The sequence below is a fragment of the Megascapheus bottae genome, chromosome 6 (genome assembly GCF_031878675.1).
Source record: "Megascapheus bottae isolate mThoBot1 chromosome 6, mThoBot2.hap1, whole genome shotgun sequence".
NCBI lineage: Eukaryota > Metazoa > Chordata > Mammalia > Rodentia > Geomyidae > Megascapheus > Megascapheus bottae.
In genome coordinates, this window is record NC_143514.1 from 62,017,982 (window position 1) to 62,133,345 (window position 115,364).

Sequence of the window (115,364 nt, forward strand, 5' to 3'; positions counted from 1 at the left end):
TTGAGAGCTCAGATGACACTATCCCTGGAAATAGTTCAAGAGTCTCTTGCTTGCACGGAAGAGACTGCCAGGGAAAGCACTGGAGAAAGCCTAGGGGGTACAAAACTTACAGGTCAACTCTCCCCATGGAGATATGTCCAACTCTCAGCATGGCTGTACTGGGTGGACTTAAACCATTTCTGTGAGTTCTAGTCTGGCACACCTAGCTTGAGGGTCTACAGGGGCATCAGCAGTTTTGAATGTTGTAGAAGGGCCAGGAGAAACAGCACATAGCTGAAGTATGACGAAACTGGGTTAGTCTGCTATAGGGTGAAATTATATGCTGGGTGGTCACCCAGTTTGCTGTTCCTGATCATAAGCTGTAATGGCAGTGATGAATGATGTGTTATATACAGATAAAATTACAAGGCCTGTATGGAGGAAAAGTACTGAAAAAAAAAAATCTTGAAGGTGGGAAGTTGTAAGACCACTGACCCAGCCCAACTCCATCACTTTATAGTTGAAGAAAGAGAGCTGCCCTTAGCTCTCATGGTTATTTACAGGTAAAGAGCTGAGATAAGCAAAATAATGGTCACTACAAATGATTTCTGCCTGTTCCATGCCCTGTGCCAGGATTGGTTCATGCACCACAGGACACAGCTATGATAGCAGAGATGTTATCACAACACTCCATCAGCCTTTGAGGGATGAAAGTAATCTTACTGCATCACAATAACAACCCTCTAAGTTAACAGCCCATTTTACAAGAGTTCAAGCAAGCTTACAGAAGCTAAATGTGAACAACAGAGTATAGATTTGAACTTGGTTCTGCCTAGCTCCAAACTCTATGATCTGTTTTTTCCAGTTCTGGGGCTCTACTACTTTTTTTTTGCCAGTCCTGGGCTTGAACTCAGGGCCTGAACACTGTCCTTGGACTTTCTCAAGGCTAGAGCTCTACCACTTGAGCCTCAGCACTCACTTCCGGCTTTTTTCTATGTATGTGGTATCGAGGAATTGAACCCCGGCCTTTGTGTATGCAAGGCAAGCACTCTACCACTAGGCCAAACTCCTGGCCACTGAGGCTCTACTGCTTTGAGCCATGGTGCCACTTCTGGTTTGCTGATGGTTAATTAGAGATGAGAGTCTCACAGACTTTCCTACCCGGACTGGCATTCAACAGTGATTCTCAGCTGTCAGCCTTCTGAATTGCTAGGACTACAGGCATGAGCCACAGCCTGGTTCATTAGCTTGGCTTTTTCACTCTAGGCCAATTATTCACTACCACTTGAGCCACCTCCACTTCTGGCCTTTTGTTGAGTAATTTGAGGTAAGAGTCTCAGAGATTTTTCTGCTTAGGCTATCTTCAAACCTCTGTCCCCATATCTTAGCTTTCCTCAGTGGCTAGGATTAAAAGCATAAGCCACCACCACCTGGATTTCCATGATTGTAATTGTGATACAATTCTGTTTCCTGGGGCTCTTGATGCCATAGTAATGACGAGTCAGGTGTCAGTTGCTTCTGCTCCCTACAGTGGTCATACCTAGCTATGATAAAAACATGCCATATCCAGGCTTTAGGGACTGATCATCAAATGAAGCTAAAACCAGCCAGTAAGGAGGACAGGTTCAAAGCATCAAAAAGCCCCTGGAGGTTGAGGCCTCCTCTCTTCCTTCTGTGATAGGTAGAGATGTGATCGTAGAGATAGTTCTTCAAGGCACCATCTCCCGCTGTTGTGACAGGTGTCACTTTGCTATGTCAGCACCATCTGCCAGTGAGCTAGAGTTGGAGAGCTGGCAGGAGAATGTCACAGTGTATGTGTTTCCCAGCCATCCTTCATGTTGGTGTCCTGGTGATAGATTTTCTTCTCTTCTGGCTGGCACTTTAGTGTCTATTCATTACCTCTCTCCTCTGCTTTTCCTCCTTCTCCCCTTAGTTACAATTCTATATTTTGAATCAGCCAGAGTCTCTAGGGGATGGGAATGGTGGTGCCGGCACTGAATGAGTCATCTAGCTGATAATTAGAGCTCTGGAAAACCCAAAACTCATTCTTGCTAAACTCAGGGCTTCCGGAATCCCTAGGCTTTCCCCTCATTAGAGAAAGGAGCATGGTGGGCTGGGGTCTGACTTCACTAGGCTTATTTTGATCACCTACCTCACTGAGGCTGTGCCATTGACATGAGTAAGAGCACTTGCTGGATACTGTGAGAAGCTGTTTGCATGACTCACTGAGCCCTCACAGAGATCTTATGAAGTGTTATCACTATTTGGGTAGCTAGGATGATTAGGGTATTTGCAGGGATTCAAATCCTAATCTTTGGGAATCCACCAGACTTAGTTCAAATCTCAGCCCTGCCATTATTAGTTGTGAGTCTTTGGGCAGGTTACCTCCTTTCTGAGCTCTAGCTTCCTCCTGTGTAAAATAGAAGCCTAATGTTGACATCTCTAAAGAGCTTAACTTAGTAGGTGGGAGGTGCTCTGATTAGTGTTGCTTTTCAGCCCAATCAGCAGCTCAGTGGGGACCAGGCATTCAGAGAGACAAAGAACTGGACACAGGCTGACCAACCAGACCGCATTCAGACCTGCCCTCATGTCCAGCACTTCCTGTGTGGACAAGGCAAATACACCTACTTGTTAAGTGTCTGGCCACACACTAGGGAACCAAGCCGTGCACACAGGCTTGGACACCTACACATGGGTAGAATGACCCAGGGAACAACTGGAAAGAGCTAAATTAAAAGATCACAAGCAGCAAGCACCCCTGATCACTTGTCTGAGACAAAGGAGTGGGGCTATGGCTACCAGTGGTACTGCCACTGAGCCTTTCAGGCCGTTTCTGCTTGCCAGGGGAGGAAAGTTAGACTCAAAGCCCCAGTGAGTCACCAGCCTGATGCAATCCCTTTAAAGGGCTCATCGGCTGGTGTAAGAAGCTGATTCATGGAGGGCGTGGTTGAAAGAGGAGGAGGAGGAGGAGGAGGAGGAGGAGGAGGAGGAGGAGAGGGAGGAGGGAGGAGAGAGGAAGAAACTGAAACTGTACCGGGGGGGACGGAGTGAAGTTAGATGGATGGAATCTTTCTTAGGAACTCATTACTGTCAACCTTCCGGGTCCCAGGCTCCAGGACCTTTAAGGTCGACGCTAAGGGGCCACAAGGGAAATGAATTGTGAGCTTTGGGACAGGAATCCCTGTCTTTTACGGGGCCTAACTGTGGGGCTTTCCGAGGGTCAATTAAGGATTGATCTTCTGATAAACCTATCTCGCAAACAGTCTAATCCTGCCAGCGAAAGTGCAAGGCCCACAGGGTTCAGCGGAGTCCGGGCGAGGCGGAGCCCGGGTCCCAGCCTCCCTGCAGACGTAGGTTAGCGGCAAGTCCCGCCCCCTGGAGTCTCATTCTCCAATCACTTCACAGGAGTCGACCCGGAGTCCACTCTGAGCCAATCCTCAGTCCGATCGTAGCCTCCTCCCTGAAGGCTTCCGCCCGTGGTTAAGATGGCCCTCCTAATCCGAGGTCTGTAGACTCAAGCCAGGGGGCGGGGTCGGGGCGGGTCAGGAGCTCTACGTCACTTCCGTTGTCAGGTGGCGGCGCCGCAGCCATGGAGGGAGGCGGTGGCGGCGGCTCGGGCGGCGACACTGGGAGACGGCGGTGAGCGGCTCCCACGCCCCCGGCCCGGCCCCGGCCCCCGGGACGGAGCGCCGAGCAGCCCCCCCCCCCCGGCTCCGGGCTGCGGACTATGGGCGAGCAGCGCTGACCACCCGGGGAAGGTGAGGCAGGGGGTCCCGGGGCGGGTTACCGGGCAGGGGCTGCGTGTTGGGGCGTTGGGCCTGGGCGGCCGTGGCGATGGGACCTGACTAACTGACCGGAACCATCAGGGCGTGAGAGAAATGGCCACAGCCAATGCTCCCTTCTGCGTTGGGGGGTCTGTCCTTCCCCGGGGGGCCGGGGGCGGCCGCCTGGGTCCCCGTCGCAGCCCTGGGAAGACTGGGCTCTGTCAGCTTTGCCCGGATCCACTCAGGCAGTAAGCGAACCGCCGGCGCTTGAACCGGGCCAGGTGCTGCGCGCCCTCCGCCTCTCCCTGCTGCCTGCCTGCCCTCTGATCCCGAGAGAGACTTGAAAGTTAGGACGCGTCCCCGGGGAGGGCCGAGCAGGACTCCTTCCTCTTGGAGTCCTCACCCGTTGGCACCGGTACCAGCCCTGCTGGGGATGTTGCACCTCCTGGGCGGCGTTCAGGTACGAGTCAGAGCTACCTGCTGGCCAGATCCTCTAAGGCGAAAGCTTGCTGTGGTCAGTGTTTCACCTGTCTGCAGGTCAGGCCCGCCCCTTCCCACGCCGTGCGGCCCCACCCTCGGCCCCCGAGACAGGAGCTTCGGATTCCCAGGGCCGGATTGTCCACCCCACCCTCCCACCCACCTACCCACCACTCCCCAAGTTTGTCTTTCTGTTGGCGGAAGGAAGAGGTGACAGCCTCCCTCTGTGGCCGGGTAGACTTTGCTCAGTTTTAAGTCCCAGGAGGAAACCGGTTGGTTGTGCTTGCTTTTGAGAACCAGTGGGGAAGAAGGTAGTCATGCTGGGCTCAGATCCCGTCCCTCCTGGCTGAGTCGTTTTGCATGAGATAAGGAAGAGCAGAATATGTAATTGTAGGGCCTGGAGAATTCTCACTTATAAACAGCTTTCCTTACTCTGCTGTGCCAGCGTGTGTGGATTTGATGTGGGTGGTCTAGGTAGTCCCCATTCATTCATCCATTCATTCCTCACATAACCACAGGGTCCTTGCCTAGAAAAAACAAGTGCTGTATAGTACTGTCATTGTGGTATTGTCATTAAGAATGGGCTTCCGAGTCAGACTTCCCAAGTTCTGGTTGAATGTCTTTCTAGCATGTGACCTTGGCCACTTGGGTGAAACTGTCTGAGCCTTGGTGTCTACACCTGTAAAATAGGGGGTGATACAAAATTATTACGGAGTTGAAAAGTTAACAAATGCATGCAGAACACCTAACAGTTCAATAGATATTAGCTAGCTCTTTTATTATTTTATTTTAAATTAGCATATGTTACTTGTACAAAGGAGAACATAGCTCCTGTTTCAAGGAGCTTATGGTTTAGTCAAGAGACTGGCCTGTAAACCAACCGTTGAAAAGCTGTCAGCCTCAGAAACAGTGCTGTGCAAGCCCAGCAAAGGAAGCCATAGCTCAGTCACTGCTACCTCAAACTGGTACATAGGATGGGGTGCTTATCACTGGTGATGCCAGAAGAGGTTTGAGTAAGTGAGAATGAATTAGAAAAGAGTCAGAAAGAGAGAAATGCATTTTTTTATTCTAGGAAACTCAGACAGACTGTTCAGGAAATTGGTATGGTGCAATGCAAAGCAATAATTGACTAGAGAATATCACCTTTTAAGCCAAGGCCTGGCATAACTGGGTCCCTGTTTTAGAGTGAGGTCTCCGGAGACCTAGTAAAGGAGGAAGGAGGAGGGATAAATGGCTGGAGAATTTTTGAGACAACTGCAGGCTTCTGAAAGGAGAGTTGGTATTCAGGTAATAGATCTCTGCTGAGAAATGACAGGTATAACCAGTGCACATGGGCCTGGCATATGGGCCTTTCCTTTCTCTTCTTGGGATTGCAGGTCACCTAAGCAGCCAGGGAGGTGGGGCTGCCCACCCAGAAAGCCAGCTAGGGCCAGGAGTTTGGCCTAGTGGTAGAATGCTTGCCTAGCAGAAAGCCAGCTAGTGGTAAGGAGTGTATTGACTCCTATTAATTAATTGTGCCTTTAATTTGACCTTTGGGAAAAGCACTAAGTTGTAGAGGTCAAGAGTTTATTTGGCTCTGCTACCAGACAGATCTGAGTTCTAATCCTAGCTGTGCTAATCATAATCACTAGGACTGCTTATTCTCCATACTTAGCTTTCTTACCTATAAAATGGGGGGCATAGGAGTGCTTCCCTAGTTAGGGCAGTTTTGAGGATTCAGTGAAAACTTGCCCACTGAGTACTTAATACTTACTGAATAGTAACTGCAGACTCACAGTAAATACTTGAGAAATGCTAGTTCTTATAACAGCTAGTTTTTACTATTGGAAAGAACTCATACAAATTAATGAACTCAGTTCATGGGAACTAGAACACAAATAGAGTTGTTAGAACTGTCATATAAGATCCTAAGAGCTGTGAGTTGCCTCTGGCTCACAGCTGCTCAGGAGACTGAGATCTAAGGATCACTGTTGAAACTAGCTGGGATAGGAAAGTCCTTGAGACTCTTATCTACAGCTAACCACCAGAAAAACCAGAAGTGGTGCTGTGGTTCAAAGTGGTTGAGTGCTAGTCTTGAGGGAAAAAGCTCAGGGATGACACCCAGACCAAGAGTTCAAGCCCTACATTCCTCCTTAGAAAACAAAAACAAGCCTAGACTTTCTTTTCATTTGTATTTTTTCTGGAAAGGAAATCTATAGGGAGTTTACCCAGTCTGTATGGGAGCAATGGCAATAATTCAACTAGGCACTCTTTCTGTGTGTCTGTGTCTATGTGTATTACTGGGGCTTAAACTTAGGTGTCTTATTTCTTAGCTTTTTTTTTTTTTTTGCCAGTCCTGGGGCTTGAACTCGGGGCCTGAGCACTGTCCTTGGTAGTCTAGAGCTCTACCACTTGAGCTACATCACCACTTCTGGCTTTTTCTGTGTATGTGAAACCAAGGAATTGAATTTGGGTCTTGTGTATGCTAGGCAAGCACTCTACCACTAGGCCAAACTCCCAGGCCCTTAGCTTCCTTGCTTTAGGCTGACACTACCACTTGAGCCATACTTCTGCTTCTGGCTGGCTTCTTGGTCTGACTTCAAACCTCTGTCCTCAGGTCTCAGCCTCCTCATAAGGTAGGATTTTAAATGAGAGCTACTGGCACCCAGCTAAAAGGACCATTTTTTTTTTTTTTTTTCCCAGTTGTGGGGCTTGACTTCAGGGCCTGAGCACTGTCCTTGGACTTTCTCAAGTCAAGGCTAGTGCTCTATCCCTTGAGCCACAGCACCACTTCCAGCTTTTCTTTTTTTTCTATGAATGTGGTACTGAGGAATCGAACCCAGGCCTTTGTGCATGCTAGGCAAGCATTCTACCACTAAGACAAACTCTCGGCCAAAAGGACCATTTTTAAAAAGTAGAAATAGGACTACAGAGAAAAAGAACATCAAGCTAGGTGCCAGTGGCTCAGACCTGTAATCCTAATTAATCAGGTAGCTGAGATCTGATGATTACTGCTCAAAACCACCAAGGGCAGGAAATTCCTGAGACTTATCTCTAACAAACTATTCAAAAAAAGTCAGAAGTCGAAAGTGGTGCTGTGGCTCAAGTGGTAAGCACAAAGAGATTCAGTACAGCACTAAGACCCTGAATTCAAGCACCAAGATGTGCGTGCGTGCGTGCGTGCGTGCGTGCGTGCGTGTTGTTATTGTCATCATAGTCGTTTGTGGGGCTTGAACTTAGAGCCACAGCACCACTTTCGATTTTCTGGTGGTTTGGAGGTAAGAGCCTCACAGTCTTTTGTGCCTGGTCTGGCTTTGAACCACGATCCTCAGATCTGAGCCTCCTGAGTAGCTAGGATTACAAGCTTGAGCTACTGGCGCCCAGCTGTATGTATATAATTTTAAAATACACATGGGAGAAAATATTAAGAGTTTCTTCTATGTGAGTTCACAATCAGTGATCCTAGTCTGGTTTTGTTATCTTCAGGAAGCATCACAACACAGAACATTAAGTACATACATGAGCTCCCCTGTGTTGCTGGCATGTGTTGGGTACTCGGATGGGAGGAAGAAGATGGCAAGACCACCCTGCCCAGGAGGAGGTTGTGTTCCAGCCAGGACAGGCAGGCACCTACTCCATGCACTGTTGTACAGAGCTTGATAAGTGTCTTCCAGAAGTCTGTGTAGCATGTACCAGGAATTGTATGAGTAGAAGGAGTGACTCACCTAGGGATGGAGAGGAGGAGAACTTTAGGGAGCCCTTTGAATTTGAATTAGACCTGGAGGAATGAGTGTTTCTTGGAAGTAGAGGTGGGAGCAGTATAGCACAAGTGCAGATGAGTACCACAAGGGTGCCAGCACAGAGTGTAGAGACTTGGCTGCGGGACACACCAGAGAGGTAGGCATGTATCATGCAAGATACTTAAACTTTGCATCCTGCAGAGATCAGAGATCTGAGAGAAATCAGCTGGACTCTGGAAATGTTTAGAAGTGTTGGTTGGTTTGGATGACAGTGAATGACAGAACAGAGATAAGGTGGCTAAGGGAGTAGATAATAGATTCATGGAATCTTCCACCTCCATTCAGTAATTTCTGAATTCACCCTCAAAGGAGAGGATAGACTGAAAGACCCCCGCTCCAGTTTTGGCACAGGCCCTTCTCTGGTTTTGCCTGTGTCAGCACCAGGGAGGAAGAGGGCAGCTTCCTTTCCTCTGTCCAGTTTGACAGGGGAAATGCAGCCCCTCCATCTGCCCATAGCTTCCCTGATTTTCCCCCAAAATATAGTCTGAATAGGGTCCTGAATAGTAGTAACCCCCTCAGCCCTGGAAAGATAGCTTTCTCTGAAGCTCCTACATAGAAAGAGGCTTTAAGATTGGATTTATTACTTGATGCCAGGTCAGCAAAGGCAGCTCTATTTCTGAGTAAGGAGAAGTATTATGTACTGGAGGCCACCTAACTCTCAGAGCTGAAAAAAGAAAGAAGCAACAGGTCTGGTACCCTTCTCCCCTTGAGTTCTGAGGAATCCAAGAGCTGTCCCTCATTCCCACTGGACTATGGAAAGAAGTGGGCTGCTGGGCAGTGCTTCAACAGGCCACTTGGAATTTGAGAGAGTCTCCCATTGCTTGTTTTTTGTGATATAAAGTGTGCAGGAAAGTGATGTGAAGCAGGAGTGGTTTTTTTCCTCCACCTGCTCAGGTGAGACTGTGGCCTTGAAGTTGGCCTTAGGCCCATAGTCTCTCCCGAGTATCTTCCCAGGTTCTGTAATCCAGAGCCAAGAATGGAAAAGTAATGCTTGCTTTGACATACTTAACTTGTTTGACATACTTACTTTTTTAAATTTAGAGCTGGTTCTTCTGTGGCATATGCACGTTTGTCTGGGTTATTTTTGCCTGCATTTTTACCATCTTGAATATAACTGAATAAGCTCACTGCTGATGCTAAACATAGGTTATTTCCTGTCTTTGTGTTCCCCAAAGCTGAATTCATATATAACCTTAAGTATCTGTAGGGTATATTCCTAGAAGACTCTTTACTTCATTGAAGAGTCTCTTTTTTAACAGAATCTCTGGCTGATAGCCAATGGCTTACTCTTGTAATTCTAGTTACTTGGGAGGCGAGATCCAGAGGATTGCAATTCTTGGATACTCCAGACAGAAACTCAGTATATCAGAACAGAAGAAACTGAATGTGGTATGTGTGTTATCTGTGACTGGAAGTGTCTGGAAGGCAGATCATAGTTCAGGTGCTCGTCCTGGACTCAAGAAACAAAAGCCTATCTCAAAAATAATCACAAGCCGGGCATGGTGGCTCATGCCTGTAATCCTAGCTATTCAGGAGGCTGAGATATGAGGATCACAGTTCAAAGCCAGCCTGGACCTAAAAAGTTCATGAGATTCTTATCTCCAATTAATCACCAGAAAACTGGAAGTGACTCTGTGGCTCAAGGGGTAGAGTGGTAGCCTTGAGCTGACTCTTAAGGAAATGGGGCTCGTTTCTGTTTTACAAAGCAGCACAGCCAGGCTCAGAGAACTTCAGTATCTTGCCCACTATTACTCAGCTAGTTAAGGCAGAGTCCATACCATCCCCTTCCCAGGCCTAGCCACTCTGGTCTAGGGAATCCATAGATTCTCAGACTCCTGGAGCTGTAGCGGGGTCATGTCAAAAGATTCACAAAGCTAACCCAGTCCCTTCTTTGCCAAAAATGTGAAGTTGCCATTGCCTGGAAACAAGTTTTCCTTCCCATCCTGCCCTGCAAATAGTAGGAAAGGGCTTGTAACCATATTTCCTGCTTCAGTGCTCAGCTCTGCTCCTGGCTGAGTGTCCTCGAATAAGTCATTCTAGCCTGTTTTTTGCTCTGCAAAATGGAAATAAACATCCCTGTGCCTAAGGTAGAAATGACGATTTAAACATGAGAAATTATTGTCTGTAGCATGTTTAATCTAGTGTCTGGGCCCAGCTCTGGTGAGGTTCAGGTGATATCTTTGCTTAGAGCTCTGTGAATAACCCCAAAGTAGCATCCTAACACAGCTTTCTGTCCCTAGGGATTCCAGGTAGCATGCAGGAAGTTCTTAGCATGCAGGAAGTTCTGCGTAAACATATTTGTAAGCTGCCTGGGAGAACTGAGGCTTTCCAGAAGTGCTGACCTTGACCCCTTCTCCCTCAGCCTCTTGGTGAACTCCTGCATGAACACAGAGGCTTTGAATATCTGGGGCACTTAGTTCACACCTATGACTATGCCATATCCTCTCTGATGTCCACCCCCTTGGATGCCATCCCATTACTGCTTAATGGATTCAGAGAAAAGCTCTTGATTTTCAAAGCTTGCGAATATAGTACTGTATGATAAAATAGTCAACTAATACGTAGAAGAATTTATATAAAGTAAAACTCTTCTTCCTTAGGGCCCTAATTGTATTGCTGGATAGTGTTCATTGTTAAATTGCAAGGGTGTGTATGATTGTAATAAAAATAGGAACCCTATTAAATGTACAATATTACCATTTGCTGCTTTTTTTTTTTTTTTGCCAGTCCTGAGGCTTGGACTCAGGGCCTGGGCACTGTCCTTGAGCTTCTTTTCCTCAAGGTTAGAATTCTATCATTTGAGCCACAGCTCCACTTCCAGCTTTTTCTGTTTATGTAGTACTAAGGAATCAAACCCAAACTCAGAGCTTCATGCATGCAGTCTACCACCAAGCCACATTCCCAGACTCCCCACTTTTTTTTTTTTTTTTGCCAGTCCTAGGGCTGAAACTCAGGGCATGAGCACTGTCCTTGGGATTTCTCAAGGCTAGAACTCTACCACTTGAACCACAGCACCACTTCCAGCTTTTTTTTTTTTCCTATGTATGTGGTACCTAGGAACTGGACCCACGTCTTTGTGCATGCTAGACAAGCACTCTACCATTAGGCCAAACTCCCGGCCCCTCTTTTCCATTTTTGACTGTAGCTTTATGCATGTTTCTGGCATGATTCTAAATTTATGCCTGGGATAGAAAAGACCCCATTTGAGACCTGCATTCAAGCAAACGATGAATGTGCTTGAGATCAGCCTGCTTGGTCTCTTAGTGACTGAGCAGATGCAGATGATATCCTCTCTTGGGCCCATCTGAATGGCTGGTGGAGGAGAACGCTAAGGTCAAAGAGTGCCCATCCGCCTCTGTATTTATACCAAGAAGCCTTTTGCCCCCTTACTAGCCTCAGCCATCAACTCTTTATAAACCTCAGAAAGAGAACTGTATTGTTTATTGTCGAAGTTGTGATACTTAATTTAAGTTCTTACAGAGGCAGTTTCAAAAAATGCAATTTTTTGACCCTAGTTCAAATTGCCTTTCTTGCAGATTGATCATAGTGATCTTTTCTGTTAAAAATAGTTTGAAAAAAAAAAATGCATGCACCTGTGCCCAGCCTGGGCTTTCCTGTGTCACTCGGGAAATAGGAGCTCAGAGAATGCGTAGTGTTCACTACATGCCAGCTTCTGTAGTCTTCAGGAGAGCCTTGAGGAGACTGAGCAGAGAGGTGTCCAGGTTGTGCAGTGGACAAAAAGATGCTCTCAGGCTTAGGCAGCCTTTTCTTCAGTCTCCTGCTGTTTCCTCCTGGTCTGGGGTGGCAAGAACTCCACACGGGACCCCATGGCAGGTCTTGTTCTTGGCTGAGTCATCGCCCAAAGCAGTAACCGATGTTTTGAGCTGAGGAGCCCCTGAGTCACATGCTCATGCCAGAATCTCCCATGCTGTAAGCTTCTCTTCTAGCCCTCGTGAGCTAGAGCAGGTTGACATGGCAAGGAAAAGCTGTCAATGACTTGCTCCAGTGTGTGTGTACATGGTAGAAGGCCCCCTGCAAAACCCATTGTCTGTGTACATGGCAGAAAGCCCCCTACAGAGCCAAGTCTCTCAAGCCAGCATGCTTGGCTACTTCCCAAATTGCTTCTGTGGATAGAGGATACCAGGCCAGCACAGTCTGAGAAGGAGCTATTAAGTCTGGTCCTTCCTCCTCTGACACCCACACACAGTGACAGATTATTTGTTGTCACATCAGCTGCTTCCGGAGGCAGGGAGGAAGGGTGAGCCTAGTGACAGGGTAAGCAGTATTACCCTGCATCCTGTTCTGGTGGTTCTGAGTGATTGCCAGTGAAGCCAACCTGCTTTAGTATCTACAGGGGCTGGGTCTCAGGCTATTGATGTCTTTTCCTTTGAGGAACCTGTAAGATAACCCTAAGACTTTTTCTTCCCAAATTGCCTTAGACACATTCTCTTGGTCAGGGATCTTTATCCTCCAGGCTTTCAATGGAGACTTCTTCAGGACAGTGGGATAAAGGAGGACATAAGGGATTACACAGTTGCCTTGGATGGGGATAATCTGTAAGCTTTGCCTATAGCTAGGTCCCTTCACTGTAGGGACAAAGAGGGCTTTCTGGTCCTCAGGCCTACCAAGGAAAGGCAGCCACAAGGATGATCAGATGTGGATGGGGTGGGGGTGTGCAGGCATTCTCAGAGCTCCCCTCCTACTTCCACTGGCTGAGTCATTTCCTCTCTGGCTGCTTCAGGTATTCTCTCATTCGGCCTCTGAGCAGTGTGGCTTCACTGGGTGGGGCTTACTCTGGATACTGAGAGAACTCTGGTAGAAGACTGCTTACTAGCAACCCCACCCCCTGGCAATAGAGCACAGCACTTAGAGAATGAGGAGATGTTATATGTACTTTTGATAAATTAGAGCTATGCATATTCTGCATTTAAAAAATGAACAAAATCATCACTCTGGGAGCAGATGACTGCACAGGCGGGAGTCTTTGTCATCAGGGAGCCCTGGATGAAGTCAAGGGATTACTAATCCTCCTCTTCAACTGCCTACCTCCCCACCCCCCAGCATCCATCCTCAGCACAAAGAAAGTGGCTCTTCATTCAGCCTTATTCAGCATCAGTGAAAAAGCCCTGAAACTGGCCTCACTGTAGCCAGCCTAGCAGGAATGGAAGAAAATGGAGCCCCCTGCTCTCCAGGCTTTGATTTCTTATCAACACAAAGAGATGAAAGGAGGACAGTTATGAAGATTAAAGAGAGAATCTAGGTAATCCCAAGAATGGTCCCTAGCAAGTAGCAGGTACCCACCCAATGAAACCTAAAAAGGAATGTGCTTGGGGAGACTTGCCACTGGGGAGGTCACTGCACACCTCTGGAGGAAGCATTTCACCTTTTGCTGTGCAGACTTCAAGACATCAGCAGCCGTGGGATCACATCTGATCCTTCAACCCTCTTCTGAAGGAGGGAGTGTTGTTACCTTGTCTTTTTTTTTTTTTTTGCCAGTCCTTGAACTTGAACTCAGGGTCTGGGTACTGTCCTGGGCCTTTTTCGAGGCTAATGCTCTACCACTTGAGCCACAGCACCACTTCTAGGCTTTTCTGTATATGTTGAACCTAGGAATCGAACTTAGGATTTTGCTCATGCTAGGCAAAAATTCTACCACTATGTCATGCTTCTGGCCCACCTTCCTTGCTTTATAGATGAGGAAACCAGGGCCCATGAAGGGTAGATGTCTGGGTTCACAAAACAGTTGAGTGGCAGAAGGTAAGACTTAAATCCAGTTTTATATCCTGTCATATCAGTCTTGCTCTCCCAACTGTCAGTGAATAACTGGTCCATGTGGTTTGAAACCCTTAGTTCTGTATGCTATACATTTTTCTTGGTTTTCTGAAGTTGGCTGTGGATGAAGAATGGGGAAGTCAGTGGCCCTGCATGGGAACATTGAGTTATACTGGAAGTGGCTTCTAGAGTGGACAGGTGCTTGCTGTGGGCTGGTGGAGAGGAAATTTGGTAACCTCTTCTCTTACTCAGCCCTCTTCTCCAGAGGTCTTCTCACTTCCTGCTCACTCGCAACTCTCACATCCCACAAAGATGACTGGTTGTAGAAATCTAAAGGGTGCTACCCTTTCTGTGCAGACTTCAGGTGGAAACATGATGGTTCAGGAAGCACTATGATCACGTAGATTCAGCATTGGAAAACCCATGTTCACATCTTATAACAGCTACTTAGGTATTTAAACAGGCATCCCTATCTCTGAATCTCATCTTTTTTTCTAGAAAGTGTTTTTATGTGTGTCTTGAGGGGATATAATTATGTGTTTGCAAGTGCTTCGTAAACTGTAAAAATTACAATAGTTAACTTGAGAGTCTGGGCTTCCTAGATGGATTCTGTCTGAAGTTCCCATCCAGAGCAGCATGCAGGGAGCCACCTAGGAATCTGACAGTCTCTTTGTGGAGGGTAATCTATACAGCATGGATCTACAGGTTACTTTTTGGTTTTTGCTGGTCATGGGGCTTGAACTCTGGGCCTGGGCGCTGTCCCTGAGCTCTTCAGCTCAAGGTTACCACCCTACCCTTGAGCCACAGCCCTACTTCCCATTTTCTAGAGGTTAATTGGAGTATAAGAGTCTCAGATTCTTTTGTGCCTGGGCTGGCTTTGAACCTTGATCCTCAGATCTCAGCCTCCTTCCTGAGTAGCTAGGATTACAGACACAAATCACTGCACCTGGCTCACAGGTTCTTTTAGTCGGATCATACATTCAGATGCACATTGCTTACTTCAAGTCTCATCCTGTCATTTCAGGAGTCAGCTAAATGCAGAGTGGGATCTGTATTCTAAGGAAGTGAAAAATGAGACTGGTGGGAAATTTATTTATTTAGCCAGTCCTGGGGTTTGAACTCAGGGTCTTGGCACTGTCTCAAAGCTAGTACTTTACCACTTGAGCTATAGCAAGGAATCAAACCCAGGGCTTTGTGCATGCTAGGCAGGCACTCTACCACTAGGCCACACTACCAGCCCAGTGGGAATTTTTCTACCAGCAAAAAGACCTTCCCACCACAGAGCTTTAGTGGCCTGGAGCTGCTTTTCCTAGCGTGAGAGGCAGTCTAGGCTGTCACATCTTGCTGCAAGGAGGAGGCTCTTTGCTGCACGGTGGCTCACACCTGTAATCCTAGCCACTCAGGAGGCTGAGACCTGAGGATCAAAGTTCAGGTACAAAAGGACCTGAAACTTGTGTGTGTGTGCGTGTGGCTTAATCTCTGCCTGGGCTGTCCCTGAGCTCTTTAGCTCAAGGCTACTACCCTACCCTTGAGCCCTGCCCCACTTCCCGCTTTGTAGAGGTTATTTGGAGATAAGAGTCTGGGGTCCTTTTGTTCCCGGGCTAGCTTTGTACCTGTATCCTCAGATCTCAGCCTCCTGCATAGCTAGGATTACAGGTGTGAGCCACTGGCGCCTAGACCTGAAACTCTTATCTCTAACCTCTAGAAAATGGGTAGTGGGACTTAGCTCCAGGGTAGGGCAGTAGCCTTGAGCTGAAAAGCTCAGGGACAGCACCTAGGCGCAGTTCAAGCCCTATGACCAACAAAAAAAAAAAAAAGGAGGAGGAGGAGGAGGACACTGTTTGTGTTGGGTACAGAAGGATGTCTCTGTAAAGTGTAGCTGAATAGTAGAGTGCTGGCCTGGCATGCATGAAGCCCTGGGTTCAATTCCTCAGTACCACATACACAGAAAAAGCCAGAAGTAGTGCTGTAGCTCAAGTGGCAAGTGCTGACCTTAAGCAAAAAGTGTCCAGGGCAGTGCCCAGGCCCTGAGTTCAAGCTCCAGGACTGGCAAAAGAGGGGGTAGGGAGAGAGAGAGGAAGAGAGGGATTCTGCCCAAGATGCCACATGCTGTGAATGGGTTTGGTTCCTCGGAATGTCCTACAACAGTCATTGACTAAACACAGCCCTGAGCCCTCAGCTAGCTTAGATGTGATCCTTCTCTATACTTTCCTGATATGGGACTTTGGGGTTTTTAAGGCAAGATTCTCACTATGTAGACCAGACTGGTCATGACTTGCAATCTTCCTTCCTCAGTCTCCTGAGTATTGAGGTTGCAGGCATACTTCACCACGCCTAGCTTGATATAGGACTTTTCCTGATCAAATCATTTAAAATCAGGATAGCCCTTACTTTCAGCTATGACTATCTTCTATGGTGAGCTGGCAGATACTACCTAGTCTGACCACATGGGCTTTCCACTGGCCCTATAACAACCCATAGCCTTCAGTTAGACTATTCAATCTGCAAACCATGTTATGTACCTCCTTGTCAATGAGTTTCTCTTCCTTGCCCAACAAGAGCTTCGATGCCTTCTAGATGCATAATAGTCCCATGCCCTGGATGAATGCAGGCAAGCAGAGATGAAGTGTACTTGCTCTCAGGAGAGTCAGATAAACCAGTGGGAAAGTATCAAAGTGTTCTTGGATGCTCTAGATGCTAGAGGAGCAGCAGCTAACTCTGTCTAACAGTCATCATTGAAGATCTGCTGCAAGTGACACTTCGGTGAAGGCTGAGGAAGCATCAGCCAGCAAGGCTCAGAGCAGGACCAGGCGAGGGCATTTATGGCACACTCAAGAACTCATGAATCATTTGGTATGGCTACATTTAGTGTTCATGTAAGAACACTCAGATGGAGGAGATAGCCTGGCTTTGGCAAGCTCACCGAGGAGCTTAGTTTCTTCTTGAAAACTAGTAGCCTTAGAGGACCTCCATCAAAAGAGAAATGCTTCGGTTGGCTAGTATCTGTTCAGACTATTACTCAGAGTATGGTGCCCCAATGACCTGCTGCTCTGGTGCTGGAAAACCCTGAGGTTGCAGAAGGGCGCCACCAGGTGACAGAGCCAAAGACTGCATGGAGACCTCTCCTTTTCCCCCATTCTTTGGTCATTGAAGACTAAACTCTTATGATGAGCTGACTGTGCCCAAGGAGTATAGTCAGCCAAGTTCTGCCATTGTGACTGTGTGCCCAAAGGCAAGCGCTTTGCTTGCTTCATTTGTTTATGCTTGTATTTAAGGTTTGAACTCAGGGCCTGGATGCTGTCCCTGACTTTGAACCACAGCTCCATTTTCAGCTCTTTTGGTGGTTAACCGGAGATAAGAGTCTCACAGACTTTTCTGCCTCAGCTGGCTTTGAACCACAATCCTCAGATCTCAGGCTCCTGAATAACAAAGAATTACAGGTGCAAGCAACTGACACCTGGCACACTTTTGAACTGTGAATCAAGTCTTGGGTTTTATTCCAGCAGGTTGGACTTTCTCCTCTGCCTTTAAGTCCTGAAACTAAATGATAAGCATCATGACCCTTTACCCTGAAACTTGATTTGAACATATATCACCTAGGAAAAGAAGGACATTCAAACTTTTTTTTCCCTCTAGGATATATCTTGCATTTACTTGGCGTGTATCATCAGACTGCTTTAATATAGAACAGTTCTTTAGCTCTTTTGGTGTTTTTAAAGTGTATAGTCCCATTTTGTAGAAAGGATCTAGTTATATGAAGTCACATAATCAGGTTCAGAGAGGAACCAGATTTTTTTTCCTTGGGGTCTGGTAGGGGAGTATAAGAAAGGAATATATCTTTGTTAAGAGCACCACATCAGGAAGTGCAAGATGTGATCATTTCATCACGTGGTTCAGATTGCAGCTTGCTTTTTTTTTTTTCAGAAGAGGTATACATCACAAATGTTTTAACTGTGCTGTTCAATAGTTTTAGCAAATGCATAGACCCCGAAGTTATATCCTTCTATAGCCAAAGCTTTACAGTACATGTGCTTTGCCCTCTTCCCCCAATCCTGTTCCAAGAGATCATGAAATAGAGCTACCACGTCTGAATCCCAGGTTCCTCATAAACTTCACATTTCACCCCAACAGTGGAGCTATCCAGCACTGACTCACCATCATCCTGCACTGCCCCTTATGATGCCCCAAGTAGAGAGTTGCCAGTTGGTGTGCCAGCTTTAGCCTATACAGTAGAAGCCTCTCCTCCCTCAAGGAGAGCAAACAGGACACCCTCTCTATGTCTCCACTCAACAGAGAAGATATTCCACACACAGATGTACTCAAATCAGCCCTCTGCATATACACCCTCTGCAACGCACCTCCATCTACTCAGCAGCTCAGCTCACACGGACTTGTTCTTCCCTCACTGAATGGATCATAGCTGTTAAGTTGGTCATCAGACTACTCAGGCTTGTCTCAGGTAGCAGACACCAGGTCCGAGGCCCTTGAGCCTTCTGTATGGTTAACCTTCTCTCCCCAGCTTTGCACTCCAGTAACTCCTTGAACTGGAGGAAGTCAAAGCTACTGAATTTAAGGTAACAATAACATAACTTATCAAATGCTTTAAACAGGTCCACTGCTAAACCTTTTGTGTGAGTTAGCTCACTTAATCTTTACAACAACCTCAAAAGTAGAAAAGGGATTATTCTCGGGGTGACAGGACCAGACATAAGACTGGTGGAGTCCCATCCATTTCTCTCTGAATGCCACACAGAGGGGGTGGTCTCTTTGTGTTGTGAGGTGAAAGAGACTGAGACATTTTTGTAACCATGGTATTCTCAATGCCTTTGGGCAGAGATTTTTCCTCCCTAAAAGGATCTGGAATAAATCTGGACACCAGATTCCTCACCAGTACCTGGAAAATAGGATTGAGCCCAAGGACAGATAGGAGCTCAGTATACATATGCTAGACGGATAGGTAGAGGTGGGGAGTCTGCCTTCACTAGCTGATACCAGAGGAAAGACAAGAAAAATGAAGGGCTACCAGGTACCAGTGGCTCACGCCTGCAATCCTAGCTTTTCAGGAGGCAGCCCAGGCACGACCCCGAGACTCTTTAATTAACTACCAGAAAACCAGAAGTGGCGCTGTGGCTCAAGTGGTAGAATGGTAGCCTTGAGCTGAAGAGCTCAGGGACAGCACCCACGAGTGTGCCAGAGTTCAAGCCCCACGATTGACAAAAAAAGAAAGAAAGAAAGAAAAATGAAGGGTCATATAACTCAATTTGCTATTTATCTTGCTGGTATTGTGGCTTGAACTCAGGACTTTGTATTCCCACTTGGCTTTCTTACACATGGCATTCTACCACTTGAGCCTTGCCTCCGGTCCAGCATTTTTCTTGTTATTTTGGCAACAGAGTCTTGTGTACTTTTCTTCCTGGGCTGGTTTCAAACCACAGTCCTCTGGACTAATCCTGAGTAGACAAAATTATAGACTCAAGCAACTTACTGATTTTTAACCATTTCGTTTTTTTTAAAAAAAAATCATTATTATAAAGGCAGTGTATAGAAGGATTACTGCTTCACACGTCCGTTCATGAGCGTATTTCTTTTTGGGCAGTTTCAACCCTTCCCTTCTAGCTGTATAGTTTGACATTCAGGAGCATGGAGGTTGGGAATGGATGCTGGCAGTGAATAGTGACGCTGTTGCCTCAGCCTGACCCTGCAGAGTAGACACAGCCCCTTCGTTCTAGTGGCCATTAGAAACCACTGAGAAAACATAGCTCCCAGCTGCTGTCCATACACTCGCACACAAGCATAGGCTGACCCAGCAAGTACTTCACTGGGCCAGAACCACAGTTTCTTTCCCTGCCTTGGGAGGTGGGGGATACAAAGGACTGTCCTTGTACTCCCCCCCCCCCCCCCCCCCCGCCAGTCCTGGGGCTTGAGCTAAGGGCCTGGGCACTGCCCTTGAGCTTCTTTTGCTCAAGGCTAGCACTCTACCACTTGAGCCACAGCACCACTTCTGGCTTTTTCTGTGTATATGGTACTGAGGAATCAGTACCATGCATGCTAAGCATAGCAGTCTATCACTAAGCCACATTCCCAGCCTCTCTCTGTACTTTTTGTAGTTATCCATCTTTCCAGAAACCTAAAGGCCTGGGCTACACAGGGAGTCCTTACCTCAAAGAAAAACAAAACCAGAGAAGACTGAGTGTAAAGCCTGTATCCACCTGTAAGCCCTGCCATAGCCTCTTGTGCTAGCTCTGTGCATCCTGGGCTCAGGATCCTGTATTCTGGCTGAGTGGCAGGAATCCTCCACACTTTGCCAGGCTTCAGTTGCCTTGTACTTGAGTGACAGATGGAGCTGTTCCTTAGCTCCACATTGATTATTTCTGTAGCCAACCTTTCTCTGGAGGTATGTCCACAGAGCTGAACCTTGCCCTGCCACTAGTGTCCAACCTGACTCTATCCAGCCCCTGTCCTGTACTGTGTCTCAATGGGTTCTAGGCATCTTTAGCCTTAGAACCCTGTGCCTGTCCTGGCTGAGGTGACCTTAAGCCCCAAATTGACCGTGTAAGATGAGGCACCCGTGTGCAGACCTGTTAGGGTAGCTGTCCCAGAGCTGAGGCCCTGTCTAGCTGAGGCAGCTCTCTAGCTAGAATCTCTCGAGGTAACTCTCTCCTAGGCACCCCACCCCTATTGTTGCCTCACCAAGCTTCTTGTTGAGTTGAGATTCTAAGGGAACTGTGCTGACTTGGGAGGAGAAAACACAGAAGAGTTGATAGTTCAACTGAAAAGGTGAGCATTTGGCTCAGGAAACAGCAGACAAAGAGCTGCACCTGAGCCAGGCTGGGCCAAGACCCCTTCACTCAGCCTGAGGACCAGCTGTGTGTGGAAGATTCTGGGCCCCAGAGGAACCATGGCTGCATCATCATAGGTCTCTCTGTGAAGCCAGGATCCTCCCCTGTGTCCCTCCAGGACACATCAGGACAGTTGAGGTTAGGAACAGGAGGTCTGAGCTCTGCTCCCATAGCTTCCAGTTTGTCAGGCCTCTTCTCCACTGCTTCCTTTGCTGCAGTCAACTCCGGGTAGCATGAGCGGATGTTCAGGAAAGGAGATATACTAGCTTGCTCTTCCCCACCAGCATCCTTTCCTCTTCCTGCCCATCTGTTCCCATCCTTCTGTCTGCCTACGTCTTGGAACAGTTCCCACGCCATGCGCTTGAGTTGAATCCTGAGTGGGGTAGGTGGGGTCAGGCTGAGCCCACTCATTGTCTGGGCTGCAGCTGCTCCCTGCAAACTGTCGTCTAGACTGTGCGTAGGCACTTAGGCAGTGTCTACACAGATGTGACGTTCCTCCCTGGTGCTCTCTAGGGAACCAGGAGACAAGGCCCAGGCCCCAGCGAAGATGGGAAGTGGGGTCAGAATGCCCCACTAGGCCTGCATGCAGTTCGAGATAAGCACAGGGCTGTCAGCCCTGATAAGAACCATCACCTGTCAGTCACCTAGCTACTCAAAAGGCTGGGATCAGAGGATCAGAATTCAAAGGCAGCCCAGGCAGGGCAGGGAAGTCCTTGAGACTCTTCAATTAATCACCAAAAAACTAGAAGTGAAGCTGTGGCTCAAATGGTAGAATGTTAGCTTTAAGCTCAGGGACAGTATCCAAACTCTGAGTTCCCAGGAGCAACATGAGAGAGAGAAAGAGAGAGAGAGAGAGAGAGAGAGAGAGAGAGAGGGAGAGGGAGAGGGAGAGAGAGGGAGAGAGAATCATCACCAACTGAAATGATGGCATTTATTCATTCATGGAGAGTAGGCCAGGAACCAGAATGTAGTGGCTCACATAACTGCTGTATGCAGTGGGGAGTACATTACACAGTGGGAAGTTTTTCTAATAATGGTGGTGGTAGATATTAAGCATATAAACACAGCCAGCCTGACCAGGCGCAGTGGCTCCCACCTGAAATCCTAGCTACTCAGGAGGCTGAGATCTGAGGATCAAGGTTCAAAGCCAGCCTAGGCACAAAAGGACCTGAGACCCTTATCTCCAGTTAACCTCTAGAAAAGGAGAAGTGGGGCTTGGCTCAAGGATTGAGCTGAAGAGCTTAGGGACAGCGCCCAGTTCAAGCCCTATGACCCACAAAAAAAAAAAGCCTGGGCTGGCATTGAACCACAATCCTCAGATCTCAGCCTTCTGAGTAGTTAGGATTACAGGCGTAAGCCAACACACCTGGCTGGAAGAGAGTTTTTTTGTGTTTTTGTTTTTTGTTTTTCTTTTTGCCAGTTCTGGGGCTTGTACTCAGGGCCTGATAACTGCCCTTGGGCTTTCTCAAGGCTAGCGCTCTGCCTCTTGAGCCAGAGCACCACTTCTAGCTTTTTCTATATATATATGTGTGGTACTGAGGAATTGAGGTCTTTGCGCATTCTAGGCAAGCACCCCACCACTAGGCCAAACTCCTTGCCCCTGGAAAAGTTTTTTTTTTTTTTTTTTTTTTTGGCCAGTCCTGGGCTTGAGCTCAGGGCATAAGCACTGCCCTTGGATTTTCTCAAGGCTAGAGCTCTACTACTTGAGCCACAGCACCACTTCTGGGTTTTTTTTTCTATGTATGTGATACTGAGGAATTGAACCTGGGTCTTAGTGCATGCTAGGCAAGCACTCTACCACTAGGCCAAACTCCCGGCCACAGGAAAAGTTTTTTTTTAAGAGACAAGGTCTCACCAGACGCTGGTGGCTTACATCTTCTGTAATCCTGGCTAATCAAGAGGCTGAGATATGTGGATCTCAGTTTGAAGCCAGCCTGGGAAGGAGTAATCTATAGACTCCTTTCCTTCCCTCCCTCCTCCCTCCCTCCCTTCCTTCTTTCCTTTCTTCCTTCCTTCCTTCCTTTTTTTTTTTTTTTTTCCTAATTCTGAGGCTTGAACTCAGGGCCTGTACTCTAAATCTGAGCCTTTCTGTGCTCAAAGCTAGTGGTCTACCATTTGAGCCTCAACACCACTTCCTGCCTTTTCTGTTTATGTGTTCCTGAGGAATCTTATCTCCAATTAAGCAGCAGAAAACCTGAAATGGTGATAAGGGATATGGTTCTGAGCGGTAGAATACTGGCCTTGAGCAAAAAAAGTGTGTATGTGGCGGGTGGGGGAGGGGGGAGTTTGGCCTAGTGGTAGAGTGCTTGCCTAGCATACATGAAGATCAATTACTTGGTGCCACATACATAGAAAAAGCGGGAAAGTGGTGCTGTGACTCAAGTGTAGTGTTCTAGCATTGAGAAAGCCCAAGGACAGTGCTCAGCCCCTGAGCTGTACTGGAAAGAAAAAAAAAAAAACCCTCAGGGACAACACTCAGGCCCTGAATTTAAGCCCCACAACCAAATAAATAAATAAAAGAAACAGGGTCTCACTATATCGCCCACTGGTCTTCTGGACTCAATCTGGTACCTAGGGCTGGGAGTTTGGCCTAGTGGTAGAGTGCTTGCCTAGCATGCACAAAGACCCGGGTTTGATTCCTCCATACCACAGACATAGAAAAAAGCCGGAAATGGTGTTGTGGCTCAAGTGGTAGAGCTCTAGCCTTGAGAAAGTTCAAGGACAGTGCTCAGGCCCTGAGCTCAAGCCCAGGACTGGCAAAAAAAAAAAAAAAGTATTAGTAAGAGAGTGAGAAAGAATAAATCTCCTTTGACCCTAAAGGTTCCTTTGTCAGGAGTTTAGAGGAGGATTTCTCAGAGTAGTGTCCTCGTACTTCAGAGCAATATGCCTGAGCCTCATGGGTAAGGAATCATTTCCCCAGGGAGCCTTGGGGAGGGGACACTGCAGGCCTTTTGGCTATGGATGATTGGAGAGAAGGCCTCACTTTGGGAACAGCTGCTTTAGGGCTAGGGCTGGCTGCTCTCTCCATCTCTGTGGAAGCTTGGCTTTAGCATCTGCACAAAGCCCAGTTTCCTCCTCTCTGTGTTTTATTGGTCCCTAGCTGGCGGCTGTTTGTCACTGGGAACCTTGGATGCTGCTCAGAGTGGGAAAGAAGTGGTGGCAACAGTTGTGTGGTTCATCATCCAAAGTCAGAGACTCGAAGACTTGGTTAGTGCAGGAGAGTCACTGGTCACTGACCTACTTAGTGGGGATCTCTGACCAGTCTTTTGTCTTGTCTAGAGCTGAGAATGAAGCGGAGAGCACCAGACAGAGGAGCTGGGGAGACGTCCACCAGGGCGAAGGCTCTTGGGAGTGGAATTTCTGGAAACAATGCAAAGAGAGCTGGACCATTCATCCTTGGTAAGCCTCTCACTGGCAGGATAGTGGGTGTGCTGGAGGCAAGGGTTGGAAGGAAGGCTTCGATGACCTGACCTGCAGAGAAGCATTGTGGGGTGCCCACCCACATCTGTGGGGTCCTGAGCAACCCCAGACCTGGTCCCATGAGTCACTGCTTCAAGCATATAAACACACAGCCAGCCTGGGCTATATAGTATACAGTGAGTCTCAGCTGAGAGCCAACTGTCTCTTCCCTTAGAGAGCCACATGTGCACCCCAAGAATGGCCTTGTACCCACAGGAAACACAAGTTGCATTAGAACTTCAAGACCCTTCACCTAAGACTGACCATCCCAAACAGCATGGTTAATTTCACAGGGCTTTTTGTGTTGCAACCCCTGAGCTTATTATAAAATAGGCACAGAAATCCTGAAAAGTTAGGTTTTCTACAGGATTTCTTGGGCTGCTTATAGCCAGAGTTGCAAATAGTATGGGTTGGCCCCCCAGATTTCTACCAAAGGCTGGGCGTGACTTTGCTTTGGTACAGCATTTTGTGTAGGATTGGTTCAGCATCAGGCATTCAACAAATAGCTAACAATGGTGCCTGCTGTTCACTAGGTCTGGGCTTTAGCCTGTGATGCAGCAAGTGATAAAAATAATGAAGTCTCTGCCCTCCTTGGGCTGGGAATGTGGCGTAGTGATAGAGTGCTTGCCCAGCATGCAGGAAGCCCTGGGTTTGATTTCTTAGTACGACATAAATAGAAAAGACTGGAAGTGGTGCTGTGGTGCAACCGGTAGAGTGCTAACCTTGAGCAAAAGAAGCTTAGGGACAGTGCTCAAACCCTGAATTCAAGCCCTCGGACTGGTGTGGGGGGGAAATATATAGGCTCATGCCTATAATCCTAGCTACTTTAAGGAGATTAGGATCTGAGGATTACAGGTCAAAGACAGCCCAGGCAGGAAAAGTCAGACACACACACAAGCCTGAACTGGTAGAGAACTATCCTTGAACAACAAAAGCTCAGGGATAGTGCCCAGGTGCGCGCGCACACTTCCTTTTGAGGAATGGATCAACTAAAGCCAGGTGTATCTCAGGCAGATATACCATTTTGGGAGGTGATGCTGTGGGAATACTCCATCAAGAAGCTTGGTGTAGGTGAAGTCCAGTGGGTGTGAATTATAGGACCCTCTTAAAGAGACTAAGTCGTCAGAAGACTATGTGGTGAAATAGGGCTATGACAGCCAGGATTTCTGAAAAGTAAGCCAGCAACCCTCTGTGCCGTAGGTCCCCGTCTGGGCAACTCACCAGTGCCGAGCATTGTGCAGTGTTTGGCAAGGAAGGATGGCACAGATGACTTCTATCAGCTGAAGGTAAGCAAGGGGTGGGGTGGGACCCTTGGGACCCACAGCCTATCCCGACAGCTGCCCCTCCCTACTCCACCTTAACACCTGCATCACTGTGAGCAAGAGTGGTGCTTTCTTCCTCTCTACAAAGCTATCATGTTTATAATCTCGTGCATAACAAATCCTGATTTGAATAAAGAGTGTTACCTGTGCATAAATAGAAATGCTATCACATGAAAAGTGCTTTACAGTCATGTGGTAGGAAGTGAACCTACTTCCCTGTCCCAGTTGTTCTGCCATGTCAAAAGGGTTTTCTCTTTGTTCTTCCTTAAAGATCCTTACCCTTGAGGAGAGAGGCGAGCAAGGCATAGAGAGCCAAGAGGAGAGACAGGGCAAGATGCTGCTGCATACCGAGTACTCTCTGCTCTCCTTGCTGCACACACAGGACGGCGTAGTCCACCACCACGGGCTCTTCCAGGTGAGTAGCCTGTCCTCCGCTCCTCCCAACCCCAGATGCCACATCCATTTTGACCAGTTCCTCCGCAGGGTCCCCGTGATGATCTTGGCCTGACAGGAACCCTCATGGCTGACATCTTAACTGTGGCCAGGCTTTCTTTGAGTGCTATTTTCTTGTCTTGTTTTGTTTTGTTTTGTTTTTAGAGGGAAAGCAGGAAGTCATTTAAAGAGTTTCACTGTCAGGAAGTGACCAGGCTGGAGTGGAGGGAGGGCAAAGCGGAAGAAGTGGGCCACCTGTACATCAGTCACCGCTGTTGCTTTTGGTCTTGAAGTCCTTTTGTCTGCCCAGGCATTTCAGAGTTTTCATTAGCTGTCCCTGAGCTACTGTCATGTGGCCTTAAGCAGATCATTTCAGATCATCCGTGTGAAATGTGTGTAATGGGAAGAAAGGACAGTTTGCAAGATGAGTGAGTGTAGAAAGCACCCCACAGCGTGGTGTACATTCATCACTGTTTCAAGCAATGGCGATTCCTGTCAGCGGCATTTCCTGCCATGAAATAGATGGAAAATACCTCCCATGCCTACATTCACACCCTCTTAAGGTCTTATCCTTAGTTTTCAACTATAGGCAACTCCAAAAATTTTAATGTTTCCCTTAAACATGAAAGAAGTCTAATTGAATGTGGTTGCCATGCATCTTGTTTACCTTGTATTTTGTTTTTGATATCTTTAAATGTTTGGCCTTGATTTACATCCTTTTTTTTTTTTGGCCAGTCCTGGGCTTGAACTCAGGGCCTGAACACTGTCCTTGGACTTTCTTCAAGGTTAGTGCTCTACTACTTGAGCCACAGCACCACTTCTGGCTTTTCTATATATGTGGTACTGAGGAATTGAACCCGGGTTTTTATGCATGCTAGGCAAGCACTCTACTACTAGGCCAAACGTCCCAGCATGGTTTATAGCCTTTTGAACAAGAGAACCTAGGTTATCAAAAGTGTCTCTAGTTTCTAGCTGGGCATTGGTGGCTCACACCTGTAATCCTAGCTACTCAGGATGCTGAAATCTGAGGATTACAGTTCAAAGCCAGCCTAGACAAGAAAGCCTGTGAGGCTCTTAATCTCCAATTAATTACTTCCTGTCCCCCCACCCCCCAGAAAAGCTAGAAATGGAGCTGTGGCTCAAGTGGTAGAGGAAAAGAAGTTCAGAAACAGTTTTCAGGCTCTGAGTTTAAGCCTCAGGACCAGCACAAAAGAAAAAAAACAGAAAAGCTGGGTGCAGTAATCAAATCATAGCTACTCAGACTGAGATCTGAGGATCTCAGTTCAAAGCCAGCCTAGGCACTAAAGTCTGTGAGACTCTTATCTCCAATTAACCACCGGAAAACCAGAAGTGGCCCTGTGGCTCAAGGGGTAGGGTAGTAGACTTGAGCTGAAGAGCTCAGGGACAAAACTCTGGCCCAGAGCTCCAACCAAACTGATCCCCCTGCCCTCCCCCCACAAAAAAATGGCAATAGCTCATACCTATATCCCTATATTCCTACCTACTTGGGAAGCTGAGATCAGGAACACTGAATTGAGGCCAGCACCAGCAGAGGCATATTCATAAGACCCTTTCAACCAATAGCGGCTGCAGTGTTACGTACCTGTCATCCTAGCTAAGTCATAGAAGGTCAAGATAGGATTGAAGTTCAAGTCATTCTAGCAGAATTTTCCCAGCTATAGCAGAAAGCCTAAAATAAGTGAATCTCATCCAGGAATGTACTCAGAGAGAAAATAAGACCCTATCTCAAAAATAACCAGTACAAAGTGGCAAAGTGGCTCCAAATGGTAGAATCTCCACTTAGCAAGCATGAAATCCTGACTTCAAACCCTCGTAGTACGGGAAACAAAATAAATAGTGCAAAAAAAAAAAAAAGGGCTGGAGGTGTGGCTCCATACTAGAACACTTCCTGCAATCGTGAGGCCCTGGGTTCAAACTAGTACCAGCTCTAGCTTTCTTTTATAAATTAAGAACCAGAAGCTAGGCAGTGAGGGTTCATGCTTGTAATCTTAGCTATTTTAGAGGGCTGAGACCTGAAGGTCATGGTTAAAACCAGCCCAGGCAGTAGTACATGACACTCTTATCTCCAATTAATCACCAAAAAGTGGAAGTGGAGCTGTGGCTCAAAGTTATAATGTACTAACCTTGAGCAAAAGAGCTCAGGGACAGTGCCCAGGCCCAGATTTAAGCCCCGTGACTGACGGGGGGCAGGAGGGGGGGGTTATATGGGAGGGAACAGAACCAGAGATTTGGAAAGGATAAGAAAAATGCCACAGCTCCCACAGTTGAGATGAGGTGGAATTACACAAACTCAGTCATGTAAGGCCACAAGCATGCCCTTAGTCATGATTATGTGACTCTCTGGAGAACTGTGGCTAAGAGGAAAGCTACTGTCTTACATACAAAGAGCTCTGTCATCTTCTAGAATTCACCCCTTCGTAACTTCCACCGTTGACTTGAGATGGGAATAACATTGGTAATAGCTGGAATCTTAAGAGTTCTGTGGAGGGAGGTTTCCCCTGAGCCCCAGTTTTGCTGCCTCTGAAGTGGGCTAAAAGGACCAGTTGGCTTTAAATCGTTAGCCTGACTCAAGTCCTTTGCTGTAGGATGAAAGCATAGACCTTAATCTGAGATACTAACCTAAGATGCACTTGGCATGTGAAAGTTGAGCAGTACTGACCTCTGTTAACTACCCAGGCCTCTAGGCTTACTTTTTAGGTTCTCTCATTGGTTTGAGCAACAACTTCCAGAGGAGAGTCCCACACTGGGCTTTGGCCTTCCAGGTCAAAGCCAAGCCCTGGTTCCCCTTGCCTCCCAGGATCGTACCTGTGAAGTTGTTGAGGACACAGAATCCAGTCGAATGGTTAAAAAGATGAAGAAACGCATCTGCCTCGTCCTGGACTGCCTCTGTGCGCATGACTTCAGTGACAAGACTGCCGACCTGATTAACCTGCAGCACTATGTCATCAAGGAGAAGAGGCTCAGCGAGCGGGAGACTGTGGTCATTTTCTATGACGTGGTCCGGGTGGTAGAGGCCCTGCACCAGGTGAGGCCTGCCCCCCTCCCTCCCACCCCCTGTTCTCTCTTATATTCTGCCCTGGAAGCCACCAGAGTCATACATACCACAGAAAGCCATCTTTTCCTGCTGCTGCTCAGCAAAAGGCAGCTCTGTCCAGAGGAAAGTTGCTGAACAACTGGTGCACCAGGTAGGCACAGTGTTACAGGCCCCTGACAAGGGCCAGCGGGGCAGCCCAGCAGAGCCCCACAGCCTCCCAGCTCCAGGAGAGCTGCAGGATGACTGTCCAGGGGCTGCAGCCTTGTAGAATGAAGGTGTCAGGTCCTTGGGGTTGGGCACAGGATAGCCTGAGCCTGGTTTCTTAGTGACAGGAAGCAGGGTGTTTTACCTCTGACCCAGAGCCCCGGGATGATGCGTGGTTCCTTTCTTTTTCTTCTTTTTTTTTTTTTTTTTTTTTTTTGCCAGTCCTGGGCCTTGAACTCAGGGCCTGAGCACTGTCCTTGGGCTTTCTCAAGGCTAGAGCTCTACCACTTGAGCCACAGCACCACTTCTGGCTTTTTTTTTTTTTCTATGTATGTGGTACCGAGGAATCAAACCCAGGTCTTTGTGGATGCTAGGCAAGCACTTTAACCACTAGGCCAAACTCCCAGCCCTGCTTGGTTCCTTTCTAAGGGGTAGTCTATGGAGAGAGAAGAGGGAGAGGAAGGGGAGCAGAGGCTCCCTGTTAGCTGCTGCCTGAGGACAGAAGGAACTGAGGAAAGGGCCCAGGTGGGCATATCTTAGCCCTTCAGACACCCATTTAATGAGGTCTAAGAGATGTGTCCTAGGGTGTTCCTGTCTTCCCAGATGTCTGGGAGCCTGTGGCTTCCACATGGGGCCTCAGCTTGCCTGGCACTTTTGGTGCAAACCATCTGCCCATTGGTTTTCAGAAAAACATTGTGCACAGAGACCTGAAGCTTGGGAACATGGTGCTCAATAAAAGGTAAGATTCTGTTTCATCTTCTGTGTGGGGGAGGAGACTGGATCCCCGTGAGGATTCTGATTCAAAGCAGCCCAGCCTCCCAAAAATGTAGAGCTTGGGGTAGGATGCTGGCATCTCTCTGTTGCCACGTAGAATATGGTGCTTGCTGAGACTGGGAGCTTAGAGTCCTAAAAGCAGCTATGGAAAGTAATTTGAGTAGGCTCCCTGGCTCCCTGGATACTCATTAAATGACTGTAACAATGGACAAATGGATTAAAGCAATGTGGGACCTCTCTGCAGGTTGGGCTCCAGCTACTTCTGGCCATGTAGGCTTCCTAGAAAGGGACTTACCTGTGAGCGGTCAGCAGCCAGCATTCACAGTGTTAGGAAGAGTGTCTAGAGCCTGGAGGGAGTCCGTGTGCCTCTCTCCAGCATCCTTCAGGAGGCTGCAGCGAGGCAGGTCATTGTCTCCCATCACTCACATCGAATAGGGCACAGGCTCTTGGAAGTGGTCTGGGACAAGGCAGAGAGGGACCAGCCCATGGGAGGGGCCCAGGGCCACTAGGGAGAAGTACTATTCTAGGGGCTCTCACAGTCCTAGAAACCCAGGGTTCCCAGGGTTCCTTCACCTGCCCTTCTGAGCCTCTTCCCTTACCCCTTACCTCCAGGTAAGCTGGGAGGCTTACAGATGGCAGGCAACACAGCTTTCCGACAGAAGTGGCCTGATAGTGATGTTCCATGATGTGATCAGACTAGCCCAGGAGAGTGTCCTGAGCCCACTGTCCATCCCTGTACAGTATCAAGCAAAGGAAGCTGTGGCAGAGCAGTGGAAAGTGCTGTGTGCTTCAGTGGCCAGAGGGCCTCACCATCCTGTCACCTTCCCTGGTTCTGGGGCTGTAAACCCTTCTGTAGGCTGCCCCATGGAGCTTGCCATATGGCATTTCTAACAAAAATACAGATATCCCATTGAGGACAACATTCAGAGAGACTCTGCCAACTGAGTTAAGTCTACAAAGGATAAGATGTGCCAGCCTAAAACAGTGATGAGATGAGATCCTTACGCTGTCGTGCTCTGCAGGGAGGAGGGAAGGAAACAGGAAATTCCAGGGCTGCTTGAACCCCATCTGGCTGAGTGAGTTAGAGAAGAGGAAGAGCAGGATGTGGGGGTCAGACTTGGCTCATATCCCAGGATTGCCTCTTGTCCTAGAGACTGTGAAAGTTCACTTATTTACTCACTGAGTGAATTTATCTACTGAGGTACCAGCCCTTCTTTGCAACTCACAATGCTCATCTGTAGAGGACGAGATGACTCTACCTGAAAAGCTGGCCTGAGACTCGGATAAACGGATGTGAAACTGCCTTGTAAGATTCAGTCCATCCTAGGGACACTTGTGTTGAGGTGGGCTGAGAGCCAGGAGAAAAGGGGACCAAGTGTTTACTGCCCTGAGGAAATGAGGGCTGCTGATGGTGAGGGCCCAGGGCTCCCCCAGCCCTTCCTCTGAATTCACAGGGACAATAGGTGTAGTACAGGCTACTTGAGCCCTGAGTTGTGGAGAGCATAGTGTCTGAGAAAAAGACTTGGTGGCTGAGAGCATCGGCGCACATCTGTGATCTTAGCACTCAGGAGGCCAAGGCAGAAATATTGGGAGATTCAGATCAGCCTGCGCTACATAGCAAGTTCCAGGTCAGCCTGGACTAGAGTGAGACCCTCCCTGCCTGAAAGACAGAAACAAAGAAGGAGGAGGGAAAAGAAAGGAGGGGGAGGAAAAAGAAAAGGGAGGGAAAAAAACAAGACAAAGTGATACACACGTACATACACACACACACACACACAATTAAGTACAGCCGACTGCAGACTATATTTTCTCCAGCTGGACTACAGAGTCCAAGCCCTCCACGACAGCCTCTTTTGTGCCCTACATGAGCATCCCAGGGGTTGTCAGGGACACATGCAGCCCCGGATTCCTGCCCGCTAGGTACCAGGATGCAGAGGCTGTTTTGATGCTGGTTGGGGTATGACAGACAGTGTAGCTGAAGCCATGCTGCTCAGGCTACAAAATATCAGTACCTCTCCCAGACCTTTCCTCAATGTTAAGATATGCTTCTCTGGGTCTCAGAGCAGACCAGAGGTTCTATCACCTTCAATTTGAAGGCAGGTGCTCAGGTTAAAGGCATGGCTATGTTGGTAGGGCACCAGCTAATGAGCAAAGCATCAGGTACCAAGTTTGAGTGCTGGTCTCAGAACAAGAGAAAAATGAAGGCAGGAGCTCAAAGGATATGGAGCCTAGACCCCCCCACACCCCACTTCCCACCATGTGTCAAGCGTATCATCATCACATGTCTCCCCCCCCCATTCCATTTCTATATGCTTTTATTTTTTTTGTCTGGGACCAGGACTTAAACTCAGTACCTGATACTTTGACTGGTGTTCTACCAGTTGCGCCATACCTCTAACACCCATGTTTCCCTCTAAAGCCTCATGTGGTCAGGGTTGACCTGGAAGAACCCCAGCTCCTTTCTACCCACCCAGCCAGAGACCACTGAGCCAGCCAGAGACAGGCAGGCTAGCTGGGCTGTGTGCCCCTAAGAAAAGGGACAAAGAGAAGTGTCTTTGAGGCAGCCAGCGGCAAGAACTCGAGAACTCGACCTTGCTTTGGGTGAGAGGCCAGGGCTGGCATCTGAAATCCTCTTTGGAGTTAAGTGAGGCTGGCTGTGGGCTCCTTCTCTTTCCTCTTTCCTTTGAGGCAGGCAAGTTGCATACCAATTCCTAGAAAAGGAGAACACTGTGGGAGCCCAGAGGCCATAGCTGGAATGTGACTCACTCAGAGCTGCCCCTGCTGACGCACGGGCCCCACCACCCTCACCGTCCCCAGAACCAGCTGGGGGGTCTGGAACTCCCAGGAGCTATGTGCCACCCGGCTGGTGTGGGTGGTGGGGGGGGGCAAAAGAGCCTTGCCAAGCTTCAGGAGGTCTCATTGCTGGCCCCGCTGCTTCCCACAGAGACTCTTAGCCCCAGGCTGAACAGCCACCATAGGGAGGGCTGGAAGTCCTGCCAGCAGGGTTGAGTTGGAGCTCAGCCTCCCCAGCACCAGTGCTCCATGGCCTTTGCCACCCATCTCAAGAGGCAGCGCTTCTGGGACCCCACAGTAGAAACCTTTGCCAGGCATGCCAGCAGCAGAAGAAGAGAGGGTGTTAGCAGTTTACTTTGTGCAGGCGACAGGCTAAGTGCCCTCCTTGGGCCATCTTGGCAGAGCCATCCTAATCCTGAGAGTCAGACACTGGCATTTTCCCTGTCTCACAGATGAAGAAACTGAACTTTACCAAGATTCATATGGCAAGCATGCAGAAAACCAGGACTAGGCCCTAGGAATGAGTCCCCTCCCTTGAACTATCTTCCTTCCAATGTCGTGAGCTTTGGAGACCACATCCATGCTTACCATGGCCAGGGTACGAAAGATTGGACTGCTGCATAGGACCTGTCAAACCAGATGCCTGAGCAGGCCAGTGTCCAGCACAGTGATACAGGGGGTGGGGGGTGTTAAAGGCACTGGAGCAGCCTGCTTCCCATGCGCATGACCCTTGCTGAGACTTTTGAGACTTTTTGCCTGACTGTCAGGCTCTTTTGTTTTGTTTTGATTTCTTGGTTGGTCGTGGGGTTTGAACTCTGGGCCTGGGCACTGTCCCTGAGCTCTTCAGTTCAAGGCTAGCACTCTGCCACATGATCCACAGCACCACTTCCAGTTTTCTGGTGGTTAATTGGAGATAAGAATCTCACAGACTTTTTTGGGCCGGGCTGGCTTTGAACCGCGATCCTCAGATCTCATCCTCCTGAGTAGGTAGGATTACAGGCCTGAGCTTTACAGGCTTGTCAGGCTTTTAACTACACCACAGGCCAGCTTTCTGTAGGGTACCCAGGTCACACCCACAATGCACTTTTCTGTTGAGAACACAGAAGACAGACTAGTCTCTGTTTTACACCAAGCCCTTCGCCTGCAGAATTCCACTGGATAGCTAAAAAGCTCTCAGCCCCACCCCCTTCGCCTTAGAGCTGACCCTTCTCCCACCTGAAACTTCACTGTGGAAAGGGATGGCCTGAGATCCCTTGTGTCGCTTCCCTCTCCGCAGCTGCCATGTCTGCTGGCTGACATAGGCCAGCACAGCTAGCTGAGAGGTCCCCTTAATGGCATAACCCACTACCTCCAGCTGTGGTGTAAGGGCACTCTCTGGAGACTTCCATCTACCCACATTGTGTGCTTCCTAGAAAGGCTGGGCCCATTGCTGCCTGCCCCACAGCCTCCTGGGGAGGGGGAATCTATGGAGAATGAGTCAGCCCATATGGAATGGAAGGAAGAGTTGGGGCTGGGTATCATGAGCTCTGAGGTCCAACAAGGGCTGGCCCAGGGCTTGGATCCTGGTCCATCAGAATCTAGCCATGTGACCTGGCCATGGAATTCCTGTGCTTTACTTGTACCTTCTGAATGGGGCAGTGAGAAAAAATCTCCCTCATAGACTGTTGTGAGGGATGAATGGAAACAGTGGACTCCCTCTTGCTGTGAGCTTAATTGGTCATGAAAAGGAGAATTGGCAAAAGAGGACAGTGCCATCAGGCCCCAAGCTAGCTCTGTGTGTTTTGAGTTCAGTTCCCCCAAGGCATTTAGGAATACCCCTGCCATGCCCAGGGCCTTCTTGAGCCTGGGCCCAGCTGACTAGATGATCCTCTGTGCTCCCCTGTTTTTTTTTTTTTTTTTGGCCAGTTCTGGGGCTTGAACTCAGGGCCTAAGCACTGTCCTTGGACTTTCTCAAGGCTAGAGCTCTACCACTTGAGCCATAGCACCTCTTCCAGCTTTTTTCTATGTATGTGGTACCGAGGAATTGAACCCAGGTCTTCGTGCACGCTAGGCAAGCACTCTACCACTAGGCCAAACTCCCAGCCCCCTGTTCTACCTTGGAGGACCACATTCCTCACCTGGTGCCAGGGTTAGCAGCTCCCAGCCAGTTTCTGCTGCTTCAGATGAGAATCCCAAGATTCTTTATTTGGCCATATGAAAAGGGGTCAAGTATTGCTGGGAGTAGAGTTGGGGTGAGCTGCTGTGGATAAGCATTTGCCTGGGTTCATTCCTAGTACCCCCCCCCCCAAAAAAAAGAAAATCCCAAAAATTAGGACTAGAGAGCATACAATGCCCTGGTGGTATGGCCTTCAGATATGGGGGTACAGGGGGACAGCTCAGCGCCTACCTGCCCTACTCCACAGCGTCACCCCATTGTAGAGTTGCTCCTGACAAAGCAGGCTATCCCGCCGTAGAGGGATAGATACATTCTGTGCATGAGGCCCCACAGCCAAACCCTAGCCCTTTTCTGAAAAGAAGAAAGGCTGGCTGTTCAAATCTCTGATAATCCAACCTTGCCAGGGGAACCCCAGCTTGGTAGAGCTATCCATCCATGTGATCTCGCCAGCTGACAGTGCTTTCCTCACAGTGCAGTGAACTTCCCTTCTCAGTAAACCCCAGCTCTAGCTATAGGACTCGTGGGGGCCTTGGGACCATAGCTCTGACCCCAGAGGGGGCCATTGGTGCTCTGTCCCCCAGCTACCCTGCATCTGCACAGTGTGCACATTCCCAGCCATGAAGTGGGAAGAAGGCCAGGATTCTGTTTGCAAAGGTTCTTGTTCCTCCTAACACAGAGAGCACTATCCAGAAAAATTCCTCATCTTTCCAATTGCAGGATCTCCCTCATACTAGGGTTTTAGAGAGACCATGTTAGGGTATTCTGTTGTTGCTCTAGGGTGCACTGTGGTAACTCCTGTTGTCCCCCTCCTGCTAGCTGGGATGGGGCAGGCTTGCTTATCTCCTGTGCAGACCTAATTGGATGCCAGGGCCTGGGCCTCTTGGAGAGACCTTGGAGCTCATAATAGATGGGCTATGCCTTCAGTAGTGGAGACTGAAGCATGAGACTAACTTCCATACTCCACCAGAGGAGAGTGGCTGCACTCAATTTCCTCGTCTGCACGGCTGTGGGGCTAGGTTGAAAAGGAGGTAGCGGGCTGGGTCTGCAGGGAGGCCACCTTACAGCAGGAGGAAGGCTAGGGTCACTCACTTCTACTGGACGTCTCCAACACGTGTGAATGAGGGAGTCGGGTTATATTTCACCATTACTCCCCATCTAGAATATCATGTTCTGGGCCCTAAGCTGCACCTGAGACTCCCCAGAGCAGCAGGTTCAGGGAAGCCCTGAATGAAAGGAGCTACATGCTCTGTTGGATGCTCCCCCGGCAGCCAGAAGAGGACATGGGTCAAATTCCTCTGCTCTGTGGGTAGGGATGAGGCTGCCCAGCTGTGTTTGTTCAAGATAGGGACTAGTCCAGCAGGGTGCCTGGCTCTCCCTGGGTACTCCCAGCTGTGGACAACGAGATCAGTTTACTCTCTGCCTCCCTTTCTAGGACCCATCGGATAACCATCACCAACTTCTGCCTTGGGAAGCATCTTGTGAGTGAAGGAGACCTACTGAAGGACCAGAGGGGGAGCCCAGCCTACATCAGCCCTGATGTGCTCAGCGGTGCGTGTGGACTCCTCACCTTCACACAGCCAGATGGGACATGTGGCCTGGCTACGAGCCAGGACCTGACAGTGGCCCAGCTAGCACTCCCTGGCAAAGGCTTTGGTCTAGTGGAAGAGGAGGGTGTCCTGGTCAAATAATGCAAGAAGTTAGAACCAGTGTAAGAAAGAATGGGATTTCCCCCAAGGCACGTAAAGTCCTGTAGGATCTCCCAGGAAATAACATTTGATCTTCTTCAGAACTAGGAATTATGTAAAATACACGAGGTTCAGTTTTTGTGGAAATTTGTTGTATGTTTATTGTGCTGGTCCTAGGGCTTGAACTAAGGGCCCTGGCACTGTCCCTAACAGCTCCTCTTCTGGCTTTTTTTTTTTTTTTTTTGGCTGGTCCTGGGGTTTGAACTCAGGGCCTGAGCACTGTGCTTGGTCCTTGGGCTTTCTCAAGGCTAGAGCGCCACCACTTGAGCCACAGCACCATTTCTGACTTTCTTTTCATTTTCTTTTTCTTTTTCTTTCTTTTTTTTCAGTCGGTCTTGGGGCTTGAACTCCAAGCCTGGGCACTGTCCCTGAACCAGTGCCACTTCCGATTTTCTAGTGGTTAATTGGAGATAAGAGTCTCAGACTTTAGTGCCCAAGCTGGCTTTGAACTGCAATTCTCAGATCTCGGCCTCCTGAGTAGCTAGGATTACAGGCGTGAGCCACCGCTCCTGGCTCACTTCTGACTTTTTCTATGTATGTGATATCAAGGAATCGATCCCAGGTCTTCATGCATGCTAGGCAAGCATTCTACCACTAGGCCAAACTCCCAGCCTTTTTTTTTTTTTCCTGGTTAATTGCAGATGAGAGTTTCAAGGACTTAACTGCCTTGGCTGGCTCTAAACCATGATACTCATATCTCAGCCTCCTGAGTAGCTAGAATTATGAGCCATCAGCACCTAGCTTTTAAACTTTTATTTTATTTTATTTTATTGTCAGTTGTGGGGCTTGGATTCTGGGCCTGGGTGCTGTCCCTTAGCTCTTCAGCTCAAGGCTACTGCCCTACCCCTTGAGCCACAGCCCCACTTCCGATTTTCTGGTGGTTAATTGAAGAGTCTCACGGAATTTAGTGCCAGGCTGGCTTTGAACCTCGATCCTCAGATCTTAGCCTCCTGAGTAGCTAGGATTACAGGCGTGAGCCACCATGCCAGCTTAAAACTTTATTATTATTTTTTTGTGTGTGTGTGGGCAATGAGGCTTGAACTCTGAGCCTAGGCACTGTCTCTGAGCTCTTTCAGTTCAAAGCTCTGCCCTACCCCTTGAGCCACAGCCCCACTTCCCGTTTTCTAGTGATAAGAGTCTCATGGTCTTTATTGTACGGGGTGGCTTTGAACCGAGATCCTCAGATCTCAGCTTCCTCAGTAGCTAAGATTACAAGCATAAGCCACTGCACCCAGCTAAACCTTCATTCTTTATAAAACACCCAGTCTCTAGCATTTAGTTACAGCAACAGAAAATGGACTCAGATACTACAGGACAGAAGGAAGAATAAAGGTTTATTTAGCTTACACTTGTAGAGGCTGATCTCAGAGGTCACAGGGCCATATTTGGTAAGGTCTTCCTCACTGGTTGCTATTGGAAACTCCCTGAATCACACACAGCATCACATGGAGAGGGGGTCATACAAGGACGAAGCCAGAGCCAAACAAGTTTTTAACACACCTAGGATTTGTAACCCAGGGGCTTGCTGACTGAGCCTCATGGGAGTGAGATTTCAATGAGCTTTGGTAGGAACTTTCATAATACAGCACAGATGAAGAAAGCATAGCACAGAGAAGTTAGCAAAAACTGAGTTCACCATGGCTCTCCCACCTCACCCCCTGCAGCCAGAGAACTTGTCTTCTAGCTGACCTGTTAGGGAGCAGCAGATGAAAGGGCCCTTGGCAGGTGCTAATCAGTGCTGTGAAGGACCTGGGAAGACAGGGAGAGGGATGGGAGAGTGGATGGGAGTCCCTACCTTCCCTACTGCCAGTTTATTTGTTAGTTTCACAAATGTAATTGGCCCCCTGCTCTGTAAGCTGGGAGCCAGGGCTGCTGGCCCAGGCTCCTGCCCTCCCCACGACGTGCATTTTGGAGAGGCAGACTGGCCCATGTACAGAGCAGGGACTGTAGCAGGCTGTGCACATCCAGTCACCGTGTATCCTAGTGAGCCAACCCAGGGAGCTGAATCTCCTGCGAAGTAGGGAATGGTACTCAGGGAAGGGAGTCAGGGGGCCAGCGGTGAGGTGGGGGCTGGACAGGCCCGCGATGGAGCTGCCCACCCGAGGCAGCCCAGAGCAGTTCTTCCACTGAGTATGTGCATCCTCTGCCCCTAGGCCGGCCATACAGGGGCAAGCCGAGTGACATGTGGGCTCTGGGTGTGGTCCTCTTCACCATGCTCTACGGTCAGTTCCCCTTCTACGACAGCATCCCACAGGAGCTCTTCCGCAAGATCAAGGCTGCTGAGTACACCATCCCTGAGTGAGTCTCTCAGTTCTTGGTGAGGGGACAGCACAAGGAGACCCCAGAGTCCTGGGGGTGCTAGCCTTCCCATGCTGCTGAGCCTTCACCCGCCTCTTCTCCCTGGCCAGGGATGGGCGAGTCTCGGAGAACACCGTGTGTCTCATCCGGAAACTACTGGTTCTCGATCCCCAGCAACGCCTGGCTGCTGCTGACGTCCTGGAGGCCCTCAGTGCCATCATTGCATCATGGTAAGTGGCAAGCACCGGACCATGAAGTCAGCGAGGCTGGGAGAGCAGAGGCCTGCCTCCTTATGCAGGTTTCCCGGGGCAGGACTAGGAGGGAGCAGGCAGCGTGCAGGCTGTTTCCCACGTGACCCTCCCTGCCAACTGCAGGCTGGAATTGCCTCACTCAGTTCTCCACAAAGTCTCCACAAAGTCCACAAAGTCTCTGCATTGAGTAAGACAGAGGCTGACAGCAGGAGTCAGTCATGTTAAGCAGAAGATGGATGGCTGGACCCAAGCCAGGGCTCCCTGACTCCAGCTGAGTCTGGAGTGGTGGGGCCCTGGCCTCTTCGGGACTGACCTGTCTACCTACCCTGTAGGCAGTCCCTGTCATCGCTGAGTGGGCCTTTGCAAGTGGTTCCTGACATCGATGACCAAATGAGCAATGCAGACAGCTCCCAGGAGGTAAGGGGGCGAGGGGCTGGGGGCTGGGGGCCAAGTAGGGGCAGACAGTCTAGCTGCCAAGCTCCCTGATGGCACAGGGCCTCTCCCGGGCCTTCTTCCTCTGCCCTGAGGAGAAGTGGAAGCTGCCTGCATCCTGCCTGTGTCCAGCTCAGCTAGAGGTCCCATGGCCTGAGCTGGGCAGCTGAGGCAGTGGCCAGCTCCTGTGAGGCTCTATGCTGAAGAGGCTTTGTATGGCTCTCACAGCTTCCTCTTCCTGCCAAAGTCACTTCTCTTTGACCCTGTGACTCATTCCTCCTCCTGCCTTTTCATTTTTCAGATGATTCATTTATCCCTGTTTTCTCTCCAGTCTCTGCACTGGGGAAAGTGCTGGGCCGGGGTGGGGCAGGGAGGGGGTTCGGAGACAGATAGAGTGCTAGGCAGCAGTGGGCACGTGGTTTTAGGGCGCCCCTGAAGGAAAGGCTCCCAGGAAGAATGCCAGGCCGGATGTGTAAAGACCCTCCTGGCCCCTTTTGGAGCTTTAGGCGGAGCGGTATCTGGGACCACCACAGAGCCTTCCAGCCCTTGGGAAGAAAGAGCGCTATTCCACCCCAACTCCCACCCTTCCCAGGCTGCTGAGCTGCTAAAATAGTCATTATTGGCACGTGTAGAATATTGGGCCTCAGTCCTCCCTATGGCTTGTGTGACCTGTGCGTGCATGTGAGTGGGGGTGTGCGTGCTCCAATCCTGGGGCTTGAACTCAGGGCCTGGACTGTCTTTCAACATTTCCCCTCAAGGCTGGCACTATACCACTTCAGCCACAGCTCCACTTCTGGATTTTTGGTGGTTAGGTGGAGATAAGAGTCTCACAGACTTTCTGCCCAGGATCCTCAGATTTCTACCCTTTGAATAGCAAGGATTATAGTTGTGAGCCACCAATACTCAGCTTTTTTTTTTAATTAGCATACATTAGTTGTATGGAGGGGTTCAGTGTGACATCCCACACATATATACTATGTATTCTGATCAACTTTATCCTGATCCCCCTTTATCACTCTCTAATGAAGTCCCCACTTCTTAAAACCATTTCCTCAGTTTACAAATGAGGAACCTAAGGTTCAGAGAGGCAAAATGATTTCCCCAAAGTTGTACAGCTTGGAAGTAGAACTCTGCGCCCTGACTCCTAACTAATATAGAGACCCACAACTGCTAATTCTGTTCACCAATGTCTGTGGGCTAAGGGCCTCAGCAGGGGCTTGTGTGCAGGGCTGAGATAAAGATTTGGGGCAGCCCCTGCCCCTGCTCCTGGGTCTGTACTTTAACCAGCAAGGTGAGGTCAGTTGGCCGGAGGCCTTCGTGGACCTGCTCAGCACCTCACAGATGGATCCCAAAGTGTGCTTCCCAGGGAGGCTGGACTCGAGCCAGGCTTCCCTCACGCTCTGCTGTTCTTTCCTCTCCACCCTCGGCCTCACAGGCGAAAGTAACGGAGGAGTGTTCCCAGTACGAGTTTGAGAACTACATGCGGCAGCAGCTGCTGCTGGCCGAGGAGAAGAGCTCCATCCACGAGGCCCGGAGCTGGGTGCCCAAGCGGCAGTTCGGCAGCGTGCCACCGGTGCGACGGCTGGGCCACGACGCACAGCCCATGACCTCCTTGGACACAGCCATCCTGGCACAGCGCTACCTGCGGAAATAGCAGCCTCCGCCGGGGCACCTGCCCCAGTAGCACCTCTCCAGGCGCCCGGCCCCCGCCCCAGGCCTGGCTACCAAGGCTAGGCCCTGAAGTGCTGGACTCTCCCAGGCTGCTGTGGGGCAGGGCAGGGCCAGCCTAGGTCACAGGAGTCAGCAGAGGTACCACAAAGCTACCTTTTGGAATGATTGCTTGATTGTTTGGTTTTTTTTAATCTGAGAAGCCTAGATAACTCATCTGCTTTTAATCATGACATTTTAATCTACCTCTGTCTCTTTAACCAAGCTGTCTCTGGACTAAGTGACAGGAGGAGGAGGGAGCCCACCCACACACCAGGCTCTGGCTCCCGGGCACTGTACCCCCACAGTCCCACAGTCCAAATAAGCTCAAAGAGCAGCTCGCTGCTGGCTTCCCAAATGAACGCCTCCAGGCCCTCCCACAGTCCGTGTTTCTGACCCCGCCTCGGCCCAAGCTTTGGAACACCTTCACCTCATCTTATGCCGGATTCAAATATATTTATTATTATTATTTTTTTTTTTTACTGAAATCAACTTCTCTCCCGTCTCTAGGTGGCTCAGTCTGGGGCTACCCCCATCTCCAGCCTGGCTGGACAGCAAGGGTCTGTGGGGGCTCCCTCCTCACCCCCAGGCACAGAGGAGTCCCAGAGGAGTCTCTTTGCTGGCCCAGGCACCTGGCCCTGTTTCCCTTGACAGGAGGCCTTTCTAGACTTCATCCTTTCTCTCTCTCAGTAGCTTCTCTGAGGTGCTGCCCATGGAAGTCCTGCTCCTTCTCCATTCTTCATGTGGTACCCACATAGCAGGCAGGATGTGAAGAGAGAGGCTGCAGGCCGGCGGCAGTGCTCTGGGTCTGGCTGCTCTCTTGCTTTCCCACCCCCCGTGTTTCGAGGACCCGCCATGGGGGCATCTCCTCCCACCCTCACCTCAGAGCAGATGTAGGGTGGTCTGGCTGACCAGGGGCCTCCATGGGGCTCAGAGACTTGTGGGACGATTGTAGTGGTTGGGGACCTGCCCTGCCTGGATTGAGAACAGCCCTGCTGCCCTTTTGAGCCGAGATTTTGAAGTGGATGCCCGTCTTGCCAGAACTGCTGTTCTCACCAGAATGACCACCGCTACCCTCCCCTCCTGGACTCAGCCCAGCCCAGGGCCAAGCAAAGACCCATGTCGAAAGTCCTCTCCTCCCGCCTATCCTCAAAGAGGCCTAGTGTCTCCTCCAGGTAGCCCAAGGCCCTTCCAGCCTATTCTTGCTTCCCAGCGGGGAGGTGACTGTGTTTCCAGAGTGTGAGCTGCCTCCTTTTATCCCCCCCCAAAAGCTGACTCACTGTGAGTGACCTTGGGCAAGCTCCCAAACTTCTTTGTGCCTCAGTTTCCCCATCTGGAAAAAATGGGGCCACCTCTTGCCAGCAGTAGCAGGGCTGCTCACGCCCCTCCTCCCCATGTCCCAGTCCAGCACATGGGCGCCTGTGCCTCTGCCTCAGTGGGTCTGTGGGAGCCCGCCTGAGCCCAGTACTTCCTAAGTACCCGGCTCTGCCTCTAGCCCAGCTGTCCAGCCTTTTGAGAGCCAGGGTGGGGGGCCTCTTTTCTGTATTTATTTGATAAAAGTCTCCTAAGGGAGCGGAAATACAGTCAGCGTGGGCTCGGGCGCTGGGACTGCCCTCTGGCAAGGCTAGCAGAGCCACCTGGACAGAGCCCCTGGCCAGCAGCCCGCCAGGCTTCCTTGGGCCTGCGTTCCACTTGTGGTTTTTCTCCTCCTTTTCAAAGCAATACCCTCAGGTCTGCAGAGCCCTGTCAGTCAGCCTGGTTCTTTTGAGGCCAGCCCTGGCTCTGGTGGCATTCTGGCGAAGCAGAGGAGAGGAGGTTGGGTCTGCCCTCACTGGTGTCACACACTGAGAGAAGTCCTGTTGTAAAGAAACAAAACAAAATGGAAAAAGTCACAAAAAGTTTGTATAAAGACGTATTTTTGTACTACATGGGGACTCTTCCTGCATGTCAGCAATAAAACTTCCTGATCTGGAGCCACCATGGCCCATAGTGTGTGTAGTTCTTGCTCTGCTTAGGTGCCTCCATCTCTGACTCCAACCCAGCCATTCTTCCCCCCACACTGTCCCGAACCAGGAGGGGGATCCATTCTGCCCCGCACTAGCCAGTGCAAGCAGAAAGGCCCCACAACCAAGCCACGCCAGTCCCTGTAAAACCCCAGTGTGTCTGGATCTTAATAGGCTGCTCTGACCTCTTGCTGGCCAAGGAGCTGGAATGAGGAGAGGCCACACCAGGCTATTTCCTGCACTGCCTCCCCTCCATGGGAAGCCCAGGGTGCCTTCCTTCCTCCTTTACTTCTGTTGCCTAAATATAGACTGCAGGTTGTGCTTTCCTAGCTGCAAGGCTGGAGGCAGGCAAGCTGCCCCTCCCCCTCCTGCCCAATGGGTGGGGTGGGGTGGGGGGGCCGAGGGGAGTGTAAAAAAAAGTACTCCAGTGGGCACAGCACAGTGGCTCACGCCTGTAATCCTAGCTACTCAGGAGGCTGAGATCTGAGCATCGAGGTTCAAAGCCAGCCTGGGTACTAAAGAACCTGAGACTTTTTTTCCTTTGGCCAATTCTGGGCTTGAATTCAGGGCCTGAGCACTGTCCAGGCCCTGTCGATGTGTGCAGTACCAAGGAATTGAACCTGAGTCTTGACATATGCAAGCACTCTACCATTAGGCCAAACTCCCAGCCAAATACCTTTGACTCTTATTTCGAGTTTTGAGCTAAAGAACTCAGGGACTGCACCCAGGCCTAGTTCAAGCCCCATGATCCACCCAAAAAAAAAAGTACTCCAGCTGGCAAAAGCCCCTTTCTTTGCAGGTTAGCAAATGAAAGGTGTGGCTCTCTTCCTTGGGAAGAATTTCCTGCAGGCCCCCAAGCCCCACAGCAGCCCAGCAGTCAGGATGCTAACATCTGGCACATTCCTTGTCTATACTGAATACACGGCCAGAAAGCATCCAGCCCAGGCCTGCCAGCCGCTGCCCCTGCATCCCACCTCCACAGCCTCACCTCATCCCTCCACCAGCCCGCCTTGCTCAGTGTGCAACTATCTTCCCTCAGGCACCTGCAAGCAGCATGGGCCAGGTGGCAGGAATCGTTTCACTGGTGTCAGCCCTTTGAACCAGCCTGGCACTCAGAGCTCCCTGGTTTATGGATCTGCACTGGCACCACTCATCCTTCATAAGCTTACATTGGGACCCCTGGAATTAAAAGGGAGGGAAGGTACCGGAAAAGGGTTGTGTGTAGGTAATCGCGATCAACTGCCATCTATGTTCCTGAGCTGTCAGCAGGTAAGTTGAGAAGTTTCCATCCATTTTGTCCTTTCCTGCTCTCCAGCATCCTCAGGGAGAGACTCCAGGAGCCACACAGAGCTCTCTAGTGGGAAAGGAAGTGAGGAAGTGGAGTCCTGGTGGCTGAACTGTCCAGGCTCTGAAGCCAAGTCTGCTTGGTCTGCCTCGCACCTGCTCTTCCTTGCCACCTGTCCTGAATCTAACCATTTCTGGCTACAGCCACCAAATCTCTGCTCTGACTCTTGGCTCTCCTTTGCCACAGGCCAGGAGCCACATGCAGCCTGAATGAGCCTGCTAAAATCAAATTCATAGCCCTCCTCCTGCCTACAGCTCCCCAGTTTTGCAAGCTGAATCCCTCCCAAGGCCCTTGTGGCTTGAAGCTCAACGCTCCTGACCCTTAACTCCTCAGCCCCTATTAGATCCACTGCATTCTTCCACACACAAACAAGCACACTTCTGGTACTGGCCTTGCCATGCCACTGGCTTTTTTTTGTTGTTTTTGGTCATGGGCAGGTTGTGGGACTTAAACTTGTCCTTGGGCCCTGTCCCTGAGTTCTTCAGCACAATTGCAGCACCACTTCCGGTTTTCTAGTGGTTAATTGGAGATAAGAGTCTCATGCCTGGGCTGGCTTTGAACCATGATCCTCAAATCTCAGCCTCCTGAGTAGCTAGGCATGAGCCCCTGCGCCCAGCTGGAAGGTTCTTCACATATTTGCATGGTTCCCTGGACTGGAGCCCCTTAATCTACTAAGTATTCACTGTACTGGTCACAGCGTGACATGTATATTCCATTCACTACTCAAGAATGACAGTTCTTGTCTGCAGTGTCCACTGTGGAGGAGGTGGACACTGGTCACTGCTAGCTTTCAGTGGTGGGAGCCAGAGGCCCCAGACAACACAGAGGCAAGCAGATATTGCCCCCTGCACACTGTTAAGTAGAAAGCGTACTTGTTACCAAAGAGAAGGATGTAAATCTACTTCATAGCCAGTGACATGAATTGGCTCTGCATCTTTTGCGAATCAACTGTGGAGAGAAAATCCCCCCCAGACTGGAGATTGAACCAGAACCTCTGTTCGCTAGACACCCAGATGCTCTTGGTCACAAGCATGCCCCCAGCCTCAGTGGAGGAAATGTGCGCTTTATTTTGTTCAGAAATGTACCAAGGGCTCATCGCACTCACCAGAGTCGTTGCCAGGGCTGGCCTGCACACGCAGCAATGGATGACCCCCCACCCCCAGCACACATCACTACTTATTTCTATCAAAGGACAAAGAAACTTTTCTAAACTAAAGGTGAAGGTTGGTACATTAGAGGTATGTTTCACTCCCAGCGCAGAAAGGAGCAACTGGAAGCACAGAGAAAGGCAGCTTTGGAGGTGACTGGATGGAGAACCCTGAGCAGGAGCTGTCAATCAAAGAGGAGTCATGTTCCAAACTAGAGTGCCAGGAGGGCCTACTAGATCCATTACTAACATCCATGGAGCACCCTTCCCAGGGCCTCTTCCCAGCAGCCATCTGGGTGTTGGACTTTTCCTCCCTCTGGTACAGGGAGGCCTCAGTGCCTCCCAGCATAGTTAGGAGGGGGTTTGGCGCTGGTCTCGAAATATGCCAAGCAGAGACTACAGTGGTCTGGACCTCTCAGCCCCTCTCCTCTCAACATCCATCTTTCCTGTTTCCTCTCAGAAGCACTCTGTGCCCTCCAAAAGTAACACAGTCTCACCGACACGACAGAGGTGGGCTGTCGAGAGGGCACGTGGACAGGCAGTGGACAAGTCCTGGGCAGGCAGGCAGGCAGGCAGGAAGATGAGCAGGAGGATTGTTGGGATGCCAGCCAGATGAGCAAGAGACAGCCACAAGATGGAAGCAGGTGGCTGGGCAAGCTTATACAGACAGGCTGAGCTGTCTCAGGCAGGATGAGACGGGGCAAGTGGATAGGCAGGTGGCTGGGAAGGCCAGCCAGCCTGTGGAAGGCCCATCAGCAAAAGGTGTGGGGCAGCTTCCCACCTGCCACTTGTGATTGCTCACAATTATCCCAGGGGAAGGCAGCACGCTGGAAGAACCAATGACTACACTGTCATCTGGTTTCTGTATGGCCACCTGTTTGCTCAGAGCTGAGTCATGACCTCTTCCAAACACATCTCACACACACACCCCTAGAACCCACAAATACACCTTTGCCTACAGACAGGGAGAGAGATCTGCATGGTACAGGTGCATGGAAACTGCTTGACAGAAAATCTCCCAAACCTCATACAGATGAACACAGACCCAAACTGAGGTACTCAGCACTCCATACCAGTACTGCCACAGCAGGCAGCAATATGCATGGAGATGATAGACATTAAGTACATCAACCAGCAGTAGAGTTCATGAAACATATTGAGTAATTAGCCAGTCACACACATACCTTGAAGAAACAGGGAGACCATGAGAGCACCAGAGGTTGGAGATTTGCTGACTGGTTTGTTTGGCCTAGTGGTAGAATGCTAGCATTATGAAGACCCAGGTTTGATTCCTTAGCGCCACATATACAGAAAAAGCTGGAAGTGGGGCTGTGGCTCAAGTGCTACATTTCTAGCCTTGAGAAAGCTCAAGGACAGGGGCCGGGAGTTTGGCCTAGTGGTAGAGTGCTTGCCTAGCATGCACGAAGACCCGGGTTTGATTTCTTGGTACCACATACTTAGAAAAAGCCAGAAGTAGTGCTGAGACTCAAGTGGTAGAGCTCTAGCCTTGAGAAAAAGCCAAGGACAGTGCTCAGGCCCTGAGCTTAGGCCCAGGACTGGCAAAAAAAAAAAAAAAAAAAAAAGCTCAAGGACAGTTCCCAGTCCCTGAGTTCAAGCCCCAGGACTGGCAAAAACAAAACAAAGCCAGAAGTGGCACAGTGGCCATAGTGGCACAGTGCTAGCTCGTCAGGGACAGAGCTCAGGCCCTGGGACAGGCACCAAAACCAAAACCAAAACAAGCCAAGCTAGAGGTATGGCACAAATTGTCAAGTGCCAGCTGAGGAGGCAGGATTCTGTCCTGTTCATCTCAGTGCCAAGCTGGTCATGACTCTGTTCTATCTCCTACCTCCCTGGTCACCCCTCCAAGAGGCCTTCAGCCATGTCAGTGTCCAGGACTCAGGCTTGGCACCTTTTTCTTGCTGTCTATTCCTTGCCCTGGGTGCTCCAGTTCCTAGTGGGAAATGGCATGTGGGGGCTGGGTGATCCTCTGGCCTCTCCTACACCTCCAGGTGTCTAATGGAGATCTGCAATCTAACATATCTAAAATAAAACTCTCACCACCCTCACTCCACCTTCGTGAGTGCTTAGGCCCAAGATCAAGGCTAAACTCCTCCTTCCCTCATGTCCACCTCTACACAGGAACTCCTTCCCAACAGCATCTGCATCTCCTGTCACCCCAGAGGTGACTGAGCCTAGGCCCTCGCTTGCCTGGAGGGCAGACCACCTGCTCACTGCTCTGCTTCAATCCTGGTCTTCCTCTCCCCCGGGGTCCACCCTATAGAGCTACCGACATAGAGGGTCCTCCAGTGTGGCATGGGACATGGCACTACTCTTGCTTAATACTCTAAGGTCTCTGCTCTATCCTTCCAAGCTCCTCAGCAGGACCTGCAAACCCCAGCATGGTTACTCCATCAACCACTGGCTCCAGCCCCTAAATACCATCCTACCCCCAGGCCCTTGTCCTTCTTCCTGCCTAGACATGATCCTGGGTCCTTGCATAGCTGTCCCTCCTGGAGATTCCCCTCTCCTCCCACCACCACATTAGCTGATTCTACTTCTACTCACTGAACACTTGGCAGCCCCTGAGGCTCTCTTCCCCAGCGCTGGCCCTTCCATTTCATGTCTGTCCGCTGAGGGCCAGGGCATGAGTACCAACACTTCACCAATAACTCTGCCTCCCCTCTCCCATTCCTAGGAAGGGCCCGGGGCACGCCACCTGTGACCTGTTAGCATCTGTTGACTGGGGGTTATACCGCCCCCCCCCCCAACGCAAGTACTCAAGCAGCATAACAGACAGGGGCACAACAGGGGCGTAAATACCTTTACTAAGGCTCGCAAAGCAGACTAAATACAAAGACCTCCAAGGTGGGAGTCCAGTCCTGTGTCTCTACCCCACCTAGAGCTGCCCTCTGCCTGAACCCAGCCTCAGGAGTGGGGGAGTAGGGGTCTGCAGCCAGGATGGAGAGGGGGGTCGCTGGCCCACAGGCCTCAGGCACTGCCTTCAGCTATGTCTGCAATTTCCTCTCCCTCCTTCCTTCCCTCCTCCTCCCTAAGACTCCCGCCAAGAAAGCCTCCCCCTCACCCCAGCTCCAGCGCCGGCCGGGCGGGCAGCCCTGGGGGCAGGAGGGGGGTGCCTGGAGGGCTGGCCGGGAAGGGGAGCACCCAGCTGCGCACACGCTCTAAGCCCAGGTGGAAGTGCACGTGTGAGCCGGGCGGGTCTAGCCGGGCCGTCTGCCCCTCCACTCCCCGCCGAGCTCAGGCATCCCCGGCTTTTCTGGAGGCCCGGCCTCGGGGCCTGCAAGCCTGCACCGGCCGGGCTCACCCGAGGGAGTCTATCCATCATGAGCCCCGTCTGACCCGAGCCGGCCGGGGGACACGCGGACACCAGGGGGCCCAGGAGGAGGGGCTGGGGTGAGTGCCGGCCCAACCGCCTTGGGGAGGAGCGGGGCGGGGGCTGGAGACCCCTGGGCCCCGGAGACGCGAGCACCGCCCCGGGAAGCGTTCAGAGCCCGAGCTCGGGGAGGGGGCAGAGCCGTGAGTTCGAAGGGTGGCCGGCGGCTAAAGGCAGCGCAACCTCCCCCAATCTCCTTCCCGGCCGAAGTCGGGGTCACACTGGTAGGTTTTAGGGTTCGGGCAGGGCGAGGGCGCGCGGAGGGGCGCCTCGGCGGGGGGTCGCCGCCGCGTGGGTCCCCGCGGTGGGGAGGGGGCGGCCTCCCCCGCCGCTTCCTGCGGCGGAGCCGAGGACGGCGGCCCCCCCACTCCTCCCGCCCCGCCCCGCCCCGCCCCTCCTCTTTCCTCGGAGGAAACTTTCCACCGGTGGCTCCCTCGGCCCGTGTCCGGCCGCGCCGCCGCTGGGAGCCGAGCTGGGCGGACGGGACCGTGGGGACCGGACGGGGCGGGAGCGGCGGGCCCCCGGGTGTATGCCGCCGCCAGCGGGACGGACGTCGGGCCGGGGCAGCTGGGAAGCGGGGTGCTGACGGTGAGCGAGCGGGGCCTGCGGGCGGGCGGGCGGCCGGAGTCCCCCCCTCCGCCCCCGCGCCGCCTCGCGCCGGGACCCCGCCGGGGAGGCGGAGCCTCGGGTTCCGGGGCGTCGGCGCGGGAACTCAGGTTCCCCGGGCCGGGGTCTCTGGAGGGGCGGAGCCGGGCGGGCGGAGGCGCTGACCTGGCCGCTCCCGCAGGCTGGCGGGGCGCTGCCCCCCTGCGCGGCATGGATGCCCCGCGTCGGGACATGGAGCTGCTCAGCAACAGCCTGGCGGCCTACGCGCACATCCGTGGTGAGCGCGGGCGGAGGGAGCGGGGAGGGGGGTGTAGGAGGGGGTGATCGGGCCCTTCTGCCCCCACCAGCCCCCCACTGTCCCGTCCCCCACGCCCAGCCCCGGCCCTAAACCTGGAGTCCATGACCTCTGCACCCCCCCTTCAGCCAACCCCGAGAGCTTTGGCCTCTACTTCGTGCTGGGCGTCTGCTTCGGCCTGCTGCTCACTCTGTGCCTGCTGGTCATCAGCATCTCGTGCGCGCCCCGCCAGCGTCTTCGGGGCCCTGCTCTGCGCAGGGACCCTCGCAGCAGCACCCTGGAACCCGAAGACGACGACGACGACGACGAGGAAGACACGGTGACCCGGCTGGGCCCGGACGACACGCTGCCGGGCCCCGAGCTGTCGGCTGAGGCCGAGGGGGCGCTCAACGTGTTCACGTCGGCTGAGGAGCTGGAGCGCGCACAGAGGCTGGAGGAGCGGGAGCGGATCCTGCGGGAGATCTGGCGCACGGGGCAGCCGGATCTGTTGGGCTCTGGCACATTGGGGCCCAGCCCCACGGGCACGGGCACACTGGGCCGCATGCACTATTACTGACACTCCACTGGACATTCTGCAGAGCCCAGAACTGGCCCCAGAAACTGTGGACTTGCCTCGGCTCCCAACCCCCCCTGGTGCTATTGGATTTAGACCGCCACCTTCTGCGAGGCACCCACCCCAAGCTGGGAGTGGGAGGAGGATGCAAGGTCCCCATCTTTTCTTCCCCAGCCGGGACCGGGACGATGATGTGACCAATGAAGGCTGCGTTCTCGACCACTCTGTCTCTCCGTCTGTTGCCTTTGCCCCCAGCTGGTCCCCAGGGCGCTGCCACGCAGCCAGACCTTACTAGATGCCAAGGATCCACCACTTCTGCCCACTACACACGCACACACACACACACACACACACCTTTGGCCCTCACCAGCTCACACACAGGACCAACAGCACATCCTTCAGATAGATGCATTCCTACAGGTAAATGTTTGGGCACTGGTTCCCGTCGTGTGTCCCCACTGTGCCCTAGACGCGGGCATAATTGGCAGTCACACAGCAGGCTTGGGGAGCCTGACCTTGATGCCAAGGTAGGTAGCCTCAGTGTAACCACGCGTGCCTGAGCTAAGCTAGACTGCAGGTCGAACTCATTTCAGGCTGCGGTGCATCCAAGCCGGCGGCGATGTGGCCACCTGGGAGGGGTCGGGCTCCGGGCCCAGCTCCGGCGGCGCACAGCTGGATTCCGGAATCGGCCGGCTGTGGCTCTCCTGCCCGCCGCCTAGGTCCAGCGCAGGGCTGGCGTCAGGGCTGGCGTCCGACGGAGACACCCTCTGCCCCGCCCCCATCCGGTGGATAAAAATAGCCGCGCAGGCTTTGGGAACCGTAATGGGAGCCACATGTTGGCCAGATGTGCCCGCGAGAGACCTCCAGGAATTCCAGGGGCCGGGCTTGGGCGGCCCCGCCCCGTCCCGCACAGACGAGCCGGCCAGCTCCGAGCGTCAGGGGCAGTTTACTTCCTCCTGTCCTCCAAAGCCGGGCACGGGCACGGGGATGCCTCCGCGCGCGCGCCCTGCGCCCTCACTGCGTCTGCGTCTGCGCGTGTCTGAAGCCCAGTGGCGGAGACTTCTCTGTCTCCTGGAGCCTCGGAGCCTAGAGTTGGGTGGGGGAGTCAGGGCTGCGCCCTGCCCCCGGCCCCCCACCCCCCCCCCCCCCCCCCCGCCGCCTGCGACCCCACCCACCTCCAGCAACCGGCGCTGCTCCCGCTCGTTGTTCAGCTCCTCCCACACCTCGGTCATCTGCTTCCTGCAGACACGAAGCCCAGGTGAGGGGTGAGCGACCCCCGCTCCCCCGCTCTGATCCTCCCCCCCCTGCCACTTACTCCAGCTGCAGCTGCAGCCCCTTCAACGCGCTCTTGAGAGACTCCACTTCCTTCTTTAGTGTCTCTCCGTCCTCTTGCTCATTCTTGCTCTCCGTTTGCGGGAGCCCGGTGGAAATCTCTCGGGGGTCTGCAGTCTGCTCCGTTGCGTGAGGTGTTCGGGGAGCCGAAGACTTCTCGCTCAGAAGCATCTGTACCTCAGGGGTTAACTCTCCTAGGGGCTCTTTGGGGGTCGCATGGAGTAAAGTGCCGGCCTCTCCCTGTGTCTCCAGGGCAGACACAGACCCTGGGTCAGGCTCCAGCCTCGACTGGAGTGGAGAGCTGTCCTCCTGTTTACTCACACAGAGGCAGCCCTCCAGGCCGTTCTGGCTCTGGGGGGGCTCTAGCGTGGGGCCCTCCTCTCCAGACCTAGGCCTCTGCAGGCTTGCCTCCGGGGAGAAGTGATGTAACCCGGTGTCTCTGGGGGCAGTGTCTTCAGAAAGCACCTGCTCTGGAGTTTTTTCTAAGGTGGGGGCTTTGTCCTCCTCCCAAGGGACCTTGGGGTCAGGGGCTTCATCCTTAAATGGGGTTTCTAGAGCAGGGGTCTTATCCACAGAAGAGACCTGTGTGCTGGAGGCCTTGTTCAGAGGCCAGGTCTTCTTTAAGTTGGAGACCTTGTCCATAGGTGGGGTCTTCTCTGGGGTGGCTGTCTTGTCCCCCTTGGGGGGTTTACTCATAGAAGGGCTCTTTGCCAGACTGCTCTTCTCTTCCTCCTGTGGCAATGGGGCAAGGCCCAGCAGAAGGCTCCAACTAATTCTCCTTGGCCTGGTGTCCCCTACCCTGGCACACGCCAGGCCTGGGTACCAGCCTCTATTCGACCACTCCTCCCTCTCCAGTGCCTCCTGCCTCACCTGACTGGATGTCAGGTGCTGCCGGGGAACCTGGGTTCTCCATTGCTTTCTGCCAGCTTGCCCTGGACTTCCAGTGAGGAAGCTGCCATTGGCACCTATGAAAACAGGACCTCAGAGGCCTGCCCGACTCTGTCCCATCTCTGTCCCTCAGCATACCACCCTGTGCCCCTGGACTCACTCCCCCGCTGAGGGTAGGAAGCTCTCACCAGAGTCTCTGGAGGGGCGCTTCTGACTATCCCCACTGGGTATCCAAGACATCCTGGAACATGTTCCCCATCAGTCCTGGCATTTCCTCTGTGCCCTTCTCCTGCCCCTATGCCCCCTGCTCCTTACTTTGCTTTCCTGGGTGAAGCAGTTGTTGCCGGCTTCTTGAAAGAGAGTGATGCTCTGGGTATTGTTTTTTGGGGTTCCTTAATGGGAGCTAGGAGGAAAGAATGGCATGAAATAACTTTCTTTACTCATCCATCCACCTAACAGGCCCTAGGTCCCTGTGCCACTGGGCTCGCACTGTCTTGCCCAGGCTAATCTTGGACTCTTGGGCTCAAGTGAGATTCTAGGTCTTTAGCCTCCAAAATAGCTAGGAGTAAAGATATGTAGTACCATGAGTGTACTGTTTTAAATGAGGTGGTCAGACACCAAGAGCTTCACACACACACACACACACACACACATATGTGACATTCATTCACATTCATAGACACACCTGAAGCCACTCTGCTATGTGCACACATGCTTATACACAAGAACACACAAATAGCTACATGTACAATTCCACTGGCAATGTGCATAGGGAACAAGAGCAGGGAGTCTACAGCCAGACAACAGGCTCTGCATTACAGCTTCTTTCAGTGTGCAGGTAACCTCACTGTGTCCTGCTGTCCTCACTCACGAGACATAGACAATACAACTCTATGGGGCTGTTATGAGGCTGGAGCAAATTAGTACATGTGAGGTGTTTAATGACTACTTGGCAGGTAGTCAGAGCTCAGTGTGCCTGAACCAGGCCATATGGCAGATTATGTACTCTGTAGGCCTTCCCACCAGACAGCATTTAGAACCTGCTTAGGAGACAGCTTTCCCACATTTTCTCCACTTAAAAGAGAGTAGGAGAAGTACGCACACACAAGGAGGGAAGGGGGGGAAATTAGGCCAAAAAGGCCTAAATGAGAGGGTAGGTAAGTGAGCTTTATGGCTCCTGAGTCTGAAGCCTCTGGCATGGAACAGAGTTCTCACAGATACTATCAGATCATGAGCTCAGAAAGAAAGATCATAAGACAGTCGCCAGAGACTCATGACTACTCATACTTACTCAGGACAAAGCTAAGACCTGAACAGGAGTTTGAAATCAGTCCAGAACAATCAAAGAGACATGTCCAATTAACCAGCAAAAGTCTGAACTAGAGGCATAGCTCAAGTAGTAGAGCACCATCCTGAGCTAGCAATCTGAACAAGCATGACAGCGCAGGCGTTCCAACCCCAGAACCAGAAAAAAAAAAAAGAAAAAAAGACCATACAACACCTAGAAGGCAGTCTACCAAGACCTACCATATAGTACCCAACATATCTCAGGCATAGATGTGTTTAAACTATTTGAAGTTGGACTGGAGTTTGGCCTAGTGGTAGAGTGCTTGCCTAGCATGAACAAAGCCCTGGGTACCACATATGCAGAAAAAGCCAGAAATGGTGCTGTGGCTCAAATGGTAGAGTGTCAGCCTTGAAAAAGCCCAAGGACAGCACCCAGGCCCTGAGTTCAAACCCCAGGACTGGCAAAAATAAATAAATAAACAAATAAAATATTTGAAATTAAGGATAAACACACAACAAAGGGACAGCCAGGAACAAACAGGCAGTTTTGTAAAAACAAATAAAAACTGACCTAGTGGAGATGAAAAGAGCAATCTGGGGGAAAAAATGCCATGCCAACCCATTATTTACCTGTGAATGTTCAGCATATATTCTATACAGGTTAAACAACAGACTAAACAGAGTCAAAAAGAGCTAGAAAGATTAGTAAACCAAAAATAGACTAAGGAGTGAATGTTCTGATAAAGTGATATGGTGATGGTCAAGTCTTCTCCCAGAAAGGTAACTTTTTTCCAGAAAGCTGGACAAAAAATGTTAAAATGACTATTTCATGCTCTAGATAATTGTCCAAGGGAAAAGAAAATTCAAGAAGCCCAGTATCAGCAAAAAGAAAACGTTTGAAAGTCTGTTAGACCAACCACCAAAAAGCCAGAAGTGAAGGTGTGGCTCAAATGGTGCTAGCCTTGAGTAAAAAAGCTTAGGGACAGCAACCAGGCCCTGAGTTAAAAAAGAAAAGAAAACGTCTGAGCCATATACAGGCTAATAACTGTAATCCTAGCCGCTAACTCAAGAGGCTGAGATCTGAGGATCATGGTTCAAAGCCAGCCTGGGTACTAAAGTTCATGAGACTCATCTCCAATTAACCACCAGAAAACTGGAAGTGGTGATATGGCTCAAGGGGTAGGGAGGTAGCCTTGAACTTAAGAGTTCAGGGACAGCACCCAGGCCCAGAGTTCAAGCCCCATGATGGACCAAAAAAAGAAAGAAAAAAAAAAAGGGTTTGTGGGTTTGTGGAAGCACTCATTATTTAGTCAGTAACAGGGCTTGAACTCATGCCTCCTGAGGTCTTTTCTTTTTGTGCCAGTCCGAGGGTTTGAATTCAGGGTGGCCTAGTGCTTTTACTCAGACTTTCTGCTCAAGGCTTGTGCTTTACCACTTAAACCACATCTCCACTTCCAGCCTTTTGCTGATTAATTGGAGTTGAGAATCTTTCAGATGAATTTGTCTGACCCAGGTTGGCTTTAATCTTCAGATAGACCATAGGTGTTAATTATTTACATACATATATTTTGGTGTCTGATACCTATTGAAAGATAAGTCAAAAGATCCATCATTTCAGTCACACAGATATACACAAAGAGCTATTTCCTCACAAACTTATAAGATACATACACACATATACAGTCTCATGGACTTATGGTCCATCCTTGGAGAATGTTGATAACTACACTGTGACAGATACAAACTGACTTTTTTTGGGGGGGGGCCAGTCCTGAGGGGGGGACTGTCCCTGAGTTTTGTTGTTGTTTTTGCAAGTGCTGGGCTTGAACTCAAGGCTTGGGCACTGTCCTTGGGTTTTCTCAACGAACCCAGGTCTTCATGCATGTTAGGCAAACACTCTACCACTAGGCCAAATTCCTGCCCACCCCGCCCCTGAGTTTCTTTTCTCTTTTTTTTTTTTTTTTTTTTTTTTTTTTTTGCCAGCCCTGGGCTTCAGCTCAGGGCCTGAGCCCTGTCCTTGGACTTTTCGCAAGGCTAGAGTTCTACCACTTGAGCCTCAGCACCACTTCCACCTTTTTTTTTTTTTTTTGCCAGTCGTGGGCTTAAGCTCAGGGCCTGAGCACTGTCCTTGGACTTTCTCAAGGCTAGAACTCTACGACTTGAGCCTCAGCACCACTTCCAGCTTTTTTTTTATGTATGTGGTACTGAGGAATCGAACCCAGGTATTCGTGCATGCTAGGCAAGCACTCTGCCACTAGGCCAAACTCCCAGCCCCCTGACTCATTTTTTAAAAAGATTTTATTCTAATTCCCATTCTTAAGAGTCAGGCCCTTAACCCACAATGGGGAATGAACCCTATCATGTGCTGGACCATTGGAGGAACTACAGGTGTTTATGGGCAACCGTACTGGTAGATCTCCTAGAAAGCAACTCCCAAGCCCAGACTCCCCGAGTACCCACCTGGTTCCCAAGGTAACACTTTCCGAGGCACCAGCCTCTTGATCTGGAGAAAAAAGAAGTATCAGAATCCGAAGAGAAGTCTTCACATGTCTAAGCTCATGTGGCTCTCCAGCTGGGCCAAGAGAACCCACACCCCTAGATGCTTTTAGGGAACCTGGCCTATATGCCCTTCTGTCTAATGAGTGTCATGATTCTGTTTGTCCAAAATAGTGTTCCTCCTGCCACATGAAGGCCCAGTTTTGAACTTACTGGGGGTGGTGGCAGCACAAAGTTGTCTGGAAAAACTCCTCTTCTGCCTTGACACTCTCCTTCCCACCAGCCCTTGTCCTCTGTGGTCTAAGAGAAACATGTGGAGGGATATAAGCCATTTCTGTAGCTCCTCTCCCTTGGGTCCACTCAGCCATCCCTCCTGGGCACCCCCCAAGTATCCTCACACCTTCCTTAGAACTTTCACCAAGTCTCCTCTCCGCAGTGCCAACTCATCTGGGGCCTCTGGCTCATAGTCAAACAGGACCCTGCAGATCTCAGGACAGGAGGCTGAGGGAAAGGTCAGTCCATTGGTGCTAACCCTCATTCATTAGGCTAATGGTTTCCCCCTCCCTCTGGTTGGGTGCTCACCTGTCTGCAAGTAATCTGGAGGGCTGTCATAGGTCAGGCTGCTCAACTAGTAGGGGGAGTGCAAGAGAAGATGAGCCTGATAGCACCCCAACAACTCACCACCTCTCTGCCCATTCTAACTGGATTTACCTTGGGATGTCGCTGGGGATCAGGGTTGATTGAAGGCATGCCTACATTACCAAAGCCTGGTGGGAACAGCCAAGGTTAGGGAACATGCTAATTCAGTTAAGTCATGGGAGGGGCATTAAAGGGGGGTGGGTTCAGGGTCAGGACGTGCACCACACACACAGACTCATGTTTTTTGGGAGGGTCACTGGAAAGAGCAGTCTGGCTCCAGAGGGGGTCACCGAGTCAAGGTCTCACTTGGGGCCCCACTGTCCAGCAACTCCACAAAGTTGGATGGGAAGGCTCCCAGCTGCCCGCTCTTCTTCCCCAGCCACCAGCCGTCCTCAATCTAGAGAGGAGGGAGGACGCGGGGGCATCTGGTTCTGCCTCTCAGCGGTTCTACACCTTCAGTGTCGTCCAATACCCCCAGCTCTCCTGCTCTCTCGTGGGCACCTCTCACCATTCCTATCGCCCCCACTCTCCTTTCGCTCAATTCCCCCAAACCCTTTCATCCCCTCCCCCCCTCCCGCCCTCACCTCCTTTATCATTTCCACAATCTCCCCAGCTTGCAGCTTCAGCTCGTCTTCCTGCTCTGGACTGTAGTTGAAGTTCACTTTGCACCATCTTTGGGAGCCCCAAGATTTGGTGGGGTGACCTGGGTCACAGGAATGCGAGAGGGTGTGCGGCAGCCTAGGAGGGGGCTCGAGTCCAGGGAGCTGAGGGAAGGACGAGCCTCTAGCCTGCCCTTTAATGCTTGCAGGCCCCGCCCTCGGGCGGAGCATTGTACTCAGGACCAATCACAGGCCGCAAAGCGACCTCGCGGCCCCGCCCAGGGCCACCGCCCCCCCCCCCCCCCTACACCCCGCTCTATCTCCCTCAGCCAGTTTTACCTGGGCGGCGCCGGCGCGGCTTCCGTGGCTCGCCCCGGCCTCGAAGGGCCTCTGGGATCTCCTGGAATGAGTGCGCAGAAAGGGGGATCTAAGAATGTGGGCTGCACGCACAGGGTCCCCGTTCCGGGCTCAGCCTCACCTGCACCAGGCGCCTGGGGAAGAGGCCGCAATGGCCCCCTAGCTCTCCGCACAGCCAGCCCCGTGCTGGCCCCTTGTGCACCTGCCTGATCACGTCCCCTGGCACCAGATTCAGCTCATCCTCCTTCTGCGCACGGTATCCGGCCAGGACCAGGACCTCTGCGGGTGGAGGACCAGGTGGGGACGCAGCTCAGAAAGGCCCAGATAGGGTAGACCCGCTTAGGTGGGCTGGTCCCCACACCAACCCCTGCAAGGAGTCCTCTTGCAGAGGACAGCCGGAGGACTGCGGGGTGGTTTTTCCGCTCCAGGTCTTTACAAGAAAGCGCCAAACCCATCACACATACCCATGGCTTGCCAGGGTCCTCCAGTCAAGCCCGTCGAACTGGTGGCTGGGACTGAACTAGGTTAGGGTGGGACTTGCTGTGATCCCTGAGAGCCAAGGAGGCGGAGACACCAGCCATAGGTCAGATTCCAGGTGCTGAGGGGGTGGCCTGGCCCAACAGGTTCACTCCCAGTTGGGTGACAGCAGGGTCTCAGCACCCACACTAGCTCCCCCCCCCCCCCGCCCGCCTACACAAATTCTTTAGTGGCCTTTCTCTTCTTTGCCAAAGCCAGGAGGCTCCCACCATCTACCTGGATGCCAGGCCCAATTTCTGGCTTGCAAGCTTTTAGCTGCAGGAAAAGGTGGGAAGCAGTACTTACCAGGGTGCTCCACCACCTCCCACCCCCCAAAAAACAGACAACAGCCACTCTAAATGGCTCTTTGGTCTGCTCTGGTCCCCATCCTTGCTCTGCAGCCTTGGCTAGGCACTGCAGATGCTAGGACTGTGTGTGGAGGGAGGCGGAAGAATGAACTTTGAGTTTACAGTTAAAACCCACCTATCTGCAGCCATAGCTGGTCCAGGCGCAGGTTCAGGCTAACAGCTAAGTAAGGAAGCTAGCCACAGCTCTTGACCCCAGTCCCACCACAGAAGCAGCCAAAGTCCTTCTTCAGCACACAGTTATGACCAAAAAAAAAAAAAAAAACCCTACAAAACCTGGTTCAGGGCATGAAAAGCACATGATGCAGCTGGGAGCATAGTGGTAGAGTGCTTGCCTAGCATGCACAAAGACCACAAACAGAAAAAGCCAGAAGGGGTGCTGTGACTCAGTGGTAGAGCGCTAGCCTTGAAAAAGTCCAAGGACAGTGCTCAGGTTCTGAGTTCCTGAGTTCAATCAAGCCCCAGGACTGGCAAAAAAAAAAAAAAAAAAAAAGAAAAGAAAAAAGAAAAAAGTCACAAGATGCAGCAAAATTACCGGAACACAGGTATGTTTGCACAAATTCCCCCCAGGGATCAGCTGAATACCGGCCACAGCAGGACCAGCCCAGCAGCAGTCCAGGGACTGTCTCCCAAGTTCTTGACCTTTCAGGTATCCTGAAACTGCTGTGGGAGTACCTACACCACCCTAACGGCATAAACACATTCACACACTCAGGGAACAATGAACAGCCCAGTTAGATCTACCACTTCATTTATTATTTTTATTTGTAGGAGGAGTTGAAACAAATCTTAAAGGTGTTTTCCTTATTCCCCTAAATATGAATCATTCAAGTAAAACCAACTTAACTATAGAAATGAAGCAAAGTAAGGGGAAAGTAGCACAACCCAAGAGCAAAGGTTGGGGGGAGAAGGAGGGTGCAGTCCATATGTAACAAATGCCATAAGATCATCTGCTCAGGACCGCCTCCCCAGAAGGCAAGCACAAGGACCCATTTTAAGAGGATGTTTCCCCCCAAATATCTGAGAATGTTTCAATTTAAAGCTTAAGGTTAAAAAAAAAAAACAAAACAAAACCCACACAACCCTACAAACCACCCAGCCGTAACCACCTTTCTAAACCCATCATAGGAGTTCTTTTCATTTTATAAAAAGATTAATAAAAATATTGAAAAAATTATTTTTTCATCTTACATTTGTAAAGATAATAGAAGTCAGAAGTTTCTTAGAAAAAGAGACCAGAAACTGCCCTCCAGTTTCCACCCCTGGTGCTGAGGATCAGCAGGACTAGAAAGCTTGGAGCTGCTGGTAGAGAATGGGAAGCCCAGCCCAGAAATCAGAAAAGAGAGGAGCAGGAGACTCATGGGGAGTGGTCAGGAGCAACTCCATGTGATACAAGACTGCACAGAAAGGGGAACACACGGTGGTCAGAAAGGCCTTGAACTCCTCCTTGACATACAAAACTGATTTTTACAAAGATACAAGCAGTTTGGTCCCAAACTGAGGTGAACACTTCAATGTTTATTCACATGCTTTTCTCAAGAATCAAAGTTGCCCAAATTAAATCTTTCTGCTAATACTACATATCTCAAAAAAGAAAAAAAAAAAGGGGGGGGGGAGAAGAGTAGGGTAAAAGGGCTTTTAAAATCAGGACAAGAAGAGATAGGAAAAAAATCAAATTAGTATTCGCTCCAAATGAAATTAAGAACAAAACTGTTGGTTTCTATAAGTAACAAACCAAATCCAAGCATCTGCATTGTTCTCCCTCCCTACCCCAGTCCCTACCACACACCAACAAGAAACAAACACAGCTAGAGCCTGATGGGTGGTATCTGATCAAAACCTGGGCCTGAGCCCAAGCTCTGTAGCAGGCAGGTCTCCTCCATCCAGTGGGATGCAGCGCTGGGAAGCTTTCTGCTGTGGAAGGATTCTGGCGGGCTGGTGAGGGGTGGGATGGGGTTGTCAGAATCTCCAAAGCTCCTTTGTTTATTATGCTCCTCACCAGCCTCTCCCAGCGCCTCTCAGGTGGCCCCTACTCAGTTGTGGGCTGTAAGCTATCCTTTTCTTCTCGGTTCTCTGTACCACTCTCGTCGTCTTCAATCTCCCCTTCCTCGCCACTGAATTTGTCATGGGCCCATTTGGGGCTGGTACTAGATTTCCGGAACATGAACCGGCCCCGGCCCCGAGGGAAAGCGCCTCTGCCTCGGCCCCGGCTCACCCACTTATCGCTGCCTTCACCTTCTCGGTCATCATGCTGAGGGAATAGAAAACTACCATCAGTGTTATAGATCTTTTCTTTATGGCCACCCAAATGTACCCAAATTCTCTTTCCCTTCTTTTTTGCCTTTCTCCCTATGTCCCTATCCAAAACTGCCACTGGTTCAGAACAAGGAGGATTGGAAACTCAATTCCAGCAGTAGTAAATAGTTTGGGCAATGGAGCTTGAACAAAGACCTTCACCTAGCATCAAAGATGATAATGAAGCATCATCTGCTCTATCCTATCATTTTCACCGCCACCAAAAATAAAGCCTCGAGATAAGCTATGCCCAGTATGTATGTAGCCTTCTATATATTAGTTTCCCTTTTTGTTGTACACAGGAAGCAGTGTGACAGATTCAGACAGACACTTGACTGCACACAAGCTAGGGCCTTAAAGGCTTCTGAAAAGGTCAGCTTCGTTGAGTGCCAGCTCTGCCCACCCCACCCCCCCAAATCCTGGAGCTTGAACTCAGGTCTGAGCACTGTCCTTGGGCTTTCTCAAAGCTAGTGCTCTATCATCTGAGCCACAGCAACATTTCAAGGAATCAAACCTGGATCTTCGTGCATGCCAGGCAAGCATTCTACTACTAAGCCAAACTCCAGCAAGTACCAGTTTCTTTTGACCAAGACTTCTGTACACCACACTGAAGGGACCAGGTGAGCAATATACCTTAAAGTGGCAAATAATAGGTAGGGAAAGGTTATCAATTACCCTAGCTCCAGCCAAGAATATTTCCCTAGCCTGGCATGGTCCCTCACGCCTGTAATCCCAGCTACTCAGGAGGCTGAGATCTGAGGATCAAGGTTCAAAGCCAGCCCAGGCACAAAAGACCTGAGATTCTTATCTCCAATTAACCTCTGGAAAACAGGAAGTGGGGCTTGGCTCAAGGTTAGGGTGGTAGCCTTAAGCTGAAGAACTCAGGGACAGTGCCTAGCCTGAATTCAAGCCCCATGGCCCATAAAAAACAACCGCAACAACAACAAAAAACAGTTAATCAATAGAAAAGAGGAAGTAGGGCTGTGGTTCCAGGGGTAAGGAGCTAGTCTCAAGCTAAAGAACTCAGGGACAGTGCCCAGGCCATGACCAACCCTCAGCTAAATTTTAATTATGTTCTAAAATCTATGTGCCAGTGATTGTATATAGAGATTCCCTTCTTGAATACTTGTTTGTTAAAACCAATGTTAATAAAAGCTTAAAAAAAAAATTCCCCAGGGCCAGGAGTTTAGCCTAGTAGTAGCGTGCACGAAGACCTGGATTTGATTCCTCTGTACCACATACATAGAAAAAAGCCAAAAAATGGTGTTGTGGCTCAAGTGGTAGAACTCTAGTCTTGAGAAAGTCCAAGGACAGTGCCCTGAGTTCAAACCCCAAGACTGGCCAAAAAATTAAAAAAATTATGAAGAATTTCCTCAGAGCTGAGTACAAACTAGAAGCCTACAAGCAGTTTCCAATTGCCCTAGGAAAGAAAGAGTAATGATGTAGTCATCTACTCAGAAACCTGTTTCCAAATTGGAACTAATGGACAACACAGACTTGTGCCACCCACTGTGGTTAAGATGGGAGACGAAGCTGCACATTTACCTTGGTTCTAAAACTCAATTACACCTGTCTGTTTATGGGCCTGCTGAAACACAGTTAGGCCAAGAGATCTAGATCTCATTTCCTGGCCAGCCAACTTTGTCTACAAATGCAACATGAAAGACTCAGAAGGGCATGGACACAAAAGTTTAAATGAGAAATCTCATTGGCATTCTATTCCATGGAGAGACAGATCCTTTTCTTAAGAGAGACCTGGAGATGTGTTCCTGTCAATTCCGCACCTCTGAATAATACAAGATGTGAGTAAACAGTAAATAAGACTCAATAGGCTTATCCAGAATCCATAAACATCTTAGATGAGAAACCCTGTTAGAGCCAAGAATGACTTACCTCACTAGAATATCAGTAGTACGAAGCAAGTATACGTTCTAGTACAATATGCCTGCACATGAATTTAATCACAGGGCTGGAGAGACCAAATTGAGACCTTGAAATAATCTACTACATGTGTCAAGGGCTCTGTAGTCCTTCTCAGTTAGCCCAGATACCTACCAAATAATACTTCTTGCTTTTGGGTGTATACTCAGGATCCCATTCCTCTTCTCGGCTTCTCTTTTGAAAGTCGTTGTTGCTGTTGTTGTTGTTGTTACCAGAGTAGTTGCCTCTGCCCCAGCCTCTCCCTCTGGCTCTAAATTGCTATGGGAGAAAAGGAAAAGGGAGGAAAGTCCCTGTCAGAAGAAAAACTCCTTATATCCCTGACACAGGAGGGACAGTTTATCTTTCAGTCAGGCCTTCCTGCTCAAGTCTATAGCCAGAGTGTACACATAGTCCAATAGGTCATGGATTCAGGGTTGAGAAAGTTCTGAACTAGGAAGACTTTCAATGCCTTCTAAGAAATATAAAACATGAGCTGGGTGCTGGTGGCTTACAACTGTAATCCCAGCTACTCAGGAGGCTGAAATCTGAGGCTCTTTGTTCAAAGCCAGCCTAGGCACAAAAGTCTGTGAGATGCTTATCTCCAATTAACCACCAGAAAACCGGAAGTGGTGCTTGTGGCTCAAAGTGATAGAGTGCTAGCCTTGAGCTCAAGAGCTCAGGGACAGTGCCCAGGCCCAGGCCCAACAAAAATAAATAAAACTGGAAAGTTGGAGAATGTGGTTGGAAAAACAACGAATCTGGGTCTATAGACTAGAAAACAGAATAGAGTAAGGGAAGCGGGACGGGTCTTACAAAGTTTCCCCGAGCTCTGCTGCCTCCTCTTTCGCCTGGACCCATGAAGTCTTTGGTTCCCAGTCTTGATTTGTCAAAGCCTGTGGTGCTCTCCTCTCTGTCCTCTGCCTCTTCAGGATACTCTTCTGCTTTGTAGGAGTGAGATGACTGGGAAGAAGAGGACGAGGACCTGGATCGGTCTCGTGCTCTCCGGTGCTTCCTGTAAAAGGAGGTGGGAAATCAATAAAGCCTCTGGTCCCAAGAGCCTGATGGATGAGAAGTGCTAAGAAACAAGGAGGAAGCTGGGAGCAGTGGCTCATGCCTGTGTAAACCCAGCTACTCAGGAGGCTGAGATCTGAGGATCATAGTTCAAAGCCAGGGCCAGAATGTGAGACAAGTGGTATTGTGGCTCTAGGGGTAGGGCGGCAGCCTTGAGCTGAAGAGCTCAGGGACAATGCCTAAGTCCAGAGTTCAAGCTCCATGACCCATTAACAAATAAAGAAAAGAAAAATAAACCAGGAGTTTGGCCTAGTGGTATAGTTCTTGCCTAGTATGCATGAAGACCCGAGTTCGATTCTTTGGTACCACATACATAGACAAACGCCAGAAGTAGTGCTGAGGCTCAAGTGGTACAGCTCTAGACTTGAGAAAGCCCAACAACAGTGCTAGGCCCTGAGTTCAAGTCCCAAGCCCAGAAAAAAACAAAAAAAAAACAAAAAAAAAAAAAACAAAAAAAAAACTAGCCAGTCGTGGTGGTTCACATCTGTAATTCTAGCTACTCAGGAGGCAGAGATCTGAGAATAGTGGTTCAAAGCCAGCCCAGGGACAGAACACAAGAAAAAAGGAACCAGGAGGAATCTATGATGAAAAGATGTAAAGGTAACAGTTTGAAATACCATTCCAGTCCAATCTGCTTATTCCTGCCCACTGGTACTAGGAATGAAATATGTCTATTTTACATTGAGCACAAGTACATTGTAATAAAGGCAATATGATTATTCTCCACTATTCCCATTTCATAGGAGACTAAGGTGAGAGAGCTGAGCAAAGGCTGGGTTCAAACTTAGCTCTAATTATACCACTAACTATATAACCACTTCCCATTGTGTTCAAACAGGTTATGCTGTTATGTGCAGAACTCTACCTGGAGTCATTCCCTTACTTCACCTGGGAGAAATTACAGACTAGGAAAAATTAACAATACAATGAGTCACTGTCTATATACTAGAAGCTGGTGCCAACCCAGCTGTTAGTGGGAAGATTACTTAATGTCTAAGGTGGCAGAAAGACCAAGCTCTTTTCTTCTTTCTTTGGGAGCCAGTTCTGGGGCTTGAACTCAGGGTATAAGCATTTTCCTTGGGCTTTCTCAAGGCTAGCACTCTACCACTGAGCCACAGGAGCACCACTTCCAGCTTTTTCTGTGTATGTGGTAAAGAATTGGACCTAGGGCTTTGTGTATGCTAGGCAAGCACTCTCTCGCTAGGATACCCTCCCAGCTCAGGTCCATGCTCTTAGGAATAGCGGAGGGCCTTAAAGCAGCAGCCAGTCAAGCCCCAACTCTTGAAATGCTTAGGGGTTCTACTCCCTTTCTAACAGTGGCAGGACTACTGCTCTCACTTCTGCTATCTTCCACTTCTTACGCAGTTCAGGAATGCAAGACAAAGAGTAATCAAAGACCCAAGGTTTTCTTTTGTACTGATGCTGGATCTTGAAGTAATGTACCTTCTGTCTGGTGACTATAATGTAACCATGTAACCCTTCTATTAAATTAAAAAACAAAACAAAACTTAGGGACAAGTGCCTAAGCCCTTAAGTTTGAGACCCATCACCCCCCCCCCCCAAAAATCAGGGATAGTGCCCAGGTCCTGAGTTCAAGCCTCAGGAATGGCAAAAATCAGCAATGTAACAGAGGGCTAGAGAGTTATGTTTCAATTGGTAATACATTTGCTTAGCTATGCAAGGCCCTGGGACCAATCTCTAGCACCATGAACAGTCCTAAATACCCATTTCAACAATGTCACCTTTATTTTAAGAGGCATTTGTAACACCTCTCTTTGAAACTAGTCTGAAACACATTTAAATGATCATCCTACCTAGCTCCACCCAGATTCTTTGACCAGTTTTTCACTTGACTCTGAGCTATTTCTAACATGGGACCAACCCACAGAAAGATATACTGGGAAATAACATGTAAAACAACTGCTAGATGAATTCCCCACAATCCCTGTAAGCAGACTAGGACATTATAGTTTCTTCTACAAAGTTTTCATTGGACAAGGATCATATTTAGATGCCAAAGTTGCATTCATGCTAGAAATCTTCTTGATGATTACGTGATAATAAAAGATGAAACTGAAGAAGTTGCTGCAATTTATCATCCCTAAGTTCTCTAACTAAATGATCTAGTGAGTAAACAGTGTGAAAGAGGCAAACAGAATTTACTCAGGAGTCTATATAGTAGTAGAAAGGGGCTTCACATACTTCTGTTTCTTTGATCCTTTATGCGATTTTTCTGTTTTCTCAGTTGATCTTTCCCTTGAATGGCTGGAATCTCTGGAATCCACTGATTCTCTTGATTTACCTCGTTTAAGATCTCTCTCCTTATGTTTTTTACGACGTTCAATATCAAGGCGAAGATCAACAGGATCATCTTTGTATTTTCCCTCGGCCTGCCAAAAGAGATGTCAAAATTAAGGTTTTTGGGATTCAGAGCTACTAACTCAACCACCCTCAAATGAAGTTTCTATAACAATGGAAGAGTACAGAAGAAACACTGGAAATATGAAGCCTGTTACCCAAGCTAATTTTTTAGGAAGGATCAGGATGGTAGCCTTTATCTCCTCTATGGCCCATTAATAATTTTGGCTAGTCGACAAGCTGAAATGGCCAAAATTAGCTCTAGAAAGTGATGAGACTGGCTCATGATTAGTCACCACTTAAAGAACAGAAATGCACTATAGCAGCCCCCATGGCTTATTCTCTATGTGGAATTCTTTGAGTACTAAGAACGAAGAGAGACATTGTTGAGTCTTAAACATGCTTCCAAAATCCAAAATGCTGAACTACACTGAGAATTTTAAGAAGTGGCAATAGCATATAATGCTTAATCAAAAAACCAAGAGCTTTTTTGCTACCTTTGTAGAAAGCTTTACCACCAGAGTGTGCTGCATGCATCAGGTATACGACGACTAGTACTATTACAGCAGCAGTACACAACACCAAGTTCCTCTTGGCAATGTCTCTCAATGATTCTTTGCGAAAGCAAAGACCCAAGGCAGTTCAAGGGATGTTTCATGGAAGCAAGAGAAAGGACATAAGCTCACTCAGAGCCAGGTACCAGTGGTTCACACCTATAATCCTGGCTAATCAGGAGGCTAAGATCTGAGGACTATGGTTGAAAGCTAGCTTGAGTAGAAAAGTACCCATGAGACTCTTATTTTCAATAAACAAAAAAGCCAGAAATGACACCGTGGCTCAAGTGGCAGAGCACTAACCCGAACACAAAGAAACTCAGAGAAAGTGCCCAGACCCCACGGGTTCAAGCTCCAGAACCAGCACCCCCCCCCCAAAATAAAGTTCACTTACATGAACTATTAAATTTTTATGAAAAAATATTTAATTTTAATTAACAGCAAGAATGATAAGAAGTAGGCTTGCTATTTTACTGCTTTGTTTCTGAAGAAGGGAACAAGGTTTCTGTATCCTCTAAAGATTAAAAAAAAGACAAATGTATTCACTGCTCTCCAGTGCAGTCTCACAACACCTCTAAGGAGGTGGCTTTTTGAGGCATGGAGGATGACATACATTTCTTCTGATGTTTCACTAGTGCCAAAATGGCTTGTGCTTGGCGAGGGGAGGGAAGGAGGGAGGAAGAGAGGGAGAGAGGGAAGGGAGGAGTGGGAGAGAACACAGGAGTACACACAAGTGCCTCAACACATTTAGCCAGTAAGACAAATTTATTTGGAAAACCTAAAAATCAGTATTCTTTCAGTACCATCTCATTTTAATTTCAACTGTGTAAGTGAAAATAAATATTAATATTAAGATCTAAAAACAAAATCTTCACCTAGTTATTTCATAGTTAAAAACTGCACACAAGTTGTGACCTCTTAATAACAGTGCTATGGTACATCATTGTAAATGTAGCTGGGCTATCAAAATAATGCTTGGCTTTAAAGTAACAATAACTAACAGATGATAGATATGGTACAATGTTAGAAAAAACTGGACCAACTGTTATAAACTCTACTAAATAAAGATATGAATATTTTACTCTCCTTTGACATGCATGTCTTTCTGAAATCATGGTTGGAAATAGTGCATGTAGACAGTTGATTTGATAATACTTACAAGCAGAAAAATATCACAAAAAGTTTCTTCTCTCATCATGGGCACTTGTTCCAAAACGCCTCTCTTTTTTTTTCTCAAGCTCACCTCAATAGACTCTGGGGTCATTTACCATATTCTAACCACTTCACAAAGGTTGTTGATACATTTAATAAAAATTAACCCTTTGTAGTTCATTTTTAGAATTATGCCCATCCTTAAAAGAAAAACACAAACTTAAGTAGAGAGTAATTTAAACAAACACATTTCTGTCAAGTTCATGCCCAACGCACTCATTTTGTCAGAAATACTGATCAAATCAACAGTTCACCTTGTAGCCAGGTTCCCGGGGACTTTTCATTTCGTCGTGAGCCAAACCATGTTTTCTGAATGTACTGGGGGAAATGTCTATCCTCCTAAAATTAAAAACAAAAAATGTACACTATTCCATAGTATGAATTACAGCAACCAGTAATATTCTAGTTCCCAAGTTGAGTAATGGATTCGCAGACATTCCTTTTTACTATGCTTTACTACTACCTATGTCGGAGGGATTCCCTTTTGGTGTTGGGACTGAACCCAGAATCTCATATATGCTTCACCACTGAGCTACACTCCAGCCCTCAAATACTTTGGGGGCAGGGGCGGGTGTGAGTTGTGGGGCTTGAATTCTGGGTCTGGACGTTGTCCCTGAGCTTTCCAGCTAAAGGCTAACCATACTACCCTTTGAGCCACAGCACCACTTCCAGTTTTCCAGTGGTTAAGGGTCTCATGGACTTTAGTGCCATAGCTATCTTTGAACTGTGATCCTCAGATCTCAGCCTCCTAAAGTAGCTAAGTAGCTAGGATTACAGGTATGAGCCACCATGCCCAGCTTCACAACCTTTACTCACATACTTACACTCTCACATAGGGAGGGATATACACAAAAATAAAATCCAAAGTTCTTGGCCAAACTCAAGTAGAAGTTAGCTCTAGAGCAGCACTTTCCAGTAGCGCTACCGTCAGGGAAACAGGCTCATCTATAACATGTATATCCATGACTATAGCTCTATTTAAAGCTAACCTAAAAAAGCGGCTTTCATCTGGACAATCTGAGTAAATGGGTCAGTTATTCTCCTATACGACTGGGGCAGGTGACCAACAGCTGGTCTAAAAATAGCACATGTCCCAAAGATCCCAATCTGTGGTTAACAGTGCCAAGGAATTACACATAAAACTTTTTCTAAATAATTTCTATGTGCTGAACAAACTCTCATAATCACAGTGTGTGTGTGTGTGTGTGTGTGTGTGTGTGTGTGTGTGTGTGTGTAAGAGAGAGAGAGATTAGGGATTAAAAGAGCCTAAAATGGGGTATTTTTTAAAGGGACCTAATTTTTAAGCCCTTTGAGATAATCCTACAAGCTTCTCCCTTCAGCCCTCAAGCAAATTCTTCACAAAGAACATATAAAATACGTTTACACAGAGAAACTGGTGTTTGCTCTCCCCACCTAGAGAAAGCTCATAGTAAACCCCAGGTTACTTACTATGTGCCACCATTTCTGGCATTTCGAGTATGTGGTACCGAGGAATTGAACCCAGGGCTTCATGTATGCTAGGTGAACACTACCACTAGGCTACATTCCTAGCCCAACACACCTCCGTTTTTAAATACGAATCCCCATGGTTATTCAACTCTGAGGGTATAGACTAAAGCTGCATTGTCAGCAGAATTCAACAATGCAAGATTTACTATCAAATGAGAAAACTTTTAGCACAATCTTCAGTATAAGGCTGAGATCCTCACCTGTGTATCTCTGGGCTTTTCTTATTTTTAGCTGCTTCCTGTTCAGTTCCTCTCTTTAAATACTTAGTAAAGCGTTCATGCAATGTCATTCCAGAGGACCCAAAGTGATGCTCTGTTTAGATTTAAAGAAACACATGTTACAAAGTCAAAGTAACCAGGTGATTATTCTTCTTGAGCAGGACTACCTCCAGCAGGTAATTAAATTCTAGGCAGAATCCCGTTAACTAGCTCAACCCAACTCCCAATTCCTACTTTGCTTCCCTTGGACATTCACCGACCTGCCCATCTCCACTGGGCCAGAGACAGAAGAATAATTTGAAAAAGAAATTTGTACCAAAATGCCTGCAGGAGACTGCCAGAAAGGAGGTACTAGGGAAGTCTCATTAGATGAGATAGACACAGGGCCCTAAAAGGCTACCTACCTTATTTACCTAATCATCCTGCTTATAACAGAGGAAAGCTAACTGTAAAAATAGGAGTCTAGACTCACCTTTAACATGATGAACAATGGTCACTATATGCTGAGCAAACAATTCTGAGGGGCTACGTTGAGACTGGGCTGACTGTATGTGCTGGAAAATTGAACGAAATTCCTGTTCCTTTTTGTTGCTATGGACTAGGTCCCGACAAAGTTTGCGTTCCTGAGCCAATAAACCACTGGGTCTGAAAAATACAAGAATACACCAAAAAAACATGAGATACATCCAGAAGCCAGACATTATGGCTCTAGATTATCATCTTAGCTAGCTACTCGAGAGGCAATTTTGGGAGGTTATAATTCGAGACCAGGATGTGCATGCAAGTGCTCAAGATTCAACCAACAGACAATACAGTGACACATACCCGCCACCCCCTTCAATACAAGAAAACACAAGAAAAACCATAGCTCACACTGGCCCAGGCATAAAGCAAGAAAAGGGGGAAAAAAACGATAGGGGCTATACTAGATTCTACTGATCCAACTAAAATGGAGTGCTTTGTTTTTGTTTTTTGCCACTCCCAGGGCTTGAACTTAGGGTCTGAGCACTGAGCACTGTCCTTGGGCTTTCTCAGGTCTAGAGCTCTACCACTTGAGCCACAGCACCCCTTCCGGCCTTTCCTTTGTATGTGGTACCGAGGAACAGAACCGAGTCTTCATGCAAGCTAGGCAAGCACTCTCTCTACCACTAGGCCAAAGTCCTGGCCCCAAGACTTGATTTTTTTTAAATAATGGAACTGGGGCACTCAAGGCAGAAATTCTACTACTCTGCAACAGCTCCACTTCTGGCTTTATTTTTGAGTGTGAGTGTGTGAGTGTGTGTGTGTGTGTGTGTGTGTGTTATTTCTGCAATCTTAGCCTCCTGAGTAGCTAGGATTACAGGTGTGAGCCACAGGCTTTTGGCTTCACAAGTAAAAGCAAAAAAATAGAGGACATGAGCTTGATATCAGTGTTGACACTTGGATAGTAGGGAGATGTGCAAGAGGACTTATCCTCAGGAAGAAGGGTATCAGGATGCACCACAGGGCACTTCTTACCGTGCAAGGTCCTCATCAAAAGAGTCCATCCGGACATTGACCTGGGCCTCTCGAGTGATGGAGAAGGAAGACTTCCCTGAGGAAAAGTCTCCTTTGGCTCCCAACTTTTCACGGCTCTCAGAAGTCTTCCTTGGGGGAGGCGATGAGCTTTTCTCCTGAACCGCCTTGTATGCGGTCACACGGAAATTCTTCTCAGGTACAAACCCCCTATGGCCACTGTCGGATCTCTTGGCCCCTCCTCGTTCCTCCTTTTTGGATCTCTCTGTGAAAGGTTCCTCCTCCAGCTCCTCGGCTTTCCTCTGCTTTTCTTTCCCTGAATATACAAGGCCCTCCCATTTGCCTGACTTCTCTTCCTCGTTTTTGCTTGAACCAGCTATGACTTTAGACATAAATTTGGGCTCATCATCAAACTCAGATTCCTTCCTTCCCTTACTTTTGTCCTTATCTTGATCATCCAGCTCCTCCTTATGGAAGTCAGCCATCTTCTTCTCAAAGTCATCTCGGAGCTTATATCTTTTAGGTGACTGACTGCCTCGGAAGGGCTTCTCAGTATCAGTCTTGGGAACAAATGGATCAGATTTCATTTTTGCATCGACATCTGAGAAGCCCCCTTTCTCTTTCATTTTCTCTTTATCAGTATTTGTTTGTTTCAGCTCTTTATCTTTCCCATTTTCTGTCTTCTGCTCTTCTAGATATCTGGTTATAAAGACACAAGGAAGACACAAAGAATTTTTGAGCAACAGTCTATGATAGCACCTGACTGCTCTCTGGCTTTTAACTCAGAGAAAACGCGCCTTTGTACATTCCATTAGTACCAGAGGGCTTTCTACTTGGTTATTTTCTAATTATTTCTGAAAAACAGTCTTTCAGATGTATGAACTTATCATTTAAGAGTCCACGAAGCTGTTTCATTAAAATCAACCAAAAAGAGACTACAAAAGTTATTTTTTAGGATACTGAAAAACAAACGTCTACTTACCTATAGTATGGTCTAGGGGGGTTAAAAACTAGGGTCTTAGCCCCAACTTTCACTCAGTCACTTAAAATTTGCTTTCAGCAAAGTTAACATAGAATTTTCAACCTTGGACTGTATTGTTTTTATACAACTCACATTTGGACATACAAGTCTCAAAAAGAGACTTCAATTTTGCTTCAAGTCACCTAGAAGATCTAAATATAAAATATACTGTGAACACAAATAAAAACAAAACACTTGTTAATGGGGGAGAGTGTAGCAGTGGCAAAAAAAAAAAAAAAAAAAAAAGACGACGACATTGTATTCTTTATGAAAAAGCAGAGCTTAGGCTCACCTTCTAATGAGAATCACAGTCCTGGCAAAAAACAAAGCTTACACCTTAAAAGACTTACTAAAGACAATGAATTCTAAAAGTATCTGTAGAGTTAACGGGGAATGCTAAATTGTGTCAGTCATATTAATATGGCACAGATCTGCACGGCTTTAGGGAATATGCTGGTAAAGTGCCTCCTAACTACAACGTGGGTTATACCGTAGCTTCCCTGTACCCTCTCTCTGCCATCCCAATCCATCCAACCACAGAAAGAAATATTCATATTCCAACTCACCGTATCCCCCAGAGTAGAAAGATGGAAGCACTGCCACGTCCTCTCCTAACTTGCGGCCTGGTTGGCTTTTACTGGGACACACACCCACCTTGTGGTTTTAAAACAAGGCCTTCCTGGACTAAGCATTAGGCTTTCCCATTGTGCCCAGTATCCTCAAGCAGTGTGTGAATGAAGCTCTTCACCATGATGGGCCGATGCAGATCAAACACAGCAGATGGTGGGTCCTAGAGGTCTAACAGCTCCAATGGCCATTCATGTTGGCAAAGACCATATATTTTTTTGGTAGCTGACCCACAAATCTCTTACTATTCTCTGGCTTACATTGGTAGAATCCAAGGCAAATTTTAAATGTGAAAACATCATTGCAGAGTAGTCTAAAGAAACGTTATGCTGCAATACAAATTCAGGAAGGTAGGAAAGCTAGAGTTACGCTAAAGGTTTCCTTGGGTGATGTGTTTAATGACTGCTAACGAAAAGCTATGGAAATGAGGATTGCTTTATTACCATTAACCAGAGCTCTAACACATTACATTACAACTAAGCTGCCAGCTAGTAAAATAAAACACAGCAGGGACAGGGAAGATACTTGCCTCTTATTATAGGCTGCTCCTCCTGAAGCAGCACTCTCCTCTTTCTGAGACGAGCCATATGTGGAGCCAGTGGCTGGTGGACTCTTACCCACAGGGCTCTTTTTAGATGGACTCAAAGAGCCAGAGCCATGCTCGAACTGACCTTGGTGTGTCCCAGACTGATAACCAGCACTGCTTGACAGAGTTGAGCCCATCTGGGATGTGCTGGAAAGTGGTGGACTAGGTTTTGGCACGGGGCTAGGACGAGGTGACCGTCGTCTCACCACCACAGACTGAAGGGGGCTTTTAAGAGCTGGACTTCGCTCCCGGGGACTCAGGTCAGAAACTGCTGAAGCCCTTGATGCAGAACCAGTGCTGTATGTGGTAGCATCTGGCCACTGCTTTGTACTTTCAGATGCTTTTGTATCTTGAGAGGAACCTCCAGAGAACGCCTGCTCCTTAGCCTCATCTCCTTGGTTATCTCCAGCAGCCTGGGATGGCCGGCTATCCTTGGAAGAAGACTTTTTCTCCTTTGTTGACTTGCGCTTAGAAGATTCAACTCGGCTGTGGTTAGAGGAAGAACGGGAGGATGAGGAGCGCCTTGACCTATCAGAAGACGACTTATCAGAGTTCCTAGAATGGCTCCTGGACCTTGGTGAAGGGGACCTTCTCTTTGGGGACCGGGATCGGGACCGGCCCCGACGAGGACTGTAAGCTTGCCGGTAGTTCTGCCAATTGGAGCGGTAGTTGCCATAGCCACCACGGTTATACTGGCCCCATGGATAGAAGCCCCGGTTGCGCCCACGAAAATAATAGGGCCTCCTGTAGCCTCTGTTATGACCTCGAAAATCTCGATTCTGATACACTCTGGGGTGATTCCTTTCTCTGTTATGAGCTGGAGAGTATGATCTGGAACGAGACCTAGAACTGCAGAGGAAAAGGAGAAATGTTTGATTTGACTTAGCATTTGGACTAAAAAACAAAAACAAAAAACCTTCCAACAAAGGCAACATTCAGAAATCCCTAACCCCTACTTATTTTGCAGTTTTCAAAGCAAGGTTGCAAATTCCTTTGGTGCATATTAATTATAAAAATGAGTCATTTTAACAATGATAAGGAGATCACTCATTAATAACAAAGTGCATTTCAGACACATGTATTTCTACTGATGAAGGATTATCAATTTTTTCTGTGTCATAAGCTAAACAAAAGAGCATCTCCTCAGAGTTTCACAGGCATGGGAATTTAGCAGGTTGCCAGGTCAGAAATATAAGCTCTGATACACAGACAGGTTAATTACTCAGGTTCTTTGGAACCTTAAGGTTACAACAAAGAATTCCTTAGATCCACCTAACATCTGGCATTATAAAAGGACAATTACAACAGACCAATCCCAAAGAACACTTTGAGAATGTAGCTGTTACAACTTAGAACTCATTGAAATCAGATTGGCAAAGCATACAAACATAGGTTTTTCATTGCTGGGACCCCACACTCAGTCCCCAACATTGCATGAGATTGGAAATGGTCTATTTAGAAGATTAAAATTTTTTGGCTGAGCTGCATGATCTTACTAAAGCACTGTCAGGCCATGAAGTATCCAGGCACTCAGAAGTTAGCAAGAGAAACTACGAAACAGCTTGAGTGTGCATCCCTCAGTGCACACTCAAGTTAACTTGGATACTGGTTGTATTTCTAACAACTTAGAAATCTACTGTAGCAATCTTCCAGAACTGTAAGATTCAGCAATAATCAACAATATGTTCATGAAAGGCAGGCTTTGTCTACTACAGAAGCCTTGTTTCTATTGAAAAGTAAAAAATTGTGTATTAGTATAAAAATCCACTGAGGTTTATAGATATCATTTCAACTGTGTTATGTCATTAATAGTAACCACAACAACTAAGCGCTTAGCTAGAGATGTACATAATACTTACTAGGAACTATCTTCAAAATACTTTTTTTTTTTTTAGTAGGGGGCAGTAATAGAGCTTGAACTTAGGGCCTGTCCCTGTCCCTGGGCCTTTTCACCTATGGCTAGAGCTCTACCACTGAACCACAGCACCACTTTGGCTTTCTGGTGGTTAAGTGAAGATGAAGTCTCACATATTTTTCTGCTGTAACTGGCTTCAAACTGCAATATCAGATCTCAGCCTTCTGAGTAGCTAAGATTATAGGTGTGAGCCTACAGCATAAACATGTTTTCTTTCGATAGCAGACTTTTACAAACATAATTAGTATTATTTATCATTTTCATTGTTATCCTTATTTTTAATATTAAAAATGACATTTAGCTGGGCTCAGTGGCTCTCACCTGTAATCCTAGCTACTCAGGAGGCTGAGATCTAAGGATCCTGGTTCACTGCCAGCCCGGGCACTAAAGTCTGCGAGACTCTTATCTCCAAGTAACCACTAGAAAACGGGAAGTGGTGCTGTGCTCAAGGGGAAGGGTGGTACCCTTGAGCTGAAGAGCTCAGGGAGAATGCCCAGTCTGAGTTCAAGTCCCACAACCGACTACCCCCTCACTCACAAAAAAAAAAAAAAAAGGTAGATTGGCTTCTTATCCATGGTCTTAGTTTCTGAAGTTTCAGTTATCTATGGCCAACCACAGTAAAAAATATTAAGCAGCAAACACTGAAAACAATCCTTAAGCTTTAAATAACTTTTATTACAGTATACTGCCAGTTACATTGTTACATATAATTGTTAATCTAACTGTGATTAATCCTAAATTAAACTTTATCATGGAGCCTGGTGTGGTGGCTCATGTCTGCAATCCTAGTTACTCAGGAGGCCGACATCTAAGGATCAAGATTCAAAGCCAGCCAGGGCACAAAAGGACCTGGAACTCATCTCCAATTAGCCTCTAGAAAATGGGAAGTAGGGCTTGGCTCAAGGTAGCCTTGAGCTGAAGAGCTCAGCGACGATGCCTAGGCCCAGGGGTAGGGTAGTAGCCTTGAGCTGAAGAGCTCAGGGACCTGCACCCAGACCACATGACCCACAAAAAAAAACCCAAAAACTTTATCATGGGTATGTGTATACAGGAATAAACAGTACTATGCATATAGCCCAGTACTAGTAGCAGTAGTAGGCATCTTAGAACTGTACCTCCACTTAACAAATCTACCAAGTTTGTGGTCAAATACAAAATAGTATTTTTAAGAAGTTACAGTAAGGATGAGAATAGTTTTCCAATGTTACCTACTATACTCAGATTTTCTTTATCTACCTCACAAATAATACCGACTTAATCCTGATAGCTAAAGGTTGCTAAATACTATGAAAACAACAACAATAAACTTACCTTCCACTTTTCATTTGGAAACAGTAACAATATAAGAAAAGAATGAAGAAAGAGATGCAAGTTATGAAACTGAATACGACCCAATTAAATGGCTCTGCTTGAGGAAGTGATCCACCACCAGCACTAAGGAGGATTTAATTCGTATTCCCATGCTCAGAAGCTACTGCTGCTTTTTACCAATTACTAATGAGAAAGAACCTGTGGCACACTGCATCCAGACCCACAGGCACTGCACAGATGCAGGAACACAAGGCTCTGAAGATTGCAAATGAAGTTAAGGAGTCACTGAAAAGGATACAGTCTGTGAAATACAAGGAAATAATTATTTTTCCCCCTCCAATTCTGTAGAATTCAGCAGTTAATCTAAACGCATAGTTTCTCAAACTCTGGATAGGTTTTCCTTATAACAGAGGGAGAAGAAAAGCCATGAAACAGATAATCCAGAAATAAAAACTGAGCATTCAGTGGCAAAATTCTTTCTAGAAAATAGAGGTGTCAAACTAAGACAAAATATAGAAGCACGTTTTCTAGTGTAACAAATACTCAAGAGTAACAATCCTCCAACTTAAAACAGCACACAGATTGGTTCTAAACCAACCCTGAAGGCTTACGATTTTTCCTCCATTTACAATATAGAGTCCCAGAAGGAAAAAAAAGGTGTCCAGAGTTCCATTTGTCAGGAACACTTCTGAGTTGGCTCGTTTTTCTGAATTTGGCTTGTATAATTGTTGTTTTTGCAGTTCCGGGGCTTGAACTCAGGGTCTGGGCCTGGGCACTGTCCTTGAACACTTTTGCTCAAAGCTAGTGCTATGCTACTTGAGCCACATCACTAATTCTGGCTTTTTCTGTTTATGTGGTACAAAGGAATCGAGCCCAGGGCTTCATGTATGCTAGGCATGTACTCTTACCACTAGGTTACACTCTTTGCATACAAGTCAACTTTTTTTTTCTTTTCTCAGTCACTGGGCTTACATCTGAGCCTGGGCACGATCATATTAGTATTACAAAACTAGAAATCATCAAGAATCTTTCATTTATTTACTATTTTTGTGGGGAGGGGGTCATAAGGCTTGAACTTGGTCTGGGCACTGTCCCTGAGCTCTTTAGTTCAAAGCTACCACCCTATCCCTGGGCCTAGGCCTTGTCCTTGAGCTCTTAAGATCAAGACTACGCCCTACCCTTGAGCCAGGCCCCACTTCCCCTTTTCTACAGGTTAATTAAGATCTGAGGATTGTGGTTCAAAACGAGACTAGGCACTAAAGTCCCTGACACTCTTATCTCCAATTAACCACTAGAAAACTAACTACTAGAAAAGGAGCTGTGGCTCAAGGAGTAGTAGCGTGGTAGCCCTGAGCTGAGGAGCCCAGGGACAACATCCAGGCCCAGAGTTCAAGCTCTATGACCAACAAAATAAATATAAAAATAAGAAAGAAATGATGCTTTTGTTTATTATTTGATTAGTCACAGGACTTTAACTTGGGGCTTAGGTTGCCTACTACTTTCAGCTGAAGCATCACTCCAGGTTTTCTAGTGGGTAATTGAAGATAAGAATCTCACAGCGGGCCGGGAGTTTGGCCTAGTGGTTAAAGTGCTTGCCTAGCATGCACAAAGACCCGGGTTTGATTCCTTGGTACCACATATATAGAAAAAAAGCCGGAAGTGGTGCTGAGGCTCAAGTGGTAGAGCTCTAACCTTGAGAAAGTCCAAGGACAGTGCTGAGGCCCTGAGCTCAAGCCCAGGACTGGAAAAAAAAAAAAAAAAAAAAAAGAATCTCACAGTGACTTTTTAGTCTAGGCTGGCTTTGAACTTGGATCCTCAGATCTCAGCCTCCTGAGTAGCTAGGATTAAAGGTAAGATCCATCAGCAACTGACTGTAGGTAAGTTATAGATTTTTTTTTTTTACTAAGACATGTTTCATTAAATAGATTCAGCTTTTGGTAACAGACATAATACAAATTACTCCTGGTAAGTGTATACAAGTATAATTATTTTAGTAGTCTAAGACATCCCAATATATTGGTCTTATTACTAATTGTCTTAGCTATCCTGCTGATGACACAAATTTTGATTTAAAACCAGAGAAGTATGGGGCCGGGAGTTTGGCCTAGTGATTAAAGTGCTTGCCTAGCATGCACGAAGACCCGGGTTCGATTCCTCGGTACCACATACATAGAAAAAAGCCAGAAGTGGTGCTGAGGCTCCAGTGGTAGAGCTCTAACCTTGAGAAAGTCCAAGGACAGTGCTCAGGCCCTGAGCTGAAGCCCAGGACTGGCAAAAAAAAAAACAAAAACAAAAAACCAGAAAAGTACTTTAGTGAAAAATAACAAGGTGCAAAGCTGGACGTGATGGCTTATGCCTATAATCCTCAGGCACTAAAAACATCCATGAGACTCATCTCCAATTAACCACCAGAAAAGGGGAAGCGACACTGTAGCTCAAGTGTTTGAGTGCTAGCCTTGAGCTAAAAAGCTCAGGGACAGTGACCAGGTCCAGAGTTCAAGCCCTATAACGAACAAAATAAAGATATAGATATTTGAGCAAACAGCTCAGATACAAATAAAATGCTTTCTTCTAAAGAGAACGGAAGGGCTGAGAATGTAGTTTAGTGATAGACTGCTTGCCTAGCATGCATGAAGCCCTGGGTTAGATTTCTCAGTACCACAAACAGGAAAAACCGGAAGTGACACTGTAGCTCAAGTGGTAGAATGCTAATCTTGAGCAAAAGAAGCTCAAGTACAGTGCTCGGGCCAGTTGACGGGCACAAAAATTAATTAATTAAAAATAAAGTGGGGGCCGGGAGTTTGGCCTAGTGGTTAAAGTGCTTGCCTAGCATGCACGAAGACCCGGGTTCGATTCCTTGGTACCACATACATAGACAAAAGCCGGAAATGGTGCTGAGGCTCAAGTGGCAGAGTGCTAGCCTTGAGAAAGTCCAAGGACAGTGCTCAGGCCCTGAGCTCAAGCCCAGGACTGGCAAAAAAAATAAATAAAATAAAATAAAGTGAATAGGTAATAGTACGTGCCGGCAGAGGAGAAAAAGAATTAGGTAAACAGCCTAGAATAAGAACTAAATTTCATTTGTACAGATTCAAGATACCTAGAGTTAAAGCCTTATTCTCTACTTGACAATCACAGAAAGTCTGACCAAAGTGTTTCAAACCCACATTAACACAATGATCATCTCAATACACAAAACCACATAGCCCCTTACCTTAGCCTTCGTTTTCTTGAACGAGAGATAGATCGGCTTCGAGATCGAGACTTTGAAAATGAACGAGACCGAGATCTGGATGCAGATCTTGATCGAGAAGAGCGAGATCCAGACTTAGATTTGTTTGTTTTTGACATCTCTGAAGACGGTTCCTTTTCAATTACTCCTGATATGAGAAAATATATTCAAACTTTTGAAACTTGAACTCCTCTGAATATTCAGAAAACTTTTCCCTCCCAAATTACAAATCAAAATGACACAGGTTTACCCCAAAGAAATTTGAAGACTGAAAAACAATTGAGAACAACTTTTGAAATTATTTTTCCTGAAGTTCTTTTCCCACACCCCATCCCGACCCCGCCCCCGCCCCGACCCCGCCCCCGCCCCGCCCCCGCCCCCGACCCGACCCCGCCCCGGACCCCGCCCCGACCCTGGTCGTGGGGCTTAACCTCTGGTCCTGGACACTATCCCTGAGCTCTTCAGCTCAAGGCTTAGTGCTCTACAACTTTAAGACACAGTACTTTCAGTTTTCCAGTGGTTATTGGAGGTAAGAGTCTCACTTTTATGCTCAGACTGGCTTTGAACTGAGATCCTCAGATCTCAGTCTTCTGAGTAGCCAGGATCACATATGAACTACCTGTACCCAGCTTCAAGTTTTTAAAAAATATTTTTATTAGCATCAATTAATTGTACAAGTGAGATTCATTTTGACATGTCCAAAATATGTATATAATGTACCTTCATTAAACTCACTCATAAACATTGTAAAACACATCTACAATTACATTACTTGGGAAGAGGAGGCAGGAAGTCTGAGGCCAGATTGGACTATTAAGACTTGTTCATCAATTAAAAAGGGAAAAAGCCAGATGATATCAAAAAGCTACAATTAATTAGCCTTCTATAAAAAGCTATTTTTAGCACCAGGCACCAGTGGCTTACATCTACAATCCTTGCTATTTGGAAGGTAGAGAATGGGAAGGTTGTGATTCAAGGTCTACCTGAGTAGGAAAGTTTCAAAGACCCCTTCTCCACCCACAGGCATGAGTGGGAGCATGTTCCTGTCTTCACAGCTAACAAAGGAAACTTAAGATAGGTGGTTCAAGTACATACTTAGGCTAAGAAAAGACTATCTCAAAAGTAATCAGTGTAAAGCTGAGCTTGGTGGCTCATGCCTGTAATAATAGCTAATCAGGAAGCTGAAATCTGAGGATCAAAGTTCAAAGCCAGGCCAGGCACAAAAGGACCTGAGATTTATCTCCAGTTAACCTCTAGAAAACAAGAAGTGGGGCTTAGCTCACTGGTAGGGTGGTAGCCTTGAGTTGAAGAGCTCAGGGACAACGCCCAGGCCAAGTTCAAGCCCTATGACCCACCAAAACAAACAAACAAACAAACAAAAAACACAGTGTAGCTAATGGCTCATGCCTGTAATCCTAGCTGTTCAGGAGGCTCTGACCTAAAGGATGGTGATTCAAGGTTGGCCCAAGTAAGACCAGACTCAATAACCAAAATGAACCAAAAGCTGAAAGCAGAGGAAAGGTTCAAGTGGTAGAACACCAGCTCTGAGTACAAAAGGGCACACAGAGCCAGGTGTGGCTGAGCCAGTGGCTCACATCTTTAATCCTAGCCATTAAGAAGGCTGAGATCTGAGAATTATGGTTCAAAGCCAGCCTGGCACAAAAGCCTTGAGATTTTTATCGTAAGTGGGGCTGTGGCTCAAAGTGCTAGCACTAGTCTTGAATGCTCAGGGACAGCACCCAGGTCTTGAGTTCAAACCCTGGCCACGTTGGGGTGGAGGGGAGAGGAGGAAAGGCCCTATAGGAGTTAAAGCCCAATTTAAGTCTCAGTATCAAATTTAAAAAAAAGAAAAAGAAAAAAGGCCAATGTTATCAAGAGCATCATATTGGAGCATCTGCCAGATTGGAATAAAATTCCCTTCCTACCAAGTCCAGTCAAGCTACCATGTTTTCAATAGCCTGAGGAAAGGGATCCAAGCTTAAATATGTAATTCATTTTCTTTCTTTTTTATTGCGGGCCATGGGGCTTGAACTTGGCATGAGCACTGTCCCTGAGCTCTCCAGCCCAAGGCTACCACCCTACCCCTGGACCTGGGTGTTGTCCCTGAGCTCTTGCAGCTCAAGACTACTGCCCTACCCTTTGAGGCAAGCTCCACTTCCAACTTTCTAGAGGTTAACTGGAGATAAGAATCTCAGGTTTTTTTGTGCCCGAGCTGGCTTTGACCCTTGATCCTCAGATCTCAGCCTCCTGAGTAACTAAAATTACAGGTGGGAGCCAGCCACCATGCCTGGCAAAATTCATTTTTTTTCTTTTTTGTTGGCTATGAGACTTGAACTCTGGGTCTGGGTGCTGTCCACCCTACCTCTTGGGCCACAGGACTACTTTCGGTTTTCTGGTGGTTAACTGGCAGTAAGAATCTCACAGATTTTAGTGACTGGGCTAGCTTGGAACCAGATCTCAGCCTCCTGAGTAGCTAGGATTATAGCCGTGAGCCTCCATGCCTGGCTGAAATTCATTTTCTACAAGTAGGAAACTTTCTGCAAGCCCGGTCTAGTTCAAGCCACATAACAGACAGATAGACAGACAGACAGACACACACACACACACACACACACAAGCTGGGAGGAGTTTGGATTAGTGGTAAGACTGCTTGCCTAGCATGCATGAAGATCTGGGTTCAATTCCTCGGTACCCCATACACAGAAAAAGCCGGAAGTGGTGCTATGGCTCAGTGGTAGAACACTAGCCTTGAAGAAAGCACAAGGACAGTGCTCAAGCCCTGAGTTCAAGAATTCAAGCCCGAGGATTGGGAGAAAAAAAAAACAGCTTTCTGCAGAGTAAGCAGTAAGATAACTGAAATGATAAGCAGTAAGGTAACTAAAAGATAAATCCAGATATTAAAAAACAAAAAAACAAGACTTGCTATTCATAGAGGGTTTTAGGCAAAGCAATAGTTCTTATTTGTGCCCTCTAGGCCTCTGAATAGTTAAGCTCAAGTGAAATACTGAACATGTTTACTATTCTGCTCCTTTTCTCAGGAGATGACTGTCTCCTGAGAAAAGGAGACAAAGAGAGAAATAGCACCAAGAGCAGCTGTGCTATCTCTAGAGTAACAAGGCCAAGACTTCATATCTCACCATAAGCTGAGGAAATCAGAGTCCTCCTAACATTAAGTGGCTCTCATAATTTCCTAAGATAAATTAGCATAAAAATTATTTCAATACTAAGGGCTTACAAATTATAGAAAATATGCATAAGTGTGTTAAATGTAAAGGTAAAAGGGAGTCCCACCCATCTAAGATGAACAAGAATTTAAACCATCTGTAGATGTAACACAAGTCTGCCTGTGTTGTAAAATCAAAATTAAATCCAAGTAACAGTGGTTCAAGCCTGTAATTCTAGCTACTCAGGAGACTAGAACTGAGATCTACAGTTTGAAGCCAACCCAGGCAAGTCTGTGAGACTCTTAACCATCAAAAAGCAACAAGTAGGGCCAGGAGTTTGTGGTAGAGTGCTTGCCTAGCATCCACAAAGACCTGGGTTCGATTCCTTGGTACCACATGCATAGAAAAAAGCTGGAAAGTGGTGCTGAGGCTCAAGTGGTAGAAGTCTAGCCTTGAGAAATCCCAAGGACAGTGCTCAGGCCCTGAGCTCAAGTCCATGACAGACCAAAAAAAAAGCAACAAGTAGTAAGAATGTCAGCCATGAGCAAAAAAGGGAAAGCACCTAGGGTCCTGAGTTCAAGGCACAATAATAGCATGCGTACATGCATGTGCACATACTTATACCTAAAACAAACAAAAACAACTAATGGGCCGGGAGTTTGGCCTAGTGATAGAGTGCTTGCCTAGTATTCTCAAAGACCCAGATTCGATTCCTCAGTACCACATACACAGAAAAAAAAAGCCAGAAGTGGTGCTGTGGCTCAAGTGGTAGAGCTCTAGCCTTGAGAAAGCCCAAGGACAGTGCTCAGGCCGAGTTCAAGCCAGTACTGGTGGGGGGGAGGGAACCACTAAGCTGTTGTAACATTACATAAATGTAATCCCAGTTGAGAGATAGGCATAAGTAGGAAGACAGTCACCTGAGTCCATCTCAGACAAAAAACACAAGTACCTATCTGAAAAATATGAAAAAATGTTGAACACATGGCTCAAGCTAAAGAATGTCTAACGGGTGTTCAGCCCTGAGTTCAAACTAGACTACTGCCAAATAAAAAAACAGTAACCTGGGCCAGGAGTTTGGCCTAGTGGTAGAGTGCTTGCCTAGCATCCACGAAGACCCAGGTTCGATTCCTTGGTACCACATACGTAGCAAAAAGCCAGAAGTGGTGTTGTGGCTCAAGTGGTAGAGCCCTAGCCTTGAGAAAATCCAGGGACAGTGCTCAGGCCCTGAGCCCAAGCCCAGGACTGGCAAAAAAAAAAAAAAAAAAAAAAAAATAGTAACCATGGGAATTTAAGTGTCTATTAAAAATTGCCTGGTATACAGAAGTTTTCTTTTTAAAATGTTTATATTGGTTGTACAATGTAATGGATTTCACTGACATTACATTTTCATACAAGTATTCATACACACACACACACACACAATACCCATGAGTTCACTTTTTTTTTTTTTTTTTAGCCAGTCCTGGGGCTTGAACTCAGGGCTTATGAATTGTCCTTGGGCTTTCTCAAGGCCAGCAATCTACCACTGGAGCTACAAGCACCACTTCTGGCCTTTTCTGGGTCAAACCTGGGTCATCATGCATGCTGGGCCTCTACCACTAGGCCAAATTCCCAGCCCCCATGAGTTCACATCTTAGGCTTTATTTTACTATAGTCTGAGTAGCTAGTGGGCACATTTAGAATCTTCCCCAAAGTAAACATTTCATCATTGATGCTACTTCTTATGTATTCGTTAGTAATCAGACATCTTTCATTTTGCACTTTTTCTGACTGAACAGGCATGTGTTACACTCTAAGTATATTACAAGAAAGGCTGATTATCAAGGAAGACATAGGTCTTCCACTTCTGGAAAAGGAATCTTCTAATGCCAGCTGCTGAAAGGAAAAATCAATAAGGTCTTATTGAGGAGCTATTCAGTTATAACTTTTTCATTATAATATCCTCAGCCATAGACAACTTATGATGTCTCCTGAGAATTTATTCAATGGTGTCTACTAATCTCAGAACCTTCTATGCAATTAGTGTTTCATCATTAGTGAAGCAGAATGAACAGCACAGCTGGCAGCTTAAAAAATCTTTGACATCCCAGAGGCTCTTCTCCAATGTTCCTCAGAGAGGGTAACAGCAATTTCAGTTCCCATTTTAAATGAATATGCATGAGCAATGGGAATATTTTCCCATTTCTTAAAGAAACACTACCCTTTTCTAACTTTAGAAAAATCAACCAAATTTCCTTCCAGTTCTCATTATTATTAAGCCACTGATTATGGAACTTAAGCTTTTTTTTTTTTAAATTGTGGGGCTTGAAACTCAGGGCCTGGGCTCTGTCTCTGAGCTCTTCAGCTCAAGGCTACTGTTCTACCACATTGAGTCATAGCGCCACTTTTGGTTTTCTGGTGGTTAACTGGAGAGAAGAGTTTCATGGATTTTCATGCCCAGGCCAGCCTTGTACCCAGACCCTCAGATCTCAGCCTCCTGAGTAGCTGGGATTTCAGGCATAAGCCACCAGTGTCCAACTATTTTTTTTTTTTTGTCGGTTTTGGGCCTGGAACTCAGGGCCTGGGTGCTGTCCCTGAACCTCTTTGTGCTTAATGCTTAAGGCCAATGTTCTACCACATGAACCACAGCATCACTTCCAGTTTTTCAGTGGTTAATTGGAGATAAGTCTCATAGGGACATTTCTGCCTGGGATGGTTTTGAACCAGGGTCCTTAGATCTCAGACTCCTGAGTAGCTAGGATTATAAGTGTGAACCACCAGCACCTGGCACACTTAGCTCTATTTTTAAACTATTACCACAGTCAGGCACAATGGTGCATAGCCATAACCCTAGATACTGGAGAGGTTGAAGTGAGAATAATTCCTCTGCTAAGGAATCAAAGATTAGCCTGAGCAATAAGACCTTGCTGGGGGGAAGGAGTGGTAGAAAATTAAAACAGAAAAGAATAGTAGAGAGTCAAAATACGTTTGGGTCAGCCCGTGGGACTTGAACTCAGGGCCTAGTTGCTGTTCCCGAGACATTTTGATGAAGGCTATTGTGCCCCTCACCCCAGGTCATGGGGCTTAAACTTTGGGCATGGGCACTGCCCCTGAGCTGTTCAGCTCTAGGCTAGTGCCAGATCACTTTGAACCATAGCACTACTTCTGGTTTTTGAGTGCTTAATTAGAGATAAGAGTCTTACAGACTTTTAATGCCCAGGCTGGCTTTGAACCAAGATCCTCACATCTTAGCCTCCTGGGTAGCTAGAATTACAGGCATGAGCCACTGGGCTGTCCTATAGTACTTTTTTGCTTTTTGTATCAAAGTGCCACTTCTAGTTTTCTGGTTAATTAGATAAGAGCCTCATAGACTTTCCTGCCTTGGCTGGCTCTGAACCTTGATCCTCAGATTTTAGCCTCCTGTGCAGCTAAGATTACAAGTGTGAGCCACTAGCACCCACAAGTCAACATTCTAACTCAGAAAATCTAGAAATGGACTGACAAGTCAACTATGGAAAATCTCTAAATTTTAAGGATTAAGTCTCCAGTTTCTACAACAAATAACCCCTAATGTTTACCAAAAAGGGGCCAATTAAGACATGCCTGGGCCAAGTGCCAAGTGGTTCATGCTTGTACTCAAGAGGTTGAAATCTGAGGATCCTAGTGCAAAGCCAGTGGAGGGAGGGGGGGTTCCCTGTGAGACTCTTCTCTCCAATTAACCACTCTAAAACTGGAAATGGAACTGTGGTTCAAAATGGTAGAGTGGCTAGCCTTGCGCTAAAGAAATAAGGGAGAGTACTCAGGCCCTAAGTTCAAATGTCACAATGGACTTTTAAAAAGAGACATTCCGGGGCTGGGAGTTGGCCCTAGTGGTAGAGTGATTTGCCTAGCATGCAGGAAGACCCAGGTTCGATTTCTCAGTCCCACATACATAGAAAAAAAGCCAGAAGTGGTGCTGAGGCTCAAGTATGGTAGAGCTCTAGCCTTGAGAAAGTCCAAGGACAGTGCTCAGGCCCTGAGCCCAAGCACAAGACTGGCAAAAAAAATAAAAATAATAAATAAATAAATAAATGGAAAGAAAGAAAAAGGCAAAGAGAAGAAGTGAATATATGTTAATAGGAACTCAGCAACAAAAATTATAGCACTGAGTCTGGCTTAGAGCAGAGTGGCTGCTAGCAGCAGAAGGCAGGGTTCAAAGCTAGGTGTCAGTGGCTCATGCTTGTAACCCAACTTAGGACACTGAGATTGGAGGACTGAGATTCAAAGCCAGCCCAGGCAAGAAAGTCCGTAAGTTTCACCTCTTAATTAACCACTAGAACACTGAAAGTGGCGCTATGGCTCAAATTGGTAGAGTGCTGGGGCTATCGGGTAGAGAGCTATGAGCTCAAAAATCTCAGCGCCCAGGCCCTGACCTCTCTCTATGCGTAAAGCTTCCACTTGAGCCACAGATCCCAGCTTTTTCTGTTGACTTCGTGCATGCTACGCAAGCAAGCTACCACTAAGCCATATTCCCAGCCTACAATATCAATTTTGATACAGATACACATATCCAAGGACTACATGCATATAAGAAAAAACTCTTCACCAAAATATCAGCATCTATCTATATATGATGTATCTCTCTATATAGACAGACATTTTCCAAGCAAATACTGTGAAGCTGGTTAGCTCTTTTTATCCCTATGAATTTACCTTATTAGAACAAGGATCCAACTCTCAATGTTCCAAAGAACACTGGCAGTGCCACTGGCTTCTCCAATTTGCAGTCAGGGTATATTTCTAGAATGAGAGGAAATAAATAATAAGAGGGCTATTTGCTCCTTATAGATTGTATTCCTGAATTTTTATTTTTTCTTATTATAAAGGTTATGTACAGAGGGGTTACAGTTACTTAAGCTAGGTAAAAAGTACATCATTGGGGGCTGGGAGTTTGGTCTAGTGGTAGAGTGCTTGCCTAGCATGCACGGAGACCCAGGTTCAATTCATTGGTACCACATCCATAGAAAAGCTGGAAGCGGTGCTATGGCTCAAGTGGTAGGGTGCTGGCCTTGAGGAAAGCCCAATGACAGTAATCAGGCCCTGAGATCAAGCCCAGGACTGCCCCCCCCCAAAAAAAGTACATCTTTGGGGCCTAGGAATGTGGCCTAGTGCTAGAGTGCTTGTTTATTAGCATGCATGAAGCCCTTAGTTCAATTCTTTGTCACTACATACATAGAAAAAGCTGGAAGTGGTGCTATGGCCGAAGTGGTAGAGCACTAGACTTGAGAAAGTTCAAGGACAGTGTCCAGGCCATGAGTTCAAGCCCAGAACTAGCCAAAAAAGGTGTACTTTTTGGATAACATCCATCATCCATTACCCTCATTTTCTCTCTCCATTACTGTTTGAAAAAAAAAATTGGGGTGGGGGGGTCATGGGACTTGAACTCTGGGCCTGGGAGCTGTCCCTGAGCTCTTCAGCTTAAGGCTACTGCCCTACACCTTGAACCATAGGGCCTCCTGTGTAGTTAGAATTATAGGCTTGAGCTACCAAGCCTGGCTCTACCATACATATTTTTATCCATTAAACCTCCTATGGTATAGAAAGCTAAAACCAGGCCAGTGCCAGTGGTTCACACCTGTAATCCTAGTTATTCAGGAGGCTGAGATCTGAGGATCACAGTTCAAAGCCAGCTCAAGCACAAAAGCCCATGAGATTCTTATCTCCAATTAATCACAGAAAATCAAAAGTGACTCTGTGGCTCAAAGTAGTGAAACACTAGACTTGAGCTGAAGAGGTTGGGGTCAGGGCCCAAACCCAGAGTTCAAGCCCCACAACCAACACAAACAAAACAAAGTAGAACTGTAACTCAAGTGTAAGGAACCCAGCAACTGCACTCAAGCCCATAGTTCAAGTCACAAGACCAAAAAAACAAAACAAAAAGCTTCCTTGCTGCTGCTGCTTGTTGGAACCATAAAATGGAATTACTTTTATGGAGAGTAATATAACAGTAGTAATTTGAGGAAATGTCCATCTGACTCAGGATGTAGCTCAGCAGAAAGAGCATGCTTATCATGCTTAAAGACGCTGATACCATGTATGTGAAGTAATGCAACTTCTATCTGGTGAATATAATGTAACCCCTCTATTAATTACAATAAAAAATATATAAGAAAAAAATATGCTGACACCAGTATCAATGTTTGTGAAGTAATGCACCTTGTATCTGGTGAATATAATGTAACCCTTCTATTAATTACAATAAAAAATATATGAAAAACAGCCGGGAGTTTGGCCTAGTGGTTGAAGTGCTTGCCTAGTATGCATGAAGACCCGGGTTCGATTCCTTGGTACCACATACGTAGCAAAAAGCCAGAAGTGGTGCTGTGGCTCAAGTGGTAGAGCCCTAGCCTTGAGAAAAAATCCAGGGACAGTGCTCAGGCCCTGAGCCCAAGCCCAGGGCTGGCAAAAAAAAAAAAAAAAGATGCTGACACCAATACCCTAGCACCAAAAAGAGGGAGGGGAGTGGAAGGGGACTAAGAAGCAGGGATAGATGACTTTCACAGAACAATTTAACTTTTACACATAAAACCTACAGAAACTCTTATAGTTAGTATAAAAAAATATGCAAGAACATTCTTGACAGCATGGAATACCAAAAGGAAAATGCAGATTAACACATTCATACAATGAATATTATTACCAATGAACCTTATATGTCAGGCTGAGTGGGTGGAAAAACTTATAAACAATAAATCTGTACCTATTATTTAACATGTTCAGTGTTGGCTAAAATTTTTTTTTCATTCCCTTAAAAATTAACCAAGCTGGGCTGGAGTTTGGCCTAGTGGTAGAGTGCTTGCCTAGCATGCACAAAGACCCAGGTTCGATTCCTCAGTACCACACAGATAGAAAAAAGCCAGAAATGGTGCTGAGGCTCAAGTGGTAGAGCTCTATCTAGCCTTGACAAAGTTCAAAGACAATGCTCAGGCCCTGAGCTCAAGCCCAGGACAGGCCTCCCCCCCCCCAAAAAAAAATTAACCAAGCTATGCCAGCCCAGTGGCTCACACCTGTAATCCTAGCTTCTCAGGAGGCTGAGATCTGAGGATGGAGGTTCAAACCCAGCCCAGGCACTAAAATCAGTGAGACTCTTATCTCTAATTAACCATGAGAAAACAGAAAGTGGCATTGTGGCTTCAGGGGTAGGGCAGTAGCCTTGAGCTGAAGAGCTCAGGGACAGTGCCCAGGCCCAGAGTTCTAGCCCCATGACCCACAAAAAAAAATAATAAAAAAATTAAAAAATGCATATATATATATATATATATATATATATCAAGCTGGGCACTGGTAGCATCTGCGCACACACACACACATATACACACACGTCCATTATAAAATAATAAAAGAAACGAACATGAGACTGAGTTCAAGGCCAGTACCAGCCCGAGCACGTTCCCCCCCCCCCCCCAAACTCTATACAACAAAAGCAATTTTAGGCCAGGTGCTGATGGCTCACACTTGTAATCCTAGCTACTCAGGAAGCTGAGATCTGAGGTTCATAGTTTGAAGCCAGCCCAGGCAAGAAAGTCTCAAACTACTCAGAAAAAGCCAGAAGTGGTACTCTGGCTCAAACTGGTAGAGCCTTGGCAAAAACAGCTCAGGAACAACATCCCAGTCCAGAGTTCAAACCCTGTCCAGGAAAGAAAAAAACCCATAATTTTAGTATAATTATACCCAAATTCCATGCTTATAATAAAAACATACAGGTATTCCAAACTTACTAATAAATAATTCTTTTAGGCCCTAGTGGTAGAGTGCCTAGCAAGCACAAAAACCTGAGTTCAATTTCTCAATACCACATACACAAAAAAAGCCAGAAGTTGTGCTGTGGCTCAAGTGGTAGAGCTCAGGGACAGCACTCAGGCCCAGAGTTCAAGTCCCATGATCACTAAATAAATAAACAAATAAATATTAAAAAAAGCACTAATGGAAATGAACTCCAGGAAATAGAAAAACAGTTTTTTTGTTTTGTTAACCATGGGGCTTGAATTCAGGGCCTGAGCATTGTTCCTGGACCCCTGGGCTTTTTTGTGCTCCAGGCTAGTGCTCTACCAGTTTGGGCCAAAGCTCCATTTCCAGAAACCAGTTTTGGTTTTGTTTTATAATTGCTTTTTTTTTTTCCTTTTTGTTTTTTTTGTTCATTTATCTGCCTTTAGGTGGATGGAGAGAGCACAAAATGGAGGGACAAAGGTTGAACCAATACAGTGGTTCACTAGAGACTGCTGAAAATGAACTATACAACTCATGGGTAGGGATGGGAGGGAAAGAGTGACACTATCAAAAAGCAACATACTCAACCTGATTTATCTTAACTGTAACCCCATTGTACATCACCTTCACAGTAACATTTTTTTTAAAAAGGACTAATGGATACTCTATGTCAAGAATACATATCAGACCGGAGCCAGTACACCTGTAATCTCAGCACAAGTACCAGGCCAGCCTAGGTTGAAACCCTGTCTCAAAAACCCAAAACATAGATGAGAATGTGGCTAGTGGTAAAATGCTTGCCTAGCATGCATAAAGCCCTCCCTAGATTCAATTCCTCTACCACATAAACAGAAAAAGCTGGAAGTGGCACTGTGGCTCAAGTGGTAGAGTGCTAGCCTTGAGCAAAAGAAGCTGAGGGACAATGCCCAGGGTGAGTTCAAGCCCTGGCATTAGCAAAACAGAACAAAACAGTTGGGTGCTGGTGGCTCATGCTTATAATTCTAGCTACTCAGAAGGATATGAGGATTAAAGTTCAAAGCAAACCCAGATAGCAAAATCCTGACGAGTTTTTGTTTGCTTCTTTCTTTCCTTCTTTGTCACACCCCTGGGGCTTGAACTCAGGTCCTGAGCACTGTCTTTGGGCTTTCTCAAGGCTAGAGCTCTACCACTTGAGCATGGCATCACTTCCAGCTTATTCTATGTATATGGTACTAAGGAGTCGAACCCCGGTCTTCATGCATGCTAGGCAAGCACTCTACAAGTAGGCCCTGCTCCTGGCCCCCATTTTCTTTTTTTTTTTTAAATCAGTCATGAAGCTTGAACTCAAGAACTTGGACACTGTCCTTGAACTTTTTTTTAATTTTTTCCTGGTTAGAGATAAGAGTCTCAGATTATTCTCCCTAGGCTGGTTTTTCTCAGTGGCTAGGATCACAGGTATAAGCCACCAGCACCCAACCATGAGACTTATCTCCAACTAACGACCAGAAAACCAGAAGTGGAGCTGTGGCTCAAAGTGGTAGAATGCTATCCTTGAGCAAAAAAAGTTCAGAAGTGCCCAAGCCTTATAATTGACAAAAAAAAAAGAAAAAAGAAAAAAGAAAAGAAAAAGTGGGCAAGGAGTTGGCCTAATGGTAGAGTGCTTGCCTAGCATGCATGAAGACCCGTGTTCAATTCCTTAGTACCACATACATAGAAAAAAAGCTACAAGTGGTGCTGTGGCTCACATGATACAGTGCTAACCTTGAAGAAAGCCCAAGGACAGTGCTCAGCCGCTGAGTTCAAGCCCCAAGACTGGCCAAAAAAAAAAAATAAAAAGTGGACTGGAAATGTAGCTCACCTGGTAGAATGCCAGTGAAGCAATCATGAGGCCATGAGCTTAAACCCAGCAAAAATAAATAGAAAGCCAGGCACAGTGGCTCTCCCTTGTAATCCTAGATACTCAGGAGGCTGAGATCTGAGAATCAAGTTTAAAGCCAGCCAGGGCACAAAAGGACCTGAGACTCGTACCTCCAATTATCCTCCAGAAAATGGGAAATAGGGCTTGGCTCAAAGGTATACCAGTAGCCTTGAACTATATGTATAGCTCAGGGACAATGCCCAGGCCCAGAGTTCAAGTCCCACAACCAACAAAAAATAAGTAAATATAAACAAAACTTGCCCTACTCTAAGCCACAAATCTTCCCTCCACCTGTTTTTATTATTGGAAGAGGAAAAAGAAACCCTTCCCTGGCAATTGGGATATCAAAACAGCCTCTCTAAGCCATTGTTAAAGTCCACACTTTGTCACATTATGACACGTAGCCTTCTCTCAGTTCTGAAAACACTGTAATTCTGTCCATTCTAGTTCGGGCACCTGCAACTTCCTTCACTATGGTACTCCCTCTCTTTAATTAATGCCCTACAAAATTGATTCCTGACTTTCCCCAGAAAGCATTTCTCTTATCAATTAAGTCTTTCCTTTTTCAATTTCTCCTGCTCAATACCTCCATGCCACTTTTCTCAATTTGTAAATTTATTTGCCTACTTTTTATGCTTCTCCTACTATCCTGTAAGTTCCCTAAGAGAAGAAACTCAATTTATCAATAGAGCTAAACACAGAATTTGTTGAATCACTGAGTCAAATAGTTAATTGATCTTATTAAAGAGTGTGAGAGGGCCGGGAGTTTGGTCTAGTGGTAGAGTGCTTGACTAGCATGCACGAAGATCCATGCTCAATTCCTCAATTCCTCAGTACCACATACATAGGGAAAAAAAAAAAAAAAAAACAGCCAGAAGTGGTGCTGAGGCTCAAGTGGTAGAGCTCTAGCCTTGAGAAAGTTCAAGGATAGTGCTCAGGCTCTGAGCTCAAACCCAGGACAAGCAAAAAAAAAAAAAAAAAAAAGTGTTAAGTCTTCTACAATCCACAATCTAAATTAATAGCATTAACCACAGTTTCTTTTATTCAGGATGGAATTTTTCCCAAGAAAAAAGGGCTAGCATCCTAAGACTTTTAGTAGTTAGAATTGTCCATCCTAAAATAAATCATGTCTGCACTCTCCCAGTCAGTCTGAACCCTCCTCACTTGCATCATCTTGGACATACTCCAAGCTTTCTTTATCAATACAAAACAAATCACTTTTTTTTTGGTTGGTTGTAGGGCTTGAACTGCGGTCCTGGGCACTGTCCCTGAGCACTTCAGCTCAAGGATACCGCCCTACCCCTGGTCCTGGGCACTGTCCCTGGACTCTTCAGCTCAAGGCTACCACTCTACCCGAGCCACAGCATCACTTCCGGTTTTCTAGTGGTTAGCTGAAGATAACTGTCTCTCAGCCTTTAGTGCCCGGGAAGGCTTTGAGCCGAAATCCTCAGATCTCAGCCTCCTGAGTAGCTAGGATTACAGACTGAGTCACCGGGCCCAGCTTACAAATCACCTTTTTGTAATCCGTAATTTTAACTTTTGTTTGTTATGGTAACCATCTTGGGGCTTGAACTCAGAGCCTGGGCACTGTATCTAAGCTTCTTTATGCTCAAGGCACAGCTCCAATTTCCATTTTTTTGGTACTTTATTGGAGATGACTCTCACAGACTGTCCTGCCCAAGATGGCTTCAAATCAATCCTCAGATCTCAGCCTCCAAATGACCTAAGATTATAGGTGGTGCCAAGCTTTTTGTTTTTTTGCAGTACTGAAGACATTTTCAAAGGGACTTGAACATGCTATGCTAAGCAAGTACTGTGCAACAACCCCAGGCCTATAACCCATAGTTTCATTAAGTAAACCAAACTCAAAAGTAGCTTTACTTAAATAAAATAGACTAATAGAACCGCTATGATTACACCGCCACTAAAATTGAGACTGCACTGTTTGGAGCCCCAAAACACCAATCTCCATAACTGGAGATTGTTCACTGGTGCTAAAGGACTGAAAAAATAGAGAACATAAAAATACTGAAAAACATACTGGATATAAAGGCTTTTAAAACTGTTCTCAACCCGGATGGGGAGTTTGGCCTACTGGTAAGTGCTTGCGTAACCTGCATGAAGAGCTAGGTACCTCATACATAGAAAAAGGTGGAAATGGTTCTGTGGTTCAAGAGCTCTAGCCTTGAGAAATCCCAAGGACAGTGCTCAGGCCCCGAGTTTAAGCGCAGGATTGGCAAAAAAAAAAAAAAAAAAAAAAAAAAAAAGTTTCCAATAGAATCTATAAACAGCTTTTACAAAATATAATCAAACCTAAATGACTACACTATAATTTGTTTTTGATACAGCTGGAGTACGAATATTAACTCGCAAAATACATCTAATAAACAACTTAAGTTTGGTTTGCTCCATTAGTCTCCCAATTTTGTGCTTTTAACAGACCTCTATAATATAATACACACAATCAGGTTAACTAGTTAACAGGACAGACTACAACAGATAAACATTTCCACAAACATAACAAAGACGACCATCTGAAAGGGAAGAATAATTATGGTCATTACACACATCTCTCTAGGGAATCACATTTGGAAATCCTATACAAGATTTACTAAATGGCTATTAGTCTTCGTCTTCACAAAAAACCCATAAAACAGCCAGTATTATTATTCACTGACATTTTAGAGATAGGAAACTGTAGTTACCTGGAAGTGAAGAGTCAATGTAAAACCGAAAGATAGTAAAATCAAAGTTGAACCCAGGCCGACTTTTTATGAAAACTACAGGATTCACTGGCTCGGACCTGCCAGGCCCTACCACACTGAATATTTTTCCCTTCAATCCAATTAACAGCCTCCCCGTAAACACTACTCCCACTGATGGCTTCCAACTTCTGGGCCGCAGCGTCGCTCTCCAGCCCCCGTCGTCATGCTCCACACGTTAAGATTTAGAAGAGCAGAGAAAATAACAGATAAAAGTTGCTTAGGCTCTGAGACACAACTGCTTCATAAAAGCAGGGCACAGCCAATGACCCTTGGAATGCAAGCACCCTCGTCAAAAAAAAAAAAAAAAAAAAACACTTTTTCCGGTGAGATAAATTTGTATTATTCCGTCTTGGGTCACAAGGAAAGAGAGGACGGAAAAAGAAAAAAACTGAAGTATTAACATCTGCACAGTGCCAGCCACATGCGCCCAGGAGGGCAGAACCAGGCCGATGGAGACGCGGTAGGGGGAAGGGCATGCAAGAGTTCCGGGAAAAACGAAAATCCAGATAATAGGCTTCCCACTGCTAAGAGAGGGTGGAAACGGGGCTCGTGGAAACCTCTGTCCCGCAGACTGCAAAAAAATAATCCTGTAAAGAAGCGATGAGCTACCCCAGAGAGAAGGCGACCGGAGGGAGCTTCGATGGCTAGGCCGAAGCGAAGGGAAGCCCTGAAGGGCGGGGAGGGGGAGGAGCCCAGCGAGCAGGGCCCGCTCGGAAGAGGCCCGGGTGGTAAGCGAGGGGGAGCAGCTTCGCGCCAGGCCTTCCTCAGGCCTGGCTGCTACCTCGAAAACACAAAAGATGAAACTCGAACCGATTGAGTTGGTCCTAACTCCCATTCGAGGCTTTCACTCACCTGGACCCACCGTAGAGACCGAGCTGCAGCCTTCGCAACGGAACAACCGGCCCGAACCTCGCCCCCGACCGACAGCGCGCACCGAGTCCCCGCTCTCCGACGATGGCGATGGCGGCGTCGCCCCCACGGCCTCCTGGGAAATGTAGTCCTAAAGCTACGAATCCTCGCCGACCGGATGAGCCCTGAAACTACATTTCCCACAAGGCAAAGCAAACGTTAGGCCCGCCGCTTTGCGTCACGCGCTGGCCAGTCGGCAGTCACGTGGATCACGGCGTTCCGTTCCCCTCCCCCGCCGCCTGGGTGGCCCAAGGAAGAGGGGAGGAAAGTGGACGGAAGGGGCGGGGACGTCGCTGACGCCATTGCCCCCACCATTTTGGAACAGACCTTAAGGTAGGGCCCGAGTACCATCTACTTGCTGGTGGACCTGTGTCATCGAAAAGTCACTGAAGGGAGGGGAAGTGGAGACAAAAGCATGAGAAGGGTATCTGTGTGAGAAGCATGGCACCTACTACCTGGCGAGTGTAACTATAACTCCTCTGTACGTTATCCTTGCAACAAAACTATAAAAGCCGGCAGCAGTGGCTCACGCCTGTAATCCGAGCTTCTCCGGAGGCTGAGATCTGAGGATCAAGTTTCAAAGCCAGACGGGGCACCAAAGGACCTGAGACTTAACTCCACTTAACCTCTAGAAAATGGGAAGTGAGGCTTGGCTCAAGGGTAGGGCGGTAGCCTTGAGCTGAAAATCTCCAGTTCAAGCCCCATGACCCACAAAATAAATAAACAAATAAATAACACTCGGCTAGGAACGTGGCTTGGGGGTAGAGTACCTTGCCTAGCATGCATAAAGCCCTGGTTTCGATTCCTCAGGACCATATAAACAGAAAAGGCCAAAGGTGGAGCTGTGGTTCCAGTGGTAGAGCTATAGTTTTCAGCAAAAGAAGCTCAAGAACAGTGCCCAGGCCCTGAGCTCATGCCTCAGGCCAACAGAAAAACACACACAATGAGAAGCCTCAGAAATAAAGCAAGTGTTTTCAAGGAGCCTGACAGCTGCTGTAGTAAATGGTATAAAGTTCCTCCATAAAGTAAAAAATAGAACTAGCATAGAATCTAGTAATTCAGCTTCCAGATGCATGCCCAAAGAGAACTGAGAACTAAGGACTCTGAACAGATGCTCATAGCAGCATTGTTACAGTAATGCAAAGGTGGAAACATTCCCAATGTCCATCAACCTAGGAGGGAAAAGGGGAGGAGCCAGGATCCTGACTGGTAAGGTTAGATCTGAGGAACTCAGTTTGAAGCCAGCATAGGCAAGAAACTCCATGAGACTTGTATCTCCATTTAACTGCCACATACACACTCTTCTCCTACCCCACCCCCACACACAGCTAGAACTGGAGCTGTGGCTCAAGTATCAGCCTTCAGTGAAAAGTGCTAAAGAATAGCAGCCAGCCTTAGTCCAAGCACACACACACACACACACCACACCTATATAAAGCACAAATTACTAGGGCCTAGGTTTTTATCTTTCCCATTTGAAAAGAGATTAATGGATTTTGCACCCCCTCCCCCCCAATTAGGGCCGTGTAGACAAAGTCCACATAGTTTTTGTTTTGTTTTGTTTTGTTTTGTTTTTGCCAGTCCTGGGCTTGAGCTCAGGGCCTGAGCACTGTCCTTGGACTTTCTCAAGGCTAGAGCTCTACCACTTGAGCCTCAGCACCACTTCCGACTTTTTTCTATGTATGTGGTACCGAGGAATCAAACCTGGGTCTTCATGCATGCTAGGCAAGCACTTTAACCACTAGGCCAAACTCCCGGCCCCGTGTTTTGTTTTGTTTTGAGACAGGGTCTTAACCGTGTTAACTCAAGTTGGCCTTGAACTTTCTATTAGTCTAAACTGACCTTAAAATCATAATCCTCTTATTTGGGATTATAGACATAGACAACAACATTTGGGGGCTGGGAGTTTGGCCTAGTGGTAGAGTGCTTGCCTAGCATGCAGGAAGACCTGAATTCAATTCCTCTGTACCACATACATAGAAAAAGCCAGAAATGGTGCTGTGGCTCAAGTGGCAGAGTACTAGCCTTGAGGAAAACACCAAGGATTCTCAGGCCCTGAGTTCAGTCCCAATGACTGGCGAAAATAATAATAATAAAAAGAGAGTCTTAGGTCCTTTTGTGCCCAGGCTGACTTTGAACTATAATCCTCAGATCTCAGTCTCCTCAGTAGCTAGGATTATAGGTGTAAGACACCACGCCTGGCCTTTTTTTTTTTTTGCTGTCTTGGATTTTCTCAAGGCTAGAGCTCCACCACTTGAGCCTCAGCACCACTTCTGGCTTTTTTCTATGTATGTGGTACCAAGGAATTGAACCCAGGTCTTTGTGCGTGCTAGGCAAGCACTCTACCACTAAGCCAAACTCCTGGCCTTCTTTTTCTTTTTGTCTAGATGCTGTCCCTGAGCTTCTTTGCTCAAGACTAGAGCTCTACCACTTGAACCACAAGGGGTAGGGTGGTAGCCTTGAGCTGAGGAGCTCAGGAACAGCACCCAGACCCAGAATTCAAACCCCATGGCCCACAAAATTAATTAATTAATTAAAAAGTAAAATACTGTATCTGAGATATTTTCTTACCTCTCAGCCTCAGCCCCTCTGACCAAAAAAACAAAAACATATTCCAAGGGTCCAGTTTCCACTGTTCTTGTTATTCAGCTTTTCCTATGCTTATGCGGCTTTTACATCTCTCTCTCTCTGAGGTGTTTTACTCCCTTATCTATAACTTAACTCTGGTAGTTCCAAACATGCTCTGATTCCCCATAGGTATCTCAGCTTGTCAGAAACTGAACTCTTCTTTCCTCCCAACATGGGATTACCAAGGTAACTGCATAGTTTATTGTTTCTGTGTGTGTATTCTTTGCTAGGGTTTGAGCTATCTAAGGCAAGAAGACTCGCTTTGATCATTTATTGTTCTTTTTTTCTAGATAGTGTGTTATTATGTAGCCCAACACAGGGTCTCAATTTTTTTTGGGGGGGAGAGGGGGTTCATGAGGCTTGAACTCTGGGCCTGGGCGCTGTTCCTGAACTCCTCAGCTCAAGGCTACCACCCTACCCCTTGAGCCACAGCGCCACTTCCTGTTTTCTAGTGATTAATTGGAGATAAGAGTCTCAAGGCTTTGTAGTGCTCAGCCTGGCTGTGAACCATGATCCTCAGATCTTAGCCTCTTGAGTAGCTAGGATTACAGATGTGAGCCAACATGCCCAGATCAGGGTCTCAATTTTATGACTGGGCCAGCCTGAACTTTGATCCTCCTATTTATGCTTTCCCCTTATCACTGGGGAGTTCAGGCAGACACCACCATCCCCAACCATTGGTTGAGATGAGAGCTTTTATGTTTAAACTGGCCTTGGACCATGATTCTCTCTCTCCCCTCTCAAGTAGCTAAGGTTACAGGTTTGGGTGCCCTTGTCTGGCAGTTTTAATATGAAATCGTTGGAAAAGCAGGTCAGTCAGTCTTAGCCTTTCTTGTACATTAAAGTCCACTAGATCAACATTAAAGAATTGCAAGCCAGGGCCGGGAGTTTGGCCTAGTGGTTAAAGTGCTTGCCTAGCATGCATGAAGACCCGGGTTCGATTCCTCGGTACCACATACATAGAAAAAAGCTGGAAGTGGTGCTGAGGCTCAAGTGGTAGAGCTCTAGCCTTGAGAAAGTCCAAGGACAGTGCTCAGGCCCTGAGCTCAAGCCCAGGACTGGCAAAAAAAAAAAAAAAAAAAGAATTGCAAGCCAGGCCAGGTAGGGCAGTTCATGCCTGTAATCCTAGCTACTCAGGAAGCTGAGATCTGAGGATTGAGGTTCTAAGCCAGCCTGGGCCCTTATCACCAATTATCACTAGAAAACCTGAAAGTAGTATTGTGTCTCCAGGGGTAGGGTGGTAGCCTAGAGCTGGAGAACTCAGGGATAACACCCAGGTCCAAAGATAGGATGATAGCCTTGAACCAAAGAGCTCAGGGACAGCACCCAATCCCAGAGTTCAAACCCCATGACCGACAAAAAAATTAATTTAAAAAAAAAGTAGGGCTGGGAGTTTGTCCTAGTGGTAGAGTGCTTGCCTAGCATGCACAAAGACTCAGGTTTGATTCCTTGGTACCACATAACATAGAAAAAAGCCAGAAGTGGTGCTGAGACTCAAGTGGTAGAGCTCTAACCTAGAGAAAGTCCAAAGACAGTGCTTAGGCCCTGAGTTCAAGGCCCAGGAATGTTAAAAAATAATAAATTGCAAGGTAGGGCCAGGAGCTTTATTTTTTGCAAGGCTGGAGTTTCAACCCATCTTAGCCCACTTGGATGGTACATACCTATAATCCCAACTGATCAAGGCTATATATAGCCTTTGGTCAACGTCTCTATTTCAAAATTAAATACAACAAAGAGGATTGAAGTTATGGCTCAAATGGTAGAGGCTACCTAGACATGCAGGAAGCTCTAGATTCAGTTTCTAGTAGAAGAAAAGCAAAAGAGAGAGAGAGTGAGTGAGTAGAGGAGGTAACAGGAGAAAAGGACAATGTTTTTGTTGTCACTAGTGTCTCCAAACCAGGGTGTTGGGAAACCAGGGTGTTGGTTTTGTTTTATGGGATGAGTGTTTCACTTCACTTGGATGCAACGATTAACTGACAGAAATTAGCATACCGATCACCTCAAACACTTTGTTTCTTTTTAATTCTTTCATAAGATGTACTAACCATTATCTGAGCTCCCTTACTAGAACTGGTCCTAGCTACTCAGGAGGCTGAGATCTGAGGATCTTCTTTCAGAGTTACCCCAGGCAGACAAATCTGAGACACTCATCTCCAATTAAATAGCAAAAATTTGGAATGAAGATGTGGCTCCAGTGGTAGAGCACCACCCTTGAGCAAAATAGGTAAATGCAGTTCCTAGACCCTGAGTTCAAGCCCATGAAAAAGACAGAGATGTGGGGGGGGGAGGGGAGAGAAGAGAGAGAGAGGGACAGAGATTATAATGACTGTATGAGTGTGACTTGAAGCCAGCCTAAGCAAAAAAGTTCACGAAACCCCTACTTCAAATAGCTAGGCATGGTGAAGTATATCTGTCGTCCCAGCTATTCAGGAGGCTAATATTGGGAGGATCGTATGTCCAGGCCAGACTTTAAAAAAATTCACAAAACTCCATCTGAAGGGGAACATGATGGCATGCATTTGTTATCCTGGGGACTTTGGGAAGCTTGAAATGGGAAATTCACAAGGCCCAGGCATAGGATGGAAAAAAAAAAATGCGGGCCGGGAGTTTGGCCTAGTGGTAGAGTGCTTGCCTAGCATGCACAAAGACCCGGGTTCGATTCCTTGGTACCACATACTTAGAAAAAGCCAGAAGTGGTGCTGAGGCTCAAGTGGTAGAGTTCTATCCTTGAGAGAAAAAAATCCAAGGACAGTGCTCAGGCCCTGAGCTTACGCCCAGGACTGGCAAAAAAAAAAAAAAAAAAAAAAAAAAAAAATTGCCTCTGGAGTGTGTGTGTGTGTGTGTGTGCGTGTGTGTGCTTGTTTTTTCTCCTTTGTTCTAATTTAGTATTTCTCAACTAGGGGAAATTTTGTCCCCCAGAGGATATTTGGCAGTTGCAGACATTTTTGGTGTCACAACATCTCTAGGGATTGTACTACTGACATCCGGTGGATGGAGGCCAGGGACATTGCTGATCAACCTAGAGCTCACAAAACAGTCCCTCAAAGGAAACAGTGAGCTTGGTCTAGTGGCTCATACCTGTCATCCTAGCTACTCAGGAGGCTGAGATCTGAGGATTGCAGTTCGAAGCCAGATCGGGAAGGAAAGTCTGCAAGACTTATCTCCAATTAACCACAGAAAAGATTCAAAGTGGTGCTGTGGCTCACGTGTAAGGGGCGAGCCTTGAGCAAAAGGAGTTGTGCCCAGGCAGAGAGTTCAAGGCCCAGGAGTGGCAAACAAAACAAAATATAAATCCTACTGAAAATAAAGTGCCAACACTGAGAAATCCTTTATCTTCACTTATAAAATGTCCAGTAAGCTTTAGAATATCCTGTCTGGACAGCAAGAATACACATAGATTGTTCTGCACATGGTTAACCAATTATTCAGGCTTGCTCTCCTTTTGGGGGAGGAGAGCTGCAGTGTGAGGCTACAGTGTGGAGAGGTTACAAAGGTAGACTGGAGTAGGATAAGATACAAGATGGGGTCCCATAGCACAAAGAACACAGGCTTTGATGTTCCACATGGACTCATATTCCAGCCTTGATTACTTCTTTAGCTTGTGTGCCTTAGGCAAATGGCTTTTCTTCTCTGACCCTGTGTGAAAAGTAGGTTCAGCTCTCAGCTATTCATTTGGCTCTTTCTGGAAGTAGAAGAGCCACAGGAAGTTATCTGAGTATAGAGAAGGTAGGTCAGCTGTAACTGGTCTGCTGGGCAACCTGGAGGGGAAACTACTACCTCTGACTTACAGTTCCTGCTGTTCACTTTCCCTTCTAGTAGCCCAGAAAGTCTTTATTTAGGGCTAGGATCATAGCCTAGTTGGTAGAGTATTTGCCTAGCATGCACGCAGCCCTGGGTTTGATTCCCTGGTACCACATACACAGAAAAAGCTGGAACTTGTGTTATGGCTCAAGTGGCAGAGAAATAGCCTTGAGCAAAAAATGTCCAAGGATAGTGCCCAGGTCCTGAGTTCAAGCCCAGGGCTGGCAAAAAAAAAATAATAATAAAAATTGTTTGTTTTTGTGGGGGGGGGGAAATGGGGACCAAGACATGTGAAAGGGTATCAATGTATGGGAATTAATACACCATCTATCTGACAAATATCATGTAACCCTTCTATTAATTACAATAAAAATATATGAAAAAATAGCTAAAACAAAAAAAGATTGTTTGTTTTTGTGCCAGTACTGGGTCTTTAACTTTAGGCCTGGACAAGGTCCCTTAGTTGTTTTACTCAGAAGATTTTTTTTGAAGTTTAGCCGGAATCTTTACTTTTGTAACTGTAACTCTGCCTTTGTTATTGTTATTGTTATTGTTGTATGTGTATGCACATGAACATGCATACTGCTCCTAGGTCTTGAACTTGGAGCCTGGACACTATGCCTGACCTATTTTTACTTAAGGCTAGCTAGCACTCTTACTTGAGCCACAGTTCTATTTCTGTTTTTTTGCTGGCTAATTGAAGGCAAGAGTCTCAAGAACGTTCCTGCTCCAGCCCATTTCAAATCTTGATCCTCAGATCTCTGTCTCTTGAGTAGCTAGGATTTGTAGGCAAGAGCTACCTGTGCCCAGCTTAATTTTTGCTCAGTTCAGAACCTGAGCTGCTGATTGCCACCACAATTTCACACAGAAAAACAGATAGCGGTTGTAATTTGCACTTTTGTCTCCTTGCTCTGGGGAGATTTCCTTCTTCCTGTCTGTGGGTAGGGACTGAGGCTGTTGAAGTCTTTGGGGTTGCCAGGGAAAAAGTAGAGGTTGCGAGGCACTGAGAGACATCCCCCCTAGCCAGAGCTTTTGTTTAGCAAGACCTGGTTCATGGAGCTGAAAGAGGCAACCACAGGCTTCCAGCTCCAGAGGGGAGAGGCAAAAGTGGATCCCTCCAAGAAAGTCTGTTAATTTTCCCAAGCTGGGGAAAGTCAACAGGAATCCGGTTGTATTTTCTCCTGTGGTTGTTGCTGTTTTGCCAGAAATGGGACTTTGAACTCAGTCTTTGAACTTACTATCTTGCTTTCTCAGCTAGGGCTTTCCCACTTGAACATGATTCCAACCTGGCTTTTTGCAGGTTATTTTAGAAATGGAGGCTAGGAAGAGAGCGTGTGTGTATGTGTGTGTTTGTGTACATATGCCCCTGTACAAGTGTGTGCTGGTACTGGGGCTTAAACTCAAGGCCTGGGAGCTGTCCCTAGGCTATTTTGCTCAAGACTGGTGCTCTACTACTTGAGCCACAGCTCCACTTCCAGCTTTTTGGTGATAAGAATCTCACAGAGCTGGGCACTGGTAACTCAGGCCTGTCATCCTAGCTGTTCAGGGGACTGAGATCTGAGGATTGCTGTTCAAAGCCAGCTTGGGCACTAGAAAACAGGAAGTAGCATTGCGGTTCAAATGTTAGAGCACAAGCCCTGAGCTGAAGCTCCACAAATGACCAAAAAAAGCTAAGGGGTAGCTCCCAGGCCCTGAGTTTAAGCTCCAGTGCTTCTAGTACAAGTACACACACACACACACACACACACACACACACACACACACACACACACACACACACACTCTGAATGTGAATCTACCTGGGAAATGGAGAAGATTCTCAGTTAGGTTCAATCACATCTCAGGAAGCACCTGGTTATGTTTAGAGACTGTTGATTGACACAGCAACAGCAGCACCTGCCTCTAGTGGTTAGAGGCTACTGATGTTTCTAAACATCCTACAATGCACAAGACAACGCACCCAATCACCACTCCAAGAATTACCCTGCCCAACATTCAATAATGTTGAGATGAGAAAGCCTGGGACAGGAAAGCAGTAGGGAGAAATAGATAACTTGGAATCTGGAAAGAGATAAGGCCAAGGGTTCCTTGCCCTGTATCTCCTAACCTCTTTCCACCACATAACACCCATCTTCCTCGTGGGCCTTCAGAGACTCATGTCATCTCTGCCCGGCTCCTCCCTTCCGTCTCTTTGGAGCTGTTTATCTCTCTGCTTACCTCAGAGTCTCCATTTCTTACTCTTGATCTTGCCATCTGCTCTGGCAGGATCTTTGTGTTCTAAGACATGAGACAAGTTTTTGGCATGCTTATCTCCTCACCCACACTAACGATTTTACCTTGGCCTCAGTGCAAGGCCAGAAGGCAAGCTGAAGGGGAGGCTACAAGGATAAGAGGCCTACCAGGTGTCCCTCTCCTCACCCACCCACCTTGCTGTGGTTAGGAGAGGCCCTCCTCTCTGCTTGAGAGAGGCCTGCAGCTCTAACCATGCTCTTCCTCTCATCCCTAGGGCCCCAGGCCAAGATGCTGGGCCTATCCGAGTATCTGACTCCACTCTTCTGACCCCTTCACTCCCCACCCCGTTCCCAACTCCTTAAGTTTCTTCTCTAGACTGATCTAACAGCTGTTACAAAACAACTGGGCACTGGGCAGCTCCTCAGTACTGGCTCCACCCTGAGCAGCAAGTGACACCACTGATCCCAGTACCCTCGGCCTAAAGCCCAGAAGCCCGTGGCCTCTGCCCAGATCTTGACTTGGGAGATCCAGAGCCCTATTCTCAGAGCCAGGATATGATTTCAGTTGTTGGAATCCAACACTTGATGTCCAGATGAATCAGCAGCAGCTGTTACCAAGGCCCAGCCCTTAAGCTGCCCATCCCATCCTTCCCACAAGGCCTGAAGTAGCCTGGACTGCTGAGGGCCAGGCCAGTGAGGTCCAGAGACAGGCATTGTGCAATGTCAGGGACCCTGAACCCAGCTCTGCAGCAAAGTCTGATGGCAATTTTTGAAACAGTCCTCAGTTTTTTCTATTTCAGAACTCAAACCCAGTCTCAGGCTTCCTAAATGTGTACGGTACTAGTGAGCCACAACCCTGGCTCCTCGAGAAACTTCTAAAGTAAAAACTCACTCAGATGAAAATTTAAGATCAAAGTTGGATAAAAGGACCCATATAGACAAAAGGACAAGAAGACCACTAAGTTCGCCTCCAGGTTTAGTTTGAATTTCGAGCAACAAATCGTTTTGTTGTTGTTGGTGTTTTTTGTTTTGTTTTTTGATTATGGGGCTTGAACTCAGAGTCTCTAAGCCTCTTTGTGCTCAAGGCTAGTATTCTACCACTTGAGTAAGAGTCTCATGAAGACTTTTTTTTTTTTTGTCTGGGCTGGGCTGGGCTGGCTTTAAATCACAATCCTCAGATCTTAGCTTCCTGGGTAGCTAGGATGACAGGTGTGAGCCACCCATCCCTGGCTTGTTGTTGTTTTGTTGGTTGTAGGAGATTGAACTCAGGGCCTGAGTGCTGTCTTTGAGCTCTTTTTTTTTTTTTTGCCAGTCCTGGGCTTGAGCTCAGGGTGTGAGCACTGTCCTTGGACTTTTCTCAAGGCTAGAGCTCTACCACTTGAGCCTCAGCACCACTTCCAGCTTTTTTCTATGTATGTGATACCAAGGAATTGAACCCGGGTCTTCGTGCATGCTAGGCAAGCACTTTACCACTAGGCCAAACTCCCGGCCCCTTTGAGCTTTTTTTTTGCCCAAGGTTAGTGCTCTACTACTTGAGCCACAGCTCCACTTGTGGCTATTGTGGTTAATTGGAGATACTAATCTCCAAGCCCACAACTGAAAGAAGGAGGGGCAGAAGAAAAAGGAGTCTCATGGACTTTCCTGTCCAAGCTAGCTTTGAACCATGAGCCACAGATCTCAGTCTCATGAATAGCTAGAATTAGAAGAATGATCCACCAGCACCCAGCAAATCTTTTTTTTTTTTTGAGTCATGGGGACTTGAACTCTGGGCCTAGACACTGTCCCTGAGCTCTTCAGCTCAAGGCTACCACCCTACCCCTTGACCTAGTGATTAATTTGAGATAAGAATTTCAGGTTCGTTAGTGCCCAGGCTGGCTTTGAATTGTGATCCTCAGATCTCAGCTGAGTAGCTAGGATTACAGGCGTGAGCCACTGCGCCCAGCCCAGCAAATCCTTTTTTTAAATATAAGTGTGTTCTCATATCATACTTAGAACATACTTAAAATGAAAAAAATTATTGGTTTTGTGCAATGAAATGGGGCTGTTCCCATGTTTTGTTGTATTGAATTTGGCACTATAACAGGAAATGAGCCTCTGCTGGGTTATTTTCTTTCCATTTGCTTCAGATAGGGCCCCAGGAATGTTTCTATAGCTACTCACTTTGGTCTATAGGAAACTTCAGAGAATCTTTTTTTTTTTTTTTTTTTTTTTTGAACTCTGGGTCTGGATGCTGCCCCTGAGCTCTTTAGCTCAAGGCTAGTGCTCTACCACTTTGAGGCACAGCGGCACTTCCAATGGTTTTCTGGTGGTTGATTTAAGAGTCTCACAGACTTTTGTGCCCAGGCTGGCTTTGAACCACAATCTTCAGATCTCAGCCTCCTGAAAACCTAGGATTACAAGTGTGAGCCATGTCTCGCTTTTTTTTTTAAGGGGAGCTTCTGGGGATCCAATCCAGGACCATCTGCACGGCAATCAAGTGCTATAATGTTTAACTAGATAGCCCTAGCCTCTATTTTTAAAAATAATTTCCACTTTTTGTGTATGGGGGAGGGGTCGTGGGGCTTGAGCTCTGCCTAGTTGCTGTCCCTGAGCTCTTCAGCTTAAAGCTACCACCCGGGATCCACAGCACCACTTTTCTAGTGATTAATTGGAGATAAGAATCTTAAGTCTCATGGTCTTTAGTGCCAGGGCTAGCTTTGAACCTTGATCCTCAGATCTCAGCCTCCTGAGTAGCTAGAATTACGGGCGTGAGCCACCATGCCCAGATTTTTCTACTTTTTTTATATATTTTCTTTTTGTTGTTGTTGATGGTACTAAGGTTTGATCACAGGACCTCAAACTTTTCTAGGTTGGTACTCTACCACTTGAACTGTGCTTCCAGCTCTGCTTTTTTTGGCTGTTTATTTGGAGATACTCTTTCTCTGCTTAGGTTGTCCTCAATATACAGTTCTCCATATCTCAGTCTCCTAAGTATTTAGGATTGATTGCAGGACAGGTGTGAACCATCAATCTAGGCTCTTTTTTGGGGAGTGGGGGCAGTCCTGGGGCTGGAACTCAGGGCCTAGGCACTGTCCTTTAGCTGCTTTTTTCTCAAGACTAGTACTCTACCACTTTAGGCACATCACCTTTCCAGCTTTTTCTGTTTATGTAGTACAGTACTGAGCAACTGAATGAGCCCACGGCTTCTGGATGCCACATTCCCAGCCCAATAGGGATGTAGCTCTGTGGCAAAGCACTTGCCTAGCAAGTGTAATGTCCTGGGTTCAATCCCCAGTATCAAAAAAGAAAAGACAAAAAAAAAAAAAAAGGGCTGGGAGTTTGGCCTGCTGTTAGAGTGCTTGCCTAGCATGCACAAAGACCTGGGTTCGATTACTCCGTACCACATACATAGAAAAAAGCTGGAAGTGGTGCTGAGGCTCAAGTGGTAGAGTTCTAGCCTTGAGAAAGTCCAAGAGCTCAGGCTTGAGCTCAAGCCCAGGAATGGCAAAAAAAAAAAAAATCTTTAAGGAGTCAACATTATCTAATTATATATAAGCATATATGTATGCATATACATTAGTTATTATTAAGACCATCCATCATCCATGTTTTACCTAGGTTACTTCAAAATACCCTTTTTCGACTCCTTAAGCTGACTTTTATCCATGCAACAGTCATAGGATTGAAAATTATTTAGGTACAAGAATATACACTATGAACTCTCTCTTTTATTCTGTTCCCTGGCCATCCTGTTTCCTTCCCAGCTTTCAATATTTCCTTCTGGAGTCATGGAAAAAAAAAAACAAACAAACATGTGTTCTTTTGTTTTTCAGTTGTAGGGATTAAAACCCAGGGGCTTTTCTTTCTTCTTCTTTTACTACAGCCTACTAACATCTTCCTGCCTCTAGCCTTGACCACCTGTCTCCACACTGAGCCTGGCTCAATGTCTGATTATCTTACCTCCCAAGCAAAAGCCCTGCAGTAGTTTTCCGAGCTGAGCTTTGTTAGAGCAGAAAGAGCAACTTTCCCAGTTTATTAGGACATTGAACACTTTGGTATGCCGCTTTGGCCTGGTTTCCGGGACACGTGGCACCTTCCCCCTCCTGCCTTTCCCTGCATTGCAAAAACTCTACCAACCAATTAGTCTCCTTGGTTCCCTGCCCCCTCTGCCTGGTCGGTCTCTCTCAGATTTCTTTGTTTTGTTTTTTTGTGTTTTTTTTTTTTAATTGTACACAAATAGTACTAGCCCTCTCTCAGGCAGGACACCATTGAAGGCTAGACTGAAATATTTCTGCTCTTATGACTCACATTCTGCTAGAAGAGCATTTAACAGGCAAACTGTTACAATGAAGCTTTTGTTATACTAGGTTGCATTCAGAGCACTGGGGTCAAAAAGGTCTCCTGGAAGAAGTGATCATAAAGATTTGAACTAGTACAGAGGGACAGGCAGGGAGAGTAGTGTTCCAGGCATAGGAATAGCTTGTACAAAAGCCCTGAGGGCTTTTGTGAGTTTGGCCTAGTGCTTACCTAGCTTGCACGAAGACCTAGACCTAGGTTTGATTCCTTGGTCCCACATACATAGAAAAGCTGGAAGTGGTGCTGTGGCTCAGGTGGTAGAGCACTGACCTTGAGGAAAAGCTCAAGGACAATGCTCAGGCCCTGAGATCAGTCTCAGGACAAAAAAAAAACAAAACAGCCCTAAGGCCTGAGGAAGAGTGTGGAGTGGAGGGGTCCAGGGAACTCAGAGAGAAGAGTGCAAGAGCCATTGGGTAAGGGAGCCACAGGAAACTACCATATAATGCATAGCTTTTGTTCTGAGCATAATGAGAAGCATTACAGACAGATTTAGGGTGCAGGGGGTAGGTTGGAGGGCTTTGCTGTTCTTTCTCTCTCTCTCTTTCCTTCCTTCCTTCCTTCCTTCCTTTTTTTTTTTTTTTTTTTTTTTTGCCAGTTGGGACGTGGACTCAGGGCCTGAGCACTGTCCTTGGACTTTCTCAAGGCTAGCGCTCTACCACTTGAGCCTCAGCACCACTTCTGGCTTTTTTTCTATGTATATGGTACCGAGGAATTGAACCTGGGTCTTTGTGCATGCTAAGCAAGCACACTACCACTAGGCCAAACTCCCTGCCCCCTTCCTTCCTTTCTTCCTTCCTTCCTTCCTTCCTTCCTTCCTTCCTTCCTTCCTTCCTTCCTTCCTTTCTTCCCTCCTCCTCCTCCTCCTCCTTCCTCTCTCCCTCTTTCCTTCTCCTTCTCTTCCTCATCCTTCTCTTTTTTCACTCTACTACTTGAGCCACAGTGCCATTTCCGGTCTTCTGGCAGTTAATTGGAGATAAGAGTCTCATGGACTTTCATGCCTAGGCTGGCTTTGAACTGTGATCCTCAAATCTCAGCCTCCTGAGTGACTAAGATTATAGGCAAGAGTCATCAGTGCCTGGCTAGTACCTGCTTTTTTAATTGGTTAGTGCTCCATCAACTGAGCCATGCCTCCAACACTTCTAGTGCTATTCTCTGGAGAGAATCCCCTCCTTCCCTGCCCTTCCCTGGACCCCCTAAGCACTATAGCTGAAAGCTATGCTCTCAGCTGCTCTATAGGGAGTTTCTGAGTTCAAATTTGAGTTGGAGGTACTTCTTAGATATCTAAATTGAGCCAGGTGTGGTGGCTCACACCTGTAATCCTAGCTACTCTACTCCGGAGGCTGAGATCTGAGGATCAGAGTTCAAAACCAACCCAGGCACAAAAGGACCTGAGATTATTTTATTTTATTTTTTGCCGGTCCTGGGCTTGAGCAAAGGGTCTGAGCACTGTTCTTGGACTTTCTCAAGGCTAGAGCTCTATCACTTGAGCCTCAGCACCACTTCCAGCTTTTTTCTATGTATGTGGTACTGAGGAATCAAACCCAGGTCTTTGTGCATGCTAGGCAAGCACTCTACCACTAGGCCAAACTCCCAGCCAGGACCTGAGATTTTTATCTCCAATTAACCTCTAGAAAATGGGAAATAGGGCTTGGCTCAAGGGTAGCCTTGAGCTGAAGAGCTCAGGGACAGCGCTCAGACTGAGTTCAAACCCCATGACCCACACAGACAAAAATAAATAAATTAAATTTTAAAAATAAGATATCTAAATTGAAACATCCAACAGAGAGATACTAGCTGCCAGCCTCAACAAAGATCTAGACCAGAGATTCTGTTTTCTTGTGCCAGTCCAGGAGCTTCAACTCAGGCACTGGCTTCTTTCTCTGAGCTTCCTGTGCTCAAAACTAGTACTGTATCACTTGAGAAACAGTCCCATTTCCAGCTTTTTGCTGGTTAATTGAATAAGAGTCTCATAGACTTTCCTGTGTAGGCTGCCTTTGAATCATGATACTCAGATCTCAGCCTCCTGAGTAGCTAGGATTAAAGGCATGAGCCACCAGTACCCATTTATTTTTAAATGATGGTTGAATCTAAGAAATAGATTGTGTCAAAGATTAGAGATGCCAACTGCATTCATAGCAAATTGGGATGATTCCAAGCTATTAAAAACTCACTTTTGATCTGGGAATGTGGTAGAGTATTAGCCTTGAGCGAAAGAGCTCAGAGAGGGCTAGGAATGTGCTTTAGTGGTAGAGTGCTTGTCTAGCACCATGCATGAAGCCCTGGATTTGATTCCTCATTACCACATAAACCGAAAAACCCAGAAGTGTCATTGTGGCTCAAGTGATAGAGTGCTAACCTTAAGCAAAGAAGCTCCGGGACAGTACTTAGACTCTTAGTTCAAGGCCTAAGACTGGCAAATACACACACACACACACACACACACACACACACACACACACACACACACACCATTTCTGGGGGGTAGTGGTGGTGGTAGTATTAGAATTTGAACTCAATGCCTTGAGCTTGCTAGGCAGGTACCCTGTCATTTGAGCTATGCCTCTAGCCCTTTGGAATTAGCAGTTTTTCAGGTGAGAAGTTGAGTTTTTTCTGGGACTGGCCTTAGGCTAAGATCCTTCTTTCTATTCCCTCCTCCTCCTTCCCCCATCTTGTGGTTGGGACCACAGATTCCCTCCATCATGTCTGACTCACTGGTTGAAATATCTTAGAAATTTTTAGCTCAGACTGGCTTCAGTTATTCTCCTAATAATAAGTAATGGAAGACTTCCCAATATTTCTGTCACTATTGTCAAAAAAAGAATGTGATATAGCCTCATCTGCCTCCATCAGCTGAGACTGATTATATAAACAGACTTTCTTCCATTTAACTTCCATGTGAAACACAATGTTTAAAGGAGTTAAGCAATCCTTTGGAATGAATTTTTTTTTTTGCCAGTCCTGGGGCTCGAACTCAGGCTCTGAACACTGTCCTTTGGGCTTTCTCAAGGCTGGTGCTCTACCACTAGAGCCACAGCACCACTTCCAGCTTTTTTTCTATGTATGTTGTACTGAGGAATCAAATCCTGGTCTTCGTGCATACTAGACAAGCACTCTACCACTAGGCCAAACTCCGGGCCCCTTTTTGTTTGCTTTTGAGACAGCACCTCTGTACTACGGGTTGTCCTTGAACTCATGATCTCAGGTATCATCTCCAATAGGAGGCCTCTCTTGAACAACCTCTGCCCCTCCCCCAATTCTGGATCAAATATTTCTCCTTTGCATTCCCAGAGCAGCCTGTCCCTACTTCTGTCACTGACCCCTGACCTCTCATTTCATACTCTTGAAGAGGGGACACCTTGAAGGACCTAGTCACATATTCTAGCCACATCAGGACACACATCTAAGCATGGTGCCTCTAAGGGGCATAGTTTGGGGAAGGGGCTGATTGCACATTGTTGAGCTGCCTCCGGACGTGACTTTATCTTCAAGATGGGGAGAGGCCTTGCAACTAACAAGACTCTGTATTGGTTTAAAACATGAATTTCCCCTATCACAAACCCTAATTTTCAGGTGAAGACACTGAAAACTCACAGATGTCAGAATAGTCTAACCATATTGAATGACTCAAGAGGACAGTACATTTCTTGACCTCTTCACTAGGACCCTGGTAGCAAAGCTTGGTGTCTGATCCATCTTGGTTTGTGTCAGGTACACTGTTGGGATTGTGGTGTATCTCTCTGTTGGTGTCAGCAGCTGTCACCTTGTCTATCAGCCATCACATGTGCTCATTTGACCACCAGAGGGAGCCAGATACCCATTCATGGGAGACTGGGCAGCATGAATGTCTTTGTGAGGGCCCAACCACTGGAGTGGCAGAGTTCCACTACAGGAAGAGTGAATGGGGTTGGGGTGGTATTGCTTGTAGGAGCCTGAGCTCCATTGGCTGATAGCATGGAGAGAGGAGGAGCCAAGAGCATTTTGTCACCTTTTTCTGGCCCTGACTTGTTGGCTGTTAGGGGAAAGGGCAGAGCTAGGGAAAGGAGATTTCCAGAGGGATGGGCCCTTCCTCCCTCTCCATTCTCTTCAGACTCTCAGAGCTTGGAACAGGCCGGACATTCCGAAGTCCCTGGCAGGGAAAGGAGGAAATCAGACCTGGACAGCAGTCTGGACCCTGTCTTCCAAAGTCAGCTGTTGTCCCAGAGCTTCCTGGAAAAGCCCTGCTGTGCCAAAGGAGTCTCTGTTCTCCTTAAGGCTACTTCCTTCCAGAACCTTCCCTGCACTTTTCTCTCCATTCCACCTCCCAGGCTATGCAATCAGATCATGTACTGAGCACCAGACCTGAACAAGAAATTGTTCACAGGTGCTAAGTCAAGCTCATAGTCTGTCCCCATAGACTTGCTCTCTTTCAAAGCTGCTTCTTAAGAAATCAAACCGATCCTTGGCCTTTTTTGTTTTTTCTTTAATTCAGGGCTGGCATTCTACTATTTGAACCACATGTCTACTTCTAGAGCCTTGCTGGTTAATCGGAGATAAGAGTTTTGGGGTAGTTAGGATTACAGGTGTGAATCTATAATCCATTTACCTCACCTGTCCACCTCTATGTTTCTACCACCCACTGGACCATGTACCCAGCCTCTGCCACCAGGATTGCCCTGACAGTCCTCTTCAGGCACTCTTTAATGCCTCTTCCTCTAATCACCTCTACAGGTGATAGTCCTGATGATCTTTTCTAGCTGTTATTCTAGCCCTCCCTCCCGTCCCTCCCTGCCACTCTGCCCTCCCACATCACTTAGATAGCTCATGGTGTCATGAAGTCTGATTCTACCTTGGGCCCTATACTCTCCTCACTCTCTGAGTTTCTGCTACCCTGGCCGTATTCCTCACAGGGACTTTATATATTCTCTTTCCATATGTCCTAACTCGACTCTCCCAGAACTCAGCTCCAGCATTACTTTTTCAATGCATTGATCACACTGACTAGAACCGACCCATTATTTACTTTCTTTCTTTTTTGGGGGGGGGGGGTCGGTCATGGTCTTGGGCACTGTCCTTGTCCTTTTTGCTCAAGGCTAGCACTTTGCCACTTTAGCCACAGTGCCACTTCTGGGTTCTTCTGTGTATATGATACTGAGGAATTGAACCCAGGGCTTTGTGCATGTGAAGCAAGCACTCTACCCCTAGGCCAGGCTCCTGGCTCATTATTCACTTTTCTAACACTGCATGCACTTTGCTATTCGTGGTTTTTCATAGTTATACTTGTGTGTTTAATTCTAATAATAAAGCTCCATGAGAATCAGGTCAGCGTCAATTTTTGCTCACTTAGAGATCTCCAGCATAGCTGGGCACCGGTGGCTCACTTCTGTAATCCTAGTTACTCAGGAGGCTGAGATTTGAGGACTGCAGTTCAAAGTCAGCCTGGGCAGGCAAGTCTGAGAGATTATCTCCAATTAACCAACAAAGAGTTGGTAAAACACCAGACTTGAGTGAAAAAAGTTAAGCAGTAGCATGAAGCCCTAGTGTCAAGCCTCAGCAC

The 115,364-nt window shown here is 47.4% G+C and overlaps 4 protein-coding genes across 10 annotated transcripts; 2 read left to right on the top strand and 2 right to left on the bottom strand.

Moving 5' to 3' along the window:
• Window positions 1-23,889: 23,889 nt before the first annotated feature.
• Window positions 23,890-41,729, top strand: Stk40 (serine/threonine kinase 40). Its single transcript, XM_090335216.1, has 10 exons — window positions 23,890-24,009; window positions 25,270-25,355; window positions 25,663-25,806; window positions 28,642-28,869; window positions 29,769-29,821; window positions 36,237-36,352; window positions 38,703-38,847; window positions 38,958-39,077; window positions 39,431-39,515; window positions 40,966-41,729. Exons 1-10 carry the CDS (start codon window positions 23,898-23,900, stop codon window positions 41,182-41,184), a joined length of 1,308 nt encoding a protein of 435 aa, XP_090191342.1. The 5' UTR covers window positions 23,890-23,897; the 3' UTR covers window positions 41,185-41,729.
• A 7,103-nt stretch (window positions 41,730-48,832) lies between these two features.
• On the top strand, window positions 48,833-50,752 carry Eva1b (eva-1 homolog B). Of its 2 annotated transcripts, none has more exons than XM_090333805.1 (3): window positions 48,833-49,347; window positions 49,911-50,006; window positions 50,153-50,752. In XM_090333805.1, the coding sequence occupies exons 2-3, from the start codon at window positions 49,940-49,942 to the stop codon at window positions 50,578-50,580; spliced, it is 495 nt and encodes a 164-aa protein (XP_090189931.1). In that variant the 5' UTR covers window positions 48,833-49,347; window positions 49,911-49,939; the 3' UTR covers window positions 50,581-50,752. The 2 variants fall into 2 exon arrangements, with proteins under 2 accessions (XP_090189931.1, XP_090189929.1); XM_090333803.1 differs by lacking the exon at window positions 48,833-49,347 and adding an exon at window positions 49,507-49,711.
• A 648-nt stretch (window positions 50,753-51,400) lies between these two features.
• Window positions 51,401-57,982, bottom strand: Mnmip1 (manchette microtubule inner protein 1). 4 transcript variants are annotated; one of them, XM_090333807.1, is made up of 13 exons: window positions 57,804-57,982; window positions 57,292-57,347; window positions 57,163-57,208; window positions 56,981-57,081; window positions 56,794-56,880; window positions 56,545-56,587; window positions 53,113-53,200; window positions 52,986-53,038; window positions 52,780-52,874; window positions 52,492-52,641; window positions 51,893-52,149; window positions 51,753-51,816; window positions 51,401-51,663 (listed from the first exon to the last, which is right to left on the bottom strand). In XM_090333807.1, the coding sequence occupies exons 1-13, from the start codon at window positions 57,889-57,891 to the stop codon at window positions 51,592-51,594; spliced, it is 1,200 nt and encodes a 399-aa protein (XP_090189933.1). In that variant the 5' UTR covers window positions 57,892-57,982; the 3' UTR covers window positions 51,401-51,591. The 4 variants fall into 4 exon arrangements, with proteins under 4 accessions (XP_090189933.1, XP_090189935.1, XP_090189932.1 ...); XM_090333809.1 differs by adding an exon at window positions 57,526-57,616 and having other exon boundaries at window positions 51,893-52,641; window positions 57,804-57,922; XM_090333806.1 differs by having other exon boundaries at window positions 51,893-52,641.
• Window positions 57,983-59,790: 1,808 nt separating this feature from the next.
• On the bottom strand, window positions 59,791-96,891 carry Thrap3 (thyroid hormone receptor associated protein 3). Of its 3 annotated transcripts, none has more exons than XM_090335217.1 (12): window positions 96,780-96,891; window positions 88,212-88,298; window positions 80,359-80,524; window positions 73,865-74,770; window positions 71,691-72,386; window positions 70,666-70,838; window positions 70,176-70,287; window positions 68,721-68,805; window positions 66,545-66,732; window positions 64,085-64,283; window positions 63,407-63,550; window positions 59,791-61,307 (listed from the first exon to the last, which is right to left on the bottom strand). In XM_090335217.1, the coding sequence occupies exons 3-12, from the start codon at window positions 80,493-80,495 to the stop codon at window positions 61,086-61,088; spliced, it is 2,862 nt and encodes a 953-aa protein (XP_090191343.1). In that variant the 5' UTR covers window positions 80,496-80,524; window positions 88,212-88,298; window positions 96,780-96,891; the 3' UTR covers window positions 59,791-61,085. The 3 variants fall into 3 exon arrangements, with proteins under 3 accessions (XP_090191343.1, XP_090191344.1, XP_090191345.1); XM_090335218.1 differs by lacking the exon at window positions 96,780-96,891 and adding an exon at window positions 95,868-96,130; XM_090335219.1 differs by lacking the exon at window positions 88,212-88,298.
• Window positions 96,892-115,364: the final 18,473 nt, after the last annotated feature.

Bases quoted from the DNA above. Each gene is read 5' to 3' on its own strand.
- Stk40 (XM_090335216.1), top strand. From the start codon at position 23,898: ATGAAGCGGAGAGCACCAGACAGAGGAGCTGGGGAGACGTCCACCAGG. The intron at 24,010-25,269 runs GTAAGCCTCTCA...TCTGTGCCGTAG, and splicing joins AGCTGGACCATTCATCCTTG to GTCCCCGTCTGGGCAACTCA. The intron at 25,356-25,662 runs GTAAGCAAGGGG...TCTTCCTTAAAG, and splicing joins ATGACTTCTATCAGCTGAAG to ATCCTTACCCTTGAGGAGAG.
- Eva1b (XM_090333805.1), top strand. From the start codon at position 49,940: ATGGATGCCCCGCGTCGGGACATGGAGCTGCTCAGCAACAGCCTGGCG. The intron at 50,007-50,152 runs GTGAGCGCGGGC...CCCCCCCTTCAG, and splicing joins GGCCTACGCGCACATCCGTG to CCAACCCCGAGAGCTTTGGC.
- Mnmip1 (XM_090333809.1), bottom strand. The intron at 56,881-56,980 runs GTGTGAGGATAC...TGTTTCTCTTAG, and splicing joins TGGTGAAAGTTCTAAGGAAG to ACCACAGAGGACAAGGGCTG. The intron at 56,588-56,793 runs GTAAGTTCAAAA...TTTTTTCTCCAG, and splicing joins TTGTGCTGCCACCACCCCCA to ATCAAGAGGCTGGTGCCTCG.
- Thrap3 (XM_090335219.1), bottom strand. From the start codon at position 80,495: ATGTCAAAAACAAACAAATCTAAGTCTGGATCTCGCTCTTCTCGATCA. The intron at 70,839-71,690 runs GTAAGAAGTGCC...TGTATTTTTCAG, and splicing joins TTTGATGAGGACCTTGCACG to ACCCAGTGGTTTATTGGCTC. The intron at 61,308-63,406 runs GTAGGTATCTGG...CTATTCCCTCAG, and splicing joins AAAGCAAGAAGTATTATTTG to CATGATGACCGAGAAGGTGA.